Source organism: Alligator mississippiensis, chromosome 15 (genome assembly GCF_030867095.1).
Source record: "Alligator mississippiensis isolate rAllMis1 chromosome 15, rAllMis1, whole genome shotgun sequence".
Lineage (NCBI taxonomy): Eukaryota > Metazoa > Chordata > Crocodylia > Alligatoridae > Alligator > Alligator mississippiensis.
The window spans coordinates 30,649,281-30,783,380 of record NC_081838.1 but is presented as its reverse complement, the minus strand read 5'-3'; the positions used below and the strand labels follow the sequence as shown (position 1 = coordinate 30,783,380).

Genomic DNA, 134,100 nt, shown 5'->3' with positions numbered 1-134,100 from the left:
CAACTTCTGTGTGTTTAAGTGGGGGTGGGGGAAGCTGTGTGTCTTCATTTTTCACATGCAGTCTTTTAAGACTTGGGGGCTGAGCGCGTGTGTGTGCGTGTGCGCGCGCATGTGTGCGTGTGCGCGCGCACATGCGTGGGGCCACACACTCGCACACTCTTCAGTGCCCTTCCCTGCAGTTTACCTAGGGGGTCTCACCCTCCCCTCCAACTCCTGTGTCTAAGTGTGTGCATGTGCACAGTGTACGGGGGGGGGCATGCACACACTTTTGTGCCCCCCAGCTGTACTTTTCCAAGGGTGTTCTCCCCCCCCCACTCCTGTCTGTGTGTGTGGGGGGGGCACTGAAGACACATACCTACACACACACATGCACACACTTGTGTGCCCCCCGCCCACACTTTCCTTGGGGTGTCTCAACCCCCCTCTATTGTGTTTGGTGTGTCCCGGGGCCCACATGCTTACACATGCATGCACGCCTGTGGGCCCCCACACTTTCCCTAATGTGTCTTGACTCCTTCTACAACTCTTCCTTCTTTTAAGAGCTTGTGTGCATTTCTAGGGGGACCACGTGTGTGTGTGTGTGTGTGTGTGTGTGCGCACCCGCGCGCACACAGTTGTGACCCCCTATACTTTCCCTAGGATGTCTGAGCCTCCACCACAGCTCTTATCTTTAAGATTGTGTATGTACGTACATACCTACATACGCACAGGCACGAGTGTCCAGCTCCCCCCCACAGTTTCCCTGGGGAGTTTCAACCCCCCCCAGCTTTTGTCTTTAAGAGCATGTGTGTGTGTCTAAGGGGGCCACAAGCGTGCACGCACACACAGGCACGCACACATACACTTCTTTCCCTGGAGTGTCTCAACACCCCCCTCCAGCTCTTGTCTTTACGAGCATGTGTGTGTGGGCCCCCTGTGCCCCCATGTCTTTTAAGAGCTGGGGGCCTGTGTGTGTGTGTGTGCATGCACATGCAAGGGGGACCCACACTCACTTCCCCCCCCAGCTGTGGTTTCCCAGGGAGGGGGGGCAATCACCTGTGTCTTTAAGAGGGGGGTGTGTGTGTGTGTGTGCCCGTGTGTGTGTGCTTGCCTATGTGCTTGCCTGCTCGCACACGAGGGGGGGGATGATGTAATACCGCTCCCCCCCAGGCTGGAATTCAATCCCAGGCCTTTTAGCTGCTGGCTCCAGGGATTAGTCACAGGCCCGTGCGGTTTTGGGGCTGGAGGGGGCATTAAAGAGACATGGGCCCCTTTCCCACCCCGTCCTCTAAACTTTCCCCCTAGCCAGGGACCTGGGGGGTGGGGGCTGGGCTGGGAGGGGGTGCCCAGACGGGGTGGGGGGCTGGCGCAGAGTGGAGACGCTGGGAAGGAAACTTGGAAGGAGCCTGGCCGGGAACAGGCAGCGCATTGTGTGCGCGCGAGTGCGTGTGCACACGCGTGTGTGGGGGGGGTGAGGGGCTGGCTCCTGCTCCCCCCCAGTCCTTCTCTCCCATGTGCTTGTGTATGCGTGTGCCCCCCACGCCTGGCACACAGGAGTGGGAGGTGGGGGGGCTGAGTCACTGGCTGAGCTGTCCCTGTGTGTACCCCCCCCCCAGGATCAGAGCCTGCTGGGAGCTGGGGGGGTGCTCCCACCCCCTCTTAAGGGTGGGGGATCGAATGGGGGTGGGACAGCTTCATGAGGCGGGGGTCACGAGGATGCCCCCCCAGGCACCAGGGAGGCCTCAATTGTGCGGTGTTGGGGGGGTGCCCCTGCGTGTCTGGCAGCGCCAGGCCAGGAACAGTGGCCCATTCAGGGCTGGTGTCGGGCCCCTCCTTGGTAGTGAGAACAGGCCCCTCTGTGTGTGTGTGTGTGTGTGTGTGTGTGTGTGTGTGTGTGTGTGTGTGTGTCTGTGTGCGCGCGCGCGTGTGTGCGCGTGCGTGTGTGGGCCCGGGTGGGGGTGGAGAGCTGCAGCTGGATGGGGGGGCGGCTCTGAGCTCCAGCCTGCCTCCCCCAAATTGCCTGAGGGGTCCCCAATGCTGGGATGTGCGCCCACCTCTGGGACATCCCTGGGTGGGCGTCCCTGGGTGGGCCTCAGGACTTCCCACGACTGCAGAGTGGGTCCCTGGGTGGGCGTTCAGGACAGGAAGTGACCCGTTACCTGGAGAGGTCTCTTCAGGAGTGGGGTGCGCTAGACCCCCAGGTCCTGGGGTGGGGGCCCAGCCCCCCCTCCCCTCCCAGCAGGTTATTTTTAGCGCGCTCTTGCACTCTCCGTTCCCTGTTGCTTGGAGACTGGTACGCGGCGGTGGGGGGGGGTGGCAGTGTGTGCACCCTGGCACTGTTTGTGGGGGGGGGGTACAGCAGGAGGCTGCATTGTCCTCCCCATGGCTTTCAGAGCCCCCCCATATCCCAGCTCAGTTGTACCCCAGGCCCCCGGATCCTGAGTCTCATGCCCCCCTGTGTCCCTCCCCCACAAATCACAGCTCCTGTTGTGCCTCCCCCCCCCCCCCCCCCCCCCCCCCGCCCTGTGTCACAGCCTGGTGTCCTCTGCAACCTCTTGGATCAGATCCTGCTCCCCCCTATAGCAGGCCAGGCCCTGTCTCGGCCCCCCTGCTTCCCTCCACACTGGAGCTGGGCCAGGGAGGGGGGGCAGCCCCCCGGGGGGCTGAGCTCATGCCGCCAGCTCCGTCTGCGGCCGCCGCGCTCCCGGCCTCCATTACCAGCCCTGAATTATTGATGGGCTGCGAGCACTGGGGGTTCGGGAAATAGGAAACAGCCCCCACTCGCCCCCTGCCTCCCCAGTGCCTGGGTCTGGTCTGGGGGGTGCTCTGGAACTGATGGAGTTAAAGGGGGGTCAGAGCTGCCTGGGGGTGATGGCACTTGCCCCCCCCCCCGTACCCTCCTGACATAGGGGGCATCAGGCTCCAAGGGGGGGGTCCAAGGGGCTCCAAGGTGGGGCATCAAGATGGGTCAAGGGAGGTGGGTTAGGTGGCTGATTGGCCTTCTGGAAAATGGTAGTTCCCAGCTTCCTGTGGATGGGGGGGGCTGGGTGCCCCAAAACTTGGTGTGTCCACAGAGACATGCCCCTGGGGTGGGGGGGGCTCCGCTGGGGATCCCAGGGGGCTGTGTGCATTGGTAAGGGGGGGTCCCAGGCTGCAGGCTAGGCCCAGCCCCTCTCCCCCGCCCCCCCCCAGGAATGTGGCCGGGGTTGGGCGGGCGCCTGGCGCAGAGAAAAGGCTCCTTGTCTGGGAGGCGGTGACCTCAGCCGGCAACCATCCCACCCGCCCGCTCCCCCTGCCCACCCCCCACCCCACCCCCGCCAGCGGGGTTGGGGACCACTGGGGGGGGCGCGCCTTGGGTCTGGGGACACTGGGTCAGGAGGGGGGTGCTGCGGGTTGGGAGCGAGGGGCACCAGCTCTTTTGGGGGGAGCTGTGGGTTGGGAGTGAGGGGCACCAGTTTAGTCTGGGGGGGCTGCGGGTTGGGAATGAGGGGCACTAGTGGGGCTGGGGGTCAGGAGTGAGGGGCACCAGCTCTTCTGTGGGGGGGGAGGGTGGGTGGCTTGGCACTGGCCCTGGGCTCAGTTAAACCGGTTTCCTGTTGCCCCCCAGGTGGGGGTGATGTGCACACCTTGTGGGGACCTGGGGGGGTTAACCCTTCGGCTCCCGTGCCCATGCAGAACCCAGAACCTAGGCATCCAAGTCTGCCCCTGGGGGGTGACTTTGACCTCTCTGGGAATAGCCCTTAAAGGGCCAGCAGCCTCTACCTGACCCCCGCTGCCTCCCAGGCTTCGCCTTCCCGGACTGGGCCTACAAGCCAGAGTCGAGCCCGGGCTCGCGGCAGATCCAGCTGTGGCACTTCATCCTGGAGCTGCTGCGCAAGGAGGAGTACCACGATGTCATCGCCTGGCAGGGCGACTATGGCGAGTTCGTCATCAAAGACCCGGACGAGGTGGCGCGGCTGTGGGGCGTGCGCAAGTGCAAGCCCCAGATGAACTACGACAAGCTCAGCCGGGCGCTGCGGTGAGTGGGGGAGAACCCAGGTGTCCCAGCTCCCCGGGATCCCTGTGCTGTAGCCCCCCAGCCCCCACAGCTGACTTGGAGAACCCAGGCACCCCATGTGCCCCAACTCACTGGGCTGGCTGAGGTCCCTGGGGTTTGGGTGTGGTTGTGGTGCTGACCCCTGGTCTGCCCTCCTCCCAGGTACTACTACAACAAGCGCATCCTGCACAAAACCAAGGGCAAACGCTTCACCTACAAGTTCAACTTCAACAAGCTGGTGCTGGTCAACTACCCCTTCATCGACATGGGCATGGCCGGTGAGCGGGGGGGCCAGAGGCGTACAGGGGGCGGTGGGCTGGGAGTGAGGGGCACCAGGGGTGGGAGCAGGGGGGTTGTGGGTCAGGAGTGAGGAGCACTGGGTGGGGCAGGCTGGGAGTGAGGGGGCAAAGGGCTGCAAGTTAAGAGTGAAGGGCACTGGAGGGGAGCAGGGGGTGGCAGGTTGGGACTGAGGGGCACCAGAGGAGCTGCAGGGCTGAAGTGAAGGGCACTGGGTAGGGAGCAGGCACCAGCAGGTCACGAGTGAGGGGTTGTGCCCTAGCTCACTGCAGCTGTGTGCCTGCAGGTGGGCCTGTGCCACAGAGCGCGCCGCCAGTGCCGTCGGGTGCCTCGCACTTCCGGTTCCCGCCAGCCACGCCAGGTGAAGTGTTGTCACCAGGTCCAGAGGCCCCGCGCTCACCGGGTGTCTTTGCGGCCGTGGCACGGCGCCTGGCCCGCGGCTCAGTCAGCGACTGCAGTGATGCCGCCTCGGCCGCCTCGGAGCTGGAGGAGCCTCTGGGCGAGGACCCACGCCGCCCACCTGGCCCCGACCCCTTCCGTGGGGGTCCCCCACTGCCCACCCACCCTCGCCTGGCACCTGAGGGGCTGTTCCGCGTGTACCCCCGCCCACCGCCCCGCGCTCCCGAGCCCCTCAGCCCCTTCCCTGTGTCGCCGTTGGCTGGGCCAGGCGCCCTACTGCCCCCACAGCTCTCACCTGCCTTGCCCCTGACGCCTGGGCATGTGCCGTTCACACCCTCACCCACCCTCAGCCCCATGTTCCCCGGCGGGTCCCACTTCTCCTTCAGCCCGGAGGACATGAAGCGCTACCTGCAGGCGCACACGCAGAGCGTGTACAACTACCACCTCAGCCCCCGCGCCTTCCTGCACTACCCTGGCCTGGTGGTGCCCCAGCCCCAGCGCCCTGAAAAGCCCCCAGATGAGCCTCCTGGCGCTGCCCCCTTCAAGTTCAAGCTGCAGCCACCACCCCCTGGGCGCCGCAAGGCTTCTACTGCTCTGTCCGAGCCTGTCCCGGCACCAACCCAGCCACCGCCACGCATCAAAGTGGAGCCGGTGTCCGAGGGCGACTCAGAGGAGGAGACGGTGGAGGTGACGGACCTGAGCGAGGATGATGAGGATGTGTTCAAGGCGCCGCCCGCCCCTGAGCCACCCGCCCCACTGCCACCCCCCACACCTGCTGCTGCTGCACCCCCTAAGCTGCGCTTCAAGCGGCGCTGGAGCGAGGACCGGCGCCTTGAGGCCTCCGCGCCCACCCCTGCCGATGACAAGAAGGCCAAGGCCGAGCCAGGGCCTGAGCTGCAGCTTGCCACAGCCCAGCTCTCCCTGGAGAACCGGGACTGCTAGACCCCCTCCTCACTGCCTTATTGCCCCACCCTGTGCTGGGGGGGAGCCTTTATACCCCTCTCACCATTACTGGGGGGGTTGGGGGGCACATCGGGGACCTCTATGCCTATACATATATAAATACCTATAGATATCTCCTATTTTTCAGCCCCCCCCCCCCCCCCTGCATGGGGACTGCCCCCCCTTTGTTTATAGTGAACTTGCTGCCTTGTTTTAGGGGGTCCTGGCCCCCCCCCCCGGCCTTTTTTGGAAGCACAAGAAGCAATTTCCTCTCCCCCCCCCCCCCCCCCCCCCCCCCGTCAGGCCCCTTTTCTGCAGGGGGGGCCATGTGCCCCTCTCGGGTCTGCAAGGCCTGGGGGGTTGTGGGCTGGGCTCCACCCCCTTACATCTCCCCCCCCCCCCACTATTGATCTCGGGGTTCCCTGCTGGAAACCAAAAATCTGCCCCTGGGGCCGGGCCGTGGCCCCCCTACCCCCCCCGGGGCTTTCAGGGCTGTTGCAAGTGCCTGTGCTGTGCTGGGTCCAGGGGGCCGTGCCACCCCCCCCCCCACACACCCTGGGGGGGACCTGAAGTGACTTCTTCCCTTGCCCCCCGCCCCCATCTTGCCCCCCTAGGAACAGAGAAGCCATTGACACCCCCCGGGTTCTCCCGCCCGGGGTGGAGATCCCCCCTCATCTGGGGGGCAGCGGGGACCCCCCACCTTAGTGACCTTGTTGTACAGAACCGGCCGCGGCTTCTTTTACGAATGTATAAAACCCGCGAAAAATAACCAATAAACAGTGATTTGGAGACTTCCGGTACGGGTGGTGCTGGGGGGGCCGCGGGGCGGGGGGGCGCCCAGCCCGGGGCGGAGTCCGGCTGCATTAACCCCTTCCTGCCTGGCGGGGCCCGGGCGCTGGACAGCCCACCCAGGAAGGAGAAGCTGCAGCTGGGCCCGGGCTGTGGGAGGCGGCTCTGACCACCAGTCCTCACTGCCCTGGTGCCGTAGGGAGAAGCCAGGTGTGCCCCGCTCTAGGTGCACAGCCCTCCCCCGGCTCTGGCACTGCCCCAAGCCAGAGCGTCCGGGGCCCGCCCTGCCCCGCCACATCCTCCCTGCGGGGAAGCTGGGGGCGGGGCGGGAAGCCGCGGTGGGCGTTCCCCCCGCCGGTACCCCTCACTCCGGCCGCGCTTTGCGGGAGGACACGGAGACGGGAGGAGGAGCGGCGCGCCCGGGGAGCGCGCAGAGCAAGGGAGCGGGGACGCCTCGCGTCGCTCCGTCCTCACGCAATGCCTCTTGGGAGACGTAGTCAACCCCCCACAACAGCTGGGACTACATTTCCCTCGTCGCGCCGTGCAAGCTGGGAGCTGCAGCCCCCTTCGGGAAGCGGCTGGACTCCCCTTCCCGCCACCCCTTGCGGCTCTCGCGCGCTGCGTGCTCGGAGCCTCTCCATTTTGCCTCCTCGCTTTCCCGTCGGCCCCCGCGGCAGCACGTGACGTCACTGGCAGCTCACGAGGGTTCCTGCGCAGACACCCTATTTCCCAGTCTCCATTTCCTGTCAGTCCTTGCAGACGCCTACACCCCCCCCCCACACGCTCCCAGACTCCATTTACCGGAATCCCTCGCGGCATGCCCACCTCGGTTTCCGGTCACATCTCTCCAGTGCATGCGCAGACCTCCACACCCTCCGCAGCCCATTTCCAGTCACTCACAGGCGTACATGGTATCTACCCCTCCGACCTGCGGGACTCCATTTCCCAGCGTCCCCCGGCTTCACTCCGCCATCACGCCCCTCGGACACATGCGCACACCTCCTCCTTTTCTACCTGCCGGACTCCATTTCCCGTCATGCACAGATACTCCTATCTACGCGAGTCCATTTCCTTCCGCCCCCTGCCTCATTCTCCCATCACTCCCCTCGCGCGCATGTGCAGATGCCTCATTCCCTCCCTCTCAGGGACTCCATTTCCCGGCCGGCCCCGCCCGCGCCTGCGCCATTTGTTGCCCCGCCCTTTCCCGCCGGCGCTTCCGGGGCCGGATGGACTCGCTTTCCCGGCGGCCCCCGCGCGGGGCGGGGCGGGGCCGGGCCGGCGGCTGGAGGCGCCGCAGTCGCTCCGGCCTCGCCATGAGCAGCGGTAGCGCCGGCCCGTCCCGCCCGCGCGCCGGCTCCTTCGCCGACGCCGCCCCGCCCCCCGCGGCCCCGATCCCGGCCGCTGCGGGGGGGGGCAAGGCCGGGCCCGGGCCGGGGGGGGGCGGGGGCGCCTTCCCCGCGGGGGTGAAGCTGGGCCGTGAGTGGCGGCGGGGCGGGAGCTCCCATGGGGCTGGGGGCTCCTGGGCCTGGGGGCGGGCGGGTTCCCCATGGATTTTGGGGGGCTTGGGGGTGGGGCTGTTTCCCCTAGACCTGGGGGAGGGCGCCAGGGGGGGTTCTTAGGGGTTGGGGGGCAGGCGCTGGGCTGGGGGGTCCCCTAGATCTTGGAGGCTCAGGGTGGGGGGGCTGGGTCCCTCGACCTGGGGGAGGGGGTGGAAGGGTCCCTATGGGTTTAGGGGGGTCAGGGAGGCAGGAGGGGCAGGGCTGGGGGGTCCCCATGGGTTAGGGGTTCGGGGCTGGGAGGGAGGGGTTCTTTGGGGGAGGAGCCCAGGGCCTTGGGGTTTAGGCTGGGGGAATGCTCCCTGTGGGGGGGCTTCCAGAGCGATTTGAGGAGGTTTCTCTATGAGCAACAGGTCCTGGGGGGTCCCCCCCTGCACTGGGTCAGGGTTGGGGGGCTTCGTGTTTCCTAGGGTTTGGGGGTTATGGTCTAAAGGTGCCCAATTGGTGGGGGGGCTTTAGAGGGTTCTCCAGTGTCCTTATTGGGGCGGGGGATGGGGCTGGCTGGGAAGACAGGCTAGAGTTTTATGGGGGGGGCAACAATGCATGCTCCCACGTGGGGTTCACACCCACCTGGGGGGGTGGCAGGTCTCAGCCCTCGCACCCCTGACCCTGTGCCTCCCTACATAGGGGACAGCGGGAAGCTGAGCACAGTGGTGGCAACACCGGGGCAGGGCCCTGACCGCCCGCAGGAGGTCTCCTACTCTGACATCAAGGTGATCGGCAACGGGTCCTTTGGTGTTGTGTACCAGGCACGCCTGGCCGGCTCAGGTGAGCTCGTCGCCATCAAGAAAGTGCTGCAGGACAAGCGCTTCAAGGTCAGGCATGGGGCAGGGGACTCCCTTCCCCCCACCCCTGGGACCCCCCACTCACCCTGACTCTTTGCCCCCCCACCAGAACCGGGAGCTGCAGATCATGCGGAAGCTGGACCACTGCAACATTGTGCGGCTGCGCTATTTCTTCTACTCCAGCGGGGAGAAGGTGGGGGTGCTGGGGGGGACAGCCTGGGGAGGGAGGGGCAGGACTGTCATGAGCAGGGGCGGCAATTTGGTGTAGGGTGGGTTGGGACTATCAATGGGCCCTGGGGCAGTTTGGGGCGGGGGTGGGGCTGGGACTGTCATGGGCTGGGGAGCAGTTTGGGACTTGTCAGCGGGGGGGGGCAGTTTGGGGTATAGTGGGTCAGGATTTTTGGGGCAGGGTGAGCCAGAATTGTCAGGGGAGCGGGGGACTGTGGAGGAGACCCGGGGTCCTTGGAGGGCTCTGGGGAGCCATGTTGCTCAGCTAGGGATGCACAGGGGTGGTGGTGGTGGGGGCATCCCAGGGGGTCTCACCCCCTGTCCTCCTAGAAGGACGAGGTTTATTTGAACCTGGTGCTGGATTTCGTGCCGGAGACGGTGTACCGCGTGGCCCGGCACTTCTCCAAGGCCAAGCAGACCATCCCGGTCATCTATGTCAAGGTAAGGTGGGGTCAGGGGATGTGGGGAGAAACTCCTTGCCCCCCCTCGCTGTGCTGACCGCCCATCCCCTGGTGCCCACAGGTCTACATGTACCAGCTGTTCCGCAGTCTGGCCTACATCCACTCACAGGGTGTCTGCCACCGCGACATCAAGCCCCAGAATCTGCTGGTTGACCCTGACACGGCTGTGCTCAAGCTCTGCGACTTCGGCAGGTGACGCCCAGCCCTTTGTGCGAGGGTTACTCCCCACTGACACTCGTGCCCAGCCCCTTGTGCAAGGGTTCCTCCCCTATCATGTCAGAGGTGGTATGAGAGCCAGGCCAGTGGGTTGCCTCCCTCTGCTCCCCGTGGCTGGGCCCCTGTGCAAGGCTGTGGCTGGGCCCTTGTGCTCTGGCTCATGGCCCCGATTCTCCCGCAGTGCCAAGCAGTTGGTGCGGGGCGAGCCCAATGTCTCATACATCTGCTCCCGCTACTACCGGGCCCCCGAGCTCATCTTTGGTGCCACCGACTACACGTCCAACATAGGTAAGAGCACCCCCATCCTGCCCCTGCCTGCCGGGCTGGGAATCCAGGCATCCTGATACCCTGCCCTGTCCACAGATATCTGGTCGGCGGGCTGCGTGCTGGCCGAGCTGCTGCTGGGGCAGCCCATTTTTCCTGGGGACAGCGGTGTAGACCAGCTGGTGGAGATCATCAAGGTAGGTGGAGAACTGAGGCATCCGGGTCCTGTTGCACTGCCAGTACCCAGGTGCTCATCCTTTCAAGCCCATTCCTTTCCAAGAACAGAAAGAACCCAAGCATCTTGCTCGCCATTTCCCTCCCAGAACCCAGGAATCCAGGCCCAGCTGCCCGTTCTCCTGGGCCCTGTTCCTTTCCAAGAGTAAAAGGAGAACCCAGGCATCTGGGTCCCCGTTCCCTTCCTGGATCCCAGGAGTCCAGACTCCCAGCTGCCTGTTGTGGACCTTGTTTCTTTCAAAAAGCAAAGAGAAAACCCGTGTCTGGAGTTTTTAGTTGCCCGTCCTTCCAAAGCCTATTCCTTTCCAAGAACAGAAAGAGAACCCAGGAGTCCAGGTCCCCATTCCTTTCCCAGAACCCAGGTATCTGGGATACCAACCTGGACCCCGTTCCTTTCCAAGAGCAGAGAGGGAACCCAGGCATCTGGGTCCCTGGAACCCAGGCATTCAGGCTCCTAGCTGCCTGTTTTCCTGGACCCTATTCCTTTCTAAGAGCAGAAAGAGAACTCAGGTGCCCAGGCTCCCAGCTGCCCATACTGCTGGACCCCATTTCTTTCCAAGGGCAGAGAGAGAACCTAGGAGTCTGGATCCTTGGCGTCTGGGCTTCCATATGTCTATTTTCCTGAACCCTGTTCGTTCAAGAGCAGAGAGAGAACCCAGCTGCCTGGGCTCCCAGCTGCCCATCTTGCTGGGCCCTGTTCTTCTCAAAAAGCAGAAAGAACCCAGACATCCAGGTCCCTGTTCCCCTCTTGGAACTCAGGCATCCAGGCTCTCAGCTGTCTGATATCTTGGACCCCATTCATTTCTGAAAGCAGAGAGAGAACCCAGGCATCTGGGCAGTGGTGGGGGTTGGTGTGACAGGTCCCCCCTCTCCCCATCAGGTGCTCGGGACACCCACACGGGAGCAAATCCGGGAGATGAACCCCAACTACACAGAGTTCAAGTTCCCCCAGATTAAGGCCCACCCCTGGGCCAAGGTAGGTGGGGGGAAAGGTATGGGTGGGGGGTGTCTGGTGCCCCCACCCTGATCCCCAATGCTCCCCCAGGTGTTCAAGCCACGCACACCAGGTGAGGCGGTGGCACTGTGCGCCCGCCTGCTAGAGTACACACCGGCCACGCGCCTCTCGCCCCTGGCGGCCTGCGCTGATCCCTTCTTCGATGAGCTGCGTGAGCCGGGTGCGCGCCTGCCCAGCGGCCGTGACCTGCCCCCCCTCTTCAACTTCAGCCCTGTGGGTGAGTGCAGGGGGGGAGGGAGGGGGAGCTGGCCCCCCAGACCCCCCAGCCTGACCCCCACCATGTTTCTCTGCAGAGCTCGCCATCCAGCCTGTGCTCAACGCTACCCTGGTGCCCCCCCACGCCCGGGTGCTGGGGGGATGTGTGGCTCCCCAAGGTGAGTGGCCAGCTGCATTGGGTATTTTGAGGGTCGGGGATCCCTGAGTGCCCCCTGACTCTGCCTCCACCCCTAGGTGAGGGGCGCCTGAGCGGTGACAGGAACCAGCTGGGTGACGGCGCGGGACCCATCGCCAGCACCTCCTGAGGGGCTCTGGGGCCGGCCTCCCCCCCGCCTCCCAACTGAACTGTGAAGGGGGCGAGGGTTTAGCGTCCCTTCCAATGACCCCTTGGCCCAGCTGCTGCCTTGTGGGGGGTGAGGGGGAAGGTCTCTGTCTGCCCCCCATTTTAAAGTCCCTTTCAGTTTTAAGCCTCTCCCCCAGGTCCCCCCCAGAGCCGGTGGGGGGAAGCTATGGCTGTGCCCCCCCGCAACTATGGGGGGCCCCTCATGCTCTGGACCCCAATGGGAGTTTTATGTCCCTGCCCGCCCCTTTTGTAAATACACCCCTGCCCCCTCCTTTTATGGATCGCTGTGTAAATAGTTGATTTTTTTCTTATTGCCTCCCCCCCACCCCCCCTGCTGCCCCCAGATGAGCTGGAGGGGGGGTGGCCTGTGGCCCCATTAGCCCTTTTCTTAGACTTGGCTGTGTACAGACCCCTTCAATAAATTATTGGCATGACCCGAGGCAGCCTGTGCTGGGAGACTTATGGGGGGCAGCTGGTTTTTGAGGGGAAGGGGCTGAGAGGCACTTTCTGGACCCCACCCGTCTGCAAGGAGAGGCTGGGTGAGGTGCAGCCCTGCCCTTGCTTCCTGGGGTAAGGAGAAGGCAACACCCCACCCTGCCTTATTTTGCTGTAGCATAGGATGCCTGGGCCCCACTGGGGACATGAGGAGGGGCTGCAGGGCAGGACTTGTGGGGGAGAGGGGGATCCCTGCTCCCATTGCTAAACTAGGCCCCATGATGGGCTCCAGTGCCCCCCCCGTCCCTGGTCCTTGGGAGTCCCTGCCACCCTCTCGAGGGGCACAGATACCCCGACCCCAGCGCAAGGGGCTGAAACCAGAATTTTTATTTACAGTGCGGGGAGGGGGCGAGGTGCAGGGGGGAGGGGAGGCCCCCCGGCCCGGCCCTATACGAAGGCGTTGACCTGCAGAGCGTCCAGCTGGAGGTTGCCCTCGAAGGCGGCCTGGTAGATCTCGATCGTCTCAGCCAGTGGCAGTGGCTCGGCTGTCTCAATGATGGCAATGGCCTCCCCAAACTCGGTGCACATGATGGTCTGGGTGGGTGGTGCAGTGACAGGCGCGGGGGGGGTGGGCACTGTGGCGTGGGTGCGGCGGTGGCTGCGCAGGTTGGATAGCGTCTTGAAGGCTTTGGGGCAGAGTGGGCAGCGGTGCGGGCGCTCGCCTGTGTGTGTGCGCCGGTGCTCAGCCAGGTGCATGGCCTGCACAAAGGCCTTGGGGCAGAGTGGGCAGCGGTAGGGGCGCTCGCCTGTGTGCAGGCGCCGGTGCTCCTGCAGGTGTGTGGCTTGGCGGAAGGCCTTGGGGCAGTCAGGGCAGGGGAAGGGGCGTTCGCCTGTGTGTGTGCGCTGGTGCAGCCGCAGCCCTGAGGCTGCCCCAAAGCTCTTGGTGCAGAGCGGGCACTGGTGTGGCCGGAGCCCCGCGTGGCAGCGCTGGTGCCGGCTCAGCCTGCTCCAGTTGGCAAAGGCCTTGCCACACAGCACACAGGCCAGGCGGCGCTGCCCACCCCGTGCCCGCTGCACCACTCCTGCTGCCACATCCCGGCGGCACCGCTCACGCGGGCCATGCAGGCGCCGGTGCTGCTGGAGGTTGGAGGACTGCGTGAACCGCTTGTGGCACACGTCGCACTGGTAGGGCCGCTCGCCGGTGTGTGTGAGGTGGTGGCGTGCCAGATTGGCCTGTGAGGCAAAGGTCTTGCCGCACTCGCAGCACTGGAAGGGGCGCTCACCTGTGTGTGTGCGCAGGTGATTACGCACGTGTACCAGCTTCTTGAAGGGCTTCCCGCATGTGGGGCAGGGGTGCTTACGTTCCAGTATGTGCACCAGGCGCCGGTGCCGTACCAAGCGTGGATGGCTGGAGAAGGCCTTGCCGCACTGCGGGCATGGGAAGGTGCCTGGTGTGGTGGTGGGCAGCGGTGCTGGTGTGGGGTCTGGTGGGCGTGGGCGGGCTGGTGGCGAGCCGCTCTTGCCGGCATGGGTGCGGCGATGGTAGAGGAACTTGGTCATGTTGCTAAAGGCCTTGCCACAGGCACAGCGGTGCAGCGGGTTGGCCGTGTGGCTGCGCCGGTGCCCCACTAGCGTCATTTCGGTGCCGAAGCCCAGGCCGCAGTCCACGCAGAGGTAGCGGGCCTCACCCGTGTGGAGCCGCAGGTGCTGCTCCAGTGATGCTGCTTTCTTAAAGACCTTACTGCAGCGCGGACACTCATGTGTGCCATCAATGTGGGCACGCTGGTGTGCCACCAGCCGGTTGGCTGTACTGAAGACCCGTGGGCACTCAGCGCAGGTGAACTCCTCCCCTGCTGCTGCAGGCACTAGCGCATCTGGGGGTTCGGGTGGCGCTGGTGCTGGGCTGGCTGGCTCAGGCTTGGGGGCCTCGGGGGCGGCTGGCTCGCTGCTCTCCTTCTCAGTCTCAGCGAAGTGCTCGCCCTGGTGTTCCAGGAGCTCCTCAGGGGTGGGGAAGAGCCCGGCACACTCAGAGCACTCATAGGGGTGCACAGGTGGCATGGGCGTGTGGCTCTGGCGGTGCGTGAGCCACAGCTCAGGCGAGGGGAAGAGCTCTTGGCACTCACCGCACTGGTAGCGGATCTGGCCGGGGGCAGGGATGGGTGTGGGCTGGCGTGCTGGCGCCGGGCGCGGGTGCTGGCTCTGGTGGGCCAGGAGCTCATCCGGGGACAGCAGGACGCGGCCGCAGTCCAGGCACTGGTAGTGGGGGTCGGGTGGGGGGGCGGGATCACCCAGGTGGCTTTGCTGGTGCAGCACCACCTCCTCCAGCGTGTTGTAGAGCAGACCGCACTCGGAGCACATGTACTGGTGCTGGAAGAACAGCCCCGGTGCCAGCTCCTCCGCCATGCTGCTGCCTGCAACGCCCGGGGGCAGCTATCAGTAGGGGCTGGGGGCTGTGGTACCCTCCTCCCACCGTTAGCCAGAACTGAAAGGAAAATGGGCCCAGGGTGGGCTGACTAGTTCTGGGGGATAACTACATGCACGGGCTGGGGGCTGTTACCAGACCCTGGGGGCCTATTGCTGGCTGGCAGCTGGTTTCGTATTCCGGGGTGGGGGTGGGAGGCAGGCAGGGGGGCTGGTTCATGAAGTGCGGGAGTCCTGACGCCATAGGGAGGTATTGCAATCTGGGGAGGGAAGCTTATGCTCGGGGTGGAGTATGACCCGGCCGCGGGGGGGGCGGGACTGAAGCCAGGCCTGGTGAGCGGGGGCTATTCCGGGCCAGGAAATGGTTCATGGGGCGGGGGGCTGGGGCTTGGGAGGTTGTTACAGGCCAGGAGGTGGCTCATTCCCGGGGGACGGCGGGTGTTCCTGATCGTAGAAGGGATCATTGGTGCCCGGGGGGGGCTGCTGCCCTGGGGGGTGGTATAGGCCGGAGGTCACGGCACGGCACGGCACAGCCCCGCCCCGCCCCGCCCCGCCACTCACCCCGGCCGCAGCCGCAGCCCGCTCCGGTCTCCTCGCGCCCAGACTCCGCTACACGGCGCGCGGCGATTGGCCCCCGCCGCGCCGCAGCCTGCAGCCAATCCGCACGCGCGATGCTGAAGGGGGCGATTCGGGTGGCGAGGGGACGGTGCCGGGCCCGCGCCCTGAGCCAATGGCGTGCCGGGAGCCGCCTGGCCCCGCCTCTCGCTCCAGTAGAGGAGTGGGGTGGATGGGGTAGCCACGCCCCTTAATTTGCATGCTGGAAAAAAATTGGACTGGTCGAAGTCGGGAGGAGAACGAGCCCCGCCCCTCTGCGCCAATGTGTAGATGGGCCTGGCCTGCCACCTAGCAACGCCATTGACGTTAGCCAGAGCACTGTGCGCCTGCGCAGGGCGGCATCTCCCCCTCCCTCCCTGGATCACGAGGACAGGGAGCGAGAATCCACGTGCCGGGGGGGGGTGGGATCAGGCTGGCGCAGGCGCAAAAGGGTGTTATTTGTGCCCGTGCTACTGTCGGCGCAGGCGCAGGGGGTGGCGCATGCGCTCTGGGGAGGGGTCGAGCGCAGCGCGTGCGCGGTGGGCGGGACTGGGGGCGGCAATGCACGGCCGCTGGGGTTAGCGCATGCGCAGACGTATCGAAGGTGCCAGAAGGAGCTGAGCGGCGGAGGCTGCTGCTGTAAGAGCTGGTGAGGGTGGGCGAGGTCATATTAGTCGTGGGGGCACAGCCGCATCACCCCGTTGCTGAGGGAGAGGAGAGCGCGTTGTCCTGTTCGTTAGGGAGGCCTCGGGGGGGCAGTAGAATGAGACCCCCGTGACTTGAGGACGGTGGTGTGGCGGGCGGGCGAGGCCATTCTGGCCTGTGGGGGGGTCCGCTTGAGGGAAGAAACCATGTTCCTGGGGGGTTGTTGGGGAGGGGCGCCGGAGGGAGGAGACGACAGTGCAGGGGGAGGTGCTGGGGCCAGTGAGACCCCAGGTGTCTGGGGAAGGCTTCAAGCAGGCGGGGGCCAACGGGGCGGGGCAAAACCCTGCCCCCGGGGCTACGTGGGGCCGGGGCCGTTTGCCTGGACCAGGCCTGGGGCCCGGTGTGGGAAGGGGCTGCAGGGAAACAATATGGCTTCCGGGGGGGGGGCAGATGTTGGTGAAGGAGGTGAGGCTGTATCTGGGGCGGGGTGAGAATATGGTGGCCCTGAGCTGCGCTGCGCAGCGTGAAGGAGTTGTGGCTGCAGGGGGGCGTCCTGGACAAGATGTAAAAACATGGCTGCCGGGGGGGGGGGCTAGAAAGAACCACAGCTGCTAGGGGGGGCACAGGGTGGAACCATGGGGGGGAGCCAGGAGGGATGAGTGCACGGGGCGGGGGGAGCACAGCCCCTGGGTGCTGGGTGGGGTAGTGCTGCTGGCCGAGTGTGGTCCGACACCCCCCCGCCCCGTCGTGGGCCTTGGAGGGGGAAGTTGTGCCCACTGCTGACCGCGCGTGGAGCCCGGTGCGCTCTGCCCGAGCTGCCATGAAGCAGCGCTGTGCTGCGCTGGGCAGGGCCGGACCCCTGGGCTCTCTGGGGAGCGGGGGGCATGTCCGAGCAGGCGGGCAGCGCGCGGGGACACTGGGTTCCATCCCTTTTGTTGGCTTAATGAGTCTGGGGGCTCCCATCCACAGACTAGAGCCCCAAGACCCTGCGCTCAGAGCTGGCCCGTCCCTGCCACGCCATCCGGGCATCCCGACCCCACCCGTGCCAAGGCTTCTACAGCACTGAGTCCTGCCTGTGCTGAGGTCCTTATAGCGCTATGGCGGTGCGGCGCCGGGTAGCACAGCCCTGGGAGGAGGAGGAGTGCCTGGAGTACTACGGGATGCTGTCCCTGCACCGCCTCTTCGAGGTCGTGGGCTCACAGCTGAGTGCGGCCGATGTGGCTGTGCTGGCCTTCCTGCTGGATGAGACCAAGCCCTATCCGCCCTCGTCACCTGCCGGCCCCGAGACGGCTCCCCTAGAGGTGCTGGCGCCACGTCGCACCCCCTACAATGGCGTAGAGCTGCTGCTGGAGCTGGAGCACCGTGGACTTTGCCATGAGGGCAACTTCCGGCACCTGCTGGAGCTGCTGCGGGTGCTCACACGCCATGACTTGCTGCCCTATGTCACCCTAAAGAGGCCGCGCACCGGTATGGGGCCAAGAGAAGGGATTGGGGAGGATCCTGGACTCCTGGGTTCTCTGGGAGGGGCTGGGCAATGGTGATTCACCGGTACAGGGCCAGGAGGAGGGGTTGGGGAGCCCAGATGCCTGAGTGATGATGACAGTGTTTTCCCCCTATGCAGTGTCCCCAGAGCGGTACACGTATGGGCCGGCCGTCTCGTCTGCCGAGCACCCAGTGGGCAGCTGCCTTGATGCGGCCTCTGCCGACCCCCGGCAGGACCCTTGGGAGACAGGTGAGGCAGGGGGGCTGGGTGCAGACAGGTTTGGGGAGTTCGAAATCACCAGGCATTGACCTCCCATGTCTCTTCCCTGCCAGGCTGTGTGTCTGGGAAGCGGAAACGTGCCAGCAGAGGCCGGACGCTGGCACGGCGCCGGGCCGGGGCCAAGCATCCCGCTACCCCCCCGCAGGATTCGCCAGCCCCCACCAAGGTGACCTGTGGTAGGTGTCCCGGCCTGGCCCCCTCCCCGTCCCCGCTGGCGGGGGGGGGACGCCCCCCGGGACCCCGTGCCTTGCTCACTCCATGCAGCCAGGGCCACGCTGCCCCCTGCCCCGGCTTGCGCGCCGGTCTCCGAGCCCCTCATCCCACGGGGTGGCTCCCCCCGACCAGCGCACAACCCGCGCAGGCCCCAGGGCGCAGGCGTCGCCACCACCGCAGCTGCTTCGCAGATCTAGGCCTCTCCGGCGTCACCCATGGGTCCGGTCTGTGCCCCCCTGTGTCCCCCTTGCTTCCCCGCGCTGGGGGGTGCGTGTTGCTGCTCCGCGGTTGCTGCCGTTGCTCTCTCAACCCCCCGTTTGACTTCCAGGTCATTAAGCAAAAGTTGCCTGCTCAAGAGACGCTGCGTCTCTTGTGTGCTCTGCCGGGCCCTGGCTCGCCAAGGTAACCGCCTCCCCGTGTTGCCATCACTTGTCTGGGGGCGCCCGGGGCTCCATTCCCTCTTTTGCACACACACATGTACACATACACACACGCATGCTCGCACACATGCATGTCCGGCCGGAGAGCTCCAGTGGCCCCCAGCCGGGGCGGGGGGCTGGCGGGGAAAGATCAGGTCTTGGTGCGGGCCGACCCCCGCTGTGATGTCGTGCCCATTACAGTGTGCTGAAAGTTTGAACCGTGTTTCTCTCAGTCCGCAGTTCCTCTGACCTCTGGAAAAGCAAAAAGTATCGGCCCTGGCCAGCGGCCGGTACAGAGTGTGGTAAAAAAAAAAAAAAAAAAATGCCCAAAAACTGCAAGGACCCACCGAGAGCCTTGAAACCTGGCCTGGCGCTGCCCCCACAACCCGCCCTGCCCTACCCAGTGGGGCTGGGCGGGGGGCCCAGCACCAGGCCCCCATGGGGGTGGGGGTGTTGGGGGTCCCAGGAATATGGTGTGCGTGGACACGCAGCTGTGTGTCCGTTGGCGGGGAGGTGAGGGCAGTTCTGGGTCGTCCGCATGTGCCCCCACTGTTCCATTTCCTAACCGTGCTGGTCTATGTCTCTCTGTTCCTCCCCTGTGTCTCTCCCCATCTGCCCTTGCCCCTTCTACCCCTCTCTGTCCGTGGGTGCGTGCGTGGGCCGGGCAGACATTCGGCTGCGGGTGCGGGCCGAGTACTGCGAGCATGAGGCGGTGCTGCGGCAGAATGTGGCCTCAGCACGGCAGCACCGGCTGGAGCGGGCCCTGGACGTCTTCAGCCAGGCCAGCACGGTGTTAAAGGCGCGGGACCTGGGCTCCATCATCTGCGATATCAAGTTTTCGGAGCTGTCCTACCTGGACGCCTTCTGGAGCGACTACATGAGTGGAGCTCTGCTGGAGGCCCTCAAGGGCGTCTTCCTTACTGAGTCACTGCGTGAGGCCGTGGGCCGTGAGGCCATCCGCCTGCTGGTCAGCGTGGATGAGGATGACTACGATGCCGGGCGGCGCCTGCTGCTGCAGGGCCTGGTGCCCCAGTGACCCTGGCCCCGGTACGTGCCTCTGCCGGCCCCTCTGGGGACCCCAGGCCCGGTACGACACCCCCCGCCCACCCGCACCCCTTACCCCTGCCCCAGTATGTGTACAACCCCTCCTGCACACTTAACCCCTTATACAATTTCCTACACACCTGTATGAGTACCCTCTAGTGACCCTGATCCTGGTATGCGCCCCATGTGCCTCTACCAGCCCCTCTGGAGACCCCGGCTCCAGTATGATTTGACCCCCTACCCCAGTGTGACCCCTTGCATGCCTGTACGAGTCCCCTCTAGTGACCCTGGCACATGCCCCTGTACACCTCTGCTAGCCACTCTAGGGCCTGTGGGCCCAGTATGACCCCCTGCATACCTGACCCCCTCCCCAATATGACCTTGCACACCTTCACAAGTCCCCTCTAGTGACCTCAGCCCTGGTACCTCGCCCTGTCTGCTTTTGCCAGCCCCTTCTGGTGATCCTGGCCCCAGTATGACCTACTGCACACCAATATGAACTCTCTCTAGTGCCCCTAGTTCTGGTATGTGCCTCCTGCACACCTGTACAAGTCCCCTCTAGTGACCCTGGCTCCGGTACGATCTCGTGTACATCTGTACCAGCCCCTGCACCCCTCCACCAGCTCCGTCTGGTGACCCTGGTAAAACTCCCTGCATACCTCCAGCCCTGGTATGTGTCCCCTGCACTCCTGTACAAGTCACGTCAAGTGATCCAGGTTCCAGTACATGCCTCCACATACTTCGGCCTTTTCTGGTGACTTTGGTCTCAGTATATCTCCCCCACATGTCTATATGAGCCCCCTCTAGCGACTCCAGTCCTGGTATGTTCTTCCTCTCCCCTCCCAGCCTGTATGTGACTGTTTTCATGACCCCACATACCTGTACCAGCTCCCTCTAGTGACCCCAGCTCCGGTATTGACTTCTTCCAGTGACCCCTCTAGCCCCAGGGAGTCACTGTGCTGGGGGGGGGAGAGGGAGGAGTCGTGGGGGCAAGGCCAATGCATAACCACCACCCTCTCCCCTCCTTTAGGCGCTCCCAGCTCTGCCATGCCCTCCCAGAGCCTAGCGCCAGCCGGAGCCACACAGGACTGGACTGGATGGGACCCAGCATCATCCCCCCCCCCAGGATTGGGCCGGGCCCTTGGGGCCAACAGGATCCTTCCCCACCCCGGCACATGGAGCCAGGGCCCTAGCACCTGTGGGCCAGTGGGGGCTTTTTATAAGATGATTCCCCTGTGGTTTTGTACATAATATAAATATGGGGAGGGGGTGGGAGAGTGTATTTTTCTACAAAACTCAAAAGCCAAAAAAAAAGAAACCCCAACCTCTTGATTTTTGGATGTCCTGTACGCGCCGCGTGGCAGCCAATAAACACAAGGCTTTGGTAGAGGTGGCTCTGCGGTGTCACTGGGGGGGCCAAGAGGGACCCAGGCAGCTGGCCTCCCGTCCCATCACGCCGCAAAGCTGTGGGCCCCAGTCCTTTCCCAGAACCCAGGTATCTGGGCTCTTGCCCCCCAGCCCCACACGATCCCCTGAAGCAGGAGAGAACCCAGGTGTCTGGGCTCCTTCCCCCCTCCCCTCCCAGGGCTGGAGAACCCAGGTGATCCCTTGGACTCCTTTAAGGTATGCTTGCTCCTCGGGGGGGGGCAGTCTACTTCTGCTGGGCACAGGTGCAGTGCCTGGTTTGACCACCAGGGGGGCACAGGTGCTGTTGTCCCAGTGGCCACCAGGTGGCACCTGTGAGCCACTAAAACCCCGGGCGCAGCAGCACCCCCCCCCTGCTCATCTCAGAATGCCCTGGGCCCAGGTGTTCTGGACATTCGTGTTCACGCACTCACCCTTATCCTGCACCCCCCAGCTGAGGCATCTGAGCCAGCCCCTTAATCTGGATTGGACCCTGTGACCTTTGCTCTGGGGTAAATGCGGCTTGGCCTGGCTGGTCTATGCTTGGCTGGAGTTAACTTGTACCCTGAGTTGGGGGGCCCTGGGTGAGAGAGAATGGGAGGTTAATCTTTATTAACTACCATCCCATCCTGGGAGGTAGCAGTTATGTGTGCAGAAGTTAATTTGGATTAACTGGTTGTGTTTGTGAATGTGGGGGTCTTAATCCAGTTTAATTGATCACATCCTGGGGGAAGCAGAAGTGCGTGTGTGCGCATGTTGGACACCTGCGTTGTCTGTGAATGGGGTGGGGAATTGCATCCTGAGAGGTAGTGGGTGTGTGTGTCAGACACGTGAGTGCTGCATGTGTGTTGGGGGGTGCAGGCAAGAGGGCATTAATTCGGATTAAGTGCACTCCTTCCCCCCCCACCCCCGGCTGTGTATGAATGGAGGGGGGGGGGTGTTAACCTGGATTAACTGGGATTGCAGCCTGGGGGTAGCAGAGCTGTGTGTCCAGACGCCTGGGTTTTCTGTGCGTGTGAATGGGGGGGTGCATCTCTGGGGGGGTGTTCATTAGCGTTCCAGCTCCCTTTAAGCACCCCGGTCCTGCTAAGCCTATTTGCATAAAAGTCTGGGGGCTTTTTTTTTTTTTTTTGCGGGGTGCTGCTGCGGAGAACCCAGCCGTCCGCGCCCCCTCCTCTCCCCTCCCCCCGCGGGGGTCCCCGCCCCTCCCCCCTCCCCGCTCGGCTGCTGCCGTGGCTGCATCCCGCGTTGCCCGAGCAACCGCGGCCAGGGCCGGAGGGATGGAGGGGGGGCGCGGGGGGGGGCGATGATGATGATGGTGGAGCGGGGCCGGCCCCTCCCCCCGCCCCGCCCGGCCGCATGGAGCTGCCGGCGGGCGCCGCCGATGGAAGCCGCGGTAGGTGCAAGCTCCGGGCCCCCCTCCCCCCTCATTTGCATGCACATTTGCATATTAATGGTACCCCCCTCTGCGTGCGCCAGGGCTTTTTTGCATCGCGGGATGAGATTGATTGGGGCGGGCACACGCGCACACATACACGCGCACACACAGGGAACCCAGACATCCAACACACACAGGGAATCCAGGCGTCCCAAGACACACATGCACAAACACCCACATGCAACCCCCCATGCACACCCAGCCCTACACACACGCATGCACACACACAGGGAACCCAGGCGTCTGGGACACACACCCACGGGCACACAAAGCCCTGTGACAGCCCCCCCGCCCCATGCTGCGCACACACGCACAACACCCCTTAGCTGCCCCCACGCATGCACAGTCCTGCAGGCGTGCGCACACACACCTACACACACACCCTCCCTCATAGGCCCCCCCCTGCTCACACGCAACGCCCCTATCCACCCTCCCCAGGCACGCACCACCCCCTCCATGCACACACCCACACCCCACCTGGCATACATGCCTCTGCAAACCCACACACACGCATCCTTCTCAGGCGCACACACCTGCAGACACACACATGCACACTCACTCCCCATGCCCCCTCTTACCCTACACATGTCTGTGTTACCTGGGAGATGTTCAGCCTGGGTGCAGGGGACTCTGTAGTGGTGGCAGGTGGGGGGGGAAGGCCTGGCCTGGTGGGGCTGCAGGGACCCCTGGGGCTGAGGGGGCGGGCAGGGGGCTCCGGATCCCAGCTGTCCCACCCTCCTGCCCAGCTCACCCTCCCATGGGGTGTAGGGGTGGGGGGCACTGCCGGGGGAAGCTCGCAGTGCCACGGTGCAGGGCGGGGCCGGGGGCTGCGGCAGGGGGCGGGGGGGAGGCCGGACAGGCGGACGCGGGTGGGTGACCACTGGACATAAAGACACGTTCCCCCCCAGGCCAGAGGTAGGAGCCAGAACCCCCTGCACGCTCACTCGCAGGTCTGGGCCTGGATGCCTGGGTTCTCTTCAGTGGAGGGGGCTGGGGGGTGACAGCGGCGGGGGCTGAGAACCCGAATGCCTGGGTTGTGGGGGAGGCACTGGGGTGAGAGCAGGGGGCCAGGGGCCCCAGACACCTGGCTTGACTGGGCGGGGGGGCACTGGGAGTGAGAGCAGTGGGGGCTGGGAGCTCAGATTCTTGGGTTCTCAGGGAGGGAACGGGAGCTGGGGGGGCTGGGTTTTCTGGCGGGGGAACCAAGGGCTGGACACCTAGGTTCTCTGTCTGCTTGGTCCATTGCTTCCCTTTGCCGCATCCTGGAGGTAGCAGGTGTGTGTGTGTGTGTGTGTGTGTGTGTGTGTGTGTCAGATGCCTGGGGGGGGATATGTGCACACATGTATGCGTACACCCTAGAGGCCTGGGTTCTGTGTGTGTGTTCATACATGTGTGTACGTGTGTGTGTCCCTCCACCGGTTCACAGCCCCCTGGGGTAGCAGTGCCCATGTGCGGCCGAGAATGTACGCACCCATGCGTGCCGCCATGCGTGTCACTGTCCCTCGCTGCCTGGCGTGGCATGGTGGTGTGTGTGACGACGGGTGTGGGGGGGGGCTTGCCTGAGCTGCATGCACACGTGTCAAGACATGGGTGCACATGCAGCCCCTGAACACGTGCACACATGCATGTGAGCAGCTCTCTAAGCCTGGGAGGTCCCCAGTCCTGTGTGGCCCCAGGGTGGTGGAGAGACATCAGCTGTCGCAGGAGGGGAGGGAATGCCTCCCCTTCTCCCCCCAGCCGTAGGGAGGGTGATACCCTCCCTGCCTCCTGAGCTGAGACAGGTACCAGGAGGGGGATGGTGGGGGTGCCCAGGTTTGGGACAGGGGCTACGTCTATCTGTCTGGCTGGTCCCAGCTCGATGCCTGGCTCCGCCTGTCCCTAGGGAGACACATTCACCTGTCTGGCCCTGCCTCCAGCTCCGTCCATCTGCCCCACCATCCCTCCTCTCCCTGTTCCTCTGTCTGTCTGTCTGCCTCTCCCTCCATCCATCCACTTACAGTTTATCTGTCAGTCCATCCCCATACAGGCCTTTTTCTGTTCTTTGTATATCCATCCATCCCTCCATTCTGTCTATCCCTCCCACCATTCATCCATCCATCTGTCTGTCTGGTTGTCTCTGTCCCTCTATCTATCCGTCTCTCCATCCATCCCTCCATCCTTTTGTCTGTCTATCCCTACATCTCTCTATTCCCCTATCCATTCATCTTTCCATCTGTCTGTTCATCCATCTGTCCCCATAAGTGTCCGTCCCTCCATCCATCCATCTGTTAATTCATCTATTTCTCTCTTCCTCCCTCTACCTACCTGTCTGTCCATCCATCCATCCATCCGTCTGTCTTTTTCTCCATCCATCCATCCATCCATCCATCCATCCATCCATCCATCCATCCATCCCTCTGTCTGTCCATCCCTCCATCCATCTGCTTGCCTGTTTATCTCTTCCTCGTCCATCTGTCCACCTCTCCACCTCTCCATCCATCCATCTGTCCGTTTATCTTTCTATCCTCTGTCTATCCATCTCTTCCACTATCCATCCCTTTGTCTGTCTATCTATCTCTCTATCCCCCCCATCTACCCTTCCACCCATCCATCTGTCTGCCTGCTCATCCATTCGTCTATCCCACCATCCCTCTCTCTATCCCTCTACCTGTCCCTCCATCTCTCTGTCCACCTGTCTGTCCATCTCTGGAGCTCCCCAGCCCCACAGGCCAGCCCCGTCCATCCATTCCTGCCCCGGCAGCTGCCAGCGTCTCTGCTCCAGAGCCCGTCAATACCGTGCTATAAATAGCACCGGAAGGGAGTCCCGGGATCCAGCTATAAATAGTCTGGCTCATTTGCATATCGGGAAAACACGCTGGCCCCCGCGCGTGCGTGCGGGACTATAAATAGCAGCTCCGCCGCTGAGCCATCGATGAGGCTATAAATAGCCCCGGCCCTTTGCATATCTGAAAATCCATCACCCAGCCTATAAATAGTTCCCTCCATTTGCATATTGGGAAATGCACCTATAAATAGCGCAAGCTCCCTCCGCCTGTCCATGCCTGTGCACCCCCTTCTCTGGCTCCGTCCATCCATCTGTCCGGTGCATTTAGCCCTGGCTCTGTAGGCCCTGGATCCAGGCTGCAGAGAGGCCATCACTGCCACCTGGGGTGTTTGGGGCTGTACAGACCACCGCCACCCCCCCCCGGCCAGGATCGGGGGTGCTCAGGGCTGTACGAACCTCTCAGGACAGGATTGGGTGTGCTCGGGGCTGTACGAACCCGCCCCACAGACAGATGCTTGAGGCTGTACAGACCTCTCCAGCTGGGATCAGGGGTGCTTAGGGCTGTGCAGACCTCCCCAGCCAGAATTAGGAGTGCTCAGGGCTGTATGGGCCCCACAGCTGGGATTGGGGGTGCTTGGGGCTTTACGGATCCCCTAGGCCAGGATCAGGGGTGCTCGGGGCTGTACAGACCCCTGAGGCTGAGATCAGGGGTGCTTGGGGCTGTATGGACCCCAGGCCAGGATTGGTGGTGCTCAGGGCTGTATGGACCCCCCTGGCAGGAATCAAGGGTGTTCAGGAATGTATCGACCCCTGAGGCCAAGATTGGGAGTGCTGAGGGCTGTATAGACCCTCCAAACTGGCACCGGAGGTGCTCGGGGCTTTATGGATCCCCTGGCCAGGATCAGGGGCGCTCAGGGCTGTACGGACCTCCTCGGCCAGGATCAAGGGTGCTTGGGGCTGTCCCTATCCCCCAGGCTGGGATCAGGGGTGCTTGTGGCTGCACAGACCCCCCAAGGCCAGGATCGGGGGTGCTTGGGGCTGTACAGACCCCGCCCCAGGCCAGGGTCGGGGCCACACCAAGCTCTGTCCAGCCCTGCGTGGTCTTGGCCTGGCTGGCGCAGAAGGCGCTGGCCTGTGGGGTGGGGGCAGGGAGCCGCTGTGGCCTGAGCTGGGCCCTGGCTATGCAGAGGCGGCTGGGGCCCGACGCGACTGCGCAGCGCTGCAGAGATGCGCTGGACGCCCCCCCTCCTTTTCCAGTGCCGGGGAGGGGGGGGGGGCAAGAACCCAGGCATCCTGGCCCCCCCTCTCCTCCCCTCCCCTCCCCCCACTCTCCGAGCAGCCGGACTTTAACTGGATTCACCTAACCGGATTTCTGCACCGGCATCTCGTAGGTTCAGCAGTGCCCGATGCAGATCTCTGCATGCGTATCCATGTGCATGCGTGTCTGCGTGCACACAGGTGCGTGTTGCTCGCATTGGAGTTCTGCTAGCTGACACACAGAGAGGAGGGAACAGGGTCCAATATCTCTGTGCCCCACCCTCTGGTTCAAAATCCCAGGGGATGGGGTGAAAACAGGGCACGTGCTCATGTACACACACATGTGTGCACACATGGATGTGTGGCGCCTGTGTATGGGTGCCAGCTGGCCTGCTGGGAGGCTCACAAAGCATTGCACGCTTGCAGCTGCTTGTGTGGAAATACAGGTGCACACCAGCGCAACAGGAGTGTGCAGGTGCACGTGTTTGGGGCAGTAGCAGTGGAGAAGGTCATAGTGTGAACTGAGCTTCCTGGCCCTCAAAGCAAGCAGTGGTGTGTGGGTGGGTTTGTGAACATGCACGTGTGCACAGGGGGGTGGGGAGGGCGTGTGTGTGGCTGTGTCCTTTCCCACACCCTTCACGTGGCCTGGCCCCTATGGCTTGCGTGTCTGCATGTGTGTCACTGGTCTCTGGGGTGTCGTGGCACACCCATTCCCATGTCCCTTTGTGTGCAATGTGTGTGCCTCTGCCTGATGTTTGTGTGTGCCATGTGTGTGACTCAGGTCCACATGGGACCAGGGCGGGTGGTGTGTGAATGTGTGCATGTACACGTGTGTTCTTTTCCATGCACTTTTCATGGTCTTGTGTGTGTCCCTTTGGCCTGTGCCACATGGGACTTTTCTGGTGTGTAGTAGAGTGCCCACTCCCATGTACTTTTGCATGTGCCATGCGTGCCTCTGCTTGTGGCCTGTGTGTGTGCACATCTTTTGGGGTGTCCATGTGTGCCTGCATGCTCATGCCTCAGTGGGGTACCTGTGTATGCGTGTGCATACATGTGTCCCTTTTGGGGTGTTATGTATGTGCCTGTGTGCTTATTCCTCAGTGAGGTGTGAATACCTGTGTCTCTGTGTGCACACATGTGTCCCTTCCAGGGTGTCCCCATGTGTGCCTGCATACTCATGCCTCGTTGGGATTTGAATACCTGTGTCCGTGTACACACGTGTCCCTCTATGTTTCTGTGCACACACGTGTGTCCCTCCCTGTCTATGTGTGCACATGTGCATCCTGAGTGCCCTGCACATTGTGGCAGGTCTGTGGCACTGTCCTCAGCACCTCTGCACTGCGTGTTGTGTGTGCCTGTCCTGTGCCGTGCCACTCTATTGTGTGTACACACTGGCTGGGCACGTGCCCTTTGCTCCCCTGCATGCGTGTGTCTGTTGTGTCGCGGCGTGTGCACCCCCCTCCCCCCGTGCGACAGGGACTGGAGCATCCCCCTCCCCCACCATGACCTTTACCACGGCCGTTCCCAATCCATATTTATAGGCCTGTGACCGGCGTGGGGGCTGGGCGGCCGCGGACCCAGGCGTCCGGGAGATTAACCTGAACACAATGCGTGCCCCCTGCCCCACCCCGGGTGCGCACACGCCTGCTACATGCACACACACGCACCCGACATGCACGTTGGCAGGTGTGGCATGGCCCGGGGGGGGGGGGGGGGGGCTGGCAGTACAGGAAGCTGGGGGCTGTTGGGGGGTAGTTATGGGGGGGTCTTTCTCCAGGTGTATCTGGGGGTTGACGTGTCGTTCGGGTGTGATCACAGCCCCCACGATGTATCCAGGGGTCTCTTTTGGGGGGCTCTGAGGCCTATTTGGGCGTCACTGGAGCATAGGGGATGGTCGGGGGGCAGGCCAACACCTGTATCCGGGTGTCTCGGGGGGCGGGGGGGTGGAGTTTGGCCACCTGTATCTTTTGGGGTATGTTTGAGGCCTGCTTCGCGGTGGAGCTGGGGCTTGTATTTTAGGCCTGCATCTAGGCCTGTCTCCGGGGGCATGTCCAAGGCCATGGAGGCGTATGGGGTATCCCCGGGGCCTGTATCCAGGTGTATGTGAGGGGGGGATTGGGATACACCTAAAGGCAGGTTGGGGGGGGGGGGGGTCACAGGCCGGTATCCAGGGGGTTGCTAAGAGCGTTGCTAAGGGCAGGCTCAGGAGTCCGGATGGCCTATTTCTGGGTGTCTCTGAGACCTGGGTCCGGGGGTAGCCAGGGCCTGGATCCTGGTGTAGTTGCGCGGGGCTGGGGGGTGTCTCATGGGCCGTGTCTGGGTGTTTCTGAGGGAACGCTTTGGGAGGTCTCAGGGGCCTGTGTCCGGGTGTAGCTCAGGGCAGATTTGGGGGGTATCTGAGTGGGGTGTGGGGTGTCCCTGGCACCTGTACCTGGGTGTGTCTGAGGGCAGATTTGGGGTATACCTGAGCAGGGTTTGGGGTATCCTTGGTGCCTGTATCCAGGTGCAGCTGAGGATTGTTTTGGGGTGTAGCTGAGCAGGGTGTGCCTGTATCCCGGTGTATCTAAGGGTAGATTTGGGGTGTATCTGAGTGGGGTTTGGGGTGTTTCTGCAGTCTGTACCCAGGTGTATGGGGGGCAGATTTGGGGTGTACTTGAGCAGGTTCTGGGGTGTCCCTTTGGCCAATGTCTGGGTTTATCAAAAGAGAGGTCAGGGGTGTCCCTGGCACCTGTACCCGAGTGTATCTGAGGGCAGCTTTGGGGTGTAGCTGAGTTGTGTGGGGGAAGTCCCCGGCCCCTGTACCCAACTGTACATGCGGGCCATGTGGGAGTCTTGGATCCATGATCGGGGGGCCCCGAGAGCAGCTCCAGGGTCCTATGCCATCCCCCATCCCCGCGGCCCCCAGCGTTGTCCTGTCACCCTCCCCCCCGCGGCCCCAGCCGGGGCTGCGCCAAGCCCCCCCCGGCCCCGGGGCTCCCCCGCCTGTCGATAGGTTAAGTGCTGGGGTCAGGGTATTGACGGGTTGATTAGAGCCTTGTCAGCTCTGGCCCCGCAGCGCTCGGCGCATGGCCGGGGGACGCCGGCGCATCGATTTTTCGGGGGATTTCCCAGCGCCGGCGCTTCAGTCCTGCTCCCACCTCGCCCAGTCCCTGCCCCTCCCCCCGTGGCGCGGATCAGGCCCTGCCAGCGCCCACATGGAGAACCCAGGAGTCCGGGGATCCAGCCCTACCAGCTCGAACCCACTAGGCCCCACTCTCCTCCCAGAGCTCGGGGAGAGCCCAGGTGCCGGGTTCCCAGCCTCTCCCACTCGAACCCGCTAGGCCCTACTCTCCTCCTGGAGCTGGGAGAGAACTCAGGCATCTGCCCCAGGACACTGCCTCAAGGGAGTTCACAGCCTCCCTCCCCGCTGTGACCCCCATTTCCATCCGTCGTCCCCCCCACTTCCTGCCCATCCTGCCCCCAGGGACCTGCCCAGATTCAGGGACCCCTCAAGGGTCCCAAATCCACATCGAGGCCCCTCCAGATCCACACCAAACTCCCTTAAATCCAGATCAGTCTCCCCCAACCCTGCAAATCCAAGCCAAAGCCAGCCCCCTCCTGGCCCTGGCTCTGAGGAGGGCACTCCTAGTGCCCCCATAGCCACAGTTCCCCACCCCCATTAGGGAAGCCCCCGCAGTCCCCCCCCCCCGGGCGCCGGCGGCTGTCGAACACGGGCCGCGCTAATTGTTGTGACGGGGGATCGGCAGGCCGATTAAACGCCATCGATTTTCTCATACTCGCCGCATCGATTTTTAAATTTCCTATTGATTCCTGCCCTAAATCTCCTTAAGCAAAGACTGCGCCGCGCAGATGACATCTCTGATTAGCACCCGCCGGCCGCGGGGGGGGCAGACGCACCGGACGCCTGAGTTCCGTCCCGGGACTGTGGGGTCTGGCGGGGGGCGCCAGCATCCCCTGAGGGCAGTGGGGTCGGGGGGGTGAGAGCAGGGGACCTGGGGCCCAGGCGCCTGGGTTCTCTGAGGACAGTGGGGTCTCGGGGGTGCGAGCAGGGGGACCCGGACGCCTGGGTTCTCTGAGGACAGTCGGGTCAGGGGGGTGAGAACAGGGAGACCTGGAGCCCGGACGCCTGGGTTCTCCCACCAGTGTAGCGCTGGGCAAAGGCAACAAGGCCCAGTTCATCAGAGCCAGAGCGAGGGGCCGGGAGCCTGGATGCCTGGGTTCTCTCCAGCCCTTGGGAGAAGAGCGAAGGCTGCAGGGGGATCGAAGCGGAGGGGCTGGGAGCCCAGATGCCTGGGTTGTGGGGCCTGGGGGTTGAGAGCCAGGGCCTCAGACGCCTGGGTTTGCTGAGGGCCATAAAAGTGGTGGTATGACCCGTCTCCTCTGCCCACAGGGTCTGGACTGCTCTGGACTGGATGTTTTACCGCGGCCACTTCTGCCTGAGAGGTGAGCCTGGTTCACGGGAGTCTGGGGGGGACCTGGCGCTTGAGGACAGGGATTTGGGGGGAGGGGGGCAGGGGGGCCGGGCCACAAGGTCTGGGGGCATCCACTGGAGCCTGGACCCAAGAACTGGCTTCTCTGGGCCTCACGTCGGCCATGGTTTGGTGGTTTCCTGGGCCCAGACACCTGGGTTCTCTCCCCATGCTGGGAGCTGAGACGGGGTCTTGTGGGCTAAAGCGAGGGCCCAGACACCTGGGCTCACTCCCCGTGCCAGGAGCTGAGCTGGGGTCCCGTGGGCTAGAGCACGAGGGCCTGGATTGCCTGGGTTCTCTCCACGATCTGGGAAGCAGGGTCCCAGACACCTGGGTCCTCTTCCTGCTCTAGGAGGAGGGGGCCCAGACTCCTGGACTCTCCCTGCACAGAGCTGAGTGGGGGTCTAACGGGCTAGAGCATGAGGGCCTGGATACCTCGGCTCTCTCCCTGCTCTGGCAGGCAAGCAGAGTCTGGTGGGCTGCAAACTGAGGGCCCGGATGCCTGGGTTCTCTCCCTGCTCTGGGCTCGGACACCTGGGTTCCTCGCTGGCAGCAGGCGGGGCTGAACCACGCCCCCACCCTGCATGTGCTGTGCCAGGGGTACGTGGTGTCCACATGTCCATGAAACCAGCTCCTGTCTCCTCTGCAGCCCCCTGCCCGCTTTCACTCCCCAGGGCCTGGTCCAGCCATTCCTGCATCCTTCCATCCTCCATCCCTCCCTCCATCCACCTCCCCTGCCCCCACTTCCAGTGACCAGGCTCAGGCCGCTTTCCTTTTCCTGCCTTTATTAATTTTTCACTGTGTGCCCCCACCCCCCGTACCCCCCCCCATATACATCCAGGCCTGGGCCTGCACTTCAGTTTCTCCCTGAACCGGCAACCACATTCCCCGGCCTCTTCCGAAGTCTCCTCTTTGGCCTGGGATGCATCGTCTTGCGTTTGGTACCGTGGGAGGGAAGGGGGGGTGGGGGTTTACAGCAGCACACACATGTGAGTGTGCATGTGAGTGTGCAAGGGTGGCTCCTGCCCCTCTCATGCAGCAGGTCCTCCTGGAAGGAGAGAGGAAGAGTTGGGTTGAGGGGGAGAGGAGAGAGTGGGGCCCGGCTGTACCCATGCGTGTGCACATACATGTGCACCCAGTGCTGGCACACGCGACAGCCCTCCCTCAGTGTGCAGGACTGGGGAGGGGGTGGGGGGGTTTCTGTGGATGGGTCTCTCCAGTGGGGTCTGTCTGGGGGGGACACTGCTGGGGGGGTTGGGGTGGTGTTGGGCTTTTCTGGGGGGGGTCAATGCTGGGGAGTCTCAAGGGCAGGGTTGGGGTCTCCGGGAGTATGTCCAGGGGGTCAAGGATGGGGGGCCTCTCTTGGGGGTCTGTACAGGTGGGGCTGATGCTGGTGGGCTGGGGAGTCTCTAGGGGTCTGTCAGGGGGGTCAATGCTGGGGGGTATCTTGGCAGTCTCTGGGGGACTATCCAGGGGGTCAGTGCTGGGAGGTGTCTCTGGAGTTGGGGGTTTCTGGGGGTCTGAGGAGGAGGGTCTGCTGGGGGGGTGGATGCTGGGGGGTGTCTGGGGGAGTCAATGCTCGGGGGTCTGTCTAGGGGGGTGGATGCTAGAGGTCCCTAAGGGGGTCTGCTCAGGGGTCTCTGGTGGGGGGTGGATGTGAGGGGTCCATGGGGGGTGGAAGCCAGGGGTGCCCGGGGGGGGGGGTCTGCCCCAGGGTCTCTCGAGGGAGCCTGGGGGGATGGGGGGTCCCCAGGGGGTTCTCTGGAGGCTGGGGGGTGGATGCTGGGGGTCTTCAGGGGCGGGTTCGCCTGGGAGTCTCTCAGCAGGGGTTGGGGGTGGATATTGGAGTCTCTGGGGGGGCTGCCTGGCGCCTCTGGGGCTGGGGGGGTGGATGCTGGGGGCTTAGCCCCGGGTCTCTGGGCAGGGGGCCCTGGGGGGCTCAGCCAGGGGTGTTGGTGTGGGGGTCCCAGGAGGGTGGATGCTGTGGGTGCCCAGTGGGGTCCACCCGGGGATCTCGGGTGGGGGGGGTGGATGTCGGGGGGGGGGCGCCCGCGCCGCGGGGATAATTGCTTTTGTCTGGGCGGCCGCGGGGGGGGGCGCGGGGGGGGCCGCGAGGGACGCGGGTCGCTGCTGCCGGCGGGGGGGGGCAGACAATGCCGGACGGGGGGGGGGGGAGGTGGGAGGGGGGGCCGGCCCGTGCGCAGGTGCCGCGGGGCGGGGGCGGGGGGGCAGCACCTGCATCCCCCCCCGCCCGGTGCATTGTGCGGGCCCCGGGGCGCGCCGCGCACGTGCCGCCGCCCCCCGCCCCCCCCCGGCCGGTCCCCCCCCCCCCCCCCGATGCAGCTCGTCACTCCCGGCTCCGCGACATGTTCGTCCCGCGGCCGCTGCCGGGGAGACGCGGATGGAGCCTTACGCCGGCGGCCGGTAAGAGCCCCCGATGCCCCGGTCCCCAGGATCCCCCATGCACCGGCTCCCCCAGATCCTCTGTGCACCGGCTCCCCCATGCACCAGATCCCCCGTTACATCGGGTCCCCCAGATCCCCTGTGCACCGGCTTCTCCGTGCACCGGGTCCCCCGGCTCCTCCGTGCACTGGATCCTCGGTGCGCCGGGTCCCTCATGCACCAGCCCCCCCGTTGCATTGGGTCCCCTCGATCCCCCAGATGCTCCTTGCACCAGATCCTCCCTCCGTGCACCGGCTCCCCCCCGCACCTGGTCCCCCGGCTCCCCACGTACCGGGCGGGCGCGGAGCCGGCAGCGGCCGCCGGAGCCGGAGCCGGAGCCCGGAGCTGGGCGGTCTCGGCGCAGCCGGGACTTTTATTCACGCCGGTATTGATCCGGACTGTCACCGCCCGATCGAACCGCGGCGCCGGCTCCTGCGGTCGATACGGGCGGGGGGGGAGCCGGGCCGGGAGAGGGGAGGGGACGGGGCTGCCAGCTGGGGGGTGGGGGTCCGGCTCGGGGGGCCCGGACGCCTGGCCTCCCTGGGAGGGGGTTGGGGGCCGGGGCGCCTGGAGGGGGAGCTGGGGGGTGAGAGCAGGGGGCTGGGGGACCGGACGCCTGGCTCCCCTCCAGCCCTGGGTGGGCAGCGGGTGCTGGGGGGGCTACATCAGGGGGGCCCAGGCCTGGCAGTGCACACACACGCACACACAGCGGGGGGGGGGTGCCGTCGTGCAAGTCCCACCTCCCCTGCCCCTCATGCCACGTCCCTCGCACGAGGGAGCGCCCGTGCGAGGCTGTACCTACCAGGGGCGTTGTATGTGTGCATTTCACACGCGTGTGCAAGAGTCCCCCATTGCCCCAGGAGTTTGGCAGTGCTGGAGCAGGAGGGTCACGGCCCACTCCCCCCTACAGTGGGGGGCTCGGGGGTGTCCCAGCCCCCTCCCCCATGTGCCCGTGTGCGGAGCCCCCCTCCCCCGCCCCTGAAATCACAACCGTAAAGGTCAGTGGCGCTGGGCGCTGCCATTGGCCGAGCCCCAGCCCTTTGTTCCAGCGCCGTGGCCACCCCCCACCACTGGGGGTCTGCAACCCCCTCCCCCGCCCATCCCTGAGTCCAGCATAACCCCCTTACCTCTGCCTTGGCCCCCCCCAATACATTCATCCCCCTCCGGGGCCTAGACCCCACCCCCACATCTGTCTGTCTGTGGACATGCGTGTCGCACGAGGATGTGTTGCGGGGGAGGGGGGCATGAGCACGTGCTGGGCCTCGTGTCACATGAAGGTGGCCAGGTGCTCTCGTGTGAGCCAGGGAGGTGAAACAGGGGTAGGTCTCTTAATGAAGCCTAGAGGGGGCTTTCATGGCTGGGACCCTGTTGTCCGGGCACTGGCGGGTGACACGAGTAGGCCAGGCCTCAGCCACCACTGTGCCCTAGGGGCAGGGGTTTCACACCGTGACCTCTGCCCCCCACCCCAGGGCAGCATAGGCCCCAGCAGGCAGGTGGAGATGGTGTGGGTGATGGACAGCTCCACCGATCACTCAAATACTGGTGGGGCAGCCTGGACACCTGGGTTCCCTCCGTGTACATGAATTTGGGGTGTGTTGTGTGGGGGTTGGTTCCCTGCAGAGTGGCATGGTCTATGTCCCCACCATCCATCTGGAGCTGCTCCCCCCACACACACAACATGCATGAGGATGCACACCCACACACACGTGCACACACACAGAACCCCCAGGTGTCTGGTACATGCACCCATGCACACACACAAACTCACCCCCAGGTGTCTAGGACGCGCACATACACCTCCCCCCAACAGAACCCAGGCATTCGGGACACACACACACACACACACACACACACACACAGAACCCAGGTGTCCGGGACACGTATACACATACTCAGAACCCAGTTGTCTGATGCACACATACACACACACACAAGGAGCCCAGGCATCTGGGACACATGCGCACATGCACACACACTCACATCCCCCAGTCCTGATACATGTGTGACCACACACAGAGCTTGTGCTTCCATCCCCAGGCTGACACACCTGCACTGCACACACAGGAGCTGCCATGGGCACATCCGCACCCTGATACGACACACCCAGACTTGCATGTCATGGATGCAGGGCCATGGGGACAGAGCACAAACATGGGCTCACACACTCAGGTCAAAGTCATACATAGGTGCAGTACACACATACACACACATGCACACAACCCAGGTAGGTGTTCAGAACATACACACACATGCACCCAACACCAGGTGTACACTCAACCACGCATGCACATGGACTGACTTATGCACACGCATGTGCTACACCCCCACCCCTTCTCTCCAATTCATGTACAACACAGCCTCATTACAGACCCCCTCAGTGCACAGCATTGTCCTGACATTGCGGGGGGCAGTGAGTGTACAAACATGTGCAAAAGCAGGGTGTGTGTGTGAAGGCAGCAGTGGGACTGACTAGCCAAGCGCACAACCCTCTCCCTCCCTGCCCCCCCGGTTCCCAGACCCTGCCACCCACCTGTCTGAGTGTGTGCATGTGCACACACACGTGTGTGAGGTTGCGTGCCCTGGGGAATGGCTTCGTGCACACTCAGGCCCTGTCCCCTCTCGTGCTCATGCCATCTTCTGCCTGCAGTTGTGTGTGGTTGTATTGTGCTGGGCGGTTGTGCAGTGACAGGTGGCTCTTCTGGGCCCTCTGGCTGTGCTGCGTTGAGCGGAGCTAGGCAGCTGGGTCACATCATGCAACAATGTCACGGCTGCATCGTGTTGTGTTGTGCTGCTGGGCCATGTTGTACCGCTCTTCTATGTTGTGCAGCTGTGTCACTGAGCAGGTTTGCTGGTTGTGTTATGTTGTACAGTCAAGTTGTGCAGTTGTCACGTTGTATGGCTGTGCCATGTTGCAGGGCTGTGCTGTATTGTACAGCTCTTCGGTGTTGTGCGGCTGTGCCATGTTGTGTTGCATTGCTCTTCCACATTGTGCAGTTGTGTCATGTTGTGTGGTTATTCTGTGCCATGCGGCTGTGCTGTATTGTACAGCTCTTTGGTGTTGTGAGGCTGTGCCGTGTCACATAGCTGATCCATGTTGTGCAGCTGTGCGGTTCTGTGGTTGTGTCATGCTGTGCAGCCACACCATATTGTGCAGTTTTGTCGTGTCGTGTAGTCATGCTGTGTTGTGTGGCCATGCCATGTTGTGCAGTTTTGTCATGTTGTGCAGCTGTGCCATGTTGTGCAGTGTTGTGTGGCCATGCCATGTTGTGCAGTTGTGTCGTGTTGTGCGGTTATGTTTTGTGGCCGTACCCTGTTGTGTGTCTGTCCCAAGCATACAGTGTGGGTGTGAAGCCATTGAAGGCCTGTGCTGCCCCCTGGTGGGCACAGAGGGCAGATCAGGCCCTGGCCCAGGACCTCCATGTGCATCCCATCCTGGCATGTGTGCAAGGAGGACACACTCGTGTGCAAGTCAAGCGGACTTGTGACACACACTCCCATGTGTGTGCACAAGACTGAGTCCTGGCCCTCTTGTGTGTGCCCCAGGCCCATTCTCCAACACTCACGTGTGCTCGCAGGGCCACACGTGTGTGTGCATATGTGTTCACCTTCACGGATGTACCAGCCCAGCCCCAGGTGCACACATGTGTGCACCTGTGTGTGGGGGGGTACTGGCACTTTGCATGTCCCGCTTGCCTCCATGAACACACCTCTTGTGCGCACCAGCTTGCGCGTGCGCCACTCGCACACGCGTGTGTCTCCACCCCCTGCTTCCTCCCAGCTGCTTCCTGCTCCCGGCTTTGGGGGGGATGGGGGCTGGGAACTCCCCCCACCCCCCAGCCCCTCCCCTGGCCCTACACCAGGGCCCGTCATGGTGAACCCCGGCATGTGGCCTGCAGGTACCGGGGCCGAGGGGGCGGGGTCCCCATCTGTAGCATCCCCAGGAGCTGGGGGGGGGGGGCTGGCCCAGCAGGGGATGCCATGGGCTGTGAGGGTGCCTGGGCTACTTCTACCTCAGCAGGGCAGGGTGGAGAGGGGGGTGCCAGGACCTGGGGGGGGACTAAGGTGGTTGGGACAGGCTGGGAGTCTGGTGGGGGGACCTGGAGAGGGTCCAGAAGGGCCTAGGGGAGTCTTGGAAAAGGTTTGGGAGGGATTGGGGGGGTCTTGGAGGTCCCAGGGGAGCCAGGGAAATCTGGGAGGGTGCACAGGAGTTGGGGGGGGGGGGTCTGAGAGGATCTGGGAAGTCCAGGAGGGCCCATGGGGGTCTTGGAGGAGATCTGGGGGGGAGGGCCCATGAGGGTCTGGGGGTGGGTTGAGAGAGCCCAAACGGGTCTGGGGGGAGGTTGGGGGAGTCTGAGAGGCCCCAGGGGGGTCTGGGAGGAGCTTTAGGTGGTGGTCAGGGAGGACCCATGGAGTCTGGGGGAAGGTTGGGGGGGGGGGTCCAGGAGGGCCCACAGGGGTTTGGGCAGGCCTGGGAGGTCCTGGGGCAGGTCTTGGGTTGTCTGGGAGGGCTTGGGTGGGTCTGGGGGAGCCCAGGGGATCGGGGGTACTGCAAGCTGCTATTTTGGGGCCAGTGTCGGTAACTCGTGGCTGTTTTTAACCTGGAGAAACTCAAAGGGGAAGCGGGTTGGGGAAGTGAAAGTGTGTAGGGGGGGCGGGGGGGCGGCTCTGGCACTCCGGCCTGGGCCCGGGCCCCGCCCCCGACACCCGTGGACACAGGACACGCGCATGCCTAGGCAGGGGCACAAGCGGACACGCATCCCAACACCCACAGACACACAGGCAGACAGACACACACAGACACGGACACACACAGACACACACATGCACACAGGCAGACACATGGACACGGATACACAGACACGCATGCAGGGACACACGCATGGACATAGACACACATGACAAGGACATGCAGACACACATGCACACATACGTAGGTACTGACACACGGGCACATGAACACAGACAGACACACATGGACATAGAAACTCAGACAGACACATGCCCACAGACACAGATGCACACAAGTCCATGGACACACAGACACACACTTGTCCACACACATTGGGCCATACAGATACCCCCAGGCACACGCACCCAAACACACATGCACCCACAGCCGTAGGCTTGTGTGGACAGGGACAGGCAGGGGCACACACATGCATGCACACACACACGGATGCATGCACACACCCATGGACCCAGGCACACCAGGACCCACAGACACGTGTGCACACATGCACACACACACACACAAAGGATCCAGTGTGCACACACACACGTTTGCACACAGCTCATCTCCCACAGCTGGGCAAAGCCAGGTGCACCCTTCCTGCACACACCTAGCAGCTTGCACGCCCCTTGCACGTCCCCACTTGTGCAAAGGGCTCCATGCCCCTGTCTCCGGGACCCCCCCCCCCGCCCCCAGCTTTCGGGGTGACTCAGAGCTCCATGCAAATGAGGCTGGGCCCAGTCGGCGCCTCGGCCCCGCAGGGCCCAAACCAGGCGGCGCTGGCTCTGGGGGCAGGACGGGGGTGGGTAGGGCCTGGCTGGGGGTGGCTGGGAGCCCGGACGTCTGGGTTCTGTGCAGCGGGGCAGGGAGGGCTAGGGGGTGAGAGTAGGGGGCCTATCGGAAGCCCGGACACCTGGGTTCTCAGGGCATGAGCAGGGGGCTGGGAGCCCAGATGCCTGGGTTCTCTTCAGCTCTGGGCGAGGGCCAGGGGGTGACTGCAGGGGGTGCTGGGAGCCCGGACACCTGGGTTCTCTCCCCCGCCACCATTGCCTGGGTGCCTGGGTTCTCTCCTGGCTCTGGAGCGGGGTCTGGGGGGAGTGGGGTCTGGGAGGCCAGAGGCCTGGCTTTTCTCTCCCACCGCTGAGGGTGGTGGGGGAGTGTGGGAGGGGCTGGTGGGGGTGACAACAGGTGCCCGGACCCTGGAGTTCTCTCTAGTTCTGGGAGGGGGCTGGGGGCTGGGAGCCTGGACACCTGGGTTCATTGGGGCCTGAGGGGGGAGAAGGGGGGGCGCTGGGAGCCCAGACCCCTGGGTTCCCTGGGTACTGGGGGGGGATGGGGAGGGAGAACAGGGGACTTGGACACCTGGGTTCTCTGGGCACCGGTGGGGGGTGTGGTGTGGGGGGAGAGCAGGCACCCGTATGCCTGGGTTCACCTCTGCACATCTCTCCCCTGCATAGAAATAAGAATGTCTAAGCCCCTGGAACTGGAGAAGTCGCGACTGGACCTGCCTGGCGAGCACACGGGTACCTGGGGGGTTCGGGGGGGGGGAGGGATCTGGGGTGGGGCACTCACTGCCAGGAGGGTATCTGGGGGTTGTCAAGGGGGGGTACACAATGCCAGGAGGGGGTCTGGGGGGTACTTGGTGCCAGGAGGGTATCTGGGGGTTGGGGGGGTCTGAGGGTTCATCGTCTCTCTTGTTCCAGACCCTGAACGGAATGGCCCCGACACAAACCACCAGGTATGGGGGGGGGGTCCAGTGGGGGAAGGTTGGGGAGGGAGCATCTCCTGCTGATTCAGGTGTCGTCCCCCCCGTTGTCTCTCTCAGGCCCAGCAGAACAAGCCCCTGCCCTTCAGTGGCCCCGGCACCAAGGTAGGACCTCCCCCATGCCCATCTGGACACCACCCATTATCCCCAGTCCGCCCCCCCCCCGCCCTCCTTGTAATCTCCCTACCCTGGCTGGACCCTGCACCCAGTGCTGACCCCCACCCCTCCGCCTCTTGGCTGTGTGCCCACCCAGGGATGCACAGTCCAGCCCTGCCCTGCCCCAGGAGTCCAGCAGGGGATACGTAGCCCAGCCCTGCTCCCGCCAGTCCCCTGGGGGGGTCCCCCCCGTTCCTGTTTTCGGCGCTGACTCAGGGGGTGCAGGGGGAAGTCCCGGCCCTGGGGACGCGGCGAAAACAGGAAGTGCCGCGGGCGGGAGCGAGAAAACGACGGGGCGGGGGCCCTGCCCTCCCCTCCCCCTGCTCCGCCTCATCCTGCCCCCCACCAAAAGGCATTTGAGACCTGCCCCCCATCCCTCAGCACTGGAAGGGGGGCATTTCTGACCCTTCACCCCCCAAAACCCTTCCATGATCCTTCTGTGACCCCCTCACAGCCCCTCTACGACCCCTGCAACCTCCTCCACGCCCTGCAACCCTTCAGTGACTGCTGTGACCCCCTCTGCAATCCCCCAGGACTCCTGCGACCCCCCATTACCTCTCAATGACCCCCCTGAAGGATCTCCCAGGCCACCTCCCTGCCACATGCACCCTGCTGGGGCCATGATCCTAACCCAGGGAGGTGGGGGTGACCCCCCACCCCCCTGGCTCTGACTCCACTTCTCTCCTCAGGTCAAGGCAGAGGATGCCCCCGAAATGCCGCCAGCTCCAGCCCCAGCCCCCGCCCCAGCACCCCCGCCTCCCCCCCACCTGCCCCAGGCTCAGCTCATGCTGGCTGGCAGCCAGCTGGCAGGAGTAAGTGCCCCCTGCCTTGGGGGAAGGTGGGGGTCAAGGGTCGTGGCCCTGGTGGGGTGGGGTGGCTCCACTGCTGCTGCACTAACCGGGAAGGGGTGGGGGGGCTTTGCCGCTGGCTGGAGGGTGGCTTTCGGCACTAACACCCCCCTTGCCCCTCCAGCTGACGGCGCTGATGCCGGCACAGCAGCAGCTCCTCCTGCAGCAGGCCCAGGCCCAGCTTTTGGCAGCTGCCGCCAGCGCCGCCGCTGCCGCCGCCCCCGGCCCCGATGCCCCCCCTGGCCCCGGCCCTGGCCCCGGCCCCCCTGCCCCCCCAGCACCCTCCCTTGCCCTTTCCCAGCCTATCCAGCTCACCGCACAGGTAAGGCCCCCGCCGTGCTGTGTCGCACAGAATTGCATGGCATCGCACTGCATTGCACGGCATCACATGGCATCACACCATATTGCGCGGCATCACACCGAATTGCTTGACATCACACAGCATGCCACCCCACTTCCCCCTCGTGCCCCCCACCATCCAGAACACTGCACAGACTGGACCGCCACCTCACTGCATCCATTGCTCTGCACTGCATTGCAGTGTATCTCCCCCCCACCCCATGGGCCTGCATGTCAACCCACCGTGTCGTGTGGCCCTCCCCCAACCTGTGCAGTTGATGGCCAACTTCGTTGTACCCCCTCACCGCACCCCCTGGCATTGCAGTACAGCGTGTCCCATTCTGCTGCCCCTGCCAGGCCCAGCCAGCTCACGGCGTGCACACCCCCAGCCCTACCTCACTTCTCACTGTATGTCACTGCACTGGCGGGACCCTGCACTGCATCTCACTACACCAGGTGGGGGCTGGCACCGCACTACACTGCATGGGGAGCCTCACGCTGCTTCTTCCCGCACTGCGTCAGGGGCTCTGCAGTGTGCCCAGGGCCTTAGCACTGCGCTGACCCCCACCCCCACACACACACCCGCTACCCTCTGCCCCTGCAGGATATCCAGCAACTGCTGCAGCTCCAGCAACTCGTGCTCGTGCCTGGGCACCACCTCCAGCCGCCCGCCCAGTTCCTGCTGCCACAGGCCCAGCAAGGACAGCAAGGTGAGGGGGGGACCCTGCTGGACCCCAATGCCCCCCCAGAGCCAGCCACATCCCATGCCTGTGATACCTGCCCTGACACCCACCCAGAGCCAGCCGCTTCCCAGGCCTGTGATACCTGCCCCGATGCCCACCCCAGAGCCAGCTGCCTGGCAGGGGGCATGCCGGGCACTGACGACTCATTTTTCCCCCAGGGCTGCTTCCGACACCAAATCTCTTTCAGCTACCTCAGCAAAGCCCCGGGGCCCTGCTGCCCAGCCAGCCCCGTCCAGGGCTGCCCGCACAGGTGAGCGGGGCTGGGGGGGGCACGCCTGCCCCAACAGGGGTCCCGGACGCCTGGGTTCCACCTGAGCCTGACAGGTCAGGGCAGGGGGTCCGGGAGGGGCTGGGGGGGGGGTGGGTAGCCGCCCCCAGTGACCCCCACGCCTTCCCAGCCAGCGCCGCGGCCGGGCCTGCCCGAGCCCCAGCTGGCCCACGCCCCCCCCACAAAATGCCTGGAGCCCCCGTCGCACCCTGAGGAGCCCAGTGACCTGGAGGAGCTGGAGCAGTTCGCCCGCACCTTCAAGCAGCGCCGCATCAAGCTGGGCTTCACCCAGGTGCGGGGCCTGGACACCTGGGTTCTCTGGGCAGTGGGAGACTAGGGGGTGAGGATAGGTAGGGCCGGAGCCCAGATGCCTGGGTTCTCTGGACATTGGGGGTCTAGGGGCTGAGAGCAGGGGGTGGGGGGAGCCTAGATGCCTGAGTTCTCTGGGCACTGGGGGTCTAGGGGGTGAGGACAGGGGGCCTGGGAGCCCAGCTGCCTGGGTTCCGCTCTGGGTCCGATGGGCCAGAGTGGGGATGGGTAAGGCCCCCAGTTGCCTGGGTCCTGTGGGGCTGACGGCACCTCCTGCAGGGTGACGTGGGGCTGGCCATGGGCAAGCTGTATGGCAACGACTTCAGCCAGACAACGATCTCGCGCTTTGAGGCCCTCAACCTCAGCTTCAAGAACATGTGCAAGCTCAAGCCCCTGCTCGAGAAGTGGCTCAATGACGCTGGTGAGCACCAGGGTGGGGAGGGGGGGCCTGGGGACCTGGGCGGTCCCAGGGCCGGGGCTGATGGTGCCTCCTTCCCCGTAGAGACCATGTCAGTGGATGCAACACTGCCCAGCCCCAACGCCCTGAGCAGCCCCAGCCTGGGCTTCGACGGGCTGCCTGGGCGCCGCCGCAAAAAGAGGACCAGCATCGAGACCAATGTGCGCTTCGCCCTGGAGAAGAGCTTTCTCGCGGTGAGACCCGGCCCGGGCACCCATGACCCTGCGTGACCCCCCCCCCAATGACCATCCCACAACCCCTCCAGGACCCTTGGAGCCTCCTGTGCCCCCCCCACCCTGTGTCACCCCCCCATGACAGTCCCATGACCCCCTTTGTGACCCCCCTTCAGGACCCCTGGGATCTTCTGTGACACTCCTAACCCTGTGTGACACTCCTATGACAGTCCCACGGTCCCTGCTGTGACCCCCATGACCCCTCTAGGATCTTTAGGACCTCCTGTGCCCCCTCTGAACCTGTGTGACCCTCCTATGACAGTCCCATGCCCCCTCTATGACCCCTCACAACCCCTCCAGGACCCCTGGGACCTCCTGTGACCCTCCCAACCCTGTGAGACACCCCATGACATCCCCATGACCCCCTATGACAGTCCTGTGATCATCTATCACACTCTTATGAACCCCTCTGTAACCCCTAGGACCCGTCCAAAACCCCTGGGACCTCCCACAACCCCCCCATGACCCCCTCTGACCCTGTTGGACCCCCCCATGACACCCCTGTGACCCCCTCTGACAGTCCCATGCTCTTCTCTGTGACCCCCGATGACACCCCCATTTCCCCCTGAGATCATCTATCACACTCCTGTGAACCATTGGTGATGTGTAGGGGGTGCACACGGGTGCAGTGCACCCCCTGAGTGTGGTAGTTCACCCCCTGTGAAAAAGCGCCTCTGGCATTCTCGGCAGTGCCTGCAGACAGTTGCTGCTTGCCACCCCCACCCATTGCCAACACCACCAGTGGTGTCTGCTGGTGGTCGCCAACCACTGGTTGGTGCTCGCCACGCCCCCTGTCCCGCAGCCAACAGCGTTGCCAGCGGGAGCTCCTCACGTGCCATCACCACACTCCCATTGTGGACAGTGCCACCACCGCCCATGGGAGCTTGCCGTGCCCACTCATCCACTGGGGGCATGCAGCATTCATGCTGTGATCCCCTCTGTGAATCCTTCTGTGACCCCTCCCAGACCCCTGGGACCTCACACCACCCTCCTGTGACCCCCCCCATGACACCCCTGTCACCTCCTCTGTGATCCCCCAACCCTCCCATGACCTCCTACGACCCTGCGTGGTCCCCTTTGATACTCCAGTGACCCCTCCATGATCCCCTGCAAACCATCCTCGATCCCCTGTGACCTTCCATGACCCCCATAACCCACCCAGGGCCGCCCTTTGACCCTCCCACAACCCCTCTGTGACCCTTCTGTGATTCCCATGACTTTCCTGTGATCCCTGCAACCCCTCTATGACTCCCGTGACCCCCCACATCCCCTACCCGACCCCCCTTCAGGATGCCTCCCTGCTGGGGCCATGATCCTTTCCTGGGGAACCCTGGGAGCCCCCTCCCCCCCCACAGCAGTGCCCTGGTGACCCCGTGCCATGGCCCCCCAGAACCAGAAGCCTACCTCAGAGGAGATTCTGCTGATCGCAGAGCAGCTGAACATGGAGAAGGAGGTGATCCGCGTCTGGTTCTGCAACCGGCGCCAGAAGGAGAAGCGCATCAACCCCTGCAGCAGCAGCCCCATGCTGCCCGCCCAGGGCAAGCCCCCCACCTACAGCCCCCACATGGTATGTGCCTCTGAACCCCCGCCCCCAGCCCCGCCTGCAGCACCCATGTGGTACGTCCCTTATAACCCCGCACCTACACCCTCACATGGTAGGTGCCCTATAACGCCCCCTGCCTGCAGGTCCCATGTGGTATGTCCCATAAACCCCCCACCTACATCCCCCATATGGTACATCCCTTCTAATGTCCCCCACCTACACCCCCCCACATGGTACATCCCTTATAAACCCAACCCACCTACACCCCCAACTTGGTACATCCCCTATAAACCCTCATCACATGGTAAATCTACCTTCCTATCCTGCTGGCATGGTACACCATTTATAACCCCCCCAAATACAACCCCCTACATGGTACCGTCCCTATAATCCCCACATTTACATGGCACATTGCCTATAATCCCCCCACCTACTCTCCATCCATATGGTATATCCCCTATAATCCCCTCATCTACAGCCCCCACAATACATCCCTTATAACCCCCACATGGTACATTCCCCCATACCCCCCCACTTACCCCACATGGTACATTCTCCCCCCACCTCCATCCCATGACACCTGCCCTGGCCCCCCCTCCACCCCATGCGCTCACGCCCGTGTCTGCAGGTGACCAGCCCTGGCCCCGGCGTGAGCCTCCCGCTCTCCCAGGCGTCCTCCAGCCTGAGCACAACAGGTCTGTTCACGTAGGGTTTACGGGGGGGCTCACAGGGGGTGCGCTCTGTTTACGTAGGTTCTCCCCCAACGTGACGGGGGTCACTCTGTTTATGTAGGACCTACAGAAAGGGCACCCAGCCCTGGAGAAGGGCGGGGGGCATGTTTATGTAGGTCCTACCACATTTGGGCTAAGGGGAGTGTGTGTGTTTATGTAGGTCCTACCCCATCGAGGCAAGGGGGTCGTGTGTTTATATAAGCCCTACGCATTGACATGCCCCCACCCCCTACAGTGACTACCTTGTCGGCGGCACTGCCCCCAGGCCGGCCGGGTGCAGGCGGGGGGGCCCCAGCCCTCAGCCCTCCCCCGCCGCCCCCCAGCAACAGCACAACCCCCAGCCCCCAGGGCAGCGGCAGCCACTCGGCCCTTGGCTTGTCAGGCCTGACCCCTGGCTCGGGGTAAGTATCGGGGAGGCTGGGGGGGTGGGATGAGGGGAGGGGGGGGCGCGTTGTTAGGGGGGTTAATGAGCCGCATCTGGTTTCACTTGCAGAAGCTCGGTGCTGGGGGTCAACACGGGGTTAAACCCGGCCCTCATGGCCACCAACCCACTGGCCACCATCCAAGGTGCGTGTGCACGGGCTCATCACTGCCACCCCTCTGGCCTGGCCTTGCACGGGGAGCAAGTGTGTGGGGATGGGGAGTGATTGTGTGGGGAAGCATAAGCGAGCGTGCGAAGAAGTGTGAGCAGATGCATGAATGAATGTGCAAGTAAGCAAGAGCATGCATGTGGAGAAGTGAGAGTGAGCTTGCAAGGAAGTGGACAGGTGTGCAAGAAGTGAGCAAGCCTATGGGGAAATGGGAGTGTGTGGGGAAGCACAAGTGAGCATGCACAGGACAGGGAGCAAGAAAGAGGAAGCGTGAGTGTGCAAGGAAGTGGGAGCAGAAGCATGAATGAGTGTGAAAGTAAGCGTGAGTATGTGTGCAGGGAAGTGGGAGCAAACATGCAAGGAAGTGAGCAAGTCTATGGGGAAGTGGGAGTGAGCATGCTGGGAAGTTGAGCGAGTATGTGAGGAATGGAACAGGTATGCAAGAAAGTGAGCAAATCTGGGGAAGTGTGAGCAAGCAGGTGGGGATAGTAAGTGTGTGAGGAAATGTGAGCAAGTGTGAGGGGAGGCATGAACAAACATGCTTTGGGGGAAGCAAGTGAACAAGTGTGCTAGGAAGTGAGCAAATCTTTGGGGAAGTGTGAACAAGTGTGCCAGGAAGTATGAGTGAGCATGTCAGGAAGTGTGAGCAAGAGTGTAAGGAAGTTTAGTATGTGAGGAAGTGTGAATAAATGTGCAAGGAAGTGAGCAAGCCGATAGGGAGGTGTGAATGAGTGTACGAAGAAGTGGAAGTGTGCAAGGAAGTGTAAGCAAGTGTGAGCAAACGTACAAGGAAGTGGGAGTTTGCATGCCAGGAAGTGTGAGCACCCATGCAGGAAAGTGAGCACACATGCAAGGGAGAGCAGGTCAGCATGTGACTGAGCTTGCATGCCAGGTAGCGAGAGTGAGGCCGGGGGAGCATGAGCGAACTGGTGAGAAAGCATGAGTGGGTGTGTGTGTGTGGGGAGCGCACACCTGCGGGTGCTGAAGGAAATGCATGTGGGCATGAGGAGACATGCGAACAAGCAAGTGTGCAAGGGGCTCTTGAGTGTGTGAGGGCCCGGCTGGCCAATGCCCCCCAGACGCCCCCGTTCATCCCTGTCTGGGCCCCCCCATCGCATCTGTGGCCTCATGTGACACGTCTGTCACCAGCGTTCATCACACACTCATTGCACGCTTACTCCCCCATATGTCTGTTCTATGTCGTGCATGGGGGGCCCTGATCTGGGCCCAGTCCTGGGGTATCGGCAGGGGTAGGGGGGCCCTGATCCTGGGGTATTGACAGTGGGGTAGAGGGGCCCCAATCTGGGCCCGATTCTGGAGTACCTGCAGGGGTAGAGGAGCCCCAATCTGGGCCTGATCCGGGGGTACCTGTGGGGGGTAGAAGGGCTCCGATCTGGGCTTGATCCCAGAGTACTGGCAGAGGGGAGTATGGTCCTGATCTGGGCCTGATTCTCAGGTACCTGCAGGAGGTGGGCCCTAATCTGGCCCCAGTCCTGGGATGTTCTTAGTAGGTACAGGGTGGGCTGGGGGGGGCGGCCTGATTTTGGCTTGATTCTGGGGTACAAGCAGGAGGTAGGGGGGCCCCAATCCCAGCCTGATCCTGGGGTACCCCATAGGGGTGGAGGATGGACTGGGGGGGGCATTGAATCTGGGCCTGATCCTGAAGTATAAGCAGGGTGTAGAGGGGCCCTGATCCGGGCCTGATCCTGGGGTACCCTATAGAGGGTAGAGGATGGATGGAGGGGGGGGCCTCAATCCAGGCCCAATCCTGGGGTATCAGCAGGGGCCCCAATCTGGGCCTGATCCTGGGGTACCCCATAGAGAGTGGGAGAAGGGGCTTGGGGGGGCCAGCAGGGCGTAGGGGGGCCCCAATCAGAGCCCGATCCTGGCTCCCTCTCACCCCTCTCCCCCCACTTTCTCCTCTCCAGCCTTGGCCACTGGTGGAAGCCTGTCGCTTAGCGGCCTGGAGGGGGGCGGGACGCTGGTGCTGGGCGCGGCAGGGGGCGCGGGGGGCAGCTCGGCCCTGGGGCCAGCCCCCCTGTTCCTGAACCACGCGGGGCTGCCGCTGCTGGCCCCGCCGCCGGGCGGTGTGGGGCTGGTGCCGGCACCTCCTGGCCCCCCTGGCCTGCTGGGCAAGTCCCCCGGGCGCCCGTCCTCCTCCTCGTCCTCCTCCTCGTCCTCCTCTTCCTCCTCCTCGTCCTGCTCGTCCTGCGACGCCGGCCATGACCCTGACCCAGATGCCCCCATGGAGTGAGCGGCTGGGGGGTGGGGCGCCCCAGACGGACACGTGGACGCCCAGACACCGACCAAAAAGAAACACGCAACCAAAAAGAAACAAAAAGACAAAAAAAACAAACAAACCAGACCCAAAGGAGGGACATGGAGCCGACAAGGAGCTGACATGGGGCCCTGAGCCTGTGGTAGGGACCGGGACCCCCGACGCGAAGCCAACATGGGGTCCCAACCCCCCAACACGGAGTCGACATGGAGCCCCAAGCCTGTGGTAGGGACCAGAGCCCCCAACCTGGAGCCCTGAGCTGATGACAGTGCCCAGAGCCCCTCCCGGAAGGTCAGGGTCAGGGGTCAAGGGTCAAGCTTAGGCACCACCTTCCCCCCCTCCCCCCCACAGCTGCACCCAAAGGTTTTGTACAGACTTCTCCGCCTAGCTCCATGGCCCTGATCCTGCCGGAGGGAGGCGATCTAGTCTGAGTTAGCACGGGGTGGGGGGTTCGATCCATGCACTGTGCAAGGGCCGGGGAGAGGATTTAGGAGCTCTTTTTGACTCCCCTCTCCCCCCCCGCATGCAGCCAGGGGCCAACCTCCTCCTCCAGGCTCTGGGCTCCAGCTCCAGGCCCCTCTGTGCCCCCCCCCCCGGAACCGGGGGGACCCTCAAACCAAAAAGACCCCCAAGAATAAGGAACAAAGGACCATGGGAGCCAGAGGCTGGGCGCTGGGGGGGGCGTCGCGGCGCCCGCGCTTTCTCTGTCTTGCCAAATATACCTCATGGAGGGGCCGAGACCACTGCCACCTCCACTGGAAACCAAATGGACCCCACGCCGGGGGTGGGGTGCAGGGGCTGATGGACCCAGGCGTCCGGGCCCCTCCTCCCCTGACCTCAGAGCTTTAAACCCCCTTCCCGGCGCTTGGAGACCCCGGACTCATGCCCCACCCTCATCTCTCCTCCCCGTGGCTGACCAAAGTCCAGCCATGAGGTGCCATGGGTGGGGGGAGGGGGGGCGTTGAGCTTGACCTCTCCTGGACCCTTTTCTAACACTCCTCCCACCATGGGCCCCTAAACTGCCCTTTTTGGCCCCAAAACAGGGGCCAGGGGGAGCACAGGCCACGTTCCCTCCTTTGAATGTATTTCTCGGAGCGACTGGCTTTTCCTTTCCGGTTTCGGGGTTGTTTTCGGGGTGGGGGGAGGGGGTGTGGGGATAATGGGGGAGTGTGGAGGGGTGTTTCTAGCTGGACCGCGTGCCCCGCGGCTTCTTGCTTCTTACTGTATAAAAAGGGGGGGGGGGCAAAAAGTCTTTGAGACAAAAAAAGGGGATGATAAAAAGGGGCAAAAAAGACCAAAAAAAGTTTAAAAATGAAAAAAAAATAAAAAAAGAACCCATCCCCCAGAAAACCAAAACAAAAAAAAAAAAACAAAAAAAAGATTCTAGACCAAAAATGACCCTATCTCCAGGTATGGGGCACGGTGGGGGTCTGGGAGCCTGGATGCCTGGGTTCTCTCCCACAGCTGTGGGCCCCCACCAACCCTCCCCCCTCCCGGCCCGGGGCACCCGGGATCTGTGTAAAGAAATAAAACTGAGAGCTTTAAACTGCAAAACCAAATATTTTGCCCCATGCCAGGGCCCCGCCAGGGGTCCGGAGGGGTGCGGGGGGGGAGGGGAGGCCAAGCCGGCCCCCCCCCACTGCTCAAGGAGATAGCTTGCCATATACCTCATATAAAGATAAACCAAATAGAAATGCTTTTATTAGGGTGTGTGCCAGCTCCGGGGGGGGCCCTACACCCCCCTGCCCAAGTCCCCCTGGGTCCCTGCCCCCCCTTGGGCCCCTTGTTTGATGGTGTTTTGGGTTTGTTAGTCCTCCCCAGGCCCCTTCTGGGTCGGGGGGGGGGATGAGAGGGGGTGTCTCCCCCCGGCCCTCCCCAGACTCAGCCAAAGGTGACCCCCCCCAGTTTATGACCTCTGTGTTTTATGTTCCTTCCGGGGGGCCTTGCTGGCCTCATTAATTTATTCATTAGCCCTGGGGGTTGGGGGGGCAACAGGGAGCTGCGTCTCCTTGTCCTTTCCCTTTCCCTCCACCCTGGGCCCTTCCTTCTTTTCTTAATTATTGCCGTTAATGATGAATGATCGTTATTTTTTTAATTAAAAAAAAAAATCTTGCAACCAAAGACGAGTGGAGAGAAGGGGGCGGGGTGGGGGGGTCCAGGGTGGAGATGGGTGGTGGGGGCGGTGAGGGAGAGAGAGAGAGGGGCAGTTGCCCCCCCCGAGCTGGCCGTGTGCCAAACCTCGTCCTCCGGAAATACCTCTCGGCCCCGGGCTTGCTCGGCGCTCGCTCTCTCTTCCATGTGACGATGGATTTTAGCCCTCGCGGGACCTGCTCCTTCTTCCCCTTCCCCCCTGCCCCACACCAGAGCAGCTGGGGCAGCATTCCAGGACCTGGGGAATTCTAGGTCGCCCTTCTGTGTCCAAGGTGCTTTGTGGAGTTCTAGGTGGCTCTTGGTGACCTAGAGTGCCATTGGTGTTCTAGGTGCCTCAAGGTGCTCTAGGTTGCCCTTGGTGATCTAGGTGCCTCAAGGAGCTCTAAGTTGCCACCTGCGCTCTAGGTTGCCCTTTGCAATCTAGGTTGTCTTTGGTGTTCTAGGTGCCCCAAGATACTCTGGGTTGCCCTTGGTGATCTAGGTTGCCATTGGTATTCTAGGAGCCTCAAGGTGCTCTCAAGGTTGCCGTGGCAGTTGAAGTTGCCTCTTGGCTTCCTAGGCACCTCATGGCATTCTAGGTGGCACTCAGTGTTCTAGCTTGCCCCTTGGTGTTCTAAGCATCTCTTAATGGTCTAGTTGCCTCATGGCATCCTCAGTAGCCCTTGGTGTTAGAGATCTCCTTGTGGTGCTCTAGAGGTTCTGTGATGTTCTCTCAGTGCTCTAGATCACCTTGTGGTACTCTAGGTGGCCCTTGGGGTTCCGGTCACTTCTTAGAGTTCTAGATGGCCCTTGGTGTGCTAGATCATATACTGGTGTTCTAGGTCACCATGTGGTGCTCTAGGTGGTCCTTGGTGTTCTAGGTGATCCTTGGTGTTCTGGATCATCTCCTGGTGCTCTAGCTATCCCTTGATGTTCCAGGTCACCCCTTAGAATTCTAGATGGCCCATGGTTTTCTAGAAGGCCTGTGATGTTCTAGAGCATTTCTTGGTGTGTTAGATCACCTCCTGGCATTCTAGATGACTCTTGGAGGTCTGGGTCACCTCATAGCGTCTAGATGGCCCTTGGCGTTCTAGATCACAGTGTTTCTAGACAGCTTTTGCTGTTCTAGATCACATAGCAGGTTTCTAGATGGCCTGTGGTATTCTAGATCATCTCTTGGTGGTCTAGATAGCTCTTGGTGATCTGGATCACCTTTTAGCATTCTAGATGGCTGTTGCTATTCTAGATCACTTTGTGGTTTTCTAGATGGACTGTGGTGATTTAGGTCACTGCTTACAGTTCTGGAGTGACCCACGCTGTTCTAGATAACATAGTGGGTTTCTAGATGGCCCACAGTGTTTTAGATCACTTAGCGAGTTTCTTGATATCCCTTGGTGTTCTAGATCACAGAGTGGGGTCCAGATGACATGTGGTGTTCTAGATCATCTCTGTGTTCTAGATCACATTCTGGCAGTCTAGATGGCCCTTGGTGACCCAGGTCACCCCTTAGCGTTCTAGATGGCCCTTGCTGTTCTAGATCATGTTGTGGCTTTTTGGGTGGCCCTTGGTGATTTAGGGCAACCCTTAGCGTTTTAGGTGTCCCCAGATCATCTCTTGGTGTTCTACGTTGCCGGTGGCTGTCTGGGCTGGGCTGGCTGCCCTGCCCCGGGGGCTGGACATTGTTGTGCTCCTGACCTGCCCATGAGGTCTCCTGGTGGTGTTGTGTGGGGGGCAGGACCTGAGGCCGCACCAGCCACCTCGGTGGTGGCTGCTCTGGCTTCCTCCCAGCATTCTAGGTTCCTCTTGGCTGGCAAGGAGATGGGCTGCCCCGGTCTGCGGTGGCCATTCATGGTGTCCCCAGGGCTCTCAAGCAGTGGCCATTCATGGTGTCCCTGGGGCTCTCAAGCTTGGACTGGGGGGAAAGAGATGAAGCTGGGGAGACCAGGATGGAGCCGGAAGGGAGGCACAGACTTCTTGGGAGCATGAAAGGGTGGGATTTCCTGTTCCAACAAGGCTGAGGGCGGGACTTCCTGTGTGCTGACTGGGGCAAGGGGGTCTTTGTCATGTGGCGGCAGGACAGAATTTCCTTCCTCCTTGGGGTGACAGGGGTATGTGTGCTCTGCTGGGAAGGGGTGGGACGTCCTGTTCTCTGCATGGTGGGACTTCCTGTCCTTGGTAGGGTGGGATGTTCTGTTCTCTGCAGGGTGGGTGGGACTTCCTGTTCTCTGTGGGTCCTCTCTGCATATAGGCAGGGCTTCCCCATTCTTTCCCAGGCACACCTCCTCTTTGCATCAGGGCAGGACTTCCTGTTCTCTGCAGGGCGGGACTTCCTCTTCCGTTGTCAGGGGCAGAAGAGATACCAAAGTCTATACACCACATCAGCCTATTAGGTCATGGGGCAGGGGCCCTCCCACTCCCCCCCCCCCACCCCCCGCTCTGGGCAGACTCACCCCGTCCGCTCCAGCGTCAAGGGGGCCCTAGCCCCTGCCCCACTGGGTGGGGGCAGTGGAGGGGGGGCGGAGGCAGGTGGGACAGTTGGACAGACAGAGACAGACGGAGCCCGGGCCAGGCCCAGAGAGCCCAAAACAAGCACCTCCCGGATCTGGCCCCAGCTGCTTTGGCCGGCATGTGCACACATGGATGCATACACACACGGAACCCAGTTCTTCCACACACATACACGGAACCCAGGTGCCCCCCCGCCCCACACAGAGAATCCAGGTGTGTGTGAGATGCGCACACGTGGACATTTGCACATATGAACCCGGGTGTCCAGGATGCACACACACACGCACATAAATATTCATGTGTACATATACCAATACGCACACCCATATTGGTTTATATGCAGGAACACACGCGCACACACAACCCAGGCATCCAGGTCACATACATACACATACATTCATGTGCACATATACTGACAGGCACACACATATGAACATGTGCACAGCACTTGGGCACCTGGGTCTCTCTCCCTCTCTCTCATGCGCGTGCACACACACACACATACACACAACCCAGGTGTCCAAGTCTCTCACTCATACACACACACACACACACACACACACTTCAGGCATCCAGGATGCACATGAACATACCTACATACATGTGCACACATATCTGTGTGCACACACACGAACCCTGGCCTCTGGGGGACACACATACATGCACAGAGCCCAGGTGTCCGAGTCTCTCTGTCTCTCTCTCTAAAACACACACAAGCACCCATGCCCCTTGGGTGTCCAGGACATGCTCATACCTACCTACAGACGTGCATATACATGTGTGGGCACACACATGAACCCTGGCCTCTGGGATACACACACACATGCACAGAGCCAAGGTGTCTGAGTTTCCCCTATCTCAGCCTCACACCCCCAGGTGTCCAGGACATCCTTGTACCTACCTACACACATGTGCACATACATCTGTGTGCACTCGCACATAAACCCTGGCATCCGGGACACACACACACACACACACCTTTGTCCATACACACTGAGACCCAGTCATCTGCCCCCTGTCCCCTGAACACACACAAAACGCGCATATGCCGGCCTCTGCCTATCCACACCCCCAGACCCATCTATATTGAGGGGGCCCAAACCCCTGCCACCCCCACCATGCCCTTGACCCCGGGGCTTCGTGTGCAAGACCCAAGGGGTTTGGAGACTGCCCTCACAACCCCCCCCCAGCCTGGGACACAACCGAGCAGCCCTGGCCCTGGCTGTGGGGGGAGACTAGGACACAGGGGTGCCCCCCAGGCTGGGGCCAGGGTGGGCACAGGGCAGATCAAGCAAACCAAAGATGTTTCATTGACCACACACAACCCTGCTACCTTTTTATAAGAGACTAAAAAAAAATAAAAATAAAAATAAAAAAATAAAATAATATAAAAAAATAAAAAAACAAGAAGCCGAAAAACCAAAAACCCCCCTCAAAAAAGCCAAAAAAAAAAAAAAAGCTAAAAAAATAAGAATTAAGAAAAAAAATGACAAAATAACACTTACCGTGACGTCACCAGGCAGGGGGCACAGCTGGGTCCCCCCCGAGCTCCGCCCCCTGCTTTGCACACTGGCAGTTGTGCGAGGAGGCTGGGAGGGGGAAAAAGGGTGGGGGAGAAGGAAAAAAAAAGGAAAAATGTATATTTTTAACTATTTGTCCTTGAGAAACGGGGATTTTAGCTGCTTCTTCTTCTTGTGGCTGAGGGGCCGTGCGAGGCGTGTGCGAGGCAGGCATGCAAGGCGAGTGTGTGAGCGAGTGTGCGTGGGTCCCGCCGGACCTCTGTGGTTTTCTGTCCCCAGCTGGTGTCTCCTGTGTGATGCGTTACCCGGCTGCCGGGGGCTGACCCTGTGACCCCCTAGCCCCACCCCTTTTACCTGTGGCTCCTCCCTCCCTGATCCAGCCCCTCCCCCTTTTGTCCTGGCCCCTCCTCTCCTGCCCTAGCTCCGCTTCTTTTGTGACCTACCTCCTTTCCCCCCTCGCCCTCCATGTCCTGCCCCCGTCTCCTCCCCTCTGGCGGGGGTCTGGGGGTGAGATCAGGGTGGGGGGGCACCCGGACGCCTGGGTTCTCAGCAGCTCTGGCAGGCCAGGGGGCGGCGGGGAAGAGCCACGGGAGGGGGCGGGGGGCCAAAACGCTTGGGTTCTTTCCCAGCTGTGGGAAGGGAGTGGGGCTGGGGGCGAGAGCAGGGGGCCGCATGCCTGGCTTCTCTCCAGCTCTGGGAGGGGAGTGGGGCTGAGGGGGGTTGGGGTACAGTGCTGGGGGAGTTGGGGGCCCAGACACCTGGGTTCCTCCAGTACAAGTGGCTCTCTGGGGTGGGGGGGTGGCTGGAGCTGGTAAGGGGAGACCCCCAGACCCCCCCATGAGGACCCTACCCCCATGCCTCTGCCCTCCCACCCTGCCCCCTGCCCGGGTAGCCATGTGTGCGATCCAGTCTCCCAGCTCGTTCTCGTTGTTCGTGGTTTTTTCTTGCTTCTTTTAATGACCTTTTTGTAACCGCGTGTGTCGCCCTCGGGGAACAATAAAGACGTGTACAGACCCCCGCCTCTGCCTGCCTCTGTCCCCGCCGGCCCCCCGTGCCCCCTGAGGCCCTCGAAGCCCCGAGCTCCACGTGCTCCCGGCAGCCCCTGAGCCCTGCCCCCTTCCAGGCCCCGCCCCTTTTGCCCAGACCACACCCTCTGAGGCCAATGTTTGTGCCCTGCCCTTTCCAAAAGATTGGCCACTGATCTGGGGGGGGGGGGGGGGGGAGGGGGAGTGGGAGAGGACCCAGGAGTCCCGCCTCCCAGCACCTCCTGCTCTAGCTCACTGGACCCCAGGTCTGGATCCCAGTGCTGGGGGAGGGGAAATCGCCCATGGGGGAGGCTGTATGGGTCAGAGAGTAATTTATTTACCCACCTTGCAATCTCCAGTGGTTTGGCCCAGTTCTCTGTTCTCATCCTCTGAACCTACATTAGTTTGATCCACCCCCCCAGAACCCATATTGGTTTGTTCCAACCCCCCCAATCCCATAATAATTTGTTCTGCCTCCCAGGATCCCACATTTGTTTGATCCACCCCCCCAGAACCCATATTGGTTTGATCCATGCCCCCCCTCCCCAACCCATATTAGTTTGATTCACTGCCCCCACCCATCCCCCACCGCATTAGTTTGGTCCAACCCCCCCCCTTATATTGGTTTGGTCAAATGCACCTCCATTCCTTTTTTTATTGATTTGCTCCAGTTTGTTGTTTCTCTCTCCCCCACCCCCCATAACTGCCTTATATTGGTTTGGGCCAATCTCCCCTATAATTCCCTCAGATTGGGTTGATCCAAATTGCTCCTCCCCATTGGTTTCTTCCAACCTTCTCTCCCCGATGCCTCATCTTGGTTTCGTCCTCTCCCCCACCATATAATTTCCACTCCTGTTATTGGTCCAATACCTCCTATTCCCCACCCCCCACATTGGTTTAATCCATTCTCCCCTACAGCCTCTGGCAGAGTGGTTTGTCCCACCTCCCCTATGACCCTCACAGTGGTGTGGTCCAAGCGCCCTTATCACCCCCTCCCCCCAACTCAGCGTGGTTTAACCCAAACACCCCTTTCACACTGGTTTTACTCTAGGCAGATAAGGTTCCTTGGGTGAATTTGATATTTTTTATTAGACCAACCCAAATGGTTGGAGATTAGTTATTAAGCAAGCTGTCGGGTTAAAAAACCCTTCCTCAAGGTAAGGAAGCTTCAGCAGTTGGTGTGTGCTCTTCCTGGTTTTACTCTATACACCTCTGTGTATCGTCTCACAATGGTTTGACCCAACAGGTCCCCTAGAAACCTTCTCAAGATGGTTTGCCCTCATACCCCTTGCTCACAATGGTCTGACCCAATACGACTTTGCAAACCTTCCCAATAGTTTGAACCGGCCCCCTATTCCCGCCTCACACGTGTTGGAATCCCCCCCCTACATCGAGCCTCACAATGGTTTGACCCACCCAATGAACATCCCAGAATGGTTCCGTTCAACGCCCCCTACTGTGCCTGCCCCTATGGTTCGACCCCACCACTGGCAACTGCGTGGCCTGGATGAGAGCCACAATGGTTTGACCCAATCCCCCCATCAACCCTCTCGTTTTGGTTCGGCCCAAGCCCCACTCCTCATTGCAGCGTGTGTAACACCGGTTTAACCCCGTCAGTGGTTTGCCTCGCACCCCCCGCCTCCCCTCACAATAGTTTGACCCAACACCCCGGGTGGGGCTTCCCCAACATGGCGGGCACTGCCTCGCTCTGACGTCACCGCGCCGCGCCGCGAGCGCTGATTGGCTGCCGCCACAGTAAGACGCCCGCGGATTGGTGGGCCACAATGGGCCAATGGGGCGGCGCTTTCTTCGGGAACTGGCAGAGGCCTGAGCAGGCGGAGGTGAGGGGGGGAACCCGGGGGCGCGGGAGGGGGAGGAGCAGGGCCGGGGCTGCACTGGGCGCCCTGGGGCGGGGGGTTTCCTCGGGAAAGCCCTCGAAGGGGGGGGGGCCCGCAGGGTCCCGCGGGCGGGGGTGTATGGCCGCCCCCAGCTGCCTCGCCCTGACCCCCGGCCCGGTTGTTTCCCCCCAGGTGCTTGGAGACCCCCGGCGCCGCCTACCAGGTGGGTGCCCCCCCAACCCCTCAGCGTTCAGGCTTGAGGGGCCCCTGGAAATCCGGTGCTCCAGGCAGGCCCCGGCCTTGTCCCCCTCCCTGCAGGCTCGGCGCCCCCCGCCGCCATGGCGGCCCCGGAGGAGGAGACGCTGGTGTTCATGGAGCACCGGTACGTGTGCTCGGAGTGCAGCCAGCTGTACGGCTCGCTGGAGGAGGCCGTGCTGCACCAGCAGACCCACCTGGCGCCCGAGCCGCGCTACGAGGTGCTGGGCCTGGCGGGCGAGGCGGGTGCCGGGCTCTACCAGGCCGTGGCCGTGCCCGAGAGCAGCCAGTTCCAGTGCCTGGAGTGCGGGCAGCTGCTGCTGACGCCTAGCCAGCTCCTGGAGCACCAGGATGTGCACCTCAAGCTGCTCAGCCCCGAAGCCGAGACGCCCCCCAAGCCGGTGCCTGCCGTGCCCGCTGCCACCGCGGGGCAGATCCACTACGAGTGCGTGGACTGCAAAGCTCTCTTCACCAGCCAGGAGGTGTGGCTGGCCCACCGCGCCGCCCACCGCACCCCTGAGGCACCAGCGCAGAGCCAGGCGCTGGTGCGGCTGGAGCACTCCTACCGCAAGCCAGAGGAGGAAGCGGCGGCGGCAGCAGCGGGTGGCGCTGCCACTGCCGACCTGAGCACGGTGCAGCTGCTGCTGTACGAGTGCGGCGAGTGCCTGCAACTCTTCCAGACGCCCAAGGAGTTCCTGGAGCACCAAGCTGGGCACTTGGCGCCTGCGGCACCCCCTGCCGTCAATGGCACGGCGCCGGTGCCGGCGGAGCCTGCGGGTGACCACAGCTATGAGCTGAAGGGCGGTGCCCCGCACCGGTGTGGGGAGTGCGAGCTGGCCTTGCCCACGGCCCGTGCGCTGGAGCTGCATCGCCGTGCCCACCGCCGCGGCGCCTTCCCCTGCGCCTTGTGCAGTCGGGCCCTGCCCTCGCCAGCTGCACTAGCGCAGCACGCAGCACAGCACAGTGGGGAGTCACGCCTGCTCTGCCTGGACTGCGGTTTGGCCTTTGATACAGAGCCCGCGCTGCTGGCACACCGCCGCGCCCATGGGCCCAACCCGCTGCATCGCTGCCCCTGCGGGAAGGCCTTCCTCAACATGACCAAGTTCCTCTACCACCGCCGCACCCATGGCCCTCTGCCGCCCACCCCCGAAGCTCCAGCACCCGCCGAGCCAGCCCCAGTGCCTGCTCCCGAGGCCCCGGTGCCGGACACCATGCCGCTGACCATTATCTACTCGGATGGCAGCACTGGGGGCGGTGGCGGGCACCGGTGCCTGGCATGTGGCAAGGCCTTTGGCAAGCAGCTGCAGCTGGCTAGGCACCAGCGCTTCGTGCATGGGCTAGAGCGGCGCCATGAGTGCCACACGTGTGGGAAAAGGTTCAAGAAGAAGTCGCATGTGCGCAACCATCTGCTGACGCACACCGGGGAGCGCCCCTTCGCTTGCCCTGACTGCCCCAAGGCCTTCAACTCGCAGGCCAACCTCCTGCGGCACCGCCTGACGCACACTGGGGAGCGGCCCTACCAGTGCCAGGTCTGCCTGAAGCGCTTCACACAGTCCTCCACGCTGCAGCAGCACCTTTTTGTGCACAGTCGGCACTACCCCTACCAGTGCCCCGAGTGTGGCGTGCACTTTCACCGCCCCTACCGCCTGCTTATGCACCGTTACCACCACACGGGTGAGTACCCCTACAAGTGTGGTGAGTGCGGGCGCTCTTTCCTTCTTCGCCGCCTGTTGGACGTGCACCGCTTGGGCCACGCCGGGCGCCAGCCCCATGTGTGTGGGGCCTGCGGGGCTGCCTTCGCCACAGCCCCGCAGCTGCGCGAGCATCGGTGTGGCAAGGCTGGGCGGCGCCATGAGTGTGCCACATGCGGCAAGAAGGTGAGCACGGCAGCTAGGCTGCGGGCACATGAACGGGTGCACGAGGCAGGTGCTGGGGCTGCACAGCCTGTGTCAGCACCACTACCTCCACCGCCAGCACCGCGCCGCCCTGCTGGGCCCAAGAGCTTTGAGTGCAGCGAGTGCAAGAAGCTGTTCAGCACGGAGACCTCACTGCAGGTGCATCGCCGCATCCACACCGGAGAGCGGCCCTATCCCTGCCCGGACTGCGGCAAGGCCTTCCGCCAGTCCACCCACCTCAAGGACCACCGGCGCTTGCACACGGGTGAGCGGCCGTACAAGTGTGAGCAGTGTGGCAAGGCCTTCGCCATCGCTGTGCGCCTGGCTGAGCACCGGCGCACGCACACCGGGGAGCGCCCCTATGCTTGCCCCCATTGCCCCAAGGCCTACCGCTCTTTCTCCAACCTCTGGAAGCACCGCAAGCTCCACCAGGCCCAGCGTCGCGCTGCCGCACCAGACCCACCTTCTGCCACCGCCATCCCTGAGGAGGAGGAGGAGCCAGTTGTACCCCCAGCTGCCAACTACGCACCAGCACTGGCCATCATGGAGACCATCGAGATCTACCCAGCACCTCCTGCTGCTACCGAAGCTGTGACCACCCCCCTGGACGGGCTGCATGTGGGGGATGGGGTCTGAGTGGGGCCCTACCCCTGGTGGGTGGCGGTTTGTGCAGGGCTCTGCCTACTTAGGGGGCTGGTGGTTGGGGGCTGCAGCTCCGTGCCCCGCCTTGCCTGAAGCTGACCCCTGGATTGCATGTGAGGGCAGGGGTGGGAGCCGAGTAGGGTTAGGGCTCGCCCTGACCGGGGTGCAGCTCTGTTCCTTGAATGGTTGGGCAGGGGGGTTCAGCAGACCAGCCCCCTGGATGGGTGGGCTCTGAGTGGCTCTGCCCCTCTCCAGGGCCTGCTCCCCAAATTATAAATGGGGGTGGGGTTTGGGAGGGACTCACCCCCAGCTAGATAGATAGGTGGCATTTGGGGGTGGGGCTCTGCCCTTTAACAGGGCCCTAGCTCCACCCCCTGGACAGGCTGTAGGTGGGTGGTGGAGTGGGCCTCCACCCATATATGGCTGTGGCTCTGCCCCCTGGGTGGGCTGTCCTTTGTGGGCAGGGCCTGGGGTACAGGTAGTGTGGTATGGGTTCCACCCCCCTCAGGACATGCTCTGTTGTGGGGGCGGGGCTGAAGCAGGCTCTACCCTCAGTTGATTATGGCTGTGCTCATCAAGCTGTGGCTCAGCCTTTGCTTCTGCGTGGCCCTGGCACCTGCCTTCTTCCTTGTGCTCCAGCCAGGCTCTGCCCCCAGCTGCAGCCAGGCCCTGCCCCTGGCCCCCTAGTCATTTGGGCTTTTTTTTCTATTGCAGCAATTGCCCCCCCTAGCACTACCTGTGCACCCCACCCAGTTGGGGGGTTTCTGGGGCCAGGTCTTGTTAATTCCTGTTCTAATTAAAACTAAGAGACTGGAGATTTGGGCCTCAGCTGGTTAATTTGGTGGGGGGACTGGGACATGTCTGCTGAGGGAGGGGGTCCCCAGCCCTCATTGGCTGTCCTTGTGCACCCCAGCCCCCTTCTCTCCCAGGGAGCCCAGGCATCTGCTCCCCCAGCCTGAAAGTGGCTTTATTGACCCCAGTGGGATTATTTCTAATCCTGGATAATCTGGTGTAAATTGACCCTCACCCCCCCCCCTCCTCTCGCCCCCGCAGGATCTACAGTGGGGGTTGTTGGGTTCCCTGCCTAGCCCCCCCTTCCCCCCCCCCCAAATCCTGGCTATCAGGGTTGCAAACTTCCCCCCCCAACAGTGCCCTGAATCTTGGGGGCTGTGAGCTTCTCTCCAACTGGTGCCTGTGAGTTGTGAGCTCCAGTGTTTTGAGCCTTGGAGGTTGTGACCTTCACCTGCAACAGTGCCCCATCAGTGCTGTGTGTTCTTAACAGTGCCCTGGTGTTGTGGATGACTTCTCAATGGTGCCCTCAACCCTGGGGGCTAGTAGCTTGCCTCCTACAGGACCATGAGCCCTAGGAAGTGTGAGCTCCACACCCCCATCGCCCTAGTCCCCTGAAGCTGTGAGCTTCCCCCCAGCAGTGCCCTGAGCCCCAAGGGATGCAAGCTTCTCTCTGACAGGGCCCTGGAGCTGTAAGCTTCCCACACAACAGTACCCTGAGTCCTCCTGCTGAGCTCTCTGGGGGCTGTGAGCTTCCCTTCCCCCTACCGTGGCTTGGAGGCTGTGAGCTTCCCCTCCAACAGTGCCCAGAAGAGCAGGGGCAAGCTTCTCCCTAACACTGCCCTGAGCCCTGCTGTTAAGAGCTCCCTGGGGGCTGTGAGCTTTCCCCCTCAGCAGTGCCCCAGTGCTGTGACCATCCCTCCATGGTGCCCTGAGCCCTGGGGGCTGCGAGTTTTGCCCCCCAGCAGTGTCTGGGAGTCCTGCCCCCTCCCTTTCCTTCCCCCAGGCTGCGAGCTTCCTCTGCAGTGTCCTTACCCCTCCCACTCCCCGTTGCCAGGCAGCGGCAGCTCATCGCCGTGCAGCTGGCACCGCCCCCTCCCCTCCTGTCCTCCCCCTCCCACCCCTGGAACAGCCCATTCTACACTGGGGGGACCCCCTTTTTTTGCATTGACTCCGCCCCCATTGCACCCCCCCACCCCGTTGCATCCTCACCGGAAGATCCCCCCCTCCCCCTCCGCTTCCGGGGACCCCCCCCACGCGAAGCCGCCTCCACGCAGCCCCCCCCTCCCAGGGCCGGCCAGTGCCCCTCGCTCCCGACCTGCAGCCCCCCACCCCCATGGGGCGGCGCCGCCGCCGCGCGTGGGGCCCCCACGCGTGACCCCCCCGCCTCAGAGGGGGGGGGTCCTCTGGCTACTGCCCCCCCCCCCACGGGCCTGGAGCTGCATCGTAGCCGCGGAGCCGGCCAGGGAGCCGGAACCGCTGCCGCGCCCGCCCCCCCCCACAGCCCCCCACGCGTGGATGCTCCCCCCCCCCAGCCGGAGCCAAGGGGGGGGGCGGGGGCGCCGGAGCGGGGCCCCCCGCACGGGGCCCGGATTGCGTAAGTGCTCAGGGAGGGGGGGTCTGGTGTGGGGGGCGGGGGTGAGGGCACCGGGGAGTGGGCAGCAGGGAAGCAGGGGGAAGAGAAAGGGGGGTTTCAGGTGGGTCCATCTGCGGGGGTCCTAGAGCCCCTCGCTTCCAACCCCCCCCCCCCGACTCCACCGGGGCCCCTCACTCCTAGCCCCCAGCCCAGGCACGACAGGGTGGAGGCCTCAGCCCAGGCCCGATCCTGGTTCCGGGGGCAAGTGGGGGGGAGCTGGCCCAGGGCCTTGATGGTGGGGGTCTCCAGGGCCTGGGTAGGGGCCCACCGTCCCTCCACAGGCCTGGATGGCACCCTGTGGGCTTGGCTTTTACCACCCCCCGCCCCACACCGAGATCCTTTCACCTGCTCCTATGGAGACCTCGCCCCCAAAGCCAGGTCACCCCCATCTACATTTTCTGTGCTGTGTGCAGGAACAGGGACTGGGGGGGCGCAGGGGCTGCAGGTCGGGAGTGTGGGGCACCAGTGGGCTGGGGGGTTGCAGATCAGGAGTGAGGGGCACCGGCATGACTGTTGGGGGAGCTGGGGGTCAGGAAGGAGGGGAACCAGCACGGCTGGGGGGGCAAGGGGCTGGGGGCCGGGAATGAGGGGCACTGGCAGGGCTGGTGGGGAGACAGGTCCATGCCTGGGCTTGGGTCCCTGGGGAGCTTGGTCCTGGCCCTGAGCATTTCCATCTGTCCTGGGCTCCATCCTCCCCTCCATGCCCCTTGGGTTCTCTCAGGTGTAAGGCCCCCCCCCCCCCCATTCCTGGGACCCTTGTGGCCCCCCAGGCCATCTCAGGCCCCCCCACCCCGGGCCCCATTCATGGCCCCTGCCTGGGGCCTGGTGGGGAGCATTGCTTAGCAACAGCCACATCCTTGGTCGCTGCTTCCGGTTGCCCGGCAACGGGTACCGGTGCCCAGAGCAGCTGTGTCCCCCAGCGCTGTGAGCTTCCACCAACAGTGCCCTCATGCCTCCCCCCCGGCCTGCGAGCTTCCCCTCAATAGTGCCACCACCCTGCCCCCCCGTTGTGACCTGCCCCCTCATAGTGTCCCCCCCATTGCTGTAAGCTTTCCCCCAACAGTGCCCCAGGGCTGTGGGGCTCAGTAGGGGGCTTTGTGGGGCAGGTGAGTCCATGGGGGCCCAAATGGCCCCCAGGGCTCTCATGATGCCCCCTCCCTCCCCACCCCGCAGGTGGTGGCGCAGGGGCCACAGCCGAGCCTTCCCCATGAGGAGGGGAGGAAGATGCCGGCTCTGCCCCCACTGTTGCTGCTGCTGATTGTCGCCTTTGTACCCCGAAGCCTACAGGTCCTCTCGTCTCTGCGCATGGGTAAGCGGGGAGCAGGAGGCTGCAAATCAGGAGTGAGGGGCACCGACAGGGCTGGGGAAGCAGGGGCTGCAGATCGGGGCTGAGGGACACCAGCAGGGCGGGGGCTGTGGGTCGGGAGTGAGGGGCACCAGTGGGGCTGGGAGCTGCGGGTCGGGAGTGAGGGGCACCAGCAGGGCTGAGGAGTGTCTCCAGGCCTCCCCCACCCCTCCTGTTCCCCGCCCCCCGCAGCAGCCATCCTGGATGACCAGACAGTGTGTGGGCGTGGGGAGCGCCTGGCCCTGGCCCTGGCCCGGGAGCACATCAACAGCATCATCGAGGTCCCAGCCAAGGCTCGTGTGGAGGTTGACATCTTCGAGCTGCAGCGGGACAGCCAGTACGAGACCACCGACACTAGTGAGCGTGCAAGGTGGCGGGTGTGCAAGGAGCTTGTGCATGCAAGGGCAGGTGTACAAAGGGCTGGGCACGCAAGGGCGAGTGTGCAAGATGCCAGGCATGTGAGCGGGTAGGTGTGTGAAGCATGGGCACGTGAGGGGCTGGGCGTGCAAAGTGCAGGTATGCAAGGAGCCATGAGGACTGGGTGTGCAAGAACCAGGTGTGCAAGGCCTGACTTGTGCCCCCCACACTCAGTGTGCCAGATCCTGCCCAAGGGTGTCGTCTCGGTGCTGGGCCCTGCGTCCAGCCCAGCCTCGGCCTCCACTGTCAGTCACATCTGTGGGGAGAAGGAGGTAATGGAACAGTGGGGGGTTGCCCTGGTCCCCCCTCCCCCAGATTGGGGCCGCTCACCAGAGCTGGGTGGGTGCCTTCCCAGACCCCCATCCCCTGGCACTGAACCCCCCACTCCCGTTCTCCCCAGATCCCACACATCAAGGTGGGTCCAGAGGAGACCCCACGCCTGCAGTACCTGCGCTTTGCCGCTGTCAGCCTCTACCCCAGCAACGAGGACCTGAGCCTGGCTGTGGCCCGGGTGCTTCAGGCTTTCCACACGCCTGCTGCCAGCCTGCTCTGCGCCAAGGCCGAGTGTGAGTCCCCGGGGGGGAGGGCAGGCACTCCTGGGGGAAAGCTTGCAGCTGGAGGGGCCAGTAGCGTGTCAGGTGGGTACCCTAGGGGGTGCTGGGGGTCAGGGAGGGAATGGGGGTCACCAGGGTGACCCCCCCCTTGGCCCTGTGCCCCAGGCCTGCTGCGATTGGAGGAGCTGGTGCGGCAGTTCCTGATCTCCAAGGAGACGCTGTCCATCCGGATGCTGGACGAGAGCCAGGACCCAACACCGCTGCTCAAGGAGATCCGGGACGACAAGGTCTCCACCATCATCATCGACGCCAACGCCTCCGTCTCCTGCCTCATCCTCAAGAAGGTGGTGGAGCCCCCGGTGGTGGGGACAGTGCTGGGGGAAGCTCACAGTGCTGGGATGTCCTGGCTGGGGGCACCATTGTGGGGAAGCTTGTAATGCCTAGGGCACTGCTGGGGGGGGGGGGAAGCTCGCAACCTCCAGGACCAGGGCACTGCTGGCAGGAAACTCATAGCAGTGGGATGTCCTGGCTGGGGACACTGTTGGGGGGAAGCTTCCAGCTGCCAGGGCACTGCTGGGTGGAAACTCACAGCCTCTGGGACCAGGGCACAGCTGGGAGGAAGCTCGCAGCACTGAGATGTCCTGGCTTGGGGCATTGTTGGGGGGAAGCTTGCAAGCTAGGGGCTGAGGTTTCTGGCTGAGGGCACTGCTGGGAGGAAGCTCGCAACACTTTGGGGGGAGTGGGGGCACTGCCCGGGGGAAGCTTACAGCCCCTAGGGCACTGTTGTGGGGAAGCTTGCAATCTCCAGGACCAGAGCAGTGCTGGGAGAAGCTCGCAATGCTAGGGGTTGAGGTTTCTGGCTGAGGGCACTGCTGGGAAGAAGCTTGCAAACTCTGGGACCAGGGCACTACTGGAGGAAGCTCACAGTGCTGGGGAGGGGGGGTGTTCTTGGCTGGGGGCAGTGTTGGAGGGAAGCTTGCAGCACTGGGATGTCCTGGCTGGCAGCATGGCTGAGGGAAGCTCGCAGTCCTTAGGACTCTGTTGCGGGGAAGCTTGCAACCTCCAGGACCAGAGCCATGCTGGGGGAAGCTCACAGCCCCTAGGACACTGTTGGGGGGAAACTCACAGCACTGAAGGAGGCCCTGGCTGGGGGCACTGCTGGAGGGAAGCTGACAATACTTGGGAAGGCTGGGGACACTGTTGAGGAGAAGCTCACCGCACGAGTTCTGAACCCCACCCCCTATTTCTCTCCCAGGCGTCAGAGCTCGGCATGACATCGGCCTTCTACAAGTATATCCTGACCACCATGGTGAGGCCTGCGGTTGAGGGGTGGGGGTCAGCCCAGCCCAGCTCAGCTGGTGCCCTTCACTCCTGACCTGCAGCCCCCTGACACCCCTCCCCGTGGCTGTGCCTCCCCCAGGACTTCCCCACGCTGCATCTGGATGGCATCGTGGATGAAAACTCCAATGTCTTGGGCTTCTCCATGTTCAACACCAGCCACCCCTTCTACCTGGAGTTCGTTCGCAGCCTCAACATGTCCTGGCGTGAGAACTGCGAGCTCAGCCCCTACCCCGGCCCTGCGGTGAGACCCCAGGGCACTGCTGGGGGGAAGCTCACAGCCTCAGGGTACTGTTGGTGGGGAAGCTCACAGCCTCAGGGTACTGTTTGGGGGAAGCTCACAGCCTCAGGGCACTGTTGGGCAGAAGCTTAGAGTACCAGGGCACTGTTGGGGAAGCTTGCAGCCCCAGGGCACTGCTGGGGGGTAGCTCACAGCCCCGGGACCATGAACGACTTGTGCCCCCATCGGCTGGGGGGGCACGGCAGCGGCAGGAGTGCGGCGATGGCAGTGGCAGAAAGCGGAAGCTCCTGCGGATGCTGCTGGCACTGTCGGCGGTGGTGAGGGGGGACACACAGGGCGGCAAGTGCCGACCAAGGGTCAGCAGTGCCGGCAGTGCCTCTTTGCAGGGGGTGCACCACCACGTGTACCCCCTGCACATTGCCCCTGCCCAGGGCACTGCTGGGGGGTAGCTCAGAGCCCCAGAGCACTGCTGGGGTGCAGCTCGTAGGCCTGGGGCACTGCTGGGGGAAGCTCACGGCCACCCCTGCAGCTCTCGGCGGCGCTGATGTTCGACGCAGTGCACGTGGTGGTGGGCGCCGTGCGGGAACTGAACCGCAGCCAGGAAATCGGCGTGCGTCAACTTGCCTGTGCCTCCGCCAGCATCTGGCAGCATGGCACCAGCCTCATGAACTACCTCCGCATGGTGAGCCCCCCTTGCCCTCTAGGCCCTGCCCCCAGCACCCAAACGCCACCCACTGTGCTCTAGACCTGTCCCAAGCCCTTGAGCCCCACTTACAGTAATCTAGCTCCCGCTCCTAGCACGCAGACCAGGGCCTCCACTTCTAAGCCCTGGCCCAGGCACCCAAGCCCAGGCCGCAATCTTTAAGCCCTGCCCACATCATGAAAGGCCCCATCCTGGCACCCAAATCCCATGCAAAGTGCATTAGATCCCACCCCATCCATCCCGGTCCTGCCCCTTCTCCCAGGCCCCACCCCCAACCCAGCCAAAGCCTCATAAATGCTTCCCCCCAGCCCCCCAAACCTGGGGGTTGTTCTCAGTGTTCCCCCCCTGTTCCCCCCCCCCGGCTGTTCCTGCCCCCCCTCCCCCCCGGCCAGGTAGAGTATGACGGGCTGACGGGGCGTGTGGAGTTCAACAGCAAGGGGCAGCGCACCAACTACACCCTGCGCGTGCTGGAGAAAGCACCCGATGGGCACCGCGAGGTGAGACCCCCCCCTGGACCCCTGAACTTCCCCAGGCTTCCCTGGACCCTTGAAACCACCCCTGGGGGCCCCCAGGCCCTCCCCCCACAGCCTGTGCCCCCCCCCCCTCCACAGGTGGGCGTGTGGTACTCGAACCGGACGCTGGCCATGAATGCCACCTCGCTTGCCCTGGATGCCCCTGACACCCTGGCCAACAAGACCCTCGTTGTCACCACCATCCTGGTGAGCCCCGGGGGGGGCGGGGAGCGGGGGGTTGGGCAGAGCAGGAGGCAAGTTCACAACCTTGGGGCACTGTTGGTGGGAAGCTCACAGGCTCAGGTCGTTGTTAGGGGAAAGCTTGCTACCTCAGGGCAGTGTTGCGGGGGAGCTCACAGCCTCAGGGCACCGTTAGTGGAAAGTTCACAACCCCAAGGCACCACTGCGGGGGAGCTCACAGCCTCAGGGCACTGTTAGGAGGAAGGTCACAATCCCAGGGCACTGCTGGGGGAAACTCGCAACCCCAGGGCACTTTTGGGGGGTAAGTTGACAACCCCAGAGCACTGTTGAGAGGAAGCTCACAGCCTCAGGGCACTGTCAGGGAGATGCTCACAGTCCCAGGGCACCACTGGAGAGAAGCTCACAACCCCAGGGCACTGTTAGGGGGAAGCTCACAACCCCAGGACACTGTCCAAAGGAAGCTCGGGGCATTGTTGTGGGGAAGATTGCAGCCCCTTGGTCCTGTCAGGAGGAAGCTCACTCCCACCCCCCTGCCGGCAGGAGAACCCGTACGTGATGCGGCGGGCGGGCGCGGGCACCGAGTACGAGGGCTTCTGCGTGGACATGCTGCGTGAGCTCGCCGACATCCTCAAGTTCCGCTTCCACATCCGCCTGGTGGAGGACGGGCTCTATGGCGCCCCTGAGCCCAACGGCTCCTGGACCGGCATGGTGGGCGAGCTCATCAACCGGGTAGGCCGCCCATGCGGTGGTGGGGCCAGAGTGGGACGCTGGGAGGGGGGGATGAGCCCCATGTAAGGAGTTAACAGGGTGGGTGGAGCCAATGGGGGGTGGTAGGAGTGGGCGGAGCTGGGGGTGCAGTGGGCCAGTAGGGAGCACTGGGGGATGGGCAGAGCTAGTAGAGTGGGGCGGGGGGGGCTTGGGCCCCATATAAGGAGCACAGGTTGGGTGGAGCCAATAGGGGGTGGCAGGAGTGGGTGGAGCAGTAGGGGGCACTGGGGGGGCGGAGCTAATAGAAAGTGGTAGGGGTGGGTGGGGCCAGCTAGGTGGACCCCATAGAAGAAGCACAGGGTGGTAGGAGTGGGTGGAGCCAGTAGGGGGTGGCAGGGGTGGGCGGAGCTAGTAGGGGTGGGTGAGGCCACTAGGGGGCGCTGGGTGTGATTCCTGTACAAGGAGTACAGGGTGCACAGAGCCCATGGGGGGTGGTAGGAGTGGGCAGAGCCAGTAGGGGGCACTGTGGGTGAGCAGAGCTAGTAGGAGTAGGTGGGGCCACCAGGGGGCTCTGGGGCATGGGCAGGCCCATATAAGGAGTTCAGAATGGGTGGAGCCAGTGAGGGGGGGGTAGGAGTGGGCAGAGCCAGTAGAGAGACACTGTGGAGTGGAACCAGTAGGGGGGAGCTAGTAAGGGATGGTAGGGGTGGGTGGGGCCGGTCGGGGGCACCGTGTAGTGGGCAGAGCTTATTAGCGGGTGGGCAGAGCCGGTGGGGACACATGGGGCCAGGGCCAGCAGGGGGCACTGGTGGAGGTGGGTGGAGCTATTAGGGGGTGGTAGATGTGGGCAGAGCCAGTGGGGACACATGGGGTGGAGCCCCGGGCTGCGCTGACCCCGTCCCCCGCAGAAAGCTGACCTGGCGGTGGCGGCCTTCACCATCACAGCCGAGCGCGAGAAAGTCATCGACTTCTCCAAGCCCTTCATGACTCTTGGCATCAGCATCCTCTACCGCGTGCACCTGGTACGGGGACGGACTGGGGGTGCACAGAGCTTGGGGGCTGGTTTGGGGGTTCGGGTGTATGTCGGGGCTGGATTTTGGGGTCTCGGATAGGGGGCTGGGCTGGATGTGGGGGCTCTGGGGTCTAGGCTGGGGTTTGGGGTCTAGGTGCAGCCTGGGGGCTAGTCCTGGGGTTCTAGGTTTCTGGTCCCAGCTGCATTTGGGGGTTCTAGTCTCATGGGAGCTGGATTTAGGGGTCCTGGGCTTGGGGGGATCCAGGCTGGATCTGGGGTTCTAGGTATGGGGGGGTCCATGCTGGATTTGGGGGTGCTGGACCTGTGTGATCCAGGCTTTTGGTTTGGGGGGTCCAGGCTGGATTTCAGGGTTCTGGGTTTGGGGGTGTCTAGGCTGGACTGGGGGCTCTGGGCTGGGCTCAGGACGCCTGGGGGCTGCTCACACCCCACCCCGGTGACCCCTGCCCCCAGGGCCGCAAGCCAGGGTACTTCTCCTTCCTGGACCCCTTCTCCCCGGCCGTCTGGCTCTTCATGCTCCTGGCCTACCTGGCCGTCAGTTGCGTCCTCTTCCTCGCCGCCAGGTAAGACCCCCCCCCCCCCCCCCCCCGGCTCCCCCCACTGAGACCCCCAGTGGGTGGGGGCAGGGGGAAAGGATCTGGGGGCTGGATACAAGGCATCATGGGAATGGCACTGGGCTCCTGGGGGGCAGCGGGGGACAGGGGATACAGGGCACAAGGCATCGTGGGTCTGACCCCTGCCTCCCGCAGGCTGAGCCCGTACGAGTGGTACAACCCTCACCCCTGCCTGCGGGAGCGACCGCACGTACTGGAGAACCAGTACACGCTGGGCAACAGCCTCTGGTTCCCCGTGGGCGGCTTCATGCAGCAGGGCTCAGAGATCATGCCCCGCGCCCTGTCCACGCGATGTGTCAGCGGGGTCTGGTGAGCACCTGCAAGAGGGTGGTGCGGGGGCCGGGCTTTACAAGATGGCGGTTTGGAGATGGAGGGGGTAGGTTGTGAAAAGCCTTTTCCAAGATGGCTGCTTAGGAGGGGACAAGAACCCCTTTCAAGATGGCAGCATGGGGGGGTTCCTCCAAGATGGTGGCTTAGGGGGTGACAGAGTTTGTTCCAAGATGGCAGCTGGGGGGCGGGCTTTCCAAGATGGCAGCTGAAGCATTGGTCCTTCTAGGATGGTGCCTCGGGGGGGGGGATGCCCTTTTCCAAGATGGCAGCTCAGAAGTGGTGTCCCTTTCCAAGATGGAAGCTCAGGGATGGGCCCTTCCGGGATGGTGACTCAGGGGGTGGGTCCCTTCCAAGATGGTGGCTCAAGGGCACCCTTTCCAAGGTGGCGGCTCAGTGCAGGTGGGTCCCAGGCAGCTTTGGGGTAGAGGGCACACGCGTGTCTGGGCCCCACCTTTGTGATGCAGCCCTGGACATGCCTGGCCCCGCCCCCATGCTGTGCGCCAGGCACCTGGAGCTCGCCCCTGTGACGCACGCCGGGCATGTCCCGCAGGTGGGCCTTCACGCTCATCATCATCTCGTCCTACACGGCCAACCTGGCCGCCTTCCTCACGGTGCAGCGCATGGAGGTGCCCGTGGAGTCGGCTGACGACCTGGCCGACCAGACCAACATCGAGTATGGCACCATCCACGCTGGTTCCACCATGACCTTCTTCCAGGTGAGCCCCCCAGTCTGGCAAAATCCAAACCAGTCCAGCCCAGTCCCAACCAGTTCAACTCAACTAAACCCAACTCAACCGAACCCAACTCAACTTAGCTTAACCCAATAGATTGCCCATGCCAATTCCGCCATGACTTTCCAGGTAAGGCCCCCCCTACCCAGTTTAGCCCAGTCCAAACCAGTCCCAACTAGTTGAACTCATCTAAGCCCAACCCAGTAGACCACCCATGACCGCTCCACCATGACCTTTTTGCAGGTGAGCCCTCTCCCCCTCCCCACCCCAGTCTGACCCAGTCCAACCCAATAGATCACCCCTGCCAGCTGCACTGTGACCTTCTGCTGTGTGGGGCCCTAGCCCTGGCCCAGTACAGCCCAGTACCACCCAACTCAACCAGCTCAGCCAGCACCGTGACCCACGCAGGCCTTCAGTGTTGGTCGCTACTCAACCCCTTCTTGGCCTTGTCCCTGGCGTGACCTCACAGAGGAGAGTATGCACGCCCCTCCCCCGTGAGCTTCCACCAACAACTCACCTCAACGCACCTGAACACAACCCCGTGCACTTCAACTTACCTCCACCCAACCCACCTCAACCCAACCCAACCCAAGCCAACTCACCTCAACCTGACCCACTTCAACCCAATACAAACTGACCTCTCTCAACCCAACCCATGTCAGCCCATCTCAATTCAACCCAAATTACCTCAACTTCCCTCAATCCAATCCACCTCAGCTCAACCCAACTCACCCCAACCCACCTCCACCCAACCCATCTCATCTCAGCTCAACCCAGCCCAATCCAACTCACCTCCACCCAACCCAGTGACCCCTGCCCCTTCTAACTGAGGTTCCCATTTGAAACCCCGGGGGTTGTGGGACCCAGTGCTCACAATGCACTGGGGCAGCTATCCCGTTTCCCTGGAAACAACCCAACCTCTGAGCAGTCTCTATGCTCTGGCCCCCCAGCCAACACCATTTCTGGTGGAAGGGAAAGGGCAGCAAGAAGGGACACCCCCTGTTTCCCAGAATGCACTGGGCCTGGGGAGATCGGGTTGCCCGTGGCAATGGGGGCAGGGGCAGGACCATCCTCCAGGCTATTCCAGGCCCTTCTGTCCATCTGGTTGCTCCAGCAACCTGTTGTCATGACAGCGGTTGCCAGGCAACTGAGGAGGGGGAATCCATCAGATATAGGGGGCAGGATGTCTTCCCCCCCCCCTTCCAGCCCTGCTGATGCCCCTCAATCCTGACCCGTAGCTCCTCCCCTCCCATTGGTGCCCCTCACTCCCCTCCTCCCCCTGGTTACTGGTGCCCCACCATACTCCTGCCCCACAACCCCCTCCACCCCCTCCTGGTGCCCCTCCCTCCTGCCCCTGGCTGAGCCATGCCGTGTCCCCGCAGAACTCACGGTACCAGACCTACCAGCGCATGTGGAACTACATGCAGTCCAAGCAGCCAAGCGTGTTTGTGAAGAGCACGGAGGAGGGGGTGGCCCGGGTGCTCAGCTCACGCTATGCCTTCCTGCTGGAGTCCACCATGAATGAGTACCACCGGCGCCGCAACTGCAACCTCACGCAGGTCGGCGGCCTGCTCGACACCAAGGGCTACGGCATCGGCATGCCCCTCGGTAGGCCCCGGGGACTGGGGGCGGGACTCAGCCTGCTGGGGGCAAGTGTGTGGCTGGGAGGGGTGGGGCTTGGGTGGAGTAGGGTGTGCCTGGGATGGAGGAAAGGGGCAGGGTTTGGGCTGATAGAGGGTGCAATTTCAGCTGGAGGGTGGGGCTTGGTTGGGTGTAGCAGGTGTGGCTGGGAAGGGCGGGGCTAGGGGAAGGGGTGGGGTTTCAAATGGGGTGGGGCTTGGTTGGGGCCAAAAGTGGCTGAGGGGCAGAGCTAGGGGAGGGGGTGGGATTTCAGCTGGAGGGCAGGGCTTGGTTTGCTGGGGTGGAGTTTGGCTGGAGTTTGGGCTTGAAGGGGTGGGGCTAGGCTGGAAAGGGTGAGGCTTGGGTGAAGGTGGGGGTGGGGATTGGTCCAGGGGACAGGCATGGCTGGGAGAGGGGGGGTGTGGCCTGGAGCGGTGGACCTTGGGGGTGGGTTTTCAGATTGAGAGCGGGGCTTGCTTGGAAAGGAGGTGGGGCATGGCTAGAGTTTGGACTTGGGGGTGCAGCTAGGGTTGGGTGGGGCTTAGCCAGTAGGGGTCAGGACTATAGCAGAAGGAGTGGAGCAAAGGGGGTGGGGCCTAGGTGGAAAGAGGTGGGGCTTGTCTCAGGGGAGGCGGGGCCAGCTTCCAGCACACACTGCTCACCACAGGGCCTGGCAACCTGGAGCCCTGCCTGAGCTCTCTGACCCATGATCCCTAGGATCCCCGTTCCGGGATGAGATCACGCTGGCCATCCTGCAGCTGCAGGAGAACAACCGGCTCGAGATCCTCAAGCGCAAGTGGTGGGAGGGCAGCCACTGCCCCAAGGAGGAGGACCATCGTGCCAAGGGTAGGGACGCAGGTGTATGGGCGGGGAGGGACCCAGGCGTCCGGGGAGGGGGCTGGGAAAAAACCCAGGCGTCCCACGAGAGAGGTCATGGGGGCAGCGGACCCAGACATTTGGGGATGAGGGCTTGGTGCTGGGTTGGGAGCAGGGGGAGGGTCAGGGCCTGGAGAACCTAGGTGTCCAAGGCTGCCTTTCTTCCCCCCCCCCCAACCCCTCCCCAGGCCTGGGCATGGAGAACATTGGGGGCATCTTTGTGGTGCTTGTCTGCGGCCTCCTCATCGCCGTCTTCGTAGCCGTCATGGAGTTCGTGTGGGCTACGCGCCGCTCCGCTGAGACCCAGGAGGTGGGTGGGACCCAGGCATCTGGGCCAGGGGGAGCAAGGGAGCCAGGTGTCCAGGGCGGGTGGTAGCACAGGGGCCACAGTATGGGACTGAGGCATCCGGGATAGGTTGGTGGGAGGGGGGGTTCTTCTGGGAAACCCAGGCATCTGGGCCTTGGTTGGGGGAAGGGGGCCTTCAAAGGAACCCAGCTGTTTGGGAGGTGTGCAGGAGGGGACCTAGGCATCCAGGCCAGGTTGGGGGGTGTTCTCCTGGCAAACCCAGGTGTCCTGGACTGGGAGGGGGGTCCTTCTAGGGGACCCAGGCATCCAGGTGCGGCACAGCAAGGAACCCAGGCACCGCGGCAAGGTTGGGGGGGTCTTTTGGAGAACCCAGATGTTCAGCAGAGGTACAGTAAGGGACTCGGGCATCTGGGCCAGGGGGCGGGGTTCTGGGGTACCCAGGCATCCGGGACTGGGAGAGGGATCCTAGGGGACCCAGGTGTCCGGGCCAGGTGGGTGGGTTCTCTTGGGGAACCCAGGCATTCTGGCCCTGGTGAGGTGGGCAGGGGCTCCTTCAGGGGCCCCCTCTGTCTGAGCTGACCCCTCCGTGCCACCCACAGGTCTCGCTGTGCCAGGAGATGCTGCGGGAGCTGCGTGGCGCTGTGTCCTGCCGGAAACCACCACGGGCCCGTGCCCGGCGCCGTCCCCGCCGCACACCTGTGCCGCCCGCACCCACGCCCACGCGGGGTGCCCCCCGGCCCCCCCGTGATGCCCGCCTCAGCAATGGGAAGCTGTACCCAGGCAGTGGGACCCAGGCATCGGAGCCAGGCCCCGCCCCCCCCTGTGCCCATGTGCGGATCTGCCATGAATGTCGCCGCATCCAGTCGCTGCGGGCCCCACCGCCCCCGCCTGTGCGTGGGGGGGCCGACGATGCCCCATCTCCCCCGGACTGACCCTACCCCATGGTGCCCAGGACACGCCCCCTGCCCCCAGGCCCCGCCCATGCACCGCTGTGCCTCATGGACCCGTCCCACACGCCGCCCCCCACGCGCAGCCCGGGGGGCAGGGCTGCCCCGGGGTGGGGGCAAGGATGAGGCCGCAGCGGGGGGAGGGGGGGTGGATGCGTGGGGGAGGGTGTGGGGCCTGCCCCTTTTAGGGCTTTGTGTTCTTTTTTTTTTGTCGGAGGGGGAAAAGTACTGTCCCCCCCCCAATAAAGAGCGAAGCGGAGACTTTTACCCAAGAGCCCGGAGAGAGCCCAGGCGTCCAGAGGCCCCTGCCCAACTGGTGCCCCTCAGTCCTGACCCACAGGCCTTTGCCCCTTCAGTGCTGCCCCTCCCTCCTGACCTGTCCCACCCCCACTGGTGCCTCTCGCTCCCGACCCACAGGGGTGTTGGGCTGGAGCTCCACTTCCCGCCATGGCTGCAGGAGGCTGGTGTTTGGGGGGCAGAGGACTCTCCCAGGAGACTCGGGCCTCAGGTTCGAGTCCCGGAGCCTGCGGAGACTTGGCGCTAAGTGGGGAGTGCTAATGGGGGTGGAGGGGGAGAAATGCCCCGCCCCCACGGCTTGTCCAGCTGGGCAAAGGGAGGAGCTTTTGGCCCTGCCTGTTATGCAAATGAGATGTAAATTGTCGCGGGCATGCGAGGGGAGGGGCAGGAGACACCACCTCCTCCACGCATGGGCTGGGTCACGTGGGCCCCCCGCCCCTGCCCGAGCTGGGCAGAGCCCAGGCGGCGACACCGAGCCTGAGGTTGGTGGCACGTCCCGTGTTCGCCAGCAGGGGGCAGCAGCAGCGCAGACGGCCCCGTCCCTCACTGCCCACCGCAGCCCCGGGGCTCCTCCCTTCTCTGCGGGGCTCCAGGCCCCCCAGGACAGACCCCGGGCGTCCGGGCTCCCCCCAACCGCAGCAAAAGCCAGGATATGGGAGATCCCCTCCAAGCCATTTTAAGGGGGGGGGGGGTCCTGCCTCGTGCCCCATTGGCTCGAGACAGCTGCCAATCATCAGCTGCTATGAAAGCAGACGTGTGGTCAGCCTTGGGCGCTGGAAGGAAATGGCTGAGGGTCGCCCCCCCACGTCCCCTCCCCCAGCCCTGCTGGTGCCCCCCACTCCCGCCCTGCAGGCTCTTCCAAGCCCCGCTCGCTGCCGACCGCAGCCCTGGCTGTGCCCCTCCCTCCCCCCTGCCCCGCTCCAGGGCTACTGCGGGAAGAGTGGGGGCGGGGGCTGAGCCCGGGGGTCCCGGGGGGGCCTCTCAGCCTCTCAGCTGTCCTGGGGACAAGGGCACCCCAAGGTGACCATAAAGCGCAGGCCCGGAGCTGGGCCCTGGGGGGCGGTTTGCAGGACAGCGCCCTCCTCCCCTTTCCTGGGGGCGCGTGGGGGGCAGCTGGCCCGATCCGGGGGCACGAGCTTGCGGCGGGAGGGGTATTGCCTGATGCCATGAGTTTTCCAGGTCTAAGACACCCCCCCCCCCCCAGCCACGGGGTGCGGGGCAGGGGGGTCAGGCCCAGGCCAGGCCTCGACCCAGGAGGAGCTGTCCCTTCAGCACCACGGGCCTGGTGCGGGCGGGAGTGGGGGGCACTGGGCGGGGGCTGCGGGTTTGGGCTGCGGCACCGATATCGACGCCGGGTGCACGGGTTAACCCTCTCCCTGCCGCGTCGCAGTCTCTTATCCCGTGTACTAAGGGGGGGGAAGTTGGGGGTGTCTCCCCCAGGCTTGAAGGACCCTCCGGGCAGATCTTGGGGGGGTTCCCCACCCCTTGTCGCCCCCCACGCAACCCAGGAATGCGGTCCTCCCCGCGCCGTTGCCATGCCAACGCTACCCCTCCCACCTTCCCCGTCTCCAGGCAGCCGCGTTGCCATGGCGATGGGCTGAGGGATGCTGCAGTGACGCTGGGATGCGGGCAGCGGGAAACCCTTTGGGGGGGGTGGGGTAGGGGACTGTTGGTCGGGAGTGAGGGGCACCAGTTGCGGGGGGCTGCGGGTCGGCAGTGAGGGGCACCAGCTGGGCTATTGGCAGGGAGCTGTCGTCAGGAGCGAGGGGCGCCAGCTGGGCTATGTGGGGGGCTGCAGGTCGGGAGTGAGGGGACCAGCTGCGTGTGTGTGTGTGTGTGTGGGGGGGGGGGAACTCAGCTACACACCCCAGAGGGGTCGTTCCCCGCCACCCAGGCCCTCATTAGCCAGCCTAATTATCCCCTCACCTCCCTTATCACCCCTGCGTGGTGGTGGGGGGGGGTGATGTTCACTCTGACCCCTACTGACGGCAGTCCCCCACTCTAAAACCGGCGGCTTCCACCCAGTCCCGTCCCCCTTCCCCCCCCTACGCCCACCTGTATCCACCTGGGTGGGAGGGTCTGCGGATTGCCCTGCCCCCAAATCAGCACCCCCCCCCCGGGGCAACTGGTGGGGGCTGCAGTGGGGGGCGGGGGTCCCAGGTTTGCGGCTGGAGGGGGGGGTATCCGCAATACCGGGGGCGGGGCCCGGGCGGGTAGGGGGCGTGGCCGGCGGCGCCGATTGGCCGGCGCAGCGCAGACAGGCGGCGGCCGGCGAGTGGGGGGCTCAGTCCGCGACGCGGTTCGGCCACGGCTGCGCTTCGTCCGTGCTCTGCCCCGGGCCCGCCGACACCATGGGGGTAGGTCCGGGGCCCGTGCGTGTCCGGGGAGCGGGGGGTCTCTGCGAAGGAGCGGGTCTCCCGATCCCCACCACTGGGGTCCCAAACCCCGCGGGGAGCCCCGGGGAGGTATCATGGGGTCCCCCCACGCGTGACAACCCACGAGAGACCCCCGATGTGAATCCTGGGGGGAAGGTCACTTTGGCTGCCAACCTTCCCCCATGAGCCCCCCATAGCTGTTTCTGCCCCCTCGCATGATTCCTCTCACGCGTGATTCTGCTCCCCCACCCATGTCCCCCCGCACCTCCGGGCTTTTCCTTCTGCCACCGACTCTTTTGGGGAGGGGTCTGTGGCAATTTGGCGTCTCCCGAGGTCCTGGGCGGGGGGGGCGGGTGGCCTCTGGCAGTCCCTCCCACGCATAATCCCCCGCGTGGAGGGGGAGGTTGCGGGGGCAGCGGGCAGAGCCGGGCTGTTGTCACCTTGCCGAGAAGGAGACAGACGGACCCTTCCCCCGCTTTCCCGCCCCCCCCCCCGCCCGCGGGAATCTGGTCACGTGCCAGCGGCAGGGCTACGTCACACGTGGGGGGGCGGGGGCGGGAAGCTGCGTGCTGAGTCTCCGACCCCCCCGTTCCACGTGACGTGTGTCCTCTATTAGGGGGCATTGAATTGCCCCCCCCCCGAGGGGGTAATAAATGCCAGGGGGCTTTAAGGACACGCGTGGGGGGGGTCATGCGAGGGGGCGGGACCCGGAGCTGTCCGCAGTGCTGGCGGCAAGCCAGGTCTGCGGCGGGGGGGTAGACCCCCCTAGATTCACCCCTTTTTTCCCCCATAAAGAGGCCGTCCCCCACTCGTGTCTGGAGGTTATGGGGTCTATTGGGGTGCCCCCTTCCTCCCTACATCCACACCCTTCACCCCCCTCCCCCCCAGCCCGTCTGGAGCCGGATTAACTGGAGCAGCTGATCTGACAATCCCATGGGGGGGGGGCAGTCCTACGTGGGGAGGGGGGAGGGGAAAAACCACGTGAGTCGCGCGTGGGGGGCTCCTCAGGCCGGTTATGTGGCTTCAGGGGTGCTGGGGGGAGACCCTGACGTCTGCCCCGCATGGGGGGGCCAGGGAGGGTTAGGGGGGCTGTCATGCATGGGGGGCTGGGGGTGATTATGGAGGATCTGGGGGTCACTAGGCAAAGGGGGGGATGCCAGTTCTGTCACGAGTGGGGGCTGGGAATGGAGGATGGGGCTGGTAGGAAAAGATGAGGGGATACAGCTGTCACGCATGGGAGGGGTCCTGCAGCCTCTTGGAGAACCCATTAAACACTCGTGGGGGTCCTGGGGTTGGATCCCACGCTCCTGTGAACCCATTAGTTATGCATGGGGCTCCTAGTATTGGTCCTCCACCCCTTGGAGGACCCCTTAGTATCGCGGGTCCTGGGTCGGACCCCCGTCCATTGGAGGACCCATAAATCACACATGGGGGTCCTGGAGTTGGACCCCAGCCCCTTGGAAGACCCATTAGTTACTCATGGGGTACTGGGGTTGAACTCCAGCCCCTTGGAGGCCCCCCACAAGAGTCACGAGTGGAGGCTGGCCTCCAGCAGGGGGTCGTGGAGGATGAGGTCACACGTGGTTGTGGGTGGAGTGTCCCCACAGCCTGGCATGGGGCGCCTTCGCCCCATCCCCTGCGCTAATGCGCCCCCACGTGTGTCCGCACCCCCCTCGCACCCCCCCACGCAGTACGGCCGCTCTGACAGCTACCGCGTGGCTACCACGCAGGACAAAGGCAATGAGAAGGGCTCACCCCAGAAGGGCTCCAAGGCCGCCAAGGCCCGCGACCTCGATGACCTCAAGAAGGAGGTGGCCATGGTGAGTGGGGGGGTGGGCAGGAACCCCGGGGGAGCGGTCTCTCGTGGGGTTGGGGGGAGGGGCCAGATTGAGGGGGCGGGGTACATTTGGGGGTGCGGTGTGGGGGTATTGGGGGTGATAGGGTGATCAGGGTGGGGCTAGGTTGGGGGGTTCAGGCTGGGACCTGGAGGGCGGGTCCTGGGCAGGTTTCGGGGGGCGGGCCCTGACGTGGGCGCTTCAGTGGGGGGATCTGGAGACGGTGCCTGACTCGGGGGTCTCACTGCCCCCCCGCCCCCCCCAGACCGAGCACAAGATGTCCATCGAGGAGGTCTGCCGGAAGTACAACACAGACTGCGTGCAGGTGAGGGGGTCCCGACTCCCCCAAATCCCCCCGACGTCCCCGCACGGCTCGGGGGCGGTCTCCCCGGGCCCCGATCTGGGGGGCCCCCATGACGCCCCCCTCCTCTGGGGGGTCCCGCTAGCCCCGATTCTGGGCCGCCGCCCCGGTTTCGGGGTAACGCCTCCCCACCCCCCCCAGGGCCTGACCCACAGCAAAGCCGCGGAGATCCTGGCCCGCGACGGCCCCAACGCGCTGACGCCGCCGCCCACGACCCCCGAGTGGGTCAAGTTCTGCCGCCAGCTCTTCGGGGGCTTCTCCATCCTGCTCTGGATCGGGGCCATCCTCTGCTTCCTGGCCTACGGCATCCAGGCGGGCACGGGGGGCGAGCCCAGCAACGACAACGTGAGCCCCTGCGATGGGGGCGGGGCCTGTGGAAAGGGGCGGGGCTTGGAGGAAAGGGGCGGGGCATACGAGTCATAAGGGGGCCGGGAAAAAGGAGAGAGGCTTTCAATAGGCATGGGGGTGCGAGCATTTGGGAGGGGCGGGGCGTCTGCGGGGGGCGGGGCCTAGGGGGATAATGTAGGAGAGGTGTCAGAGTGTGTCTAGAAGGGGGGCGGGGGGGGGGAGCTGCAGGTCGGGAGTGAGGGGCACCAGGAGAACCAGGGGCTGCGGTCAGGAGTGAGGGGCACCATTCCGGAGGGGACTGGGGGAGTAAACTCTCAGCTACCCCTTCCCCCTCCCCCCCATACTGATCCCCCTCCTTCCTCTGCCCCCCCCCAGCTGTATCTCGGCATCGTGCTGGCCGCCGTGGTCATCATCACCGGCTGCTTCTCGTACTATCAAGAGGCCAAAAGCTCCAAAATCATGGAGTCCTTCAAGAACATGGTGCCCCAGGTCCGGAGAGGGACGGGACAGGCAGGGGCTGCGAGTCGGGAGTGCGGGGCACCGGCAGGGCTGGGGGGGGGGCAGGGGGCTGCGGCTCGGGAGTGAGGGGCACCCGCAGGGCTGGGGGGTCCTGCCCGAGGGTCCCTGACTCGGCCGTGTCCCCACCCCCCAGCAAGCCCTGGTGATCCGCGAAGGCGAGAAGATGCAGCTGAATGCGGAGGAGGTGGTGGTTGGGGACCTCGTGGAGGTCAAGGGCGGAGACCGGGTCCCCGCCGATCTGCGCATCATCTCGGCTCATGGCTGCAAGGTGAGCCCCCCCGCCCAGACCCCTCAGGGACACCAATTCCCCGCCCCCCCCCGCGCCCGATCCCACGCTTGGAGCCAAGCCCCCCCCCCTCCCCCCCACGCTGATGGGCCCCCCTGTTCCCCCACAGGTCGATAACTCGTCGCTGACGGGTGAATCCGAGCCGCAGACCCGCTCCCCCGACTGCACCCACGACAACCCGCTGGAGACCCGCAACATCACCTTCTTTTCCACCAACTGCGTGGAGGGTGAGTGCGGGGGCAGGGGGGTGCGGTCGGGGGCGAGGGGCCCCAGCAGGGGTGGGAGACAGGGGCTGTGGGTCAGGAGTGAGGGTGAGGGGCACCAACGGGCGTGGGCGTGGGGGCAGGGGGCTGCAGGTCGGGAGTGAGGGGCCCCGGGCAGGCTCGGGGGAGGAAGTGGGCTGCGAGTCGGGAGTGAGGGGCTCCGACTGACCCCCACCCACCTCCACAGGCACGGCCCGGGGGGTGGTGATCGCCACGGGCGACCGCACGGTGATGGGCCGCATCGCCACGCTGGCCTCGGGGCTGGAGGTGGGCAAAACCCCGATCGCGGTGGAGATCGAGCACTTCATCCAGCTCATCACCGGCGTCGCCGTCTTCCTCGGCGTCTCCTTCTTCGTGCTCTCGCTCATTCTGGGCTACAGCTGGCTCGAGGCCGTCATCTTCCTCATCGGTATCATCGTCGCCAACGTGCCCGAGGGACTGCTGGCCACCGTCACCGTGAGAGCTCGGCCGGGGCGGCAGGGACAGAGGGGGCGAGGGGAGTAGAGACCCACAGGGGGCCCTGGGGAGGGGTCTTAGGGGTACTGGGGGAAGGGAGGGGGGCACTGGGATGTGGGGGGCACTGGGATGTGGGGAGGGGGGTCTAGAGACCACCGCGGGGCTGGGGAGGGGATAGAGACCATCGGGGGAAGGGGAGGGAGCTAGAGACCCCCAGGGGGCGCTGGGGAGGGGTTTAGGGGCCACCAGGAGGATTAGGGAAGGGACTAGAGACCACCAGAGGGATGCTGGGGGTATGGGGAGGGGGTAGAGACCACCCGGGGGGCACTGGGATGTGGGGAGGGGGGTCTAGAGACCACCGCGGGGCTGGGGAGGGGGATAGGGACCACCAGGGGGGCGCTTGGGGAATAGGGACGAGGTAGGGACCACTGGAGTAGGAACGGGGAGAGGTCTAGCGACTACGGCGGGCCAGAGGCCATAGGTGGGCACTGGGGCGTGGGGAGGGGGTGAGCCCCCCAGAGCCTCAGGGCAGGTCGTGAGCTCGGCTGCCCCCAGGTGTGCCTGACGCTGACGGCCAAGCGCATGGCGCGCAAGAACTGCCTGGTGAAGAACCTGGAGGCGGTGGAGACGCTGGGCTCCACCTCCACCATCTGCTCCGACAAGACCGGGACCCTCACGCAGAACCGCATGACCGTGGCCCACATGTGGTTCGACAACCAGATCCACGAGGCCGACACCACCGAGGACCAGTCCGGTCAGCCCGGACGCGGGGCTTGCGGGGGGGGAGGGGACAAGGACCCTGGGGGCAGGGCCTGCTGAGGGGAGAGGGGCATGGACTCAGGGGAGGAGCTTGAGAACTGAGGGGCGGGGCCTAGCAGGGCAGGGCCTGAGGACACCGCTGGCAGAGGCTGGAGCTCGGGGGAGCGGGGCTTGAGAACGTAGGGGCGGAGGCAGGCAGGAGCGGGTATGTGGAGGTAGGGGTAGAGTTCCTGGGGGCGGGGCAAGGGTCTTTGGGGGCTCCCCTGACCCCGCCATTCGCTCCTCCCAGGCACCGCCTTCGACAAGAGCTCAGCCACATGGGTGGCTCTGTCACACGTCGCAGGACTCTGCAACCGCGCTGTCTTCAAGGGGGGGCAGGACAATGTACCCATCCTCAAGGTGGGGGGCTGGGGACTAGGGTTAGGGGACCATGGCATGGTGGGGCTGGGGACCAGAGGTGGACTGGGAGTGCAGGAGGGTTGGGGGGACTTTGGGAGGGTGTCCTGGGGGCAGAGTTGGGGGGGCTTTGAGGGTGCCGGTCCCTGCTCTGACCCTTGCCCTCTGCAGCGGGATGTGGCCGGAGATGCCTCGGAGTCGGCGCTGCTCAAGTGCATCGAGCTGTCGTCCGGCTCCGTGAAGCTCATGCGAGAGCGGAACAAGAAGGTGGCCGAGATCCCCTTCAACTCCACCAATAAGTACCAGGTATGGGGGGGCAGGCCCCGCCCCCCACACCCTCTTCATCAGCACCAAGTATCAGCTTTAGGACCATATGCAGGACCCCTGTATGCAGGACCATAAGCCCCTGTGCCACAAAACCCCACCCCTAGGTTCTTCATCATCACAGAGTACCAGGTAGATTAATACTAAGCCCCGCCCCTAGATCACCTTCATCGTCACCAAGTACCACCTTCAGGACCTTAAGCCCTGCCCCCTCCTCCAGGCCCCGCACCCAGTGCCCCCAAACCCCACCCCTAGATGCCTTTGCCTGCCCCTGCTCTACCTAGTACTTGGTGATGATCAATTATTTCAGGCAGAGGGCCACTTACTGAAATCTGGCAAGCTGTGGAGGGCCACATGGGTAGCCCCGCCCCTGGACAGGTCCTGCCCCCTGGTCCCCATCTTAGGACTGAATGTCCCGCCCCCTACCCCCTGACCTTTGCTACCAGAAGTACTCTGTTCAGTAAGGGGCTTTGCCATATCAGAACCAGAAAAATACCAAATTATATTCTAAAAAGCGCACATTGAAAACATTCATTAATTCGATTTCAAAAACTACTTTTGGCCTGGTTTACATGGGTCTCTGTAGTGTACATAGAAGTGATCGCACAATAGCTTAAAATGAAGTCTTACGCTTGTTTATTGTGGGGGGCTGTAGGTGTTGGGTTGAGGAAGCATGTGGGTGTGTGTGGATATGTGGGGTGTGGGTGGGTATGGGGTTTGTGGGCGGTTGGGTAGCTGGGATGTGGGAGGGGGTGCAGGGGTGGGGGTGTTCATGTATGGCAGTGCAAGGCAGGGTATAGGTGCATGTATATGGTGGGGTGTGCTTTTGGGACTTGCCCTACAAACAGACAGACGCTGCCCCTGCTGACGTGCATGCTGCCCCTGCCCCCCCACACACACACACTGCCTCTGCCCCTACGTGCATACACATGCACACTGCCCCTGCCCACACGCACACGTGCACACACACACACACATGCACACACTGCCCCGCCCACATGTGCACGCATGCACACACTGCCCCACCCACGCGCGCACGCACACACACATACTAGCCCTGCCCACATGCACGCGCGTGCACACGCACGCACACACACACTAGCCCTGCCCACATGCACGCGCGTGCGCGCGCACGCACACACACTGCCCCACCTAGACATGCACCTAGACATCCATGCACACGCCCCTGCCCGCATGCACACACGCTGCCCCACCAACATGTGCATGCACACACACATGCTGCCCCTCCCACATGCGCATGCATGCACGCACGTGCTGCCCCTGCCTACACACGCACACACGCTGCCCCTGCCTACACATGCACATGCACGCACACTGCCCCTGCCTATGCACACATGCACGCACACACACACGTGCTACCCTTGCCCACACACACACACACACACACACACACACATGCTGCTCCTGCGTGCACACACAAGCATGCACCCAGTCACAGTCATGCTCTCTGCCCCTGCCTGCGCAGACACCCCAATCCGCCCCCTGTATGGGCGGTGCCCTGTGCTTCTAGGTCCAGCCATGCAGCCAGGAGTCACCACCTGGTGCTGGAGCAGGGTGGGGGCAGGAAGCAGGGAAATGGCTGGGGTGGGGTGGGCAGGGCTGGGCTCCTGTGTTCTGCAGCCAGCTCCCCCTGGGTCCTTCTGCTCCTGGCTCCTGTAGTCTTTGACAGGCAGCCAGGAACAGATAAATATTTTCTAAATTTTTTAGGCTTTTTACGTGCCGGATAGAATGGCCTTGCGGGCCAGATCTGGCCTGCAGGCTGTATTTTGCCTGCCCCTGAACTACTGGGAACCCTAAACCTTGCCCCTCTTATTCTGGCCTTGCACCCCTAGTACTCCAAAACCTTGCCCCTAGATCCCCTTCATCATCAACACAGCTATTAAGAACCCTAAGCCCCACCCACTTGTGGAGGCCCAGCCCCCCAGCATCCCAAACCTCACCCCTAGAATCCATTTATCACCACTAAGTCCCACTAAGCCTGCCCCCAGCACCCTGAAGTCCCCCCATACCCCATCCACTCCACCAACCTGTACCACATAGAGGGACCCTAAACCCTGCCTCCTTTCCCCATGCCCTGCCCCCAAACCCCCCACCATCCCCTTCAAGTGCAAGGGGTGAATTTAAAAGCCCCAGCTGTTCCCCAAGCTCTCCTCCAAGCACGGGTATCCTGGGGGCTGCAGCCCTACCATCCCAGGGGGCTTGGGAGATTCCCAGCCTGCTCTGGGAGACATACCCTAAGTTGGGGCCTGTACCACTGCAGCGATGGGGGGGAACAGTTTGGGGGTGCTTTAGGGGGCCCCTGACCTCTGCCTCTGGCTCCCCCAGCTCTCCATCCATGAGACTGAGGACCCCAACGACAATCGGTACCTGTTGGTGATGAAGGGGGCCCCCGAGCGCATCCTGGACCGCTGCTCCACCATTGTGTTCAACGGCAAAGAGCAACCGCTGGATGAGGAGATGAAGGAGGCCTTCCAGAATGCCTACCTGGAGCTGGGGGGCCTGGGCGAGCGCGTCCTTGGTATGGTCTGGCATGGGGGGTTCAGGGCACTGGGGGACCCTGAAGGGATCTGCAAGGTTCAGGGATGGGGGCGAGGGATGTCTAGGGGACTTTGGAGGGGTCTGGGGGGACAGGGGATGAGGGGTGTCCAGGACACCCAGGAGGGGTCTGGGAGACCCAAAATGGGGGACGGACCCTGGAGCAGTCTGGAAATGCGGGGAGTGGGGGAACATGGGGTGTCTAGGGGACCCTGGAGGGGTGTCTGGTGCCTGGGAGGCCTGAAAATGTGGGGCACAGGTGGGTCTAACACCCCCGGAACCCTCCCCCTCCAGGCTTCTGCCACTACTACCTGCCCGAGGACCAATATCCCAAGGGCTTCGCCTTCGACTGTGATGATGTCAACTTCACTACCGAAAACCTCTGCTTCGTGGGGCTCATGTCCATGATCGATCCCCCCCGCGCTGCTGTGCCCGACGCTGTGGGCAAGTGCCGCAGTGCTGGCATCAAGGTGGTGCGCCCTGCTAGGCTGGGGGTGGGGAGAGAAGGCTGGGGTGCTGCTGGCTCTGGAGTGGGCATAACAGACCTGGGATGTGGCTAGATCTGGGGTGGGGCATGGTGTATGTGTGTTGGGAGGGGTGCAGCGCGGGCCTCACTCCCTCATGCTTAAACCCTGCCCCTCACAGGTGATCATGGTAACGGGTGACCACCCCATAACTGCCAAGGCCATTGCTAAGGGCGTGGGCATCATCTCTGAGGGCAACGAGACAGTGGAGGACATTGCTGCCCGCCTCAACATCCCTGTCAGCCAGGTCAACCCAAGGTGAGGCAGGATGAGGGGCTGGGGGCTGGGTATCACAAGGCCATGAAGTGCAGCTGGCTCTGGGGTGGGTGTCGGGGCTGGTTTCACAGGCCTGGGATGCAGCTGGCTCTGAGCTGTGGCATCAGGGCTGGGTATCCCAGGGCCCCATTCCCTGCCTTTGAAATGCAGCCATCTCTGGGGAGGGGGGCAGGCCAGCCCCCTTCCCCACACATCCCAGGTCCCAGTTCTGACCTCTGTCCTGCCCACCCAGGGATGCCAAGGCTTGTGTGATCCATGGTACAGACCTGAAGGACATGACCGTGGAGCAGATTGACGAGATCCTGCAGAACCACACTGAGATTGTCTTCGCCCGCACTTCACCCCAGCAGAAGCTCATCATCGTGGAGGGATGCCAGCGCCAGGTTGGCAGTGCCCAGACATCCTGATGGCCCCGAGACCCCCCCCCCACATCCCTCCCTGAATCTTCTAAATCCCCCAGGACCCCTCCAAATCCCCCCACAACCCCTACTCTGACCCCCAGCTGGGGCTGGAACCCCCCAGGTTGACACCGCCTTGTGCCCCCCTGGCAGGGAGCAATCGTTGCGGTGACTGGGGATGGTGTGAACGACTCACCAGCACTGAAGAAGGCTGACATTGGTGTGGCCATGGGTATTGCCGGCTCCGATGTCTCCAAGCAGGCGGCTGACATGATCCTGCTGGACGACAACTTTGCCTCCATTGTCACCGGCGTCGAGGAGGGTCTGTGGAGCTGGGGGCAGAGCCTGGGGGAAGGAGACGGGGCTTGAGCAGTTGGCATCATACCTCAAGGGAGGGGGTGCAGCCAAGTGGTGGGCAGTGCTTTGGAGCATGGAGTATGTAAAAATGGTGGAGAACCTGGGCTAGGTGGGGGCATGGCCAAACAGAAGGCAGAGCCAGTGGGTGGGTGGAGCTTTGAGGTGTGAGGGAGGGAGGGAGGGAGGGGTAGGGCCAAGTGGTGGGTGGGGCTTTGGGGCAGGGCTGGGTGTGTAGGGAGTATGTAAAGGAGGTGGAGGAGAGGAGAGGAGAGGAGGGGGCCGGGACAGGGGGAAGTTCTGGGGGACGCCTGGGTTCTCCCCAGCTGTGCGGGTGGGGCAGACAGCCCAGATGCCTCGGTTCTCACACACCCAGCCTCCCCACAGGGCGCCTGATTTTTGACAACCTGAAGAAGTCGATTGCCTACACCCTGACCAGCAACATCCCAGAGATCACCCCTTTCCTGCTCTTCATCATGGCCAACATCCCCCTGCCCCTGGGCACCATCACCATCCTGTGCATCGACTTGGGCACTGACATGGTGAGCAGCTTGGCCCTGGGACCCCAAAGACTCCCCCATAACCCCAAGCATCCACCCAGCACCCGGAGGCTTCCTCCATAGACCATCAGGACCTCCCCATAGACTCCCCAAGGTCCAACCAGCCTCCAGGGCCTCCCTCGTAGATCCCTTGGGTCCGTCCAGCCCCCTGGGACCCCTCATAATCCCCGGGATCTGCCCAGCCCCTCAAAACCCCCAGATAGATCCCTGGGTCTGTCCAGCCTCCAGGGGCTCCCCCATAACCCCCCCAGAGGCTCCCCTCAGCCCTCCACCCCTCCCGGGGAATGCCCCCCCTGGGGCTCTGGGAATGCCCCACTCCCCCTATTCCCTCAAGGACTCCCCTTCCCCCTATAACCCCTGTGGTACCCCCCCATAAATTCTAGGGACCCCCTCATCCCATGGACCCCCAGGGATGCCTCCATGCCCCCCCTCCCATAATCTCCAGGGTCCCTCCATAGACCCCATGCCCCCCCCCCCGGCTCCCCTATAGCCTCCCCATAGCCCCTGGAAACCTCCCCAGGTACCTCCTCATCCCCCTCATAGCCTCCAGGGACCCTCCCACCCCACAGTGACTTCATCATAGTCCCTGGGGATGCCCCTGCCCCCAGGGACTCTCCCATAGACTCTGGGGACCTCCCCCATAGCCCTCAGGAGCTCCCCTGGCCCCCTTTCCCTCATAGCCCCTGATGACCCCCCCCCATAGACCCCAGGCACGATCTCCAGACATTTGCCCCAGGTCTCTGGGGATGCCACAGGGCCCCCCCTCCCCTTTCTCACGATGATGTCAGGAGGTCCCCAGGCATCCCTTCTCCAGGAGCCCCTAGGACCCCCCTCCCAAACTGGGGGACCTGGAGGAGGGGATGTGAGGCCATGGGGAGCCCAGAAGCCTGGGTTCTCCAGGGCAGGGCGGGGGTCCCGGGGCGGGCCCTGACCGCCGCCTCCGCCCCCTCCAGGTCCCTGCCATCTCGCTGGCCTATGAGGCGGCCGAGAGCGACATCATGAAGCGGCAGCCGCGGAACCCGCGCACGGACAAGCTGGTCAATGAGCGGCTCATCAGCATGGCCTACGGGCAGATCGGTGCGGGCCAGGCCGGGGTGGGCTGGGGGTTTAGGAGCCCAACACCTGGGTGCGATCCGGCCCCTGGGGTCTCACCCCTGCCCCACCCCCAGGCATGATCCAGGCGCTGGGCGGCTTCTTCGCCTACTTCGTCATCCTGGCCGAGAACGGCTTCCTGCCCTCGTGCCTGGTCGGCATCCGCCTCACCTGGGACGACCGCACCATCAACGACCTGGAAGACTCCTACGGGCAGCAGTGGGTGAGCGGGGGCAGGGGCAGGGCCAGGGCTGGGAGGGGGCAGGGCTTGAGCCAACCCCCCCTTCTACAAGGTGGGGGGCGGGGCCTTACTCAGGGCCCGCCCCATATGGGAGAGGACCCCGCCCACCGGCTTCGCACCTACCGAGCCGAGGTGGGGGTGGAGCGTGGGTAACCCCCACCCAATACGAATCGGGTCGGGGTGAGGGGACCAGAGGCTGTGGGGGCGGACTCCTGGGCTCCCCGTGGTTCTGGAGGGGGTGGGCAGGGCAGGGCAGGGTCTCCGGGTCTGACCGCGCCCCCCCGCCCCGCAGACCTACGAGCAGCGCAAGGTGGTGGAGTTCACGTGCCACACGGCCTTTTTCGTGAGCATCGTGGTGGTGCAATGGGCGGATCTCATCATCTGCAAGACCCGCCGCAACTCCGTCTTCCAGCAGGGCATGAGGTGAGGGGGCGGGAGCGAGGGGCACCGGCAGGACAGCTGGCTCTGGGGTGGAGCTCTTCAATGTCGGCTCCCTCCCCCCCCGTTAAGGAACAAGATCCTGATCTTCGGGCTCTTTGAGGAGACCGCCCTGGCCGCCTTCCTCTCCTACTGCCCCGGCATGGACGTGGCCCTGCGGATGTACCCCCTCAAGTGAGCCTGGGCGGGGCGGGGCGGGGGTATTGGGGGGAGGGGCACGGGCTGGTCCTGGGGTCCCTGGGGGCCGGGCTGGGAGGGGCTCTGTAGTGACCTCAGAGGGGCGCTGGATGGGGGTCTCCCCCCACTTGCCCCGTGTCTAACTCCCCCGTCTGCCTCCCGCTGTCCAGGCCCAGCTGGTGGTTCTGTGCCTTCCCCTACAGCTTCCTCATCTTCGTCTACGACGAGATCCGCAAACTCATCCTGCGCCGGAACCCGGGAGGTGGGAGACGGGGCAGGGGCCGCGGGGCGGGCGGGCGGGAGGGGCACGGGCTGGGGGGGGCTTTCCCCCCGCGTTCTTACCCCCGTTTCCCTTGCCAGGCTGGGTGGAGAAGGAAACGTACTACTGAGCCCCCCGCCCCAGTCGTCGCCCCCTCCCCCATCTTGGACCCCGACTGCTCACAGACAGACAGACGGACGGACGGACGGACGGACACGCCCCCCCGGGCTGAGGCTCCCTCCACCCCCCAGTACTGCCTGGCGGGGCAGGCAGAGGGCCCAGGCGTCCGGGTGACCCCCCCCCAGGGGTGACTGCAGACTCATGGCGGGGGGGCGCATAGAACCCAGGCGTCCGGGCCCCCGCTTGGGGGGGGGGGGATAAAACTGGCCGGCCGGCCCCTATCACGGCATGTACAGGACCAAGACCCCCCCGCCTTTCCCGGGGGGGGGACCCCAGCCCTCCCCTGGGGGGAAGGGGAGGGGCAGGGGGCGCCCCCCCATCGGTCTCTCCCTTACCCCCCCATGTCGGAGTCGTGTCGTCATGTAACAAAAACCAACCGGAAACGCGGATTTAACAAATAAACTTGGGGAAAACCCCCCCAAAAAACCCCACTCAGAGCACACGACCTGTGTTTTTCGGGGGGAGGGCGGTAAAGAACCTGGGCGGGAGCGGGAACCAAGAACCCGGGCGTCCCTGGAAAGGGGGGGCTCTGGGCAGAGAACCCAGGGGTGCGGGCTGCCGGGGGGGGGGGGGAGCGGTGGTAGGGAACCCAGGGGTGCGGGCTGCCGGGGGGGGGGAGCGGTGGTAGGGAACCCAGGGGTGCGGGCTGCCGGGGGGGGGGAGCGGTGGTAGGGAACCCAGGGGTGCGGGCTGCCGGGGGGGGGAGCGGTGGTAGGGAACCCAGGGGTGCGGGCTGCGATAGGAGGACGTGGGGGCGGTCAGCGAACCCGAGCGTCTCTTGCCACCCCCCACCCGCTTTCAGGGGTCACCTTAACGTTGCGGGGCGGTGGGGGCTCTAGACGGAGAACCCAGACATCCGGGACGCCCCCCCCCCCCCCCCGTTCGTGCTGTTGCCAGAAATGGGATTTTCCACTCCATCTGGTCCAGCCGCCGTCGCTGCGGCAACGGGAGATGGCGGTTGCCATGGTGACAAAGGAGCTGAGGGCTGGTGACGCGTTTGGGAGGCAGCCTCCGCCCCCGAGCCCTGCCCCGCCCTAACACACGCCCCGCCCACGCTCTGGCGGCCCCGCCCCGCCCCGCCCCTGGGGGAGAAGCCGGCGTCCGGGGCCGCGTTTCTTGCCGGTGCCTCTAGGTGGCGCTGCTTCCCCGAGGCTGGCGAGGAGGGGCAGGAGCAGGGCAGCTGGCTCTGGGGTGGAGCTCCTCATCGCTGTCCTTACCTCCCCCATCCCCCTTAAGGAACCAGATGCTGATCATCAAGGACAAGTACAAGGACAAGTACAAGGACCTGGAGAGGGGATGCAGTGCCCCCTTCCCAAGTTCACGGATGACCCCATTTCACAGCTGGGGTGAGCAGCAGATGCGCTGGAGGGCAGGGCTGGGATCAGAGAGACATCTACACATTGGAGGACTGGACCAAATAGGAACTCGTGAGGTTCAGCAAGGACAAGTGCAAAATCTGCATTTAGGATGGCACAATCCTGGGCACCAGTGCAGGCTCGGGGCTGACTGGCTGGACAGCAGCTTGGCATGAATGGACCTGGGGTGCTGGGGGACAAGAAGTTGAATCAGAGCCAAGAGGATGCCATTGGTGCCAAACTCGTCCATGTAAACTGCAGTGAAATTGCAGAAAAGGGCAATTTTCATCACATGCAAAAGCACTGGTAGAAGCGTTGCCAGCAGATCAAGGGCAGTGATTCTTCCCCTCTATTCAGCACTGGAGAAACCACATCTGGAGTCCTGTGTCCAGCTGTGGCCCCCCACTGCAGGAAGGATTGAAGAGAGTCCAGTGGAGGGCAAGGAAGAGGGTTCAGGGGCTGGAGCACAGGATGAATGAGGAGAGGCTGAGAGAAATGGGCTTATAGCCTGCAGAAGAGAAGACTGAGAGGGGATTGAATAACAGCAATTAATTAATCAAAGTGGGGTTGCAAAGAGTTCTTCCCTGGACTGTTCTCAGTGGTGGCAGATAAAAGAACAAGGAGCAATGGGCTCAAGCTGCAGGAAGGAAAGTTGAGGTTATATATTAGAGAAACTCTAGCGAGAAGGGTGATGAAGCACTGGGACAGGCTCCCCAGAGAGGTGGGGGTTTTGAAGACCCAGCTAGACAAAGCCTTGGCTGGGATGATGTAGCTGGGGCTGGTCCTGCTTGGAGCAGCGGGTTGGACTAGATGTGACCTCTTGAGTTCCCCTGTGACCCTCATTTCCCATGGTTCTGTGCTCTTTGAGGAGACTGCCCTGGCTGCTCTCCTCTTCTACTGCCCCGCCATGGATGTGGCCCTGCTGATGTAGCCCCTCATGTCATCCTGGGGGTGTAGGAGAGGCATTTGGGAGGTATGGGCTTTTCTTGGGGTCCCTGGGGCTGCGGGTTGGGAGTGAGGGGCACCAGCAGGACTGGGAGCCTGGTTGCCTGGGTTCTCTGGGAGAGGAGTGAGGATACCTGGGTTCCCAGAGAACCCAGGTGTCCAGGCACGTAGCCCCCTGCTCCAGGCCTCAGTCTGAGGGAGAAAATGATCAAGGTGGTGGAAAAGGGTGAGTGAGAGAGAGAAGGAGGGATGGAAAGGAGGAGTGTGAGGGGAGGGAGAGAAAGGGGGAGTGCGACAGAGGGAAGAGAGGAGGAATGAAGAGATGAGAGGAGTGGGGGACAGAGGGAGCACAGTAGGGGGAAGGAAGGAGTGGACGAAAAACAGAAGGAAAGAGAGAGAAAGAACGAGGGAATGAGAGAGACCTGCTGGGGAGGGGTGCGAAGGGGGCAGAGAGAGTGGGATGTGTGTGTGGTGGGGGGGGGTGGTAGTTGTGCAGCCGTGTCCAGGCCTGCTCACATCCCATCCGTCTCCACACACGTGTGCCCGGGTTGTCCCATCTGGGAGCCGTGTCTGCCCGTCCATCCTTCATGCACAGAACCCGTGTGTCCAGGAGATGCATGGAGCAGAGCCACTGCCATCCAGCAGGGGGTGTAGTGGCACACACACGCAGGCAGAACCCAGGCGTCCGGGCTACACCCCCCCCACCCCGCATTCTATGCGTGTGTGTACGTGCATGTATGTGTGCGTGTCCTGGACACCTAGGCTCCATGTGCATGTGTGTGTCCGTGTCCTGGATGCCTGGCCTCTGTGCGTGTGCATGTCCTGGATGCCTGGGTTCTGTGTGTCCGTCCCAGATCCCTGCGTTCTGTGTGTTGTCACCAGAGGCCTCCAGGCTCCTGGGTTCTTTCACTGGCTCCTCCAGGCTCCCAGCACCTCTTGCTCTCACTCCTGCCAGTCCCCTCTCTCCTCCCAGGGTTGTAGAGAACCCAGGTATATGGGCCTGTGCTCTAACCACTGGCCCTCCCAGCTGCCGCCCTAGGGGCATGGCCTATTGCAGCTTTTCTGCCCCAAGTCAGGGTGCAGAGTGGACAGCACTGGGCGCAGCTGGGAGGGGTCCAGCGCCTGGACTGGGACAGGGGCCTGAGTACTAGGCCAGGTAGGAGACACAGCCAGGATTGGGGCCACCCGGGTGCTGGAGAACACCTTCACCAGACAGAGCTGGCCCCCGGGACCCCAGACACTCGGATCTCTCCCTGCCGTGGGAGGGAAGGGGGCTGAGGGTTCAGAGCAGGGGTGCAGGGAGCCCGGACACCCAGGTTCTCCAGAGGGGAGTCGGGCCTGGGGGCAGGGGGGTTACAGCCCAGACACCTGGGTCCTCCTCATGCCCCTGGTGCCACCACCCAAAGACAGGCTCCGGGGTTAGTGGGGGGATGGGGCTGCTGATGTGGGTCCCTGCATTAGCCCGGTGATAATATCTTGCTGACACAAGGGAAAGAGGTGGAAGTGGTGACAGGGCTGTGGCTGGCAGCCAACGGGGTGGGCACTGGGGGATGGCGCTGCTCCCTGGCCCCTGCATAGATCTTCAGCATCCCCTTGGGACTCCAGGGGGCACTGGGCTGTGGGGGGGTAAGGTGTGGGGGGCTCTAGAGGGCACTGTGTGGTAGCCAATGGCCTCCCCGGGGGGGGGGCCGCGTCAGTATCAGGCCAGGTGGGGCTGCAGTGGCCATTGGGGGCCACTAGGGGGCAATAGACATGTAGTAATCTCTGGTCTGGGGGAAAATTAAGGGGTGCTGAGCTGGGCATGGGGGAGCTGGGAGTGGGCTCAGGCCAGGACCCTGACCCCTGCCCTGGTACTGCCCTCATCTGGGTCCCTACCTGCTGGACCTGTCCCTGCCCTGATGGCTTCCTGCCACTGGAAGTTCATGGCCATAGTCCTGCTGACCGTCCTCAGCCTGCTGGGCAGTGAGCTGGGTGCCCAGACACCTGGGTTCCCTCTGGCTCTGCAGTCTGGGGGCTTAGAGCAGGGGGGTTCTGGGAGCCTGGATGCCTGGGTTCCCTGGACCTCAGAGCCCGGACACCTGGGTTCTTCCCTGGACCTGGACCTAGATACCTTGGTTGTCTCCAAGATCTAATTCCCATGAGAAGTAGGCTCTGATAGGAGGTGACCAGGGGATTTGGGTTTCTGGGGGAAGTGGCCCCTTGTCACCCCCCAGCCAGGCTGGCTCCAGGCCATGACCCCTGGCTGCTCTGCTCCTTGCCAGGCGCTGGCCTTGGGGACCAGGATGTGACCCTGCTGCAAGACCCTGTGTTGGGGCAGGAGGGCTCCTGCGTGACCCTCAACTGCAGCTACAGCATCTCTGGGGGGAAGATTGGAGTCATGTCGTGGAAGCAGAATGGATCCATCATCGTGTATCACCCAGACCAGGCTCAGATTGATGTGACCTTCAAAAACCAGACCTGGACCTTCAGCGAACACCTGGGCAACTGCTCCCTGTGGATCACAGGACTGTGCCTGGAGGATCAGGGCACCTATGGGGTCCAAATTCAGAAAGGCAATGAATGACAGGCAGACCTGGACCCATGTAGCTCCGTGTGAGAGGTAAGCAGGTCCCATTTCCCTCGCTGACTGCATCAGTGAGGAGAGGATGGTCCCAAAGCTGTCCCTCCAGCCTCATCTCTGCCCTTTTTGGCCACCCCAGAATTCAGCTCTGCCAATGGGATAGGGTGTTGGGATGGTCTGGGGCAGCTGGGAGCTGCTCTGGAGACCATCGATCCCTGCCCCCCACCAGGACTCACAGGCATCTCTCCTCCAAGCCCACCCATGGAGGCCCACCCTGCAGACAGGAGGCAGACACAGGAAAAACCTCTCCTGCTCCATGCAGTGTGGCTGCCTGGGACCCCTGGCCTGGTACCGCCAGGATGGCCAGGGGATCCAGGGGTAGTGCCAGGCCTGGCTACTGGTGTCTCCATCCCGACTGGGCTGCAATGAAGTGCTGAGCTGCCTGGTGCACGGATACACAGACAAGTGCAGCCTTGAAGAGAACCAGGACCTGCAGCGAGGTGAGCTCTTCTCGGAGGTCTGTCTCAGCCAGGGAGCCTGGATGCCTGGGTTCTCTCCCAGCTCTGGGAGGGTGTTGGGGGCTGCAGGGAGTGAATGCACAGAGGCCTGGGAGCTCAGACACTGGAGTTTCCTGGGAAGGCAGTGGTGTTGGGGGGTGCAACTCGGAGTCAAGGAATCAGCTTCTTCGCTCTGACCCCAGCTCCAGCACCCAGCCCTGACCCTGGTCTTGGCCTCTCTCTCCTAGGGAAGCCACACATGAAGATTTTGTTCCAGGAGGTGAGACACCAGGGGGTGTGGGAACATAACTACTTCACCCTGAGCTGTGAGAGTCCCACCCAGGTGCCTGTGGCCAGGTACCTCTGGTCCCATGGGGACACGTGGCTGGAAGACGCCAAGCAGGATTTACACATCTCCAATATCAGTGTTGCTGATGGAGGCATCTACGCCTGCAGTGCCTGGGAGAGCCATGTGAAATGGCAGCATTCCGTTTCGATGTTTTGACAGAACAGTGTTTCATTTCGACCTTTGTTTTGAGTCGAAACAGCTGTTCCATTTCATTCCGATGAAACGTATTACTGTTTCGAAGTTTCACCCATAGGATATAATGGGGAAGGTTGAAACAGGCTATAACTTTATCATTTCTGGCCAGATTTGGATTATACTTGCAGAAATGGTAGCCCCTTCTGAGGGCATGCTGCTTGCCAAGTTTCAAAAAGATAAGTTTAGGGGATTCAGAGAAACTGCACCCCCAAATCATGAGAGCAAAGCTCATGTCACATGTATGTGTTAAGCCACATCAGGGTCCAAATTGCAGAGATGGTATCTCCTGCTGAGGCAAAAAAGCCTGTTAAGTTTCAAGTAGATAGGTGCAGGGGGTTTGTGGAAACTGCACCCCAAATTCATTAAACCAAAACTCATGTCATATGCACATGTTAAGCCACAGCAGGGTCAAAACTGCAGACTTTGCTAGCCCCTGCTGAGGCCACAAAGCCTGCCAAGTTTCAAGAAGATCAGTGCAGGAGTTTGGGGGGAACTGCACCCCAAATTCTTGAAAGCAAAACTCGTCATGCCACAGTGGGGTCAAAACTGCAGGGGTAGTAGTCCCTGGTAAGGCCACGAAGCCTGCCAAGTTCCAAGGTGATAGGTGCAGGGGTTTGGGGGGAACTGCACCTCAAGATGCCGACAGGCAAAACTCGTGACAGATGACACTGCATGTGTTAAGGCACAGCGGGCTGAAAGCTGCAGGGGTGGTAGCCCATGCTGAGGCCACAAAGTCTGTCAAGTTTCCAGGAGATAGGTGCAGGGGGTTGGGGGAAACTGCACCTCAAGCTGCAGACAAGCAAAACTCGTAACATGGGTGCTTATGCAACTGTGTCTGTCTTGGGGCACGGGGCGGGGGGCCTGGACTACTGCAGGTCTGGCTGCTAAACTGCTGTTACCACTTACCAATTAATCATGATTCATTCAGGGACCAGCTCAGTACACAGTACTTAGCTACTACATAACAAGTTAATGAGCATGGATTAACACCTACAAAACCACAGACCAAGGAGAGGAAATAATCAATACAGATAATCAACTGCCCCAACACAGACACAGTCAGTTGCACAAGCACCCATGTCACGAGTTTTGTTTGACAGCAGCTAGGGGTGCAGGGCCCCAGAATCCCCCTGCACCAATCTCCTCGACAGCTGGCAGGCTTGGTGGATGCAGCAGGGCCTAGCAGCCAGGCCTGCAGTAGTTTCCCCTCCCCCATGCCCCAAGACAGACACAGTTGCACAAGCACCCGACACAAGTTTTGCCTGTCAGCATTCAGAGGTGCAGGGCCCCAGAACCCAGAAACCCTGCACCTATCTCCTTGGCAGCTGGCAGGCTTTGTGGCCTCAGCAGGGGCTAGCAGGCCTGCAATTTTCACCCTGCTGTGCCTTAACACAAAGTGTCACCCATGTCACGAGTTTTGCTTGTTCACAGCTTGAGGTGAAGTTCCCCCCAAACCTCTGTACTTATCTCCTTGAAACTTGGCAGGCTTTGTGGCCTCAGCAGGGGCTAGCAGGCCTGCAGTTTTGACCCTGCTGTGGCTTGACACATACACGTGACATGAGTTTTGCTTTCAGGATTTTGGGGTGCAATTTCTCTGAACCCTCTGCACCTGTCTCCTTAAAACATAGCAGCCTTTGTGGCATCAACAGGGGCTACCATTTCTGCAAGTTTTATCCAAATCTGGCCAGAAATGACAAAGTTATAGGCTGTTTCAACCTTCCTCATTATAGTCTATGGGCAAAATGTCGAAACAGCATCTAAACAGCAAAACGTTTCGACTTGCCTCATTTTGTTTTGAGGCGGCTTCGAGCAGATCTGTTTCATTTCGATTGTACTGTTTCAACCTTGAAACAGGTTGAAACAATGTCAAAACAAAACTGGTGGTGAAATTTCGAACAGCCCTAGCTGGGTCTCCAGCCCTGGCTGGGGGTTTCTGGTCTCTGCCAACAAATCCATCACAGTTCAGTGCGAGTGTTGGGAGCCCCTGAGGCCCGCTTGAGGTCCCATCTTGCCTCCACCCTGGCTGCCTCAGCCCCTCAGACCTCTCAGCACTGACCCCCAAATGCAGTGACGGCTGCTGGGATATGACCTGATGTCTGTGCATGACTGCCCTGGGGCTTTTCATGGCCACCTTGAGCTTGCCCCGGCTCCAACCAAGACCTGCCCCAGCTCTGACTGGGGCACTCTGGAGAGCAGTTCCTGCCCCTTCCTCCTGCCCTGGCCCAGCCTGGTTCTGTCTTGGACCCTCACCCTGTCCCATGTCTCTCCTCTACCCACCCTGTGCCCCCAAATCTGTGTCCATCCTGCCTCCTTCTATAATGTTCCCCATGTCCCCATCTCCCCCCGAATGGGAGGAGAGGGGTGGAGAGCTGGGCTGTGTCTGCTCAGTGCCTTATGGGGAATCATCTTCCTCCCTGGGGCCAGCCACCTCCATAGTATCAGCAGAGAACATGATGAGTGCCACTGAAGGATTCACAGGACACATAAATGAACAGTGCCCAATAACTGCTCACAACAGAGCAGCGAAGGGCACAAAGCCAAAGTCTTCTAGACGCCTTTAAATACTGTCTCCTCTCTCCTGCCTCTTACAGATGCCCCTAAGGGGGTTAACATCATGGCTGTGTCCAAGACAAACCTGAGTGAAAGGGAATCCCTGAACAGCAGCATCCCAGACACCTGGTACAAGGACAACAAGAAGCTGGAGCTCAAGAACATTGCAGCAAAGGATGCTGGGATCTATCCCTGTTTGTGGTGAAAACTGAGGTGGGGGCCACTGAGTCTTCCAAAATTAACATCCAAGGTAAGTGCCTGAGCTGGGCGCCCAGTGCGAGGGTGGGGGTATCTATCAGGTTTTGTGTGTGTGTGTACCCTGGGCACCTGGGTTCTGTGTGTGTGCACCCTGGATGCCTGGATTCTGTGTCCCAGATGCTGGGGGTGCGTCCATGTGCACCCCATTCACCTGGGTTCTGTGTTCTGGATGCGGAGGGGGAGGGGGTGCATGCATGTGCACTCCGACATGTGGGTTCTGCGTCCCAGACACCTGGGGGGGGGGTGTCTGTGCACCCCAGATGCCTGGAACCTGTGTGCGTTTGTTCACCCTGGACACCTGGGCTCTGTGTCTGGGATGTCTGGGCAGTGTGTCCCAGACACCGGGAGTGTGAGAATATGTGTTGAGACACCCCTGTCCCCTGCTAAGCAGGCCATCTCAGTTGCTCTTGAGTGTGCCCATCTGTGCCCGTCTAGGGGAGCAATCACCCTGCCCACCCACCTGTCCTAGCCCCCTCTACCACCCACCCACCCACGCCGGGGGAGAGTCTCCCTTCTCTCCTACCCTGGTGCAAAGCCGGGGTTTGCCAGCCCTCCCGCACCCTCCTTTCTCCCTTGCAGCCTCCTCCCAAGGGCTGGTTTCCGCTTTGGCCGCCGGCATCAGCGGTGCCGTGTTCCTGCTGCTTCTGCTGGGGCTGGGGCTGGCTCTGGCCTGCAGGTACTTGTGTTACACGGTGCGGGGCGGGGGTCCCGTCCTGCTCCGTCACCGTCGCCAGCAAAGGCACGTGCGCAGTGACCGCGCCCCGTGGCTGGGACGCCAGGAGGCAGAGGGTTCAACTAGGCTCGCCGCGGGGCGGGCGCTAAAGGGCTTTAAGGGGCTAACGGGGGCGGGGGGGGGGGTGAAAGGGGGTTGAAGACTGGAAGGGCTGAACGGGTTTTTGAGGGCTGAGATGGGGTTCAAAGGGGGTCAAATGTGTTTGTAAAGCCTTTAAAGGGGTCTGGAAGGGGTTGGGGAAGGGGCTTCGCAGGTTTAGACGGGTTTGAAGGCGTGGGATGGGCTGCAGTGAGCTTGTAAGGGGTTGAAGGGGGCGTGACGAGGGGCTGCACGGAGGCTGAAAGGCTCTGCCGTGGTCTCCGTGGGGCTTGCCAGCCCCGGGCACTGCTATTTAAAGGCTCATCAAGGGCTAGTAAGGTTTTCAGTGAAAGAGAATCTGCCCCTTCCCCAAAGCCCCTGTTTCCAGCTGGAACAGCATCAGGTTTGGGGTGTGTGCCGAGCAAAGGCGGCAGACGGGGAACCGGCGGGGCTGCCTGCGCCCTGCCCGGGCGGCGGGCGGCGGGCGGCGGCCGGACTACGCCTCCCACAATGCTCCAGCGCCGCGGCCCCGCGGTGCATCGTGGGAGATGTAGTCCCGCCGCGGCCGCCGCCGCCGCCGCCGGTTGCGTGCCGGCACGCGCGGGAGCCGGCCTCGCCGTGCGGGGAGCGCGACGGGGGCGAGGGTCGCGCTCAGTCGTGCTGGGCGGGGTGCGGCCGCCCGCGCCGAGCTGCTGCTGTGACGGGTTTGGGGCCAAGCCACCCCTCCTCTGGTGGCTTATAAGTAAGATCCCCACAGCCGGGGGGGCGGGCATGGGGCTGTTTTGGCCCCGTTTTCTGCCCTGCCCCAGTTTTTATGTGAATTTGGGGCCTTTTTACATCACTTCAGTGGTGTAAGGAGGTTCCTAGGCTGAAGCACGAGGGTTTCTGCAGCATGCACTTGGTGCAGAGACAACCCCACCTGTTTCCAGCTGGAAACGGGCTGAGGTTATAGGTCAAAAGGGGCATTTTTAGAGGTCTCTTGGGGCAACAAGCAGATTTTGGGATCCTAGAAGCCTTTGGCCATTTTCTGGAGGGAAGAAATCTGATGAGAAAGCCTAGAAAGGATTGGTTTAGAAGGGAACACCGTTGGGGGCTTTTTTTTTCCAGCCACAAAAGGCAGATTTGGGAACATCAAAACCATTTTGGGCAAGGACGAAATAGGGTGAAAAAGCCCCCGGAAGGTTCACTTCCCGGTTTTCCATGCCAAATTACTGTAGTGTTTTGCCTGGAAGCAACTGCAAGTTTTTTTCCTGTATAACAGGGAGGAAATGAATGCTACTCATTAAAACAAGCATATGTTTTCAATCCAGGGGTGGGATTTGGGGTGATACCACCGAGCTCATGTGTTAGAGGGTTTTGTTCCTAGCCAAATACTTGTCGTCTGTTTTTTATGTGCAGGAAGAAATGGGGGAGAAAGCAAAGCAAGGCCACCATGGCAGGACGCTACAGCCCAGTGAGTGAAGGGGAAAGGCCGCAGCCGTCTCCCAGCTCCGAGAGGGGAGGGGTGTCTACAGGTTGGAGCAGGAGTGGTTGGGGGCCTGGACGCCTGGGGTCTCCCCCTGATCTCGGAGGGGAGCAGGGGGTAAAGTGCGTGAGAGTTGGGGGACAGAGAGCCCGGACACCTGGGGTCTCCCCCGACCTGGGATGCGGGGGGCACAGAGCCTGGACGCCTGGGGTCTCTCCTGAGCTCTGCAGTGTCCGGATGAGGGTGGTGTAGAGCCACAGGGCTGGATGCTCAGACTCCTGGTTTCCTGGGCTGCTGTGTCACCCTCCCCTTCTCCCCCGCCGCAGGCCCAGGTGGACGCCCCGATGTCAGAGCTGACGTACAAGAACATAGAGCAGTACGAGCCAGTTGATGCGGGTCCCCAGGATGCCCCTGAGCTGGGCAAGGAGCAGCTGGACATGGATACCCCCCCGAATCTTCCACAGCGCAGATGGGGAGGTAGTGTGCTAGTGCTCTCTGCTCAGGGGAATTGTGTTTTGGGGGGGCGGGGGAGGTGTCTCAGACACCTGGGGTTTGTGTGTGTGTGTGTGTGAGACCCAGATGCCTGGTTTGTATATACGTACATGTGTCAGGCACCTGGGCTTTGGGGGAGGTGGGGTGTGCATATACGCACTACAGGTGCCTGGGTGCGGGGTGGTGGGGATGTATGGGACACCTGGGTTTTGCGGGGTGTGTCTTGGATGCCTGGGCGGGGGCGGAGTGTGAGAGACATGGTTCAAGGGGTGTGTGTGTGTTTTGGATGCCTGCATTCTCTTTGTGTGTGCATGCGTGTGCACGGGCATATGTTCCAGATGCCTGGGTTCTTTGTGAGTGTCCAAACATGCAGATGTGCGTGTGTGTGTTTGCACGTGTTCCAGGTGCCTGTGTTCTTTGTGTGTGTGTGTGAGTGTATGTTGAGGATGCCTTGATGGAGGTGAAAAAACATTGCCATTCTCTCACCCCCTGTCCATGACGGTGCTCCTGAATCAGGCCTGGATCACCACTCCCCCATGCCTCCAGCCCTTGGTCCTTAGACCTCAGACCATGCTGTGATGTCTCCCCTAGCCCCACAATCCCACTGCCTGCCTTCCTTCCTGTGCAGCTCCGCTGGCGGGGCGGGAACTGCAATGCTCCATAGCTCCCTAAGGGCTGGGTGGTGAAGGCCCTTCTCCACCCCTGCACCTACCCCAGTAACATGTCCCTGTCTCATTTCCCCCCTACCCAGCAGAGCCACAGGGAACAGCAAGGCAGCCAGCCCATGAAGACAGCCCCCAAGGTGAGCAGCTCGCTGGTACGTCCCAGGAGCCTGGGCGCCTGGGCTCTACCCCTGCTCTGGGAGGGGAAGTGGGGTGTGAGGGGGTGGGTAAGAGCAGGGGGCTGGGAGCCCAGATGCATGGGCTCTGTGCAGCTCTGGGAGGGGAGCGAGGACTTGGGGGTTAGAACGGGGAGCCCAAACACCTGGGTTCTCTCCCCAGCTCTGCCCCGATGTCACCCTGTTGGAGCACAATTGGGCCCTTTTAGCTTTCAGGCTGGACTAGGGTGAGCTCAGTGCCAGGGATGGGGTGGAAGGTGGGGGAGACATGAGCTGGCCCCTCTCCCTCCCCGAGCAGATGGACTGGACGCTAACACAGCTGGAGTGATGTCAGTCCCAGCTGGGGTGGGGTGGGGGCAGAGGGGATCGCAGCTCCATGCAGGGTATATCAGAGCTGCTAGGGCAGCAAAGACGTTTAATCCAGGACCTAGGGTTGCGAGGCACTGGCCCCAGTCCACCCCCCACCTCATGGTAGCACTGGCTTCTGCTGCTTGAGCTTGGGCTGGGGGGACAGGGGGGGAAGGTCTGGCAGCAGTAGTCAGGCTCTTTCCTTCTCCCAGTCCTCTCCCAGAGCTGACACTCTTCAGAGCAGAGCTGGGGAGGGATCCCAAGTGTCCTGGCTCCCAGCTCCTCATGCTGTAGCCCCGCCAGCCTGACCCTTGGTGCTAGTCCCCAGCCTAATGCCCAGTGGCTTTTCCCCCCCTAGACCAACCCTGACAACGTCCAATACTCCACTGTCAAGATCCAACCAGCCCCGCAGAGCCGCGCACCTGCCTTAGGCCTTACCTGCGACTGTGCCAACATCAAGCACTACGCGTCAGCCGTGGGCAACCCCATCACCCGTAGCCTGGCACCAGTCTCAGGAGTGGGGACTGGGGGTCACAGCCTGGGATCAGTGATGGGAGAGAAGATCAGTGGAGCTTTATGGGTGGAAGGGGCTATGTTGGCTGGAAATAGGCTCAGGTGAGGGAGATTCCCTGCTCTCCATCATTGCTGACCTCGTGAAGGAACACCTTAAGAGGCTGGACACCTTCAAGTCAGCTGGCCCTGATAGCCTACACCCCAGGGTACACAAGCAGCTGGCGTGCATCATAGCCCAGTCCCTGGCACAGATCTTTGAGAACTCCTGGCACTCTGGTGAAGTGCCCGAAGATTGGAAGAAGGTCAGTGTGGTGCCTATCTTCACGAAAGGGAGGAAAGTGGATCTGGCAAACTACAGGCTCAGCAGCTTGACCTCTATCCTGAGGAAGGTCTTAGAAACGATTATTAAAGAGGCCATTCTTAACTGACTGGCCGTCGGCAATGTGGCAGAAGGCCACCTCTTGTTTCTCCCCAAAAACTCTGCTCTGTGACAGTTTGTTAACATGGGCCCTGCAGAGGGTACACACCTTACCCTATGTAACCTAAGCTGGATACATTCCTGACGGAGGGGGGAACCTGCTCCCTCTGCCCACGTGACTGGCATCACATACCTAGGTGAGGGGCTTGGGTTCCCTGGGGAGCTAGGAACTGCCAGTCTGCCCAGAAACTAGTGATGCATTTCAAATTGGTTGGCTGACAGCCAACAGGTGTTGGCCTCCATTGGACCAGGTAAATGAGGTCATAAGCGCTATATAAGTTAAGGACTGCCCAGGAGGAGGAGGGGGCAGCAGCCATGAGGAAGACTCAGAGACAGAGAAGAGCTGGACCACCTGAAACTTGCTCTCTCTCTCTCTCAAAACTCATGATCAAGGAACTGCCTGCCTCCAGGGGGAATCTCCACCTGCCTCTGCATGATCCTTGTGAGTAAGCTACCTGAGATCTAACTAGATACATAGCTTGCAGTAACTCAGATGCGTGATCAAAGGCTACCCAGCCATGCCAGTTTGCTCTGTGGGATTTCTCTGATACTGCTTTATCCTGTACCCTAGTCCAACCCTACTCCTTGTAACCAATAAAGTTCTCCTTTGTACCTAGCATGGGAGACTTAATCGGAGTGGGTCTAGGTTATGACTTGGGGTCCCCTTGGTTCGGCTGACTAAGGGAGACCGCTACTTGTGCTTCTGACTGAGAGAAGCACCCCCAAGTGCTTGAAGTGCGTCAAGTACCCTCGAGGGATACTATGTCTGTGTTTCCCAGGATGCACAGAGCCAGAATAAAGCCCAGCCCTGGGTGGTGGCAGTTTTTACCCCAGGCTACCGGGTGTGCTCCAGGAAGGGGTTTGGCCAGACATGAGGCACCCCCAGGAAGGCACTTGGACCCTGGAAGGTGGTCGGGCGTGGTGAGGTGGATGGCTCAACGCAGGAGCCCACCACGCAACCTTCTAGTCAGCTGGCCCTGATAGTCTAAACCCCAGGGTACTCAAGGAGCTGGCAAGCATCATAGCTCAGACCCTGGCACGGGTCTTTGAGAACTCCTGGTGCTGTGGTGTGGTCCCTATCTTCAAGAAAGGGAGGAAAGTGGATCTGGTAAACTCCAGGCCCATCAACCTGACCTCTATCCTGGGCAAGGTCTTAGAAAAGATTATTAAAGAGGCCATTCTTAACAGACTGGCTGATGGCGACATCCTGAGGGATACCCAGCACGAGTTTGTTGCAGGTAGGTCTTGCTTGACCAATCTTATTTCCTTTTATGACCAGGTGACCTATCACCTGGACAAGGGAGAAGAGATTGATGTCATATATCTTGACTTCAAAAAGCCTTCGATCTGGTATCCCATGATCACCTCTTGGCGAAACTGGCCAACTGCGGCTTTGGGTCCACCACGATCCGCTGGCTGGGGAATTGGCTCCATGGTTGGACCCAGAGGGTGGGGAGTGATGGAAGTCAATCATCGTGGTGCCCTGTGACCAGTGGGGCTCCCCAAGGCTCTGTCCGTCCCCTGTAGCAGAAAGCCCCCTTTTCCTCTCACCTGTAGTTGCTCTCCCTTCTTTGGATATCTTTCTCTTCTACCTTTTCTTCCTTCCTCTTTCTTTCAGTATAAGATAAGGAATTGTGTTTTAAAGTTTGTATGTGTGTATTTTGTATCTCCCCTTGTATTTTGATATTTTTATCTATTTGTGTGCCATGCCATTGCTCTTGTAGCTTATATTTTATACTCCTCACCTTTTAACTAAATGTGTTTAGTTTCAGAAATAAGTTATACATTGTAACAATGTTAACAAGGGCAGGAATCAAACTGCGGTTTCCCTGTATCAGGCGGGCCCCTGAAAGAGCGAGTGAATCAGTGATTGAATGTGTAACACTGTAGCAGGCGGAAATTAAAACCTAGGAAAACCGCAGATCAATCAAGGGAAGAACTCAATAGGAGACAATGTAACAGCCGGGAATTCTCTAAACTTTACTGTTCAAGGGCTAGAAACCCTGGTCTGAGATAATCAACACCGGGGACCAACTTTTGGGGCTGAATATCTCCAGATCGACTGCTCCCAGAGCCCTATTCAAAATTCATCAACGGACTCCCAAACCTGCATGTACATGCGGACGACCCCTGGGGCTGACAGATGCCATCCAGTAGCCACCGAGGGGGAAGTCCCACGAGGGTCAATGACCCCTGGATTGGGCAAACCTGAAAACTGGGGAGTCACCAAAGTCTGGCAAGGACAGATAAAAAGCAGTGCAAAGTGACCCTCAGCAGCGCCCTCTTGATCTCCAACTTGACCAGCACCCGACCTGTCCAGCCAGAAGGACCAGCCGGCGACCCCCTTCTGGAGGATAACACCACGCTGGAAGAAGCCTCAACTGGCCATCGACGGTAGACTCCAGCGCCTATGAGATAGGTATACCCGACTCTTGTAACTCGCTACTGCGTGTGTGCGTGTGCGTGTGTGTGTGTGTGTGTGTGTGTGTGTGGGGACCAGCCCCAAGGCTTATGATTTGACTTCATTACAGTGTTTCAATCTGCCTAATAAACCAGAATTTTAAGGACTCCCAGTTGGACATTTGCAGCCAACAGACCTATATTGTTCGACATCTTAATGATGTGGACATTGGAGTCCGAAGTGGACTGGCCACGTTTGCTGATGATACCAAACTCTGGGGTAAAGCATCCGCACCTGAGGAAGGAGGGTGTTCCAGGCTGACCTCGACAGGCTCAAGAAATGGGCGGACGAGAACCTGATGGTGTTTAACACTGAAAAAATGCAAGGTTCTCCACCTTGGGAGGAAAAACCTGCAGCATCCTTATAGGCTCGGCAGTGCTATGCTGGCTAGCGCTACAGATGAAAGGGACTTGGGGCTCACAAGATGAACATGAGCCTTCAATGTGATGCTGCGGCTAGTTAAATGACGAAAATGCTGGCTTGCATCCATAGATGCTTCTCAAGCAAATCCTGGGATGTCATTCTCCCATTGTACTCGGCCTTGGTGAGGCTGCAGCTGGAGTACTGCGTCCAGTTTTGGGCTTCACAATTCAAAAAGGATGTGGAGAAGCTTGAAAGAGTCCAGAGGAGAGCCACACGCATGATCAGAGGTCAGGAAAACTGATCTTATGATTACAGGCTGAGAGCCATGGGGCTTTTTAGCCTGGAAAAGTGCAGGCTCAGGGGCGATCTGATGGCCACCTATAAGTTTATCAGGGGTGCGCGCCAGGATCTGGGGGAACAATTGTTCACCAGAGTGCCCCAAGGGATGACAAGGTTGAATGGTTATAAACTACTGCAAGACCGTTTCAGGCTGGACATAAGGAAGAATTTCTTTACTGTCTGAGCCCCCAAGGTCTGAAATAGCCTGCCATTGGAGGTGGTACAAACACCTACATTGAACACCTTCAAGAGAAATTTGGATGCCTATTTTGCTGGGATCCTATGACCCCAGCTGACTTCCTGCCCCTGGGGCAGGGAGCTGGACTCAATGATCTTCTGAGGTCCCTTCCAGCCCTAATGTCTATGAAATTTTCTCCCCATTTTCTGAGTCCCATGGTCCCTAGGGCATTGAATCATGCTAATTAGGCTCTGTTATGAATTGATTGCCTTAGACCTGGCTTCTCAGGACAGCTAAGTACAATGTAAGCCTCTTTTAACAAGGTGTGGATAATGGTGTGCAATGTAAGAAGCTTTAACAAGGCCTGAGTGGCAGTCTGGAGTAGTGCAAGTTATTAATGAGGTTTGGACAGCTATGCAGTTTTGAATGAGGTATGGACTGAATGTTGGCACAAAATGTAATAGGCTTTAATGAGGCATGGAAGGTGGGACAAAATACTTGTGTGCTTTTAAGGAGATGTGCCTAAACAGAAGCAAGTGGTTTTTAATGAGGTGGGGGTGGTCACACAGACTGTAACAAGCTTTAACAAGGCAGGGATGGTGGGGCCAAATGTTGTAATGCTTTTAAGAAAGTGTGGGCTATTGATCATTAACTAGATATAATGTGCTATGTAATAAGCCTTACCAAGGCTTGGGGAGCAGAACATAATGTAACAAGCCTTAATGAGGTGTGGACAGCTATTTCCCCACCCTTTGTTTGAAATTTCCAAATGGAAATCCATGGCGTTTCCTATTTGCATAATTGACCTACCTACCCATCTTCCCTACAGGCCTCTTCAGTGGCTGAGATTTTAGGCATTGTAATAATAATGAGTAATGTGTATTTTACCCTAACTTGTATCTGCCTTGGGTGGGCATCTTTCTGGGGTGATTTTAGAGCAGAGGTTTAGAACAGGGGGAACAGATGCCCCTTTCCAAGCCCACTGTTGTTCTTCCCCGTGTGATTCCTTTTTGCTTTCAACTAAAGCCCCATCCTATGCAGAAAGAGAGAGAAGAAAGAGAAGGAGAAATCAGTGTCTTTGCTGCCTGACACTATGGATGATTTGTGTGGTGGATAACACAGAGGATGCCTGAGCACTGTCAGAAGAGAAACAAGTTCTGGGTCATAACCATGGGCTCAGGGCATGAAGGCTAGAGACAAGGCAATGCCTGCAGCCCCAGTCTCCAGCTAGTTTGAGCAGATGTTTTTCAGGCAACCCCTCTAGAACAGAGCTGGCAGATTCTTCTGCCCCCCAGGACACACATGGACCGTGGGGCTCCTTGTGGGCTGGATACGCACCTGGGAACACAGCCGTCTGGGGACAAACACAGGCACATATCATCTGTGGGGCTCTACCCTAGATTTTAGTGGCACGCGTCACCCCCACTCACCCCAGCTTCTCTAGGAGCCCTGGCGGGTGGGTACAAGTGTATCCATGGGCTGTATGTTTGACACCCCTACTCTAGGACTTTGTGTGTAGCACGTACTCACAGGATGGGTGGATCAATGAACCGGTCGCTATCCAAGGCTGCAGGTAGAAATACCTTGAAGCAGACGACAGAGAGAAGGGGTTGATTGGTAAAATATCATTTCTTTCCTTCAGAGTACAAAATCGGCTGGATGAAAGGCATTATACGCTCGGGCATCTCACCAAACACTGGCCTGTGCCGAGACTGATGTGAGCCTGGGATTAAAACCGTTCTCCTGATATGTTTGCTAGTTTTCATTCCACTAGCCACATCTACCATATCACACAGACATTCATATATGTACACAGACAGAGAGAGAGAAGATCCTAAAAAGTTATGAAGAGAAATTCCTGGCTTCCTTTATTTGTCCTTGTTTACATGTAGCTTGGGTGTACGTGGGTTTGTACTTCCCTCTCCAATTGAGGGAATTATTGGCAGGGCAGTGTGCTGTGGAGGGACACAACAGCCCAGTGGCCTTCTTCTCCTATAGAGTCAGATCCAGCCCATCAATTACTTAACTATATACAGATTTATGATCACAACAAAACCATTAAGGGTAAGGACATATATATAATCTATGTATAAGTTTACAAAACAGTAAACCCTATAATATATTGGGGTTGGGGGGTGGGGGGAGGGCTTCCCTGTGGGGACCCTCTCTCCAGGGTAACTTATTGCTACTCCGCAGTCCCGGAGGGTTGCCTCTTGTTCTCCAGGTCACGCTATGTCCCTGCCGGGTTTTTTGGCCGCCTGACTCTGCTGCCGCCGTCCTGGCTTAGGGCCACAGGCACTGCTGTGTGTAGTGGGAGCTTTGCCTTGTGCTAGGGGTTGGAGGCCTGGACAGCCATGTGCAGCACCAGGGCTTGGTCTGTTTCCGGACCCTCTGGGCTGCGTCGTCAAATGAAAGCTGTTTTCTCTTTATCAGCTTCCTGCAGAGGAATCTGATAATACCCACTATGCAGGTCAAGTACAGAAAATGACTTGCTGCCCACCAGACAATGCAGGGCTTTCTGTACTCGCGGGACTGTGTACTGGTCCATCACAGTGCGTGCGTTAAGGTGCGGTAGTCAATGCACAGTCTCAGACTCCCATTCCTTTTTGGTACAAGGACTATGGGGGAGGCATAAGGGCTCGTCGATTCCATGATAATCTTGTGATCCAGCAACTCTTGCAAGTGGTGCCTGACCTCCTCCATCTTGGCTAATAGGATATGGCAAGACCTCTCGAGGAAAGGATGTGGGTCGCTAAGGCAGATCTGATGCTCGACACCCTTAGCCTCCCCCATGTCCCACTCATGCAGGGAAAAAACATTGGATCTGCTCTGGAGTTTCTCTCGGAGCCAAGCCTTTCATGCCTCAGGCACAGGGGAGTCCCCAAAGAAAAATCTTGGAGCCGACAAGTGGGGAGTCACCTTGCAGCATCCAGCCTACCACTTCAGCTACCCTTACAGTAGGCACCTTCTGCCCCGGGTGCACCACAACATCCCCCATGGTGGGGTTGACCACAGTAACTTTAACTGGACTCTTGTTCAGACCTTGGGTTTCAAACACCCCTTCTGGAACCTTCGAAGTCCCTGGTGCCTCTCTCCCAGGGTAGGTCTCTGCCACTACCAGCCCTGCTTGCTGGGGTTGCTGCTCCCACTTACAAACTGTGGGCAGAGCCCACTGACCTTTCCCGAGGATCCTCTGAGGGGTAACCCCAGAGAAGTCTAAGGTCCCCAGGGCCTGGGAGCTAGTTCCCATACCCCTCTGTTCCCACCTGGCATAGGCATCAGAGCACAGGGTATGCATTTTAAGCTGTTTCTGATAGCTTGGGCCTACCTGCTGCCTACAGTACTGGGCCAACACCCAGAATATGCTGGAGTTAATCCCAGTGATAAGAGAGATGCCCTTCATCCACCCCAAATCGGGGCATATCAGTGCAACCGTGCATACCTCTTTCTCTATCCTGGCCACAGACGTGGGAAACTTTATTCATAAGGAAACATAACCACTATTGGGGTAGGGGTCCTGCCTCAGTCCACAGAGCCCCAGACCCATGAAAGGGTGCAATGGCAAGTGCCTGAAATGTTCCCTATAAAAAGACTCAAACAGAACGGTGACTTGGGATCTGCTATCCAGAATAGCGCGACATTCACACCCATTCACCTTAACTGGGACCTCAGCCCTAGGTCCCACTAATCCCTCTGGCAGGGAGTTCAGGGCTGGGGTTTGGGAGCCTGATGGGGCCCGGAGCGGAGGCGACACCCTTGCTCTGCCCCTTCCCTGTTTCCCGTCTCCCACTGGGTCTTCAACCGTTGGAATACCAGGTCTGGGTTCTCCGGCTGTGTACATCCTCGGGCCAAGTGACCGTAGTCCCTGCACCTATAACAGAACCCTGGTTTTTGAGAGTGGTTCCTTACCCTGGGCCTGACCGGAGCATGAAGGCTTGGTCGGGTTTGCACCCCAGGAGGGGCCCTGCTGACAGCAGCCGCTAGTATTGGGGACAGGGACTCTTCCTTAGTCCTTGGAGGGGCTTCCTCTTGGGGAGTTACCGCCAAGAGCCGGCTAATGGGTCCCCATTGAGGTGAAACATCCTCTGGAGCCCACGTAACTTCTCTCAAGTGGAGGATTTCTTCCTCCTCCCGTACGTCTTCTATAAGCTGGCCAAACCTGGGAGGGTTATTTTTACGTTCAGCCGAACTGAGATCCCTAACGAGGGGTAGACTATAGTGGGCCCCTATTTGTACTTGCTGGAGCCTTGTACGGTCGGCTTCAGTCACACTGAGGGCTCCTCAGGCCACCACCCGCTGTAGCACCTGTTCCAGTCGAAGAAGCGATGAGGAAACAGCCTCGCCCTTGCGCTGGAAAGTGCTGAGCAGTTCATAATAGGCCACTCCGCCTGGGTGGATCATCCGAACACATCTCGCAGTGTCTGGAGGCGCTGGTGAGTGGTAATGCTGGGCTGCTGGAGCTTGGCTGTCCTGATTACCCCAAATGCCGGTTCTCGCAGCACATCCAAAAGATGACGACATTTTTCTTCGTCTGGTATTTGCCATGTCACGAGAGTCTCTTGTACATGGGCAGCCCAGGATTCAAATCCCTCCTCTCCGGTGGGGACTGGGAGGTTCCCAGAAAAGTTTCTTAGTCTTTTATATGCAGCCCAGTCATTGGAGGAGCTGGTCACCTCCTTAAGGACCTGCTGCATAGCCACAACCCATTCCTGGGTGATCCTGGGTGAGGCTGTTACCCCACTGGTTCCAGGGAGTTCCCTGGCATCGTCTCTTTCTGGTGCCTGGGGCATGTTTTCTCCTCGCTTGACTCTATAGGGGTATAGAGCACTTCACAAAATTAAGCTCCTGCCAATAAAATCCCGGACAAGCCCCCAAAATGTAGCCTGGGTGTACATGGGTTTGTACTTCCCTCTCCAATTGAGGGAATTATTGGCAGGGCAGTGTGCTGTGGAGGGACACAACAGCCCAGTGGCCACCTCCATCCCCTATAGAATCAGATCCAGTCAATCAATTACTTAACTATATACAGATTTATGATCACAACAAAACCATTAAAGGATAAGGACATATATATAATCTATGTACAAGGTTACAAAACAATAAACCCTATAATATATATATAGGACCTAATATATATATAGGATTGGTAGATGGGCTCCACCAATCAAAAGAGCAGGATCTCAAGCCTGGGTTTCAACCCAGGCTCTGAAAGATGAGCCTGCTACGTACAGAGAAACCAAGAATGGAAGGACATTTTTACAAACTCTTTAGTATAAATGAATTGGGATGTGAATTCGGCATTTCAGTGACGGGGCTTTCACAGGGCACTGGTGCAGGTGTGAGCTCTGGAATGGCACAGGAAGTAGGATTTCTCTTCCATTGGGAAATGCAGTGATTTTGTTTTGTTTTGACACTTGATGATCTTCCAAGAATGGAAAATTTCACTTCTTTTTCCCTCCTGGCTTCTCCGTTTGTATGAAATTGAGGTTAAAAGAAAAAAATTAATTTCCAAATTAGAACTGAAAATGTTCTCTTCTAAATATGAGTATATGTTATTATAGCAGCAGGATGTTGGATGCCCTGACCCCCCTGCTTTGCCTATGGCAGGCTTGGGTGTGATGTCTTTTGTTGTGTGAGGGTCGATGGTGTTTTTACTAAAATTTACTAACTAATGGATCTGGGTAGAACGTGGTTTGTACAGGGCTGATCTTGCCTTAGGTAAGGGGGCTGAACTAGTTGTAACCTCTGGCAGGTCCCTTCTAGCCCCTATTCTCCGAGTCACAAAAAAACCCATACATGTAAACCATAACATGGTGAAATCACAAAAAAGGGCAATTTTCATCACATGCACAAGAAGGCTAAGGGCACCCAGGGCTGCACTGGTAGGAGCATTGCCAGCAGATCCACAGAAGTGATTCTTCCCCTCACTTCAGCACTGGTGAGGCCCTTCTGGACTCCAGTGTCCAGCTGTGGGATTGAAGAGAGTCCAGCGGAGGGCAAGAAAGAAGGTTCAGGGGCTGGGGAGCTGGACGGGTGAGGAGAGGCTGTGAGAAATGCACTTATTTAGTCTGGAGGAGAGAAGACTGAGGGGGGATGTAATAGCAGCCATTAATTGCAAGTGCGGTTGCAAAGAGGATGGAGCTGGACTATTCTCAGTGCTGGCAGATGCCAGAACAAAAAGCAATGGGCTCAAGCTGCAGCAAGGAAAGTTGAGGTTGGATATTAGGAGAAACTTTAATGACAAGGGTAGTAAGGCACTACCCAAAGAGGTGATGGAAACTCCATCCTTGGAGGTTTTGGAGCCCTGGGTAGCTGAAGCCTTGGCTGGGATGATGTAGCTGGAGCTGGTCTTGCTTGAAGCAGGGGGCTGGACTAGATGAGACCTCCTGAGCTCCCCTCTGACCCTCATTTGCATTGATTTCATAGACATTAGGGCTGGAAGGGACCTCGGAAGATCATCGAGTCCAGCCCCCCGCCCAATGGGCAAGAACTCAGCTGGGGTCAAAGGATCCCAGCAAGATAAATGTCCAAATGCTTCTTGAAAGTGTCCAGAGTAGGTGCTTGCACCACCTCTGGTGGCAGTCTGTTTCAGGACTTGGGGGGTCAAACAGTAAAGAAGTTTTTCCTTATGTCCAGCCTGAAATGTTCTTGGAGGAGTTTATGACCATTGGACCTTGCCATCTCCTGGGGTGCCCTGGTGAACAGGTGTTCCCCCAGATCCTGATGCACACCCCTTGTGTACTTATAGGCTGCTAGCAAGTCACCCCTGATCTGTGCTTCTCCAGGCTGAAGAGTCCCATAGCTCTCAGCCTCTCTTCATAAGGCCTCTTCTCATGCCCTCTGATCATGTGCATGGCTCTCCTCTTTCAAGCTTCTCTACATCCTTCCTAAATTGTGGAGCCCAGAATTGAATGCAGTACTTCAGCTGCAGCCTCACTGAGGCCAATACAGCAGGAGGCTGACATCTTGCTTGAGATGCATCAGTAGATGCAAGCCAGAGTTTTGTTCACTTTGCCAGCTGTGGTGTTGCATTGGTGGCTCATGTTCATCTTGTGGTCAGTCATGACCCCCAAGTCTCTTTTGGTCATGGTGCTAGCAAGCATAGCATTGCTGAGTCTATAAGTATGATGCAGGTTTTTATTCCTGAGGTGGAGTACCTTGCATTTCTCTGTATTGAATGCCATCAGGTTTTCATTTGCCCACTTTGCAAGCCTATTGAGGTTGGCCTGGATCACCAGCCTATCCTCAAGTGTGGAGACTCTTCCCCAAATTTTGGCGTCATTAGCAAACTTGGCCAGTTTGCTTTTGACATGAGTGTCCAGATCATATATGAAGACATTAAAGAGTACAGGTCCAACAACAGAGCCTTGCGGGACAACACTAGTCACTGAGTCACTAGTCACTAGTTTTCCATAATTCTGTGCTCTCAGGGCTCTTCAAGGAGCAGCCCTGGCTACTATCCTCTCCTACTGCCCCAGTGTGGACGTGGCCCTGTAGATTTAGCCCCTCAAGTCAGCGTGGGGGTATAGAAGAGGCATTTGGTGGGGCATGGGCTTGTCTTGGGGTCCCTGGGGGCTGCAGGTTGGGAATGAGGGGCACGACTAGGGCTAACAGGACAGGCAGCTGCAGGTTGGGAGTGAGGGACACCAGCGGGGCTGGGCGGGGGCAGGGGGCTGTGGGTCAGGAGTGAGGGGCACCTGCAGGACTTGGGGTTGGGGATGTGTGTTGGCAGTGAGTGGCACTGGTGTGGGGGGTGGGGGAGCGCGGCAGGGGGAGGAAGGAGTGGACAAAGAACAGAAGGAAAGAGAGAGAGAGAATGGCGGAACGAGTGGCCTGCCGGGGAGGGGTGCGAAGGGGGTAGAGAAAAAGTGTGTGTGTGTGTGTCCCAGGTGCCTGGGTTCCATATGTGTGTGTCCATCTCAGACACCTGGGTTCCATGTATGCAAGTGTGTGTCCACACCGGACACCAAGATCCATGTGTGTGTCCCGGACACCTGGGCTCCATGCGTGCATGTGTGTACCTAGCCAGGGTGGGTCTGGCTTTGGGGCTTTACTTGTAGGTGTGTGTCTGGAGACTATTGACAGACCACAATGCACCAGGCTGAAACCCAATTAAGGGCTGCTGCTTCGTTAGGCCTGTTGTCGCTAGAGGCTTCCAGGCTCCTGTTTCCTTTCACTGGCTCTGGTACGGGGGTGCAGGTTGTGTGTGTGTGTGTAATGGGGCCAGGAGAGAACGCAGGCATCCGGGCTCCCAGCCCCCACTCTCCTCCCAGAGTTGCAGAGCACCCAGGCGGCCGGGCGTGTGCTCTAACCACTGGCCCTCCCAGCTGCCACCTCAGGGGTGTGGCCTATTGCAGCCTTTCCTGCCCCGAGTCACAGTGCAGGGTGCACAGTGCTGGGCGCAGCTGGGAGGGGTCCTCTGCCTGGAACCCCCCTGCCTGGTGGAGCCAGCGCCTGGACTGGGACAGGAGCCTGAGACCCAGGACAGGTAGGACCCTCAGCCAGGATTGGGGCCACCTGGGTGCCAGACAACCCTCCCCCCACCCCCCAGGGCTCCAGACACTTGGGATCTCTCTCTACCATGGGAGGGAAGGGGGGTCGGAGGGTTCAGAGCCGGGGGTGCAGGGAGCCCGGACACCCGGGTTCTCCAGAGGGGAGCCAGGTCTGGGGTAGCGCGAAGGATTTGGAGCCTGGAAACCCAGGTCCTCCTCATACCCCCAGTGCCACCGCCCAAAGGCAGGCTCTGAGCACAGTGGGGGGATGGGGATGCCGATGTGGGGCCCATATCATGAGGCTGGTGATAATATCTTGCTGTCACAAGGGAAAGAGGTGGAAGTGGTGACGGGGCTGTGGCTGGCAGCCAAGGGGGTGGGCCCTGGGGGATGGCGCTGCTCCCTGGCCCCTGCATAGATCTTCAGTGTCCCCTTGGGACTCCAGGGGGCACTGGGCTGGGGGGAGCAAGGTGCGGGGGGCTCTAGAGGGCACTGTGCAGTAGCCAATGGGGCCGCCCAGGGGGTGCCAGGTTGGTATCAGTCCAGCTGGGGCTGCAGTGGCCAACGGGGACCACTAGGGGACATTAGACATGTTGCAATATCTCCGGTCTGGGGGGTACTCGGGGGTGCTGTGCTGGACCGTGGGGCGGGGAGAGGGGGGGCCTCTGGCCAGGTCCCAGCCCCTTCCCCAAATCTTGTGCCCTCAGCTGGAACCCTGTTCACTTCAGCTGCCCCTGCCCTGATGGCCTCCTGGCACTGGAACTACGTGGCCATGGTCCTGCTGACCCCCCTCGGCCTGCTGGGAGGTGAGTTGGGTGCCCGGAGGCCTGGGTTCCTTCTCCCTCTGTGGTCTGGGGGAGTTAGAGCTGGGGGGCTCTGGGAGCCTGGACACCTGGGTTCTCCCCTGGACCTGGACCTGGACCTAGGTCAGCACCGTATGTAGACTCCTGGCAGCCCCGGGTGAACTTTTAGTATCATCTCCCTTTGCCAGGGATAATGATAATAATAATCAAACAACGGGGGAAAAATTACCATTTTCAGGCCCCTTTTCTGTCCGGGCCCTGGGCCAGGATACTTGGGTTCTCCCCTGAACTCAGGACCTGGATACCAGGGTTCTCCACCAGACCTAATTCCTATGAGAATTAGGCTCCAGGAGATGGTGACCAGGGGATTTGGGCTTCTGGCTCTCTTGGGGGGAGGTTGCCCCGTGTCACATTCTGGCTGCTCTGCTTCCTGCCAGGTGCTGACCTTAAGGACTGGGTTGTGGCCCTCCCAAAAGACCCCATGGATGTGCAGGAGGGCTCCTGCGTGACCCTCGAGTGCAGCTACAACATCCCTCTGGGGAAGGACATTGGAGCTGTGTGCTGGAAGCAGAATAGAGTCATTATTGCTTATCACTCAGACAAGGCTTATGTTGATGCGGCCTTCAAAAACCGGACCTGGTCCTTCAGCAAACACCCGGGCAACTGCTCTCTGCAGCTCATGGGGCTGCGCCTAGGGGATCAGGGTACCTACCAGGTCTGCACTGGGAAAGGGAATGAAGAGTGGTGCAGCCCTGGGGCCGTGCAGCTCCGTGTGACTGGTAAGCAGGTCCCAACTGCCCCACTGGCCGCATCTGTGAGGGGAGGGCAGCCCCAGAGCTGGCTCTGTTACCTCCGGCCCACCAGCCCCGTCTCTGGCCTCCTCAACTATCCCAGAATTCAGTGCTGCTAATGGGATGGTCTGGGACAGTTGGGATGCATCTGGCCCTTGTGAGTTGCTCTGGAGACTGGATCCCCCCCAGGGCCCAGCCTGGCTCATGGGCATCTCTCCTCCCAGCCCACCCATGCCGTCCTAGCCTGAAGACACCACGGGGACAGGGGTCCCTCTCCTGCTCCGTGCAGCCTGACTGCCAGGGATCCCCTGTCTGGGACAAACGGGATGACCAGAGGATCCCGGCTGGGATGGGGAACAGCTCGCTGCAGGTGTCCCCATCCCAGCTGGGTCCTAACATGATGCTGAGCTGCCGGGTGGATGGACACAGAGACCAGTGCAGCCCTGAACAGAACCAGCCCCTACAACTAGGTGAGCTCTTCTATGAGGTCTCCCTCAGCCCAGGAACTTGGGCACCTGGTTTCTCTCCCACTCTGGGGGCTGTGGGGGTGAGTGCAGAGGGGCCTGGGACACCTGGGTTACCTGGGAAGGCAGTGGTGTTGGTGGGTTAGAGCACTGGGGCTCAGAGTCAAGGAACCAAGCTCCTTCGCTCTGAACCCAGCTTCAATGCCAGGCCCTGACCCCGGTCTTGGCCGCTCACCCCCAGGGAATCTGCACTTGAAGATCTTTCTCCCGGGGGCAAAGCAAGTGGTGAAGGAACATGACTATGTCACCATGCGCTGCTTGGATGCCACCCGGATCCCCGTGGCCAGGTACTTCTGGACGCATGGGGACAAGTGGCTGCAGGAAAGAGGGCAGAATTTGCACATCAGCGACACCAGCACTGCTCATGGAGGTGTCTACACTTGCAGCATCTGGGTCTCCGGCCCCGGGTGGGCGTTCCTGGTCTCCTCTGGCAACAAATCCATCACGGTTCATTGTGAGTGTTGGGAGCCCCTGAGCCCAGCTCGAGGTCCTATCCTACCTTGTCCCCACCGCAGCCGCCTTATGGCTACTCCAGAGCTCTTGGCAGTAAACCCTGAATTCAGTGAGTGCTGCTGGGACATTACCTGACTGACCTGGGGCTTTTCATGACCTCCTCAAGCTTGCCCCGGCTCTGACCAAGACCTGCCCTAGCTCTGACTGGGGCACTCTGGAGAGCAGTTCCTGCCCCCTGCTCCTGCCCTGGCCCAGCCTGGTTCTGTCCTGGACCCTCACCCTGTCCCATGTCTCCCCTCCACCCACCCTGTGCCCCCAAATCTGTGTCCATCCTGCCCGCTCTATAATGTTCCCCATGTCCCCATCTCTCCCTCGATGCCCCATGTGCCAGGGCTGCGGGAAACGAGGGGAGGAGAGGGGTGGAGGGCTGGGCTGTGTCTGCTCAGTGCCTTATGGGGAATCATCTTCCTCCCTGGGGCCAGCCACCTCCATAGTATCAGCAGAGAACATGATGAGTGCCACTGAAGGATTCACAGGACACATAAATGGACAGTGCCCAATAACTGTGCTCACAACACAGCAGAGAAGGGCACAAAACCAAGCTCTTCTAGACTCCTTTAAATGCTGTCTTCTCTCCTGCCTCTTACAGATGCCCCTAAGGGGGTTAACATCACGCCTCCGTCCCCATCCAAGCTGAGTGAAGGGGAGTATCTGATCTTAACCTGCCATTTCAACAGCAGCCTCCCCGAGGTGGTCACCTACAACTGGTACAAGGACAGCATGGAGTGGAAGGGGTCCCAGAAGATACTGAAGGTTGGAGCAAAGGATGCTGGGATATATCACTGTGTGGTGCAGAACGAGGTGGGGCCCACAGAGTCTTCCAGAATCACCATTCGGGGTAAGTGCCTGAGCTGGGCGCCCAGTGCGAGAGCAGGGGGATCTTTCTGGCTGCATCTTACAGAGGTTGAGAGCCACCTGGGTGCCTGGGGTCAGTGGGTGTGGGTGTGGGTGTGTGCGTGCGCGCGTACCCTGGACGCCTGGGTGCTGTCTGTATGTGTGGGATGGGCTGGGCTGGGCTGGCAGTGTGTCCCAGACACCGGGGGTGTGGGTGTGGGAATATGTGCCTTGAGACACCCCTGTCCCCTGCTAAGCAGGCCATCTCAGTTGCTCTTGAGTGTGCCCATCTGTGCCCGTCTAGGGGAGCAATCACCCTGCCCACCCACCTGTCCTAGCCCCCTCTACCACCCACCCACCCACGCCGGGGGAGAGTCTCCCTTCTCTCCTACCCTGGTGCAAAGCCGGGGTTTGCCAGCCCTCCCGCACCCTCCTTTCTCCCTTGCAGCCTCCTCCCAAGGGCTGGTTTCCGCTTTGGCCGCCGGCATCAGCGGTGCCGTGTTCCTGCTGCTTCTGCTGGGGCTGGGGCTGGCTCTGGCCTGCAGGTACTTGTGTTACACGGTGCGGGGCGGGGGTCCCGTCCTGCTCCGTCACCGTCGCCAGCAAAGGCACGTGCGCAGTGACCGCGCCCCGTGGCTGGGACGCCAGGAGGCAGAGGGTTCAACTAGGCTCGCCGCGGGGCGGGCGCTAAAGGGCTTTAAGGGGCTAACGGGGGCGGGGGGGGGGGTGAAAGGGGGTTGAAGACTGGAAGGGCTGAACGGGTTTTTGAGGGCTGAGATGGGGTTCAAAGGGGGTCAAATGTGTTTGTAAAGCCTTTAAAGGGGTCTGGAAGGGGTTGGGGAAGGGGCTTCGCAGGTTTAGACGGGTTTGAAGGCGTGGGATGGGCTGCAGTGAGCTTGTAAGGGGTTGAAGGGGGCGTGACGAGGGGCTGCACGGAGGCTGAAAGGCTCTGCCGTGGTCTCCGTGGGGCTTGCCAGCCCCGGGCACTGCTATTTAAAGGCTCATCAAGGGCTAGTAAGGTTTTCAGTGAAAGAGAATCTGCCCCTTCCCCAAAGCCCCTGTTTCCAGCTGGAACAGCATCAGGTTTGGGGTGTGTGCCGAGCAAAGGCGGCAGACGGGGAACCGGCGGGGCTGCCTGCGCCCTGCCCGGGCGGCGGGCGGCGGGCGGCGGCCGGACTACGCCTCCCACAATGCTCCAGCGCCGCGGCCCCGCGGTGCATCGTGGGAGATGTAGTCCCGCCGCGGCCGCCGCCGCCGCCGCCGGTTGCGTGCCGGCACGCGCGGGAGCCGGCCTCGCCGTGCGGGGAGCGCGACGGGGGCGAGGGTCGCGCTCAGTCGTGCTGGGCGGGGTGCGGCCGCCCGCGCCGAGCTGCTGCTGTGACGGGTTTGGGGCCAAGCCACCCCTCCTCTGGTGGCTTATAAGTAAGATCCCCACAGCCGGGGGGGCGGGCATGGGGCTGTTTTGGCCCCGTTTTCTGCCCTGCCCCAGTTTTTATGTGAATTTGGGGCCTTTTTACATCACTTCAGTGGTGTAAGGAGGTTCCTAGGCTGAAGCACGAGGGTTTCTGCAGCATGCACTTGGTGCAGAGACAACCCCACCTGTTTCCAGCTGGAAACGGGCTGAGGTTATAGGTCAAAAGGGGCATTTTTAGAGGTCTCTTGGGGCAACAAGCAGATTTTGGGATCCTAGAAGCCTTTGGCCATTTTCTGGAGGGAAGAAATCTGATGAGAAAGCCTAGAAAGGATTGGTTTAGAAGGGAACACCGTTGGGGGCTTTTTTTTTCCAGCCACAAAAGGCAGATTTGGGAACATCAAAACCATTTTGGGCAAGGACGAAATAGGGTGAAAAAGCCCCTGGAAGGTTCACTTCCCGGTTTTCCATGCCAAATTACTGTAGTGTTTTGCCTGGAAGCAACTGCAAGTTTTTTTCCTGTATAACAGGGAGGAAATGAATGCTACTCATTAAAACAAGCATATGTTTTCAATCCAGGGGTGGGATTTGGGGTGATACCACCGAGCTCATGTGTTAGAGGGTTTTGTTCCTAGCCAAATACTTGTCGTCTGTTTTTTATGTGCAGGAAGAAATGGGGGAGAAAGCAAAGCAAGGCCACCATGGCAGGACGCTACAGCCCAGTGAGTGAAGGGGAAAGGCCGCAGCCGTCTCCCAGCTCCGAGAGGGGAGGGGTGTCTACAGGTTGGAGCAGGAGTGGTTGGGGGCCTGGACGCCTGGGGTCTCCCCCTGATCTCGGAGGGGAGCAGGGGGTAAAGTGCGTGAGAGTTGGGGGACAGAGAGCCCGGACACCTGGGGTCTCCCCCGACCTGGGATGCGGGGGGCACAGAGCCTGGACGCCTGGGGTCTCTCCTGAGCTCTGCAGTGTCCGGATGAGGGTGGTGTAGAGCCACAGGGCTGGATGCTCAGACTCCTGGTTTCCTGGGCTGCTGTGTCACCCTCCCCTTCTCCCCCGCCGCAGGCCCAGGTGGACGCCCCGATGTCAGAGCTGACGTACAAGAACATAGAGCAGTACGAGCCAGTTGATGCGGGTCCCCAGGATGCCCCTGAGCTGGGCAAGGAGCAGCTGGACATGGATACCCCCCCGAATCTTCCACAGCGCAGATGGGGAGGTAGTGTGCTAGTGCTCTCTGCTCAGGGGAATTGTGTTTTGGGGGGGCGGGGGAGGTGTCTCAGACACCTGGGGTTTGTGTGTGTGTGTGTGAGACCCAGATGCCTGGTTTGTATATACGTACATGTGTCAGGCACCTGGGCTTTGGGGGAGGTGGGGTGTGCATATACGCACTACAGGTGCCTGGGTGCGGGGTGGTGGGGATGTATGGGACACCTGGGTTTTGCGGGGTGTGTCTTGGATGCCTGGGCAGGGGCGGAGTGTGAGAGACATGGTTCAAGGGGTGTGTGTGTGTTTTGGATGCCTGCGTTCTCTTTGTGTGTGCATGCGTGTGCACAGGCACATGTTCCAGATGCCTGGGTTCTTTGTGAGTGTCCAAACATGCAGATGTGCGTGTGTGTGTTTGCACGTGTTCCAGGTGCCTGTGTTCTTTGTGTGTGTGTGTGAGTGTATGTTGAGGGTGCCTTGATGGAGGTGAAAAAACATTGCCATTCTCTCACCCCCTGTCCATGACGGTGCTCCTGAATCAGGCCTGGATCACCACTCCCCCATGCCTCCAGCCCTTGGTCCTTAGACCTCAGACCACGCTGTGATGTCTCCCCTAGCCCCACAATCCCACTGCCTGCCTTCCTTCCTGTGCAGCTCCGCTGGCGGGGCGGGAACTGCAATGCTCCATAGCTCCCTAAGGGCTGGGTGGTGAAGGCCCTTCTCCACCCCTGCACCTACCCCAGTAACATGTCCCTGTCTCATTTCCCCCCTACCCAGCAGAGCCACAGGGAACAGCAAGGCAGCCACCATCTACAGCCAGCCCATGAAGACAGCCCCCAAGGTGAGCAGCTCGCTGGTATGTCCCAGGAGCCTGGGCGCCTGGGCTCCACCCCTGCTCTGGGAGGGGAAGTGGGGTGTGAGGGGGTGGGTAAGAGCAGGGGGCTGGGAGCCCAGATGCATGGGCTCTGTGCAGCTCTGGGAGGGGAGCGAGGACTTGGGGGTTAGAACGGGGAGCCCAAACACCTGGGTTCTCTCCCCAGCTCTGCCCCGATGTCACCCTGTTGGAGCACAATTGGGCCCTTTTAGCTTTCAGGCTGGACTAGGGTGAGCTCAGTGCCAGGGATGGGGTGGAAGGTGGGGGAGACATGAGCTGGCCCCTCTCCCTCCCCGAGCAGATGGACTGGACGCTAACACAGCTGGAGTGATGTCAGTCCCAGCTGGGGTGGGGTGGGGGCAGAGGGGATCGCAGCTCCATGCAGGGTATATCAGAGCTGCTAGGGCAGCAAAGACGTTTAATCCAGGACCTAGGGTTGCGAGGCACTGGCCCCAGTCCACCCCCCACCTCATGGTAGCACTGGCTTCTGCTGCTTGAGCTTGGGCTGGGGGGACAGGGGGGGAAGGTCTGGCAGCAGTAGTCAGGCTCTTTCCTTCTCCCAGTCCTCTCCCAGAGCTGACACTCTTCAGAGCAGAGCTGGGGAGGGATCCCAAATGTCCTGGCTCCCAGCTCCTCATGCTGTAGCCCCGCCAGCCTGACCCTTGGTGCTAGTCCCCAGCCTAATGCCCAGTGGCTTTTCCCCCCCTAGACCAACCCTGACAACGTCCAATACTCCACTGTCAAGATCCAACCAGCCCCGCAGAGCCGCGCACCTGCCTTAGGCCTTACCTGCGACTGTGCCAACATCAAGCACTACGCGTCAGCCGTGGGCAACCCCATCACCCGTAGCCTGGCACCAGTCTCAGGAGTGGGGACTGGGGGTCACGGCCTGGGATCAGTGATGGGAGAGAAGATCAGTGGAGCTTTATGGGTGGAAGGGGCTATGTTGGCTGGAAATAGGCCCAGGTGAGGGAGATTCCCTGCTCTCCATCATTGCTGACCTCGTGAAGGAACACCTTAAGAGGCTGGACACCTTCAAGTCAGCTGGCCCTGATAGCCTACACCCCAGGGTACACAAGCAGCTGGCGCGCATCATAGCCCAGTCCCTGGCACAGATCTTTGAGAACTTCTGGCACTCTGGTGAAGTGCCCGAAGATTGGAAGAAGGTCAGTGTGGTGCCTATCTTCACGAAAGGGAGGAAAGTGGATCTGGCAAACTACAGGCTCAGCAGCTTGACCTCTATCCTGAGGAAGGTCTTAGAAACGATTATTAAAGAGGCCATTCTTAACTGACTGGCCGTCGGCAATGTGGCAGAAGGCCACCTCTTGTTTCTCCCCAAAAACTCTGCTCTGTGACAGTTTGTTAACATGGGCCCTGCAGAGGGTACACACCTTACCCTATGTAACCTAAGCTGGATACATTCCTGACGGAGGGGGGAACCTGCTCCCTCTGCCCACGTGACTGGCATCACATACCTAGGTGAGGGGCTTGGGTTCCCTGGGGAGCTAGGAACTGCCAGTCTGCCCAGAAACTAGTGATGCATTTCAAATTGGTTGGCTGACAGCCAACAGGTGTTGGCCTCCATTGGACCAGGTAAATGAGGTCACAAGGGCTATATAAGTTAAGGACTGCCCAGGAGGAGGAGGGGGCAGCAGCCATGAGGAAGACTCAGAGACAGAGAAGAGCTGGACCACCTGAAACTTGCTCTCTCTCTCTCTCTCTCTCTCTCTCTCAAAACTCATGATCAAGGAACTGCCTGCCTCCAGGGGGAATCTCCACCTGCCTCTGCATGATCCTTGTGAGTAAGCTACCTGAGATCTAACTAGATACATAGCTTGCAGTAACTCAGATGCGTGATCAAAGGCTACCCAGCCATGCCAGTTTGCTCTGTGGGATTTCTCTGATACTGCTTTATCCTGTACCCTAGTCCAACCCTACTCCTTGTAACCAATAAAGTTCTCCTTTGTACCTAGCATGGGAGACTTAATCGGGGTGGGTCTAGGTTATGACTTGGGGTCCCCTTGGTTCGGCTGACTAAGGGAGACCACTACTTGTGCTTCTGACTGAGAGAAGCACCCCCAAGTGCTTGAAGTGCGTCAAGTACCCTCGAGGGATACTATGTCTGTGTTTCCCAGGATGCACAGAGCCAGAATAAAGCCCAGCCCTGGGTGGTGGCAGTTTTTACCCCAGGCTACCGGGTGTGCTCCAGGAAGGGGTTTGGCCAGACATGAGGCACCCCCAGGAAGGCACTTGGACCCTGGAAGGTGGTCGGGCGTGGTGAGGTGGATGGCTCAACGCAGGAGCCCACCACGCAACCTTCTAGTCAGCTGGCCCTGATAGTCTAAACCCCAGGGTACTCAAGGAGCTGGCAAGCATCATAGCTCAGACCCTGGCACGGGTCTTTGAGAACTCCTGGTGCTGTGGTGTGGTCCCTATCTTCAAGAAAGGGAGGAAAGTGGATCTGGTAAACTCCAGGCCCATCAGCCTGATCTCTATCCTGGGCAAGGTCTTAGAAAAGATTATTAAAGAGGCCATTCTTAACAGACTGGCTGATGGCGACATCCTGAGGGATACCCAGCAGGGGTTTGTTGCAGGTAGGTCTTGCTTGACCAATCTTATTTCCTTTTATGACCAGGTGACCTATCACCTGGACAAGGGAGAAGAGATTGATGTCATATATCTTGACTTCAAAAAGCCTTCGATCTGGTATCCCATGATCACCTCTTGGCGAAACTGGCCAACTGCGGCTTTGGGTCCACCACGATCCGCTGGCTGGGGAATTGGCTCCATGGTTGGACCCAGAGGGTGGGGAGTGATTGAAGTCAATCATCGTGGTGCCCTGTGACCAGTGGGGCTCCCCAAGGCTCTGTCCGTCCCCTGTAGCAGAAAGCCCCCTTTTCCTCTCACCTGTAGTTGCTCTCCCTTCTTTGGATATCTTTCTCTTCTACCTTTTCTTCCTTCCTCTTTCTTTCAGTATAAGATAAGGAATTGTGTTTTAAAGTTTGTATGTGTGTATTTTGTATCTCCCCTTGTATTTTGATATTTTTATCTATTTGTGTGCCATGCCATTGCTCTTGTAGCTTATATTTTATACTCCTCACCTTTTAACTAAATGTGTTTAGTTTCAGAAATAAGTTATACATTGTAACAATGTTAACAAGAGCAGGAATCAAACTGCGGTTTCCCTGTATCAGGCGGGCCCCTGAAAGAGCGAGTGAATCAGTGATTGAATGTGTAACACTGTAGCAGGCGGAAATTAAAACCTAGGAAAACCGCAGATCAATCAAGGGAAGAAATCAATAGGAGACAATGTAACAGCCGGGAATTCTCTAAACTTTACTGTTCAAGGGCTAGAAACCCTGGTCTGAGTTAATCAACGCCGGGGACCAACTTTTGGGGCTGAATATCTCCAGATCGACTGCTCCCAGAGCCCTATTCAAAATTCATCAACGGACTCCCAAACCTGCACGTACATGCGGACGACCCCTGGGGCTGACAGATGCCATCCAGTAGCCACCGAGGGGGAAGTCCCACGAGGGTCAATGACCCCTGGATTGGGCAAACCTGAAAACTGGGGAGTCACCAAAGTCTGGCAAGGACAGATAAAAAGCAGTGCAAAGTGACCCTCAGCAGCGCCCTCTTGATCTCCAACTTGACCAGCACCCGACCTGTCCAGCCAGAAGGACCAGCCAGCGACCCCCTTCTGGAGGATAACACCACGCTGGAAGAAGCCTCAACTGGCCATCGACGGTAGACTCCAGCGCCTATGAGATAGGTATACCCGACTCTTGTAACTCGCTACTGCGTGTGTGCGTGTGTGTGTGTGTGTGTGTGTGTGTGTGTGTGGGGACCAGCCCCAAGGCTTATGATTTGACTTCATTACAGTGTTTCAATCTGCCTAATAAACCAGAATTTTAAGGACTCCCAGTTGGACATTTGCAGCCAACAGACCTATATTGTTCGACATCTTAATGATGTGGACATTGGAGTCCGAAGTGGACTGGCCAAGTTTGCTGATGATACCAAACTCTGGGGTAAAGCATCCGCACCTGAGGAAGGAGGGTGATCCAGGCTGACCTCGACAGGCTCAAGAAATGGGCGGACGAGAACCTGATGGTGTTTAACACTGAAAAAATGCAAGGTTCTCCACCTTGGGAGGAAAAACCTGCAGCATCCTTATAGGCTCGGCAGTGCTATGCTGGCTAGCGCTACAGATGAAAGGGACTTGGGGCTCACAAGATGAACATGAGCCTTCAATGTGATGCTGCGGCTAGTTAAATGACGAAAATGCTGGCTTGCATCCATAGATGCTTCTCAAGCAAATCCTGGGATGTCATTCTCCCATTGTACTCGGCCTTGGTGAGGCTGCAGCTGGAGTACTGCGTCCAGTTTTGGGCTTCACAATTCAAAAAGGATGTGGAGAAGCTTGAAAGAGTCCAGAGGAGAGCCACGCGCATGATCAGAGGTCAGGAAAACTGATCTTATGATTACAGGCTGAGAGCCATGGGGCTTTTTAGCCTGGAAAAGTGCAGGCTCAGGGGCGATCTGATGGCCACCTATAAGTTTATCAGGGGTGCGCGCCAGGATCTGGGGGAACAATTGTTCACCAGAGTGCCCCAAGGGATGACAAGGTTGAATGGTTATAAACTACTGCAAGACCGTTTCAGGCTGGACATAAGGAAGAATTTCTTTACTGTCCGAGCCCCCAAGGTCTGAAATAGCCTGCCATTGGAGGTGGTACAAACACCTACATTGAACACCTTCAAGAGAAATTTGGATGCCTATTTTGCTGGGATCCTATGACCCCAGCTGACTTCCTGCCCCTGGGGCAGGGAGCTGGACTCAATGATCTTCTGAGGTCCCTTCCAGCCCTAATGTCTATGAAATTTTCTCCCCATTTTCTGAGTCCCATGGTCCCTAGGGCATTGAATCATGCTAATTAGGCTCTGTTATGAATTGATTGCCTTAGACCTGGCTTCTCAGGACAGCTAAGTACAATGTAAACCTCTTTTAACAAGGTGTGGATAATGGTGTGCAATGTAAGAAGCTTTAACAAGGCCTGAGTGGCAGTCTGGAGTAGTGCAAGTTATTAATGAGGTTTGGACAGCTATGCAGTTTTGAATGAGGTATGGACTGAATGTTGGCACAAAATGTAATAAGCTTTAATGAGGCATGGAAGGTGGGACAAAATACTTGTGTGCTTTTAAGGAGATGTGCCTAAACAGAAGCAAGTGTTTTTTAATGAGGTGGGGGTGGTCACACAGACTGTAACAAGCTTTAACAAGGCAGGGATGGTGGGGCCAAATGTTGTAATGCTTTTAAGAAAGTGTGGGCTATTGATCATTAACTAGATATAATGTGCTATGTAATAAGCCTTACCAAGGCTTGGGGAGCAGAACATAATGTAACAAGCCTTAATGAGGTGTGGACAGCTATTTCCCCACCCTTTGTTTGAAATTTCCAAATGGAAATCCATGGCGTTTCCTATTTGCATAATTGACCTACCTACCCATCTTCCCTACAGGCCTCTTCAGTGGCTGAGATTTTAGGCATTGTAATAATAATGAGTAATGTGTATTTTACCCTAACTTGTATCTGCCTTGGGTGGGCATCTTTCTGGGGTGATTTTAGAGCAGAGGTTTAGAACAGGGGGAACAGATGCCCCTTTCCAAGCCCACTGTTGTTCTTCCCCGTGTGATTCCTTTTTGCTTTCAACTAAAGCCCCATCCTATGCAGAAAGAGAGAGAAGAAAGAGAAGGAGAAATCAGTGTCTTTGCTGCCTGACACTATGGATGATTTGTGTGGTGGATAACACAGAGGATGCCTGAGCACTGTCAGAAGAGAAACAAGTTCTGGGTCATAACCATGGGCTCAGGGCATGAAGGCTAGAGACAAGGCAATGCCTGCAGCCCCAGTCTCCAGCTAGTTTGAGCAGATGTTTTTCAGGCAACCCCTCTAGAACAGAGCTGGCAGATTCTTCTGCCCCCCAGGACACACATGGACCGTGGGGCTCCTTGTGGGCTGGATACGCACCTGGGAACACAGCCGTCTGGGGACAAACACAGGCACATATCATCTGTGGGGCTCTACCCTAGATTTTAGTGGCACGCGTCACCCCCACTCACCCCAGCTTCTCTAGGAGCCCTGGCGGGTGGGTACAAGTGTATCCATGGGCTGTATGTTTGACACCCCTACTCTAGGACTTTGTGTGTAGCACGTACTCACAGGATGGGTGGATCAATGAACCGGTCGCTATCCAAGGCTGCAGGTAGAAATACCTTGAAGCAGACGACAGAGAGAAGGGGTTGATTGGTAAAATATCATTTCTTTCCTTCAGAGTACAAAATCGGCTGGATGAAAGGCATTATATGCTCGGGCATCTCACCAAACACTGGCCTGTGCCGAGACTGATGTGAGCCTGGGATTAAAACCGTTCTCCTGATATGTTTGCTAGTTTTCATTCCACTAGCCACATCTACCATATCACACAGACATTCATATATGTACACAGACAGAGAGAGAGAAGATCCTAAAAAGTTATGAAGAGAAATTCCTGGCTTCCTTTATTTGTCCTTGTTTACATGTAGCTTGGGTGTACGTGGGTTTGTACTTCCCTCTCCAATTGAGGGAATTATTGGCAGGGCAGTGTGCTGTGGAGGGACACAACAGCCCAGTGGCCTTCTTCTCCTATAGAGTCAGATCCAGCCCATCAATTACTTAACTATATACAGATTTATGATCACAACAAAACCATTAAGGGTAAGGACATATATATAATCTATGTATAAGTTTACAAAACAGTAAACCCTATAATATATTGGGGTTGGGGGGTGGGGGGAGGGCTTCCCTGTGGGGACCCTCTCTCCAGGGTAACTTATTGCTACTCCGCAGTCCTGGAGGGTTGCCTCTTGTTCTCCAGGTCACGCTATGTCCCTGCCGGGTTTTTTGCCCGCCTGACTCTGCTGCCGCCGTCCTGGCTTAGGGCCACAGGCACTGCTGTGTGTAGTGGGAGCTTTGCCTTGTGCTAGGGGTTGGAGGCCTGGACAGCCATGTGCAGCACCAGGGCTTGGTCTGTTTCCGGACCCTCTGGGCTGCGTCGTCAAATGAAAGCTGTTTTCTCTTTATCAGCTTCCTGCAGAGGAATCTGATAATACCCACTATGCAGGTCAAGTACAGAAAATGCCTTGCTGCCCACCAGACAATCCAGGGCTTCCTGTACTCGCGGGACTGTGTACTGGTCCATCACAGTGCGTGCGTTAAGGTGCGGTAGTCAATGCACAGTCTCAGACTCCCATTCCTTTTTGGTACAAGGACTATGGGGGAGGCATAAGGGCTCGTCGATTCCATGATAATCTTGTGATCCAGCAACTCTTGCAAGTGGTGCCTGACCTCCTCCATCTTGGCTAATAGGATATGGCAAGACCTCTCGAGGAAAGGATGTGGGTCGCTAAGGCAGATCTGATGCTCGACACCCTTAGCCTCCCCCATGTCCCACTCATGCAGGGAAAAAACATTGGATCTGCTCTGGAGTTTCTCTCGGAGCCAAGCCTTTCATGCCTCAGGCACAGGGGAGTCCCCAAAGAAAAATCTTGGAGCCGACAAGTGGGGAGTCACCTTGCAGCATCCAGCCTACCACTTCAGCTACCCTTACAGTAGGCACCTTCTGCCCCGGGTGCACCACAACATCCCCCATGGTGGGGTTGACCACAGTAACTTTAACTGGACTCTTGTTCAGACCTTGGGTTTCAAACACCCCTTCTGGAACCTTCGAAGTCCCTGGTGCCTCTCTCCCAGGGTAGGTCTCTGCCACTACCAGCCCTGCTTGCTGGGGTTGCTGCTCCCACTTACAAACTGTGGGCAGAGCCCACTGACCTTTCCCGAGGATCCTCTGAGGGGTAACCCCAGAGAAGTCTAAGGTCCCCAGGGCCTGGGAGCTAGTTCCCATACCCCTCTGTTCCCACCTGGCATAGGCATCAGAGCACAGGGTATGCATTTTAAGCTGTTTCTGATAGCTTGGGCCTACCTGCTGCCTACAGTACTGGGCCAACACCCAGAATATGCTGGAGTTAATCCCAGTGATAAGAGAGATGCCCTTCATCCACCCCAAATCGGGGCATATCAGTGCAACCGTGCATACCTCTTTCTCTATCCTGGCCACAGACGTGGGAAACTTTATTCATAAGGAAACATAACCACTATTGGGGTAGGGGTCCTGCCTCAGTCCACAGAGCCCCAGACCCATGAAAGGGTGCAATGGCAAGTGCCTGAAATGTTCCCTATAAAAAGACTCAAACAGAACGGTGACTTGGGATCTGCTATCCAGAATAGCGCGACATTCACACCCATTCACCTTAACTGGGACCTCAGCCCTAGGTCCCACTAATCCCTCTGGCAGGGAGTTCAGGGCTGGGGTTTGGGAGCCTGATGGGGCCCGGAGCGGAGGTGACACCCTTGCTCTGCCCCTTCCCTGTTTCCCGTCTCCCACTGGGTCTTCAACCGTTGGAATACCAGGTCTGGGTTCTCCGGCTGTGTACATCCTCGGGCCAAGTGACCGTAGTCCCTGCACCTATAACAGAACCCCGGTTTTCGAGAGTGGTTCCTTACCCTGGGCCTGACCGGAGCATGAAGGCTTGGTCGGGTTTGCACCCCAGGAGGGGCCCTGCTGACAGCAGCCGCTAGTATTGGGGACAGGGACTCTTCCTTAGTCCTTGGAGGGGCTTCCTCTTGGGGAGTTACCGCCAAGACCCGGCTAATGGGTCCCCTTTGAGGTGAAACATCCTCTGGAGCCCACGTAACTTCTCTCAAGTGGAGGATTTCTTCCTCCTCCCGTACGTCTTCTATAAGCTGGCCAAACCTGGGAGGGTTATTTTTACGTTCAGCCGAACTGAGATCCCTAACGAGGGGTAGACTATAGTGGGCCCCTATTTGTACTTGCTGGAGCCTTGTACGGTCGGCTTCAGTCACACTGAGGGCTCCTCGGGCCACCACCCGCTGTAGCACCTGTTCCAGTCGAAGAAGCGATGAGGAAACAGCCTCGCCCTTGCGCTGGAAAGTGCTGAGCAGTTCATAATAGGCCACTCCGCCTGGGTGGATCGTCCGAACACATCTCGCAGTGTCTGGAGGCGCTGGTGAGTGGTAATGCTGGGCTGCTGGAGCTTGGCTGTCCTGATTACCCCAAATGCCGGTTCTCGCAGCACATCCAAAAGATGACGACATTTTTCTTCGTCTGGTATTTGCCATGTCACGAGAGTCTCTTGTACATGGGCAGCCCAGGATTCAAATCCCTCCTCTCCGGTGGGGACTGGGAGGTTCCCAGAAAAGTTTCTTAGTCTTTTATATGCAGCCCAGTCATTGGAGGAGCTGGTCACCTCCTTAAGGACCTGCTGCATAGCCACAACCCATTCCTGGGTGATCCTGGGTGAGGCTGTTACCCCACTGGTTCCAGGGAGTTCCCTGGCATCGTCTCTTTCTGGTGCCTGGGGCATGTTTTCTCCTCGCTTGACTCTATAGGGGTATAGAGCACTTCACAAAATTAAGCTCCTGCCAATAAAATCCCGGACAAGCCCCCAAAATGTAGCCTGGGTGTACATGGGTTTGTACTTCCCTCTCCAATTGAGGGAATTATTGGCAGGGCAGTGTGCTGTGGAGGGACACAACAGCCCAGTGGCCACCTCCATCCCCTATAGAATCAGATCCAGTCAATCAATTACTTAACTATATACAGATTTATGATCACAACAAAACCATTAAAGGATAAGGACATATATATAATCTATGTACAAGGTTACAAAACAATAAACCCTATAATATATATATAGGACCTAATATATATATAGGATTGGTAGATGGGCTCCACCAATCAAAAGAGCAGGATCTCAAGCCTGGGTTTCAACCCAGGCTCTGAAAGATGAGCCTGCTACGTACAGAGAAACCAAGAATGGAAGGACATTTTTACAAACTCTTTAGTATAAATGAATTGGGATGTGAATTCGGCATTTCAGTGACGGGGCTTTCACAGGGCACTGGTGCAGGTGTGAGCTCTGGAATGGCACAGGAAGTAGGATTTCTCTTCCATTGGGAAATGCAGTGATTTTGTTTTGTTTTGACACTTGATGATCTTCCAAGAATGGAAAATTTCACTTCTTTTTCCCTCCTGGCTTCTCCGTTTGTATGAAATTGAGGTTAAAAGAAAAAAATTAATTTCCAAATTAGAACTGAAAATGTTCTCTTCTAAATATGAGTATATGTTATTATAGCAGCAGGATGTTGGATGCCCTGACCCCCCTGCTTTGCCTATGGCAGGCTTGGGTGTGATGTCTTTTGTTGTGTGAGGGTCGATGGTGTTTTTACTAAAATTTACTAACTAATGGATCTGGGTAGAACGTGGTTTGTACAGGGCTGATCTTGCCTTAGGTAAGGGGGCTGAACTAGTTGTAACCTCTGGCAGGTCCCTTCTAGCCCCTATTCTCCAAGTCACAAAAAAACCCATACATGTAAACCATAACATGGTGAAATCACAAAAAAGGGCAATTTTCATCACATGCACAAGAAGGCTAAGGGCACCCAGGGCTGCACTGGTAGGAGCATTGCCAGCAGATCCACAGAAGTGATTCTTCCCCTCACTTCAGCACTGGTGAGGCCCTTCTGGACTCCAGTGTCCAGCTGTGGGATTGAAGAGAGTCCAGCGGAGGGCAAGAAAGAAGGTTCAGGGGCTGGGGAGCTGGACGGGTGAGGAGAGGCTGTGAGAAATGCACTTATTTAGTCTGGAGGAGAGAAGACTGAGGGGGGATGTAATAGCAGCCATTAATTGCAAGTGCGGTTGCAAAGAGGATGGAGCTGGACTATTCTCAGTGCTGGCAGATGCCAGAACAAAAAGCAATGGGCTCAAGCTGCAGCAAGGAAAGTTGAGGTTGGATATTAGGAGAAACTTTAATGACAAGGGTAGTAAGGCACTACCCAAAGAGGTGATGGAAACTCCATCCTTGGAGGTTTTGGAGCCCTGGGTAGCTGAAGCCTTGGCTGGGATGATGTAGCTGGAGCTGGTCTTGCTTGAAGCAGGGGGCTGGACTAGATGAGACCTCCTGAGCTCCCCTCTGACCCTCATTTGCATAGATTTCATAGACATTAGGGCTGGAAGGGACCTCGGAAGATCATCGAGTCCAGCCCCCCGCCCAATGGGCAAGAACTCAGCTGGGGTCAAAGGATCCCAGCAAGATAAATGTCCAAATGCTTCTTGAAAGTGTCCAGAGTAGGTGCTTGCACCACCTCTGGTGGCAGTCTGTTTCAGGACTTGGGGGGTCAAACAGTAAAGAAGTTTTTCCTTATGTCCAGCCTGAAATGTTCTTGGAGGAGTTTATGACCATTGGACCTTGCCATCTCCTGGGGTGCCCTGGTGAACAGGTGTTCCCCCAGATCCTGATGCACACCCCTTGTGTACTTATAGGCTGCTAGCAAGTCACCCCTGATCTGTGCTTCTCCAGGCTGAAGAGTCCCATAGCTCTCAGCCTCTCTTCATAAGGCCTCTTCTCATGCCCTCTGATCATGTGCATGGCTCTCCTCTTTCAAGCTTCTCTACATCCTTCCTAAATTGTGGAGCCCAGAATTGAATGCAGTACTTCAGCTG

General features: G+C 60.7%; 9 protein-coding genes and 1 long non-coding RNA gene across 45 annotated transcripts in view; 8 read left to right on the top strand and 2 right to left on the bottom strand.

Moving 5' to 3' along the window:
- The window catches only part of ERF (ETS2 repressor factor), a 7,141-nt gene extending 697 nt beyond the window's left edge, over window positions 1-6,444 (top strand). Inside the window, exons 2-4 of the mRNA XM_059718820.1 lie at window positions 3,763-3,997; window positions 4,178-4,293; window positions 4,599-6,444. Of these exons, the coding sequence (XP_059574803.1) occupies window positions 3,763-3,997; window positions 4,178-4,293; window positions 4,599-5,653 (1,406 nt within the window). The 3' untranslated portion in view covers window positions 5,654-6,444. The remainder of the gene's footprint in view (window positions 1-3,762; window positions 3,998-4,177; window positions 4,294-4,598) is intronic.
- A 1,209-nt stretch (window positions 6,445-7,653) lies between these two features.
- GSK3A (glycogen synthase kinase 3 alpha) lies at window positions 7,654-12,199 on the top strand. Its single transcript, XM_059718819.1, has 11 exons — window positions 7,654-7,918; window positions 8,626-8,813; window positions 8,893-8,976; window positions 9,342-9,452; window positions 9,534-9,664; window positions 9,870-9,976; window positions 10,052-10,149; window positions 11,067-11,162; window positions 11,232-11,418; window positions 11,495-11,575; window positions 11,652-12,199. The coding sequence occupies exons 1-11, from the start codon at window positions 7,669-7,671 to the stop codon at window positions 11,720-11,722; spliced, it is 1,404 nt and encodes a 467-aa protein (XP_059574802.1). The 5' UTR covers window positions 7,654-7,668; the 3' UTR covers window positions 11,723-12,199.
- Window positions 12,200-12,559: 360 nt separating this feature from the next.
- On the bottom strand, window positions 12,560-15,560 carry ZNF526 (zinc finger protein 526). Its single transcript, XM_006270270.4, has 2 exons — window positions 15,178-15,560; window positions 12,560-14,606 (listed from the first exon to the last, which is right to left on the bottom strand). Exon 2 carries the CDS (start codon window positions 14,596-14,598, stop codon window positions 12,643-12,645), a length of 1,956 nt encoding a protein of 651 aa, XP_006270332.2. The 5' UTR covers window positions 14,599-14,606; window positions 15,178-15,560; the 3' UTR covers window positions 12,560-12,642.
- Window positions 15,561-15,741: 181 nt separating this feature from the next.
- Window positions 15,742-20,680, top strand: DEDD2 (death effector domain containing 2). 3 transcript variants are annotated; one of them, XM_059718822.1, is made up of 6 exons: window positions 15,761-15,859; window positions 16,825-17,322; window positions 17,477-17,587; window positions 17,671-17,793; window positions 18,918-19,296; window positions 20,324-20,680. In XM_059718822.1, the coding sequence occupies exons 2-5, from the start codon at window positions 16,953-16,955 to the stop codon at window positions 19,283-19,285; spliced, it is 972 nt and encodes a 323-aa protein (XP_059574805.1). In that variant the 5' UTR covers window positions 15,761-15,859; window positions 16,825-16,952; the 3' UTR covers window positions 19,286-19,296; window positions 20,324-20,680. The 3 variants fall into 3 exon arrangements, with proteins under 3 accessions (XP_006270333.2, XP_059574804.1, XP_059574805.1); XM_006270271.4 differs by lacking the exons at window positions 18,918-19,296; window positions 20,324-20,680 and having other exon boundaries at window positions 15,742-15,849; window positions 17,671-18,646; XM_059718821.1 differs by lacking the exons at window positions 18,918-19,296; window positions 20,324-20,680 and having other exon boundaries at window positions 15,760-15,859; window positions 17,671-18,646.
- Window positions 20,681-36,712: 16,032 nt separating this feature from the next.
- On the top strand, window positions 36,713-49,185 carry POU2F2 (POU class 2 homeobox 2). The gene is made up of 16 exons (XM_059718193.1): window positions 36,713-36,963; window positions 39,254-39,319; window positions 39,500-39,534; window positions 39,622-39,666; window positions 40,407-40,529; window positions 40,690-40,887; window positions 41,509-41,614; window positions 41,806-41,897; window positions 42,079-42,207; window positions 42,504-42,645; window positions 42,727-42,875; window positions 44,305-44,481; window positions 45,086-45,152; window positions 45,424-45,589; window positions 45,682-45,755; window positions 47,707-49,185. Exons 1-16 carry the CDS (start codon window positions 36,765-36,767, stop codon window positions 48,030-48,032), a joined length of 2,094 nt encoding a protein of 697 aa, XP_059574176.1. The 5' UTR covers window positions 36,713-36,764; the 3' UTR covers window positions 48,033-49,185.
- A 948-nt stretch (window positions 49,186-50,133) lies between these two features.
- Window positions 50,134-55,673, bottom strand: LOC109281955 (uncharacterized). Its single transcript, XR_002088785.2, has 3 exons — window positions 55,585-55,673; window positions 54,200-54,283; window positions 50,134-52,518 (listed from the first exon to the last, which is right to left on the bottom strand). It is a non-coding gene; the product is annotated as an uncharacterized LOC109281955 (long non-coding RNA).
- Window positions 55,674-56,986: 1,313 nt separating this feature from the next.
- Window positions 56,987-60,684, top strand: LOC102559110 (zinc finger protein 574). The gene is made up of 3 exons (XM_019482487.2): window positions 56,987-57,080; window positions 57,270-57,300; window positions 57,396-60,684. Exons 1-3 carry the CDS (start codon window positions 57,024-57,026, stop codon window positions 59,861-59,863), a joined length of 2,556 nt encoding a protein of 851 aa, XP_019338032.1. The 5' UTR covers window positions 56,987-57,023; the 3' UTR covers window positions 59,864-60,684.
- A 91-nt stretch (window positions 60,685-60,775) lies between these two features.
- On the top strand, window positions 60,776-75,035 carry GRIK5 (glutamate ionotropic receptor kainate type subunit 5). Of its 2 annotated transcripts, none has more exons than XM_059719357.1 (20): window positions 60,776-62,255; window positions 63,468-63,603; window positions 63,832-63,996; window positions 64,231-64,328; window positions 64,457-64,622; window positions 64,776-64,954; window positions 65,866-65,919; window positions 66,031-66,192; window positions 66,719-66,871; window positions 67,285-67,389; window positions 67,504-67,611; window positions 68,146-68,313; window positions 69,222-69,335; window positions 69,797-69,906; window positions 70,093-70,266; window positions 70,838-71,003; window positions 72,401-72,626; window positions 73,356-73,484; window positions 73,703-73,824; window positions 74,421-75,035. In XM_059719357.1, the coding sequence occupies exons 2-20, from the start codon at window positions 63,519-63,521 to the stop codon at window positions 74,751-74,753; spliced, it is 2,817 nt and encodes a 938-aa protein (XP_059575340.1). In that variant the 5' UTR covers window positions 60,776-62,255; window positions 63,468-63,518; the 3' UTR covers window positions 74,754-75,035. The 2 variants fall into 2 exon arrangements, with proteins under 2 accessions (XP_059575340.1, XP_059575339.1); XM_059719356.1 differs by having other exon boundaries at window positions 68,146-68,334.
- A 2,298-nt stretch (window positions 75,036-77,333) lies between these two features.
- ATP1A3 (ATPase Na+/K+ transporting subunit alpha 3) lies at window positions 77,334-90,473 on the top strand. 2 transcript variants are annotated; one of them, XM_059718035.1, is made up of 23 exons: window positions 77,334-77,422; window positions 79,132-79,260; window positions 79,541-79,600; window positions 79,778-79,981; window positions 80,360-80,473; window positions 80,637-80,771; window positions 80,899-81,016; window positions 81,240-81,508; window positions 82,064-82,262; window positions 82,557-82,666; window positions 82,835-82,969; window positions 85,334-85,526; window positions 85,838-86,013; window positions 86,189-86,325; window positions 86,576-86,726; window positions 86,895-87,063; window positions 87,483-87,637; window positions 88,609-88,732; window positions 88,825-88,970; window positions 89,281-89,411; window positions 89,499-89,600; window positions 89,774-89,865; window positions 89,964-90,473. In XM_059718035.1, the coding sequence occupies exons 1-23, from the start codon at window positions 77,417-77,419 to the stop codon at window positions 89,990-89,992; spliced, it is 3,084 nt and encodes a 1,027-aa protein (XP_059574018.1). In that variant the 5' UTR covers window positions 77,334-77,416; the 3' UTR covers window positions 89,993-90,473. The 2 variants fall into 2 exon arrangements, with proteins under 2 accessions (XP_059574018.1, XP_059574019.1); XM_059718036.1 differs by having other exon boundaries at window positions 77,337-77,422; window positions 79,171-79,260.
- Window positions 90,474-99,153: 8,680 nt separating this feature from the next.
- LOC132245805 (B-cell receptor CD22-like) lies at window positions 99,154-128,919 on the top strand. Of its 32 annotated transcripts, none has more exons than XR_009457534.1 (17): window positions 99,154-99,427; window positions 100,961-101,015; window positions 101,354-101,504; window positions 102,271-102,321; window positions 103,064-104,138; window positions 104,976-106,115; window positions 116,237-116,335; window positions 116,770-117,111; window positions 117,348-117,593; window positions 117,829-118,101; window positions 118,750-118,998; window positions 119,443-119,539; window positions 121,073-121,127; window positions 121,466-121,616; window positions 122,381-122,444; window positions 123,187-124,275; window positions 125,113-128,919. XR_009457534.1 is itself a non-coding variant. In XM_059718796.1 (11 exons), exons 1-10 carry the CDS (start codon window positions 115,255-115,257, stop codon window positions 122,428-122,430), a joined length of 1,830 nt encoding a protein of 609 aa, XP_059574779.1. In that variant the 5' UTR covers window positions 115,184-115,254; the 3' UTR covers window positions 122,431-122,444; window positions 128,815-128,919. The 32 variants fall into 32 exon arrangements, 6 of the variants coding, with proteins under 6 accessions (XP_059574779.1, XP_059574778.1, XP_059574776.1 ...); XR_009457535.1 differs by lacking the exon at window positions 99,154-99,427 and adding an exon at window positions 99,805-99,972; XR_009457542.1 differs by lacking the exon at window positions 99,154-99,427 and adding an exon at window positions 99,998-100,304 and having other exon boundaries at window positions 102,274-102,336.
- The last annotated feature ends 5,181 nt before the right edge of the window (window positions 128,920-134,100 follow it).

Excerpts from the sequence above, each read along its gene's own strand:
- GSK3A (XM_059718819.1), top strand. The coding sequence starts at position 7,669 with ATGGACTCGCTTTCCCGGCGGCCCCCGCGCGGGGCGGGGCGGGGCCGG. Across the intron at positions 8,814-8,892 it reads TGCAGGACAAGCGCTTCAAG|AACCGGGAGCTGCAGATCAT; the intron begins GTCAGGCATGGG and ends CCCCCCCACCAG. Across the intron at positions 11,163-11,231 it reads AGGCCCACCCCTGGGCCAAG|GTGTTCAAGCCACGCACACC; the intron begins GTAGGTGGGGGG and ends ATGCTCCCCCAG.
- LOC102559110 (XM_019482487.2), top strand. The coding sequence starts at position 57,024 with ATGGGCCAATGGGGCGGCGCTTTCTTCGGGAACTGGCAGAGGCCTGAG. Across the intron at positions 57,081-57,269 it reads AGAGGCCTGAGCAGGCGGAG|GTGCTTGGAGACCCCCGGCG; the intron begins GTGAGGGGGGGA and ends GTTTCCCCCCAG. Across the intron at positions 57,301-57,395 it reads CCCCCGGCGCCGCCTACCAG|GCTCGGCGCCCCCCGCCGCC; the intron begins GTGGGTGCCCCC and ends CCCTCCCTGCAG.
- LOC132245805 (XM_059718795.1), top strand. The coding sequence starts at position 115,255 with ATGGGGCCAGGAGAGAACGCAGGCATCCGGGCTCCCAGCCCCCACTCT. Across the intron at positions 115,526-116,236 it reads GAGCCTGAGACCCAGGACAG|CTGGAACCCTGTTCACTTCA; the intron begins GTAGGACCCTCA and ends TTGTGCCCTCAG. Across the intron at positions 117,594-117,828 it reads GAACCAGCCCCTACAACTAG|GGAATCTGCACTTGAAGATC; the intron begins GTGAGCTCTTCT and ends GCTCACCCCCAG.
- ZNF526 (XM_006270270.4), bottom strand. The coding sequence starts at position 14,598 with ATGGCGGAGGAGCTGGCACCGGGGCTGTTCTTCCAGCACCAGTACATG.
- POU2F2 (XM_059718193.1), top strand. The coding sequence starts at position 36,765 with ATGAACACACCTCTTGTGCGCACCAGCTTGCGCGTGCGCCACTCGCAC. Across the intron at positions 39,667-40,406 it reads TCAGTGGCCCCGGCACCAAG|GTCAAGGCAGAGGATGCCCC; the intron begins GTAGGACCTCCC and ends TTCTCTCCTCAG. Across the intron at positions 42,876-44,304 it reads TGGAGAAGAGCTTTCTCGCG|AACCAGAAGCCTACCTCAGA; the intron begins GTGAGACCCGGC and ends ATGGCCCCCCAG.
- GRIK5 (XM_059719356.1), top strand. The coding sequence starts at position 63,519 with ATGCCGGCTCTGCCCCCACTGTTGCTGCTGCTGATTGTCGCCTTTGTA. Across the intron at positions 63,997-64,230 it reads GTACGAGACCACCGACACTA|TGTGCCAGATCCTGCCCAAG; the intron begins GTGAGCGTGCAA and ends CCCCACACTCAG. Across the intron at positions 66,872-67,284 it reads TCATGAACTACCTCCGCATG|GTAGAGTATGACGGGCTGAC; the intron begins GTGAGCCCCCCT and ends CCCCCCGGCCAG.
- DEDD2 (XM_006270271.4), top strand. The coding sequence starts at position 16,953 with ATGGCGGTGCGGCGCCGGGTAGCACAGCCCTGGGAGGAGGAGGAGTGC. Across the intron at positions 17,323-17,476 it reads CCTAAAGAGGCCGCGCACCG|TGTCCCCAGAGCGGTACACG; the intron begins GTATGGGGCCAA and ends CCCCCTATGCAG. Across the intron at positions 17,588-17,670 it reads GCAGGACCCTTGGGAGACAG|GCTGTGTGTCTGGGAAGCGG; the intron begins GTGAGGCAGGGG and ends CTTCCCTGCCAG.
- ATP1A3 (XM_059718035.1), top strand. Across the intron at positions 86,326-86,575 it reads GTCAGCCAGGTCAACCCAAG|GGATGCCAAGGCTTGTGTGA; the intron begins GTGAGGCAGGAT and ends CTGCCCACCCAG. Across the intron at positions 88,971-89,280 it reads ACTCCTACGGGCAGCAGTGG|ACCTACGAGCAGCGCAAGGT; the intron begins GTGAGCGGGGGC and ends CCCGCCCCGCAG.